The sequence below is a fragment of the Amphiprion ocellaris genome, chromosome 10 (genome assembly GCF_022539595.1).
Source record: "Amphiprion ocellaris isolate individual 3 ecotype Okinawa chromosome 10, ASM2253959v1, whole genome shotgun sequence".
Classification (NCBI taxonomy): Eukaryota; Metazoa; Chordata; class Actinopteri; family Pomacentridae; genus Amphiprion; species Amphiprion ocellaris.
The window spans coordinates 17,644,120-17,788,298 of NC_072775.1; the positions used below are offsets into that span (position 1 = coordinate 17,644,120).

The window sequence follows — 144,179 nt, forward strand, 5'->3', positions numbered from 1 at the left end:
TATTTATTATTACTTATGCTTATTAAACTCAGTTTGAACAGAGTCAAACCTCTCAAACTCAGAGGATATTAGAAACGTTAGTATTTCTGTGGTATAAATTCAGTGATAGTTAAATATCAAGTATTCATGGTGTAGCGCTTAAAATGTGTGATGGCTAAATTCTATTTAGACATCTTAGTTTTGACCCACTTGGACACTCAAGCATTGTTATGTTATTAAATAGCCTATCAGGCTTTCAGTTACTTATAAAATCTACACAGCCATTGTTTGAGTTCAAAAATCTCAGCTCATCAGTTGTACTGCAATATTTCTACTGCACACAAGAGGGCCCACTGGCTCTATTGAAACAGATAAAATGTCACACACTGTACTTTCTTGATGTACACACTAAAGTAATGTAAAATCATAAATGAAACTAATGAAGGATACATTTCAAAATGCTTTATATACAAGTTGCACATACAACATAAAGACTTAAACAATATAAGTTCTATACACTTTGTACATCAGCTTACTAGAAACCACTGACAATACTAACAGAAGTGACATGAGGAGAGTCGATAACACACAAAGCAATCAAAGCAACTCACAAAATAATGAAAATTCAGCATAGTTAACTCACCAGTATGCCAGTTTGGATGGTAAATATCAAGAATCCGCAAACTAAATATTGTTTACATTTTTGTCAGTACAGTACCATCTTTCAAGCAGACATACAGCTATTTTATATTCAACTCTTTCCAGGTTGTTGAGATAAAATGTGCCAAACCTTTGCTCATAAGTAACTCAGTTCAGACAAGGCCTATCGATATTTACTCAATTCCAGAGTCATGTGGGCTCCTAACATGACCATTTCACCCACAGTAAGGCACAGTGACTAAAAGAACAAGAGTTCAATTCAGAAGTGTGAGGAGGAAAAATATGATTTCATACCATTTATGTAGAGATACAGATTTCTGGAGTACAACACAAGTTAAACATTGTGCCTTTGTTTTGTAAAGCAACTAAGGACTGATGCAGCCAGACATCCACTCAGACACGGAACAACTGTAAGACACTGAACAGAGAAATTCTGAGAAACAGGTAGCGATAATCATACTCATGAACACAATAATCAGTAAGTTAGTTGGCAAGGTTCTCAGAAACTGGCAGCCTTTCGAAAGTTAAATCTCAACATAATGAACTTATCTTCTCAGGGGGATATTTTGTCCTGCAAAGCGCTCGATTAATGTGCCTGTTTTGGAATGGAGACGCATTGCTCGATGGATATTATGTTGACCCTCTTGGTCCACCAGAGGGAGTACTAGTCCATTTATTCCAATAGCAGAGAGAAATGACTGTTCACATCCGAGTTTTATTCAGCCTCCTTTTGGCTGGTTTCCTCGTCAGCAGCCAGTGTGAGGCGAAGAGAGGGGATGTAGGCAGGGGCCCTTTTTGCACATGCAGGTGCTGCACTTCGGATTAGAGCTAAAATCAGATTGGACGGCAGGTGGGGTGGATTTATTGTGTTAGAAAGATCTGTTGCATATTGTGCTGTAGTAGCTGGCCGGGGCTGCTCAGAGGATCGGGTTTAACTGTCGTCCTCGCTATCTCCCTGGTCGTCCGTCAGTATCTCTGGCACCCGGAAACACTCCTCGAAGAAGTTGACCAAGGATTGACTCAGGTGCTGCTGTGTCCCCTCACTGTGTAGAAAGTGTCCCTCATCTGGGTAGATCTGTGGATAAATACAGAGTAATGGATTATCACAGAGCTGCAAGGAACTAAATGGATATTTTCATGATTTTCTTTTTTCTCTCTTTTTTTGGCCTTTATTAGATAGCGAGAGTGAAGGGAGACCGAAAGTGTAGGAAAACAGAGCAACAGAATAAGAGTAAAGTGTTCCCATGTAATTGTCAAGCAAGTGTAAATGGCACTTTGGCATTTTCCATTAGCTGCTTAATGGCCAATAAACTAGGCAGCATAGTGTCATCAGAAGGTGGTGGTGTAGGCTATGTTACAGTGTGTACATACAGTGAGTGAGAAGAAGAAACAAAACTTTGGTAGTTTACAATAACAGAAAGAAGTCATTAGGAAGTTTTCTTCAATCTGAAAGTTGTAATTCTTCATCTTTCCTCACTCACTGTAATCATCAGATTTCGCTGCCTGTGACTTCCTCCTGTTCCCACATAATTAAATTCAAGTAGAAGAGTTGCCGTTTTGCCACATTTTAGGAGATTTGGTTTCCCGTCATACTGACATGCATGCAAAAGCGCTGGGAGTGCTGAATCACTGCATGTGGAGACTACTTTGACAGGGCTGGCACCCAAATTTAGGTACGGTGTTTGATCACACCACTTAATAGGATGTTCTGGGTTGCAGTTGTCCCATGCTTGTGTCAGGATGGTGAACCTATGACTTCATTTAAAATGAAAAAAATGGTGCAACTTGATGGAGCCTTAAATGCTGTGTTCACCAAAACTGTTTAAAAGTTGCAATTGCCACCTTTGGAATATTTAGCTTTTGTTTATATATTTGTTTGTGATTATCCTGATTTTTGTAAACACCATCATGAAAAAAGAGTTTAAATGTAAAAATTCCAAGTTGGTGCACTTTCTTTGCACACTAGTGTACATTTGTCATTTGATCCAGTCATTCCAGAAGCTGTAGCTCACCTGTAGCGTGTAATTGGCCTTCTCGCTGATTAAATGGTTGATAAATTTGGCTGTGTGCTGGAAGTGAACCTTTTCTGTGGTGGTGGAAAAGATGAGATTTGAGATAAACATTAGTCTCTGATAAAAGATAGTTACTTTTTCACTGCAGTATTTAGAAACAACGAGTACTACCATCAGCAGTTGGGTGAATTATTAAGTACTGTTTCTCCAGCAGCTGACCCGCTCTGTGAGCTAAATTTGCCGTCTGGAGGAAAGACAAACGGGGAAAGAAATATCATCAATATGCATTTTGAACTGACCTTTAACTCTTTCTGCCCACTAGCTAAACATGCATGATTTTTTGATAAGGAGACAAAAGGGTGGACACTCTACTGTATATACTCGGGAATCTGTCTTTGCTCCAAGATACCGTTCTGAAAAAGCAGATGCTGCAGTTTGAAAAAGAGAGAACCAGCATTAGTAAGGTCACTCGCCTCACTGTTTCAAGAGCATTAAAGTTTTAATAATTCCATAACAGTGAAGTGTCAAGTTTACCATATAGCTCGAAATCTGTGATGGGGGAGACTGCCGTTCCACATTTAAGTTGGTCAAACTCCCCTGAGCTCAAAAGCATTGTCGCTAAATATCCCCCATAGGCCTGGACAAAGAAGGAGATGCTATTTAATTTCACTTTATTTGTGTGAAAGCATGCAGCTAACATCTCCCTTCGTCTCTTTGAGCATTCCGTCGTCATACCTTTCCATAGACTCCCATTCGACTCTTATCAATGTAAGGTTCTTTGGATATGAACCTGAAAATGAAACAAAATAAATAAAACTTAACAACCTGTTAGGCCCTTCAGTTGCAATCATGCTCACAGCTGTAGTGAAAGTCAGACCTGAGTGCCTCCAGCTGGTCCCTCTCCTCCAGCTTCCCCAGTTTCCTGCGGACCTTGTGAAGGAGGTTTGTGCCTTGAAAGCCGCTGCCGTGGCCGTCGAACCGGATGACGATGGTGCTGAAACTGCTGACCAGAACTGTGGCCCAATCCACCTGGAACCGCTCCGTCACCATCTGCCCGCCAGGCGTACCGTCCCTGTGAAACAAAACGCACGATAGTAAGCTTTAAGGAATCATTAATTAACTCTGAGACTTTTGTGGCATACTCAGAATGATTCAACCTTTATACAACACCACAAATCCCGACACGTGAACAAAGAATTGAATCAACGTATCTTTCTATAGAGTCTTTCAAATAATTGAATACTACAGTTTTACAAGTGTAGTGTGTAGTGCAGGATATTCTGATTAATACTTTATTCTAGCATGATTGTATTGCTTGAGTGACAGAAAATTAATCGAAACTATTTTAGAATTTCATAAATCAATCCAGTCAATCCAGAAAAAGTGGAGTTTTTTTTCCTTGCCTCCAGCTGCTTCTTTTCTCAGTGTTTTTAAAAATCATTTATAATTGAACATCTTCAGTGGGGGAGGTTTAACTTCACAAGTAACTTGGCGATTTCATTTTAAGTCCCAGCTGATTGTGACATTTTTTCCTTCAGGCTTCATAGACCAAACAATTCATTGATTAACTAAAAAAGTAACTGACAGAATAAATGGGCATCTGTCAATCAGGGTTATCTCAAACTGGACAAAGAGACTGTTCTCTTCTCTCTGTGTGACAAACCGAGGGCAGGAGTTTGACAGATGAGGGCATTTATCAGGCAGCCGCATATGATGACAAGTGGCAACTCGAATTTCTGATCTCCAAATAGCAAAGACAGTTTTACTACTCAGTAACTTGGGAAGCTTTCTCAGTCCCAATTTCTGACTTAATTTCCTGTATATGTTGTAGCTATTTATTCTTTACAATGTTGGTTAGTCAAGGATTAAACTTATTTTAAGAAAGCACACGGTTTCAGTAACACGTTGCTACCAAAACAATAATATTTTTCTTCTGCTTTTCTCGATCAAGTAAATCCTTTGACAATCTTACGTTATTTTTAATCTTTTGTTTTTTCAAGTGAACTTAATGCTGCATAACAAAAGATAAAACCAGAATCCAGTGTTTATGGTTCCATACTGCACACCCCCACTCTTTTGAGTCATCCAGATTTAGGGAAGAGCAATGCTAAATCAATCTAGTTTTCTTTTGAATAACAATGGAAGCATTTTTTTGTTGCACCATTCAAGCTTTGATAATATTGTGTGCAGTGCTTCATAAAGGTAGCTTTTGAAAGCAGATATACTCACACTAGCAGCAGTAGAGGGTAGTGAGCTGTATCTATGAATCCAGCTGGCTTGAGAATCTGCATCGTCAAAGCTACAACAAAGAGGAGAAGGCCAGTGAGAATCTTTTAACCCACACTGACTTGTTGTTGTTTTACTATGACATACACACAGTTAAGTGAATGCAGATACATACTGTAGTCATCTATGGTGATCGTCTCGTACTCTACTCTGGGCATCTGCATGTTGTTGTATGTCTTGTTTACGCTTTCATTTGTCTCCACGTCAAACACCTCTGCAGTTCAAGAGAAAAACCTGTTACAGTCTCTCAGTGACAAATTTATTTATCAATCCAAACATATTTGCAGTGAATTCAGTACACTTTGCTGTACACGATGATGTGGGAGAGACACTCACTCTGTTTGTCATCAGTGCTATAGACAGCCACACTTGGTATATCTGGACCTATACAGAACAGTTAAGGGAAGAAACAATTAACAGAAGTACAATAATAGAAGATAATTTGATAGGCATCGTAAAATATCTCGCAATAAGACACTAATAATAGGCTCAAATGACTCCAACAAACTTGTAATCAAGCCACTGAAACCCACTGCAACAGAATAATCTCTCTGTCTTAAACAGACTTCAGAAAGAGCCCTCTCAGCCAGCTCTACAGTTAATAATCTACTTCCGTCCCACGAGGAAGTAGCTTATTATTTCACAATGGAGCTACTCTCCAAAGATCCAATTAATGAAGAAAGCCACTGGCACTTCTCCTCTCCAGAGTGCTCCTCCTAAACAAATCAGCTTCCATAGAAACTGTGATGTTGTTGCCCAGTATTGAAGCCATAAGGACAATAAAACAAAAAACAATGATGGTGTGTCTCCTAAGGAACAAATTTAGTAAACAACACAATGGTAACCACTATTTTTTTCCATATAACAAGCATTGCAATCAGAAAGCCTCACACTCTCTGCCAGCAGTTCAGTAGTCCACATGTGATTGTTGACATGAAGTCAGACAAGACATTTATTTCTGTGGCTAATCAGCAGTGCTTTGACATTATCCAGTTCGATGTAAGTTCTCAACCCGGCATGAAGCACTAATTCAGTTCCACTTACTATTGAACACGACACTCTGCCTCTCCCAGCAGAGTTTTATTCTCAGGAGTGCTGTTCAGAAAAACACATTCGGTCCTATGTCATAAAGAAAGTTGTGACTCAAGCTATTCAAGGTAAAGGACACTCACCTTTACAGTAAAGTAGGAAGTACTGCATGTTGTGGCTGAATGAAACATCCACATAGCCGCACTTGAACTCACAAGACAGGCAGCAGCGGTTGAATGGAGGGATTGTGTCAGCACTGTAGGATGGCACTGAGTAAATATCATTGTATACTTTCAACAGCACTCGATGAAATCCCAGAAGCACCCAGATAGCGTTGATTAAAGTCCTACCTGTATAAGTGCCGTCGTTTGGGGTTGTCCTCTGTGCTCAGAAAGTATCTGGGAAACAACCACAAAATTGGCATCAAGAAACAAAATTACCTGCATTTTGTTTGCAGTGGCTTTAAAACGTGAATGCAAAAATATCCAAAAGTCCTACATGAGATTCCTTTCATGGTTGTAGGCCAGTATGCTGGTGACGTCCCAGTCTCCAGAGGTCAAGGACTGAAGGATGTCTGTGCTCGTGTTAGGCTGAAAGAACATAAGAAATTAAACCCTCATAACAAACCCCAACTGGCAAATACAGCAAGGACAATTTTGCTATTATATACCAATGAGGTGGACATGGAGATGTGGAAAAACTTTCCTCTACCACCCTGAGGGATCGCCCTGGTGAAGAAGAACTTGTGTCCGTCTTGGGAAAAGAGTGGCGGTTCATTCTGCAGAGTGGAGAGAAATAAAGCCTGCATGTGTGTGTCCTAAAACATGCCTGCAGGGCTTTTTGTATCTCCTGGTATTTACTTATACAGACACACCGAGCAAACACAGTCTGTTTTTCATCCAACTGCTATGCAATAATAGGGCAGCAGTGCTTTGATCGCATACCTGTCGGTGCAGCCAGCTGTCACTCTCATCTTCATGTTTCTGAAAGGAATAAGAAAGTCTGAGTTGAGAACTTTAATCAAGAACTTGCACAAAAATGAAAGGATAAATATGGCAATATTCTACATTTACCACCCAATTAGCAAATTGCAAAGGCTGAATTTTAGGATATATGAAGTGTGGTAGTTAAATAATGAATCACTTTAAGCAGGCTGAAATTTTCAGGGGTTGTTTATTCTGTTTATTCTATGCCCACTGATCAATGTATACTATGTGTTCCAGTCTAGCACACTGTGGTTTGACTGACACAGGCTCAGTCTCCTCATATAATAGCTGCACCTCATACATTTTTCAGAGCGTCTGACTTGGGGATTAAACTGTCGCGTCAATGGTATTACAATTTCAGGCTGTCCTCGTGTGACAGTCACACTTTTCATTGTATGTTATGTGGTAAAGCTGCATCACATGTTTTAAATTCATTACAGAGTGAAGATCGAACTGAAGCTTGACACATTATATCTTGCTTATCTACTCTGTACAAAAAACAAAGTGTAAAAACAATCATTTAAAATATATTATTGCCATATAATTTCATAGATTCACAAGCTTCTCATCTAACTCTTCACCAGAAATATTTCTGAGGGTGCTAAACAAAGCAAAATTATTTCCTATAACACCTAGGCACTATAGTTTTAGCACACATCACTCACACTGGACTAAATAGCACAGTTGCTGGGATGCACCAATGAGTATTTGGAGCAGCAAGATGACGAATGTGGGTTTAATTAAGAAAACTACATTACCCATGTTTACGGATATGCAAGAACATGTCAGCCATATGATTTTTTTCCCATGGAAACCAATGAATGTCACTGTACTAATCATTCAACACAACATCAACAGTGGCAGCTAATTTCACACTTTGTTTCACCTTAATGCAGACTCCAGTGGTAGCCTCACACAGTGTCAGGATAGAGTTGTTCTGGGCTCTGTTCAGCCAGTTGACAGCCAGTTTGGTGTTGGTGGCCCATTTCACCATGGTAATGTAATATTCCCTCCTGCAAAACCAGAGAGTGAAGACATCACATCTCTGACAAACTCTGTCTCCTCTTCCTTTAAGAAAAGGCTCCAGGGATATTTTTGCACTTGTTACTTCGTACACAGTGAGGCACCTTCATTTTGTCACTCACCCTATTCGGGGGTCATCAGGTTTCTTCATCACCACCGTGTGCAGAGGACCGTGGAGGCTCACGACTGACAGGTGCACTACAGGGTTTTCCTCACCAGCCTGCAAGAGCCAGGAGGAAATGAGATACTTCGGGTCAGTCTGGATTACACTTTGAGACAATGAGAAGCTGTCTTCCTATTGTTTTCAGAGTTAAACAAGATCTGTCCATCAAAGGCCCTATATCAACATAATATGAATATTTCAACCTGCAGTACCTGATTCTTTTTCTTTTTTTTAGCAGCCTAGGTGCAGCTAAAATGAGGATGGCTGATGGTTGATTGATGATCCCAAGTAATACTGATGTTGCTTATTTGCACATCCAGTAGCCACTTTGTATTGGCACTGAGAAAAATATCAGTTTCTTTAACAAACAATGAATTATGAATGTCAGTTTTCATCCCCACAGTCTTGATGGAAAAGCTCACGTGACAAAGTTTAAGTTGATAATGGATAAGATGTTTGTTACCAAAATGCACCTTGTCGGTTGCAGTTAATGTTGTTTTACCTTTGATTGTGTATCAAAGAACCAAATATGTTAGAACTTTTATATCAATAATTAGAGCATCTGTGGAAGTGAGTCCCCTAAAGATTCTCTTTGGGAAAAATTAGTGGGATATTCACTTCCAAAGCCTCCTCCTTGAGCCTCCTCTGTCCTCTGCCTGAAACCCTGAAATCAATCTTATCACACCGTCTTGTTTCCATTTCTTAAATGTGTCTAGAGGAGGGAGAGGAGGCTTTCTGAAGGAGCTATTGATGCATCCTTTGTGGAAGTCTATTCAAATGGTAGAAGAGGAGTACAACACACAGCTTGAATATACAAACATGGCGGGAACAAGACTGGCAAATGTGTGAATGCAACTCTACCATAATATGTCATTCTTTTCTATTTGGGTAGTACTGCTTTATACATTATAGTGTTTTGTCTTGATAGATTCTTGTCTTTTGCCCTGTTGTGAATTGAATTATATGTAAATATATACTGTAAATTGTCACGAGCATGGTTATTTTCAATTAACAGAGATAATACAGTACAGGGGCAGGCTTTAAAAAAAACAATGCACAGACGATGTAGCTGTGTGTTAATTGACATTTTTTTAAATGCCTGTTGTTTCAGCTCCTCTCTCATCTTGTCTTTTTCTTGCCTCCTCTACTCACATCTCTGGTTGGAAGAACTAAGATGTTGGAAGGGAGTTAAGGAAAAGAACTGAAGATGTAAAAACTGGGAGAGGGCTTAATCCACAGAGGTATACACAATGGGCACTTTTCATCATGCTAACTCATGCTTGCTTGCATCCTCTCTCTTCCACTGACCCAGAAAACATTCCCCCTCTTCCATCATGGAGGATCTCGACTACTGAAGAGATTTTAGGAGCAGCATAGATTGAGAAAACATAAAGTATCCTACATAGAAATGTTTTATGAAGTGGTGTGTCATCTAAATGCTGCACCTTCATGGCTGTCTGCAGCATGTTATAAATAACTCGTGTCACTTCTGACTAACGCAATGAAATGAAAGGTTTTCTCATTAGGCTGCTTCAGCTCCTCCATCCTTGAATCTCTTCCTTAGACATCCCCACTGACCTAAGTCCAGATATACTCGATAAACCCAAATAGAGCACCAGGTTTGGGTGTTTTGTAGATTCGTCACTACAAGCAACCCCATTGACACTGTCATATTGTTTTCGTTTGATACCTCTCTATGAAAAAATACCAATTACAGCCACTTAAAAATTTCTCAGCCGTAGAACAGGTGTGAGATTTGCTCCTGCAGACTTGCCTTTGGGTAGTGGTAGTCCAAGCTGGCAGGATATGGTGTTCCTGTGAAGAATGGGACCTCCATTTTTGGCACCAGCGTGTCATTAATGGTCATGTAGGCCAAACGCAGTCCGTCTGGAGACCACCAGTGGGCTATGTGTGTCTGCAGGATTTCCTCTGTAAGACAAAACAACCATATAGACACTTAAGAACAAAATCAAAGAACAGGATGCAAGTTGAAGATGAGGAGCAAAATAAGATTGCTGTGTAAATGAATACTTGTGTATTCTGTTGTCTTTTACGCTGGTTTCTTTGTTGTTTTTGCGTGCTCAAGTATTTTTATGTTGTGAACACTGAACAGTTTTGTCCTTGACTCTCAATATGTTCAGAATACAAGATTAAGATGCGGTTTACTCAAACGTGATAAATTATTCTCTAAGCTGTGTAAATGACACCAATCTCCGGGTAAAACAGTCTTATTTATTGTATCTGCAGCTTTCCTATTGTTGTTGTTTTGTACTTCATTTTCCAAATGCATTTGCAAAATCCAAGCATGTAAATAGACATTTAAATAATAAGGCATGTTGTCTGGCTGGACTCTCACTGAGGAATCACAAATGAATTCCTCACTTTTAATTTAAACAGACATTGAGATATAATTGATGGCGACATCATCAATTTCTTTCTTTTTGAGCAAAAAAACACAGCCTTGGAATATCCCCTGCCATTATATAACTGGGCTTTTTAACAGTTTACAGGCATACTGAAGCAAAACGTTCAGAAATTCCTTCTTATTGGAAGTATATGATCATGCATGACATTTCACTGTATTAACGCCTCACTCCACAGATAAACGAGTGATGTTTCTTCCAGCAGGGGGCACAAGAGCTCTATGAAAAGTCTTTGCAGAACATTACATTATACCTACACGTGGAGATACAACATTCACCTTTTGCTGGTAAAAAATAAAAAAGTTAACCTCTATGAAGACGCGATTCTTCTTTTTAATCATCAGGCCATAGTAATTTTTCACATTGCCCTGAATGCAGGGTCTGAGTGGGCAAAGGAGACCATTCAGGGCTGAATTCTCTGTATTTGATTGAGTTCCCACTCTAAGGCTGAGTCTGGTTTGTTGCAGTGCAGCAGGATTTTCAAGGCCTTTGCCCAGAGAAAATCAGTCTGAACTATTTCTTCCTGAAGCAGGAAGAGCACAGCAAAAAAATAATTTAGTCCTGTATTATATGAAGGTCGGAGCATTTATTAAGACTCGTGGCATGTTGCTCTTTGAAGATGCTGCACTTGTTGACATTCGACATCAACCCCAGTGTATACTGTGTGCTAGCAATTCATACTAATCAAAAAGGTGTTTTTTTCCCTGTAACAGCCCCACAGAAAGATTTCGTGTTTCTTGCACTTACACATTCACTATGAAAAATCAGCTTTGGGGTGCTGTGTTTGTGGCTGTGCAACTGATGTGCTACTCTCTGTGTTTTGCATCCCAACCTCTAGTGCCAGATGTATCCATACAGCTGTGAAACGCTCCCTTCGCCAACACGAGGCCACAGGCAAAGAGTGAATCCTACAGATCTTTACAAGTATAGATCACCCCATATGTGACAAGGTAAACCTACACATTAACTCATCACTTTCCACAGCTCTGCAGGAGACACTCTGAAAGTCATTCCAGCTTCAATCCCATGACTTCTCTATCTTTAATCTGTTGATCAAAAATAACGCTCATGCTTGTTGGTGCTCTATTATGACAACTGAGGAATTATTAGCAATGATCAGCATCAAAAGATTACCTATAATTGTTGTTTTCCAAGCTTTATTTGAATGCAGAAGACTGAATTTGAAAGATTTGCTAGAATCCAGCATTTCAGAATAAGGTGAATCATCTGCTGCTCTGTCTTGTAGAGTATCCCATTTGGTGTAAAGGTGCAGCCATAAGATTGGCACATTATCTTTAAGTATTTCATTTAATGTCAGCGTGATACAACTTCACCTGTTTTAAAGAGAGCTCTAACAATACTGTGATGGGAACATTACCTGCACTCACGGATGATGATATTTTAGTCTACAGCATTAGATACCTGAGAGAAAAGAGGCTGCCTCACCTTGAACCATATTTAAACAACTGTTGCCAAATCTTTCACTGCAAGAAATATGTGTAAAATACATCTGCTGCGTCATCTCTGTTTTTGTGAGACGGTATGTTATCCACTGATAAATCCCTACAACATAGTGGGAAAACACAGCAAGGCAAATCTTTCTTTAGTGCGCAAAATGGATTACGTCTTTTATGTCATGTTCTGCGTCTACAACAAAGAAATAATCCCATTAATGAAAAACCGATTAGAGCCGACCCTGAAGCAGTTCATGCACTGTAACAGAATTTCCCTTACAATAACCGGCATTTTGCAATTACATTTACCCTGCAATTATTACTCCAAACCGCCCTCTGAATAAATCCACAATTAATAATTAGAACTATGCTGGAAACAGAAGTCTTAATAAGATACCCATAAACTTTATTATAAATAAATGCAGAGGAAAAACTATTCTTAAACGGTGGCAGTGGATCGGTAAACAAATCCGTATTAAAGTGGTATGTAATTAGAATGTCTGTCCCACATATGCTGTAATCAGAAAAATGTCTCATATTAAATTACAAGTGTGCTGGCTTTTGAGCATCTGCTGAGTGAGATTGCAATGGTGCAGAGATGAATTAATTAAAATTGCCTCAACACAAAGGCAAGCTATGGGAAGTGTAGAGAAGGAGGAGCACGGAAATGTAGCCAGCTGTGCTCTCTCATAAGGAATCATGCGCACAAGCCAAGATGTTGCTGGTGGTGGGGCAGGTGTCAGAAAAGACTAGATTAAAGTGGCTTCAGTTTAGCTGCCTGGATACAGTATGTGTCAAAAAGCTTGTGGGCACCTCTGACTAAAGGTATACATATACTCATGTGCTGTGTGGATGGTAGGCAGCTGTTTTCGGGGGGGGGGGGGAGAAACGCTGAAATCCCAGTGCACACTACCACCCGTCACCAAACGGCACACAGATGCAGTTAGCGACGAGCTGGTGAATGTAGTGGGAGCATAGCCAGATGCAGGTGGCAGCTGTTTGTAAGGGAAAAGCTCTAAAAGTCTCAAATGTGCCAGACTACCTGTAGCAGTCAGAAAACAAAGTTGGAAAATGAGGTTAGCTAGCGATCACAGCGGAACATTTAGCAGCTTAAAGCCAGATATCTGGAGTTAAAAGAGAGTCAATATTGATCCTACATTAAAGCTTTAGAATTAACACTGCAATGTCAACCTAAAGCTTGTAATTCTGAAGTCAGTGTTGTTTGTGTTTAGGGCTTATTTCTGTTGCCCACAAGTTGCCCACAAGACAATACATGGTTAAAGAGAACAAAATATGCTTTTTTTGCTTTTTTCTTTAGTATTTCATAGCTTTTTTGTGCATGTAAATGGTTTGCAGCATCATAAAGTCTAAATCCATACCTAAGGTAGTTCCCACAGAAACAGCTTCTCCTTACCTTCCTATATTTTTTACATTTAAGGTTTTTCATCTGATACTTATCTGCGTCACCATGTAACACATTCTCATAGTCTCTAGTTTGAACCTTAAACAAGCAACTTCCTTGCAGTTTGTCATTATTTCCGTACTAGAACCACTTCTGTCAGGGTTATATGCAAATGGATTTGGTTTTTATACTGTATGGCCAATGAGAGAAGACTGGGCTTCCTATCTTGGGTCCCTTTCCAGAATCATCATGAAAGTCTTACATGCTTCCAGAATGTGTCTTTCAATTTTTCAGCTCAAAATACTGCAAAAGTGGTTAGTGATGGTGATTTCACCATAACTGTTTGAACCCTTATAGCCTGTTCTAAATGGGTCGCTTTCCTGTCTGTAGCTTTAAATACAGCTGCATCTGTGACTGACAGCATGGAACAAAACAGCTGATCACCCAGCAGTTGAAACAAACGGAAAAGTGTGTGAGACCAGGACTTTCTATCGCTTCAAACCCTCCTTGTGGGCAATCAGTTTAAATGGAAATATAATATCAGATTGGTTTTAACTCGTGTATGGTGAGTTTGTAAGAAAATGGTGCGGTTATAAAATCAGTAGTTCAGCAGTGCAGAGCAACAGCTGGGAAATGGCTCTAACGTGTAGTCATAATGAGTGCATTTGACTCACTGTTTCAAACTTCTGTTGTTGTCTGATGATAGTTACATAAAAAATATGTAAATGTGCTTTTGTAAATGCAGCATATGTGAGCACAGAGAGCAGGAGAGAAGTTGACAGATGTAAACACCAGCAGAGTTTAGATATCACTGAAGCACAACAAGTGACATTATATAATTATATAGTGGTGTCATGTTGGCTCTGAGAGGCTGCACGGTGACTTGATGGTTAACACTGTCGCCTTGTGGCTAGAAGAGCCCCAGTTTGTGTCCCGGTCTGGGCCTGGGATCTTTCTGCATGGAGTTTGCATGTTCAACCTGTACATGTGTGGGTTTTCTCTGGGTACTCTGGCTTCCTCCCACAGTCTAAAAACGTGCTGACGTTAATTTGTAATTCTAAATCATCTGTAGGTGTGAATGTGAGCGTGCTTGTTTGTCTCTATATGTAGCCCTGTGATAGACTGGCAACCTGTCCAGGGTGTCCCCTGCCTTCACCCTAAGTCAGCTGGGATAGACTCCAGCCCCCCGCGACCATAATGAGGATTAAGCGGATTAAGTCACAGAACTTCTCACACAGAATTCAGACAAGTTCAGTACTTACAACATGGAAATAATGGACACAATGTCTGTGTAGATTCTCAGTAATGCAGGTCATGGTAATCCTAAGAGCGTCGGTAGAAGGCATCTTGACTTCTCTTTTTGGATCTTGAAGACACTTGACCTTTAATCCAGTAGGCATCTTCAGTTGTACACAGTGTTATCTGAGACTTTGTTGTGTTTTGTGTTGGGTAGCCGTCTTACCCTCATATAGCCAGTCAGCCAGGCCATTGAAGACAGTTCCCTCTTTACCGGTGGAGACCAGCCGGATCGCTCGACTCTCTACTGTTGTCCTGTAGTAGATGTTGTTTTCAAATATGAAGATCTGGGCAAACAAGGGCAGAGCAGTGGCCATCATTAGTTTCGATGTCACGCTAGGTAACCTCCCATTATTTTGTGTACTGCTGTTTTGCTAGGTGAACACATTTTACTTCATCGCTAAACTGAGAACTCTTTTCACAGCCTCTGCAGCTCACATTTTTCTCTCTTCCGTACGAAGCTGCATGCCAAACTCACTTGTATCTCTTTATCACAACATGACTTTATCTTAATCCAGACAGAAGCACAGCTACCCACTCAGTGACACTTAGAAGCTGATACAGTCTCTGTCAACACCTGCCTTATGCACTGTATTAAAGGAAATTTGCCTCATTACAGTTCACGCTGGATTCCTCTCCAAAGCAGTATGAAACCCTCTCTGCTGCTAATCAAGGCGCTGGAGCCGTCTGAGGCCCTGCAGGCACACACACATCACTGAAGACACACACAAGCACACTATTTTCTCCCTGTGTTTATTGAGACGTTGCTGGCTGCTGAAGGTGGGCGATGGCTGAGCTAAAGTACGTGTTCGGCTGCTGATTTAAGCCCTCAGCGCCAACGTTGGCATCGCCTGAAGGAATTAAGGCACACCGCTGGCAGATGAGCGTGTGACACTTAAAACCCTCTGTCAATCCACTCCAGTGTTTTTGCCACTTCTCTTGGTGCCAGTATGAGGCAGATGAATGTGGGATTGATTGGTATCTGAAGTTCAGGCCATGTTGCTGTTGTTGTGACTGCGGCTGTCAGCTGAAACCTCTTCAGTTAAATCTAAGCCTCAAATCACTGGCAAGAAACAGAAAAATAGAGAGATATGAGTCCTTTTACTCTGATCTGTGATGGCTGTTGAGAAAATCAAAGTTTTATGTTGTGGGATCAACATCTGAGGAAAACAGATCAATGCAAGGCTCTGTAAAAAGAAGGAAGCTGGTGGTTGGCAAATATTACGAAACCACCATGGGACAGGATGGGCAGCTTTCAAAGAGTTACATGAAAACCTCAGTATTCTAATTAATATGAATACCACCTTAGCCAAAGCAGCCTCAAAGCTCCAAACCATGATTCAACTTTGCAGTATTTGCTCCAAAATATTAAAGGAAATGCATAAAGTCTCTGGGTTCAGGAGACTCACTGTCAGCAACAAGTGCACTGCAGCAGTTGCGGTCATAAACAATCCCAAATGATCCCTGAAAACTGGAGTAATTTATAAAGCAGGTGCCAGTCTCTTGATTTAAGCTCCCTTCCTTGATGACTGTTCAGTCTTCAAGGGAATTAGAGGAGAGAAAAGAGAGAATAAGCGAAAGGCAAGAAAAGAGTGGTTTGAAAACGGGTGGAGAGATGAAAGTAGCAACATCAAAGATACCTGTGGAGCTGGAATAGTGGGGTTTCTTGTTTGTGTGTATTGAGGTGTGCGTTTTCAGTTGAGAAATGTCCAATTTTGTCAAACAGTACTTAGGTTGGTTTAATTTCTGCCGCTTAAATCCACCCTCTGTTTTGTGTCAATGTGACTTTGTGTGTGTGTGTGTTTGCGAGTGTGTTTGTGTGTGTGTGTTGACTGAGCCTTACTGATTGCACTGTCATGCTAGAGTAATTGCTTGTGGTTTAATGAGGTGAGCGTTGCAGGATCCATCTCCTGCTCCTCTCACTGTACATCTGACGCTTCACTGCTCACACACACACACACCTACACACACACACACACACACACACACACACCAAGTCACACGCCTCTCATTTATATGTGCTGATGAAAACACTCGATGATAAATTGCTCCAATTCTGATAAACTTAATGGGAAATCATTATATTCACAAACTAGGCGGAAAAAAAAAAGAGAAAACACATTTGACATCTCCAGGTCAAACGAAGACAAAAGATGAGAGCTCATCTCATTTTTCCCGCACAATCTTGGCGGTTCATTAAATCAAATGCAGAGCTACAGTAATGGCATGACGAAAAGAACAATCAGGTACATTATTACCAAATGCAAATTCATCTGCTTTCTTCCCTCAGCGCACATCTCACACTTGAAATGTTAATATTTTCTCACAGCAATGTATCCGTAATTTAAGCAAATGATACGATAAGAGCAATTACGGTGCAAGACAAAGCTTTGAAGTAATAGCTGATGAAACACGGGGATGTGTGTTGTTTAACAGAAACCAATTCAAAGCCAGAAAAAAAAGGAATCAATGGCATTTTCAAGCTCATTGAAGGATAGGTTAGCATTTGTCTTGTCAACAGATCACAAAAAATGAACAAAAGCTTCAACATTCTAGTTTTCTTTCGACCTCAATCGCTCTGACATTCGATCAGTAGCAGCATATAGTATTTAAGATGCCAACTCACAAACATACAGTTTGATTTAAAACAAGGCTAAAAAGGCTCCCCAAACAGCAACAGTTGTTTTTAGCAAACACAGCTCAAACAGGAGTAAAAAGTGCATTTGTTGGAAACCCTTTCTAGGTACTGATTAATACATGAACGGTGGACTTGTGAGTATTTACAGCAGCAGGATGGAGTGTGTTGGATAGGATCAAAATAAACTACTGTGCCAGTGTTAATCCTAAAAGAGGAATGGCACCTAGTGCAATGTTGCAGCTTGTTGATGTGTTTTTAATGGTTTCTGAACAACAATGAGGCTCAGTGGCACAGAGGAAAAAGCTAGAACAAGCTTTGGCTACAGCAATTTGTGAATCACAGGATGAATGTATTGTTGTCGTGTTTTTTTTCCAGGAATTTGTTGATAGTAGGAAAATATGGGTAAGCATAATCCTTTAATAATAAACAAAAAGTAAATAGTACTCCAAAACAGAACGGCAACGCGGTTGGGTTATAGTTTCGTCATAGGCCTCTTTTTTCAGTCATTAGAGGACTCTGTTTCTTGACTTTAAATATATATCGTGAATGGGAATTTGCTAATTCAAGAGGTGCTGTCATTTTTCTTAGTATGATTTGAAACAAAATTTCAGATCACTGGCTCTGGACTAAAATTCAGAAGTAACAAAATTTTACTAATTGATGTTTTGACATCAATATATTTTGATGTTTTCTGACTTAGGAAGTTCTTAGCACCTGAAATGTTTTAAAAATGATCAGATGAGTAATAGCTTCTTTGTATTTCTGAGTCAAGGCTCATCTGAACAGGCAACATTTGTACTTTCCATTGTCAAAAGAATAACAGATTGGCCAACAATATGTAGATGACCTCCACTGAAGTTGATTTAAAAATTTTAAATTGAAACTCAGTGAGTGTTTTATTGAATTTACCAAAATAGACTCACCCTACTGTTACTGTTGGATTTATAATAGCTTGAGCTGTTCTAGACATTATTTATGTGTAGCTCATTTTAAACACATGGACAAAGGTTTGACATTGAATGGAGAGAAGCACCTTTTAACTGTGTTGAATCCAAGGACTTCAGACAAATAGTTTAACAGGATTTGTTCTACAAAATGTACAATCATCAAGTTTTCGAGATGGAAAATGTGATTTTAATCCAGTATAAATTTTGTCAGATTCAGAGAAGATCTCCTCACTGCCTGCTAACTGAAAAAAACTGTGTGTTCCTATAAACAACAGAAATAAAAAGTAAGTGGCTGATAAAGAGCCACAAAACACTACTTCAACTTGTCCTCTGAATGCTTGGAAAGAGTGGGGAGGAGACATGGAGGAAAAGGGAGCAAGAGTGATGTTAAACCAGGCACATGCTAACTATCGAAATATACAAACCAGCCAAATATCAACAGTCTTTCTCCAGCCCAGCGGCTCCACATTTCAGCACCACAACTAAATACCAAACTCCAAATCTCAGCCTAACCTAACCTGAATCCTAAAACCAGCTCTCAAACCACCCTTTGAAGCTGTGTCAGAAAGCCAAAGTGTCCTTTTGTGTTTGATGTGCCAGTCCACACATCCACACCAACGCTTCAGTCAGTGCCATGTGTCTGCTCCCCCCAGCAGCCTCACACTGGCCGAGCCACAGGTTGTGCCACCGAGATGCCATCTGCCACCGAGCCTCTCGCCGGCTCCTGAGTCGACACAAAGTAAAAATCATTTTGGCTGACATTGATGGAGGTCAAAGCAAAAGGAGTTCACCCGCGATCCCTTAATGCGGTCATTACTGTGTGCATAAACCTCTTATTACCGCAGCATTTGGCTGTAACACTGTGACAAACCATAAATCACTACTGTGTCTCCTCTGTTATGACAGGCTGACAGATCTCTCCCAGTGTGCCAGTATTCAGCGAGTGTAATCTCAAGGGTACAGTCTGCTTACCAGCTGCTGGCCTTGGGGTCCCCATCCAGCAAACTGCAGGATGGCTTCATGCACCTCAGGGGGGTTTAGAGGCCAGGTTTCCCTGTGGAGACAACACATTATAGAGCCAATACAATATTTACCCGTATGTATACTACTTATGTGCTGTATATCTGAATACAAATGCACTGACGGAGCAAAGAAGCCATGTGCTGTTTTTTGGCTTGTCCCCTTATTGTAGGCTTCATCAATCATCCTTATCCTTTTTTAGCACAAGCTGACTTTGCTTGGCTGACTACAAATACAGAACAGTAGGGGAATAAGCAGACATAGATGGATGAAAGGCTAAAAACAGGCCAGGCCGAACACAGCACACCAAACTAAACTGAATTTAAATGCATTCCCACAAGGTGTCAGCGAAAGCAGGTAAATGGGGCTGATGTCAGTGCACTGTCCACGTAAGGTCACAGAGAGGGCATAGTGGCCAGACAAAGATCTGCGAGTGGAAGAGGACAGACAAAAAAACACCAGAAAATGAAAGAAAGCACAACTGAGGTGGGCCTTACTGTGTCACCAGGCTGTAAATAATGTACTTGGCCACATAGGAGTATTGGTAGCTCTGTGGAAGCAAAGAAATCACAGTCAAGGAAGCACAAAGGTTGAAAAATATATATTGTATGAGGTATCCAGTAGACTTTCTCACCGGTTTTACTTCAAAGGCAAACAGCACATGTTGCATGTCAGGAGACACTTGATACTTGGCGGCTCTGGACCTGTCCTGGATAGGATGAAAAAAGAAAAAAAAACTTGCAGTCTGTACAGTGGCAGTAGAGAGTATAGTTACTGCTCTAGAAGAAAATTATACTCACAAACAGCTGGTTCGGCACGACAACCCTGCGCTCCTTTGTGTCAACATTAAGCCTGACGACGTCCCCATCCCTTGTACGATACAGCAGTTCACTGTCTGTCAGTGACAAATGATGAACAAACACCAGAGATTTAGATGGAAAATGAACCAGCATATGGTTTCAATTCCCACATTACTTCTTCACATCAGTGTAGATTTCAGTCTAGAGACAACGGACATGTCCCACTCAGTATTGAGATACGTGCATTTGTCCTCACCATTAAAAACAAGAAAGAAGCTGAGGAGTTTTACATTGAAAATGCGGTATAACATTTACTCATAGACACAATACTGCCTACGACAGATGGTCTTTTCTTCTTTTTTCACAGATATGTGTTGTATGTCCTGAATGTGCAGAAACTTTTGAATATAGGCAGAAGTCTTTTGGAAACACAATTGAGCTGTTCAGTTCTGAGGCTTAGAAATTAATTTAAAAAAAGAAAAGAAAATTATTTAAAAAAGGAAAAAAATTAAGTCTGTATATGTGTGACTCAGCAGGGATAATATAAAATGAGAAAAGTTGAAATATATGACAATAAATATTTAAAAGCAGTGCAGAATGCCTGAGAGCCTCAGAGCTTCCATTATATTTTGAATTGTCAACTTGTGTTTTCTTTTTCATAAATAAAATATTTTTACTGTAAACTGGTGCTGTAAAGGCACAAACCTCTACCTAAAAATTTACCGCACTGCAGAAAAAAGTGTTTGACGCTCAGCCCCAGAACTCACTGGTGGGTTATTTTTAAATGATCACCAAGATTATACCATTTATCAGAACCAGAAATTGATGGATTTTCAACTTCTCCATCAGTCCTTAAAGTACTCCTCTGTGACAGGTTTTCCGTAGAAAAACAGATTTAAGCCTACAAATCAAAGCATTCCATTTAATCACTTTATTCTATGTCCCATTTACAAATTTGGCAAAAATAGACATTTGCCATCAGCAGATTCCATAAAAGTAAGACATTTTGCACTCTTCTGTGCAACCAATGATGTCAGTAGTGACTTAGCTTCAGCCCACAGTCATGTGATAGAAGTTCAGGGACTTTTCAACAGAACTAGACTGAACTGCAGGTTGTGTTTAACAGAGTAGATAGTAGACAAATACAGAAACAAATTAAAACAGAGAGCAGTCTCATTTCTATAGCATATAGAGTTATTTCCAGCATTGGCTACTCTGATGTTGTACATGATGATTCCAAGTTTTTTCCATTTTTGTGAAGTAAATAATCAAAGAATTTCAACTTTGTTTTTTTTTTTTTTTTTTAGGATTTGTTGCACTATAACTGTGTCTCACTGTCTGAGTTTTCTCTCCCTGTAGTCATGGTTATGCTGTTTCCATGGAGGACTTTATATTGCAGTGAAAAATGAGCCCACATTGACTAAAAATGTCACAGTTGTTAGTCTGTCCCCCACAGCGTTTAAATGAAATCCATGCTTCCAATTGTCTTGTCCTCCTTCTTCTTCAAGTCAAAATTCCATTAAAGCTGCTTTAACTGATGTTTTGTCCGCTCTGCAGCAATTGACGCATGCTGCAACCTCAACACTGCCATTATCATACATCATCGCTGTTTAAGTTGGTAAAAATGTTAGCAAACAGTTAATTATGTACACACCCAGGAGTCACAGAGCATTATCATCATTCATTCGGAGTTTCTGGTCACCTGGTGACAAATCCTGAGGGAAATATGCGGCTCTTTAGCTGCTAAATGTTCCATTATGTTCACCAGCTAGTCGTTAACTTTGCCTGTATGTCATTTGGTGCCGGGTATGTAATGTTCAGTTGAGTGATTTTGTTGAAAACAGCCATAATTTAAATTGTCAGTAAGCTAGTAAACAAGCTGTTGTATCTCTTGCTCTTCTGCGTAATGCTGGCTTATCTGATAACTGCTCGGTTTATCTTCGGCCTGCACCAGTCTAATTAAAGCCTCTGATTATGTCATATTTCCATGCTGTCACACAGCATCTTCTATAATTATCTCAGTACTAAAAGATGTTTATGTTGTCTGTGTTTTTCTATCATTTAAAATGAGTCCTTAGGTGGCTTTAAACTAAACTCTCTTTTCCTCATCAAATTGAGTTTTATTATCCACAGATTTCCTCATCAATATCCTAAAACTGTTGACTTGTGATCATAAACTTTTTGTAAAAGCAGTTAAACAAATGCTCAGCAATGAAAGTGTCTGGCTCAGACTACAGGACAGCCAAGTGAATTTGGTGACACGGTGAAAACAGTTTGTTCTATGACATTTTATCGCCAATTTTTAGTGACTAGTGACACAAACATAAGTTGAGTAGTCAAAGTCACTTTTCACGGGTAAATTTAGCCCCTTGATGTTCTGGTTGATAAGTTTTTTTCCTGTTAGACACAACAAAACTGAGTACACCCGTGTGCAATGTCACTAAAATAAAACACGCTAAGTGTAGGCTATTTGATCTCATGTATAATTGAAAAGAAAGAGGTTATATAGGCTAGATGTAAAATATGGGCTCTGAGATACAAACTCAATACAACAAAAGTCCATCTGTCTTTGACCACTGTAGGAGAAGTGATTACACATTTTCAATTAAGGTTAATTGCATGAGCAAGGTTATAAAAGAAGCTGTGAACACTGCAGTTTTAGTCAGAGTTCTGTCCAATGCAATATCACTCCAAGTAGAAAGGAACGAGCAAGAAGCTAGAGGGAACAAGAGCAGTGACCATGAGATGAAACATGTTATAACAGGACATATAGGAGTCATACTAAGCAATGACAGAAGATTTAATGGTGTGAAAAATGCCCACTGGACAATTAAGTGTGTCTGATGAGGTACAAGGATTGTTGGTGTTTCAGTGGCTTTTGAGACAGTTTACAGGACATAGTATGTAGACTACCTTTACTGATGGTATCCAAAAAGAAAACTGTAGCTGACAAAACTTTTAAGAACTTTATCAAACAACATAAAAAGAAGCCTGATGAATACTGGCAGAGCTTTCTTTGGTCTCATGACAGCAAATGAATTTATTTGGATCAGATGGGGTGCAGCATGTTCAGGACTGTCCTGGCCAAGACCACCACAGCGACTACATGGTGCCGATCATGAAACATGCAGGAATTTTACAACACAGCTTTGATCCAACACACATCGTAACAATCGCACAAGAGTTTTTAGACACAAGGGGAAAAAAGTGAAAACTAAGATCTGACCAAGTTTGCCCCTTGAACTGAATTCAGTGGAACACACTTTAGTATTTTTAAGTGGAAAGCAGAGCCACAACTTCAGCAAAGAGCAGATGAAAAGAATCATTTGTGAAGAATGGCAGAACATTTGTCCACACAAAGCCAGTATCATCCATTACCTGAGGATAAAATCTGTCATCAAAAACAAGCTCAACTGCATTAATTGGACAGGATTTGTAAAGATTTAACATTTTACTGATATCAAGCAGGGATGGACTCAATTTTGTTGTGTACTGTATATTCAGTTAAGTCTCCAAATATGAATGAGTCAGATCCACAGCAGGAGCTCTTTGTTGTAGAGATCAATGTGAAGGTTGAATCCTTTGTCTTTGGATCCGAGTCTGTGTGAGAAACTCTGAGGTGAGTCCAAAGACTACTGAGGCAAGCGGTGATCAAAGAGCAACGGGGATCAATTACACACTGCTGTGAATGAAGCCCACAAAATATTGATGAGGACTACTCAAGTGTGAGGTTGTCCCACTGGGTTTCTTATCAGAAGGTCATTAGCACCAAATGGGAGTTGATTGCATTAACGTAACTGACAAGATGCAATGTCACACAATTGATTGCTGGAGTTTCGTCAGGTGCTCAGGACGTTTTCATCATGGTCATGAATGAAGGGCACAGAACTTACCTAATTATATGTTAATCAGCAGGTAATGTAAGTAATCAGGGGAACAGTTTGCACAGCAGAACAAAAGGACAGATGTAAGGTCGTAGCGTGTCTGTATGCTACATGCCCAGCAGCAGCTGCATTTAAATGTATACATGCAGGTGTGTTCATGCATAAGCCGCCCCTACATGTGTGTGAGTGCCATGATCAAATAAACTATATGCTATGGGTCTAAATGCCAACTGCCGCAACATAACGCTTTTATCGGCCAGAGTTGAAAGCTCTTGTATGAACAGGGTTTGTTAAGTTGTATTGTTTAACACACAGTGACACAAAAATTCAACAAAATCAGCGGTAGAAAGAGCTTCTTAAAGTTAAATATGTTTTTGATTCCTGTTGACACATTCAATGTTTGATATAAAGTGTGTGCTTGTGAAAAAAAAAGTTGTTTTTGACCCTGGAAGCAGTTCTTTGAAACTCAAGGTTCACTTGCTATTTTTTTTAGAGCATTTTTCTTGTTCAGTTAGCCCTGAGAAAACTGAAGATTCCCAGAAATGTTTGGCCTTGTGTTTTTTTGTGTGTGTTAAATCAAAATATCAACACTCAAATGTCTATGAAATGACAAAAGTTATCAATGTCCCTTTTAAGTAAACAAAACCAAAGTTGCAGATCTTACACAGCCTTTCAATAAACATTTCACACAGTTGGGAAAATCACCAAAACCTCAGTACATTTACACATGCACTTGATATCGGATCAATATTTTTTGCAAACTGTTCACTCACACTGTGATTTTCTTTTCATCTGTGAAACAGTTTGGAAGTTGTTTACTCAGCATTGGATTCAGTTCAATGACAGCCAGACCAAACATCAGTTTTACCTTTGGCTGATTTAAGCATTACTAGTGCTGCACAAGCAAATTCGCTCATTAAAATCTTTTGATATAAAAATGTAGATACAAGAACAGCTTACCTGGGAATTCTATACCCACAGAAAATATATTCATTGGTGGTAGTCCCATTGGTTCCACATGTTCTACTGTGCTCGATCAAATCTTAACACCAGGGGGCAACATTTATTAGCTCAGGCAGCAGCTGCATACTCGCTATCTCCTCAAGGTTAGAGAGGCTAGAGCAAATTTCTTCTAATGTACATCTGTTCAGTTTAGACCATCTGACTGTATGCCATGAACACAACGAGCTGAATGAGGTCTACATACTAAATGAGCTTGAAGCTGGTGCGTTTGTGTCCATGGAGACAGAAAAACAACAAAAAACTAGGATGACTTTAGATGCATCTTCATCATGTTTATGACATCTGCTTGCTATTTGAAAGAGGACAGTAATATAATGCTTTATTAAGGCAGTGTGTGCCACCATTAGCTATAGCAGCAGGCAGGTTTAATGGTCTTCCTGCTTTCATTTGTAATGTGATTTAATTGAGACTGTAGACAAATGGAATTTTATGTCATAATTGCTCATTTCCACACATAAAGTTGTGTTGTTAAGATTCCTAACTACCTCACATCTCTTCTCTCTTTGTGTAGCTGCAGTTCAATAAATGCTTAACATTAGATATCCCACATTGTCCATAGTTTTAGCTATTTTTTCACTTTGTCTTGATTTGATTGTTGGTCGGCTGACTGAAGCTCTTGCACATTGGCTGTGTGGTCGTCTGACCTTTATATTTCCCTTTCTTGATAAAAGGTAAAAGCTATCTCTGATGAATTATTCTGGTTGATGTATTACTTGACTACTTTGAGGTTTTTTTATCTGAGGTGTAGCGTTATATTTACTGAGCCATGTATTGATGTATATTGTTTCACCACTAGTGTCTTTTGGGGTTTCTGTGTGGTAGATTTTTGTACTCACATGAAACTACTGCATGAAAAATTAGAGTTAAATATCAATGTTACAGTCAGAGTTATGGACAACACTGAATCCTGTCATAAAGTGTCTGAGTATGTTTTGTGTTTTGACGCCAGAGTCAGATTCTAAATGTCAAAACCAAACGGTTCACTCACCGCTCAGCCATTTAGCGTCTGGGTCGTGAATGTGAAGGTCTGGACCAAAGACATCCTCTATAGTTACTTTCTTCTTAAGGGCAAGGCTGTCATCTTCACCTGTCAAGTTCATCACCAAAGGATAAATAAACAGGCATGAATTAAATATGACACACAGAGAAATGTCCTGCTGATTTTTGAGGTAAACGTCAAGAGGCCATCTTTTAGTCTTGTCAAATTTATTAGCAATTCAAGTAGGTTTAGTAATTTCAGAGGAAAAACTGAAAGAAATCTTGACTTTTCATCACCGTGTTGCTTTGAGATTCCCACTATAATATACACCTCTTTTGTCTCCGGAGATGGTGCCTCGAACAACTATTCCCCACTATAGCTACAGCAATTTAGAATGAAGTACAAGCAAGAAAAAGGTCCCTGGTATTGCTCTATTGGTCTGAGAATATCAGTTCACATCTGCCTGCTGTGTTTTTCAGCAGTCCTTCCACACCTAAAACTCAAAATGAGATCTGACGCTGACAGCTGAACTGCAGGTGAAGCAGACAACAGGGGAACACAAGCGAGTTCATTTGGATGTGAGGAAGGAAACACACTGAATGTCTGAACACTTTCTCTGTCTTCTACCACACCTTTACTGAGGAAGCAGCCACTAGACACGACTTGTCTCGATGGCTGACAGCCCGCTCTTACTGTGCAAAACTGCGACTTGACAGATTCTTCGGCAGGCTTCACGTTGTGACTGAGCTGCGAGATCGGAGTGTGTAAATACCATGTCAGACATTGTCAAGTGTTTATCGACTTGGAAAATCGGAGAAATTCTCTGGTCTGGCAATGAAGCTGTAGAGTGAGAGGAGAAAGCTAATTTCCAACACACGGCAAATGGTATCACTGATGTTGTGCCAATCTGACAAATGGCTGGAGCTATTACTACATAATCATCTCCATTAAACAGGCCTGAATGGCATTACGCATTAAAAGACCCATTACCTAGTGAGCCGATGACCCCATAGCTGCGTAAAACTGGTATACAATCACCAACTAGAAAAACCATGTCATCTGTAAAACCTTGTCCCCGTTGAAATGCGGTTATCAAATTAAAATAGCTGCCCGGGCTGTGAGAAAAAGCAGCCCAAGAGGAGAATTAAAACGATTTTCATCCGAAGTATGTTTGCAATTTGGAATTGAAGGCCAACCATGTGTGTAGAATATATCTATATACTGACACTAACTGCTAGACAGGCGTGTGCTGATATTTTCCTGTCCCCTCACCTTTGTTACATAGTAGGAAATCTCAAAACTTTACAGACTTTCATTGAATTTTGTGTAACATTGCCCTATGATGAACAATAATTTGCTGAGATGAAGTACAAATGTAGCTGTTTTCTTATGAATCTAACATTTGCAACATCTGGCACATTGTATTCAATAGGATTTAGCTTTTTGTCTGAAATTAAAATAACCATTTGAGGTGACTGTGCGATTTTGGCAGAGGTGTGTGGCCTCTGAGTTCATCTGACTTCTGTAAAATGTGTTGTTGTTGTCAGTTTCATGCCAAGGCTGTGGGTAGAATACATGTGTGCTGAGGCAGAGAACAACTGAGCAGATGTGAGTGAGAGAATACTGTGTGTTCTGTCATCTCCGCCAGGGAAATCATGACTTGCACTGATCCGCCACAACATTAAAACCACCTGCCTAATTGTGTAGGTCCTCCTCTTGCTGCCAAAACAGCTCTGACCCAACAGCAATAGACACAGAACCTCTGAGGGTTTCTGGCAACAGGATGCTGGCAGCAGATCGTTTGGGTTCTGTGAGCTGCAGGTGGAACCTGTGTGGATTGGGCTTATTTCACTGCATCTCATGGATGCTCATTAGGATTCAGGATCTGGGGAGTTTGGAGGCCAGGTCAACTTGTTGTGTTCCTCTAGCATAGTTTATTCAGTGTGGCAGGACACAATGTCCTGCTTGTGAAGGCCTCTATTATTGGAATGTCCCATTGCCAAGTGATGTGTCCTTGTCATTGGTCTGAAATGATGTTTAGGTGGGTTGTAGTTGTCAAAGTAACATCCACATGAATGTCAGGACACAAGGTTTCCCAGCGGAACGTTGGAACAAGATGATCAGTGTCTTTCACTTCACCTTCAAAGGCTTACATTTTGTGGCTGATTGGTGTAGATCTAATTTGTTATAAAGTTTAAAAGTTCAGTGTCTCAAAATCATTACAGATTCCACAACTGGTAGAACACTACATGTGTATTCTGCATCCTATTTCCACACAAGGCTGCCAATTTTGCCCGATTTTAAATCCTTGGGTGTGGAATAGTCTATGAATGCACAGTAATTCTTGAAAGCTGCTATTCTGATGCAGATGGCACATTTTTCCTCCACCAAGGTGAAGCTGCAGTGAAGGATTTGTTTATAGTGCCATTTGTTTGCCCATCTATCTCTTAGCAAGATTACACAGAAACTACCAGGATGAATTTGATGACTTGGTGGAAATTTAGGTGCAGATGCAGATCTACTTCTTGCATAACAGGGCATTGGCCTTTGCAGAGTGCTGCCCTCTCTGAGTGCACTTCTAGTCTACTAATAAAATAATCAGCTAAGAGGATTATGCATCCTTTGTGTACAATCTCTGATTGTTAGCATATGTGCTAGTGTGTGTTTTTGCAAGTGTGTCTGTGTACGTACGAGGGGTCAGCAGGATAACGGAGGTGACAATCAGGGAGCAGATGATGAGGATGACCAGTAGGGCGATGGCTATTCCCTTCCAGTTCCTCTGAGGCGGAGCACTGCCCACCAGGTCCTGGAAAACAACATAAACATTACATTACACTCAAGCAAACACACACACACACACACACAAGCAAAAATAAAAATCACTTTCGAGCGGCAGTAGGTAACAAATAAAATGATTTCACTCCTACTGACTGAATCCATCCTACGATGACCTTCTGGTGATGAGTTTTACTTTGAAATGGATGCACAGTGTTTTAGAGCTCATCTCATGATGCATGAGGCAGAGGCATTTTGTATCGTCACAGTCGGAGGCAGAGATCGGCCAGAGGACGGCTCATTCTCTGTCAGACAGATGCAGACAACTCAGCCACTTGTGTGCAGCAACACTGCATCATCCAGCTGCTCCCTGCTGCTTGCATATGAAGAGTCCCTGCAGCTTTGCCTGATAGCTGGAGTGGAGCTACGGCTTCAATGCAGACACAACAGGCAGAATAATGAGCTACTCTCCACACACAGCCCAGCAGATGGTAGATGGCTAATCAGCGCTGTTTGAAACACATATACTGCAAAAATCCACAGGACATACAAAACATTTTAAGTGCGGAAGTGCAGGAGGCAGCAGTCAGGCAGCCTCTGAACACTGGCCAACACTCAAAAACACATGTCTTAAATGATTTTGATCTGGAGGCTGTTTTAGTGCGTTTACTGTCTGATTTCACTGGCACAGACACACGCCATCAGGTACTCATTTGTGCACTGTGTCCATTACAAAGCAATGGGAACGGACAGTTTTATGGAATAACTGTAGCTTTGGGTTAACCTCTTGAACTCAGCTGTCTTTTCCTCTCTCTACTTCTGGGCTTGTGGCAATGTCACTGCCACACGTCATTTACTTCTATTTTCAGGACTGGTTAGACGAATCAGAAATACCATCATTTAGCACTAAATATTAATAGTGTTCCCAGTCACCTTGTTAGATGAACTATCTGCCATGTTGTTCATATGCACTAGTTCTACACTGTTATTTAATGCTATTTATCAATAATAGACTAATTATTGATCCTGCCATTTATCATTGCCATTAAATATTTACCAATATTTGTCATTTTTCTGATTATAGATTAAAAATGCCCTACTTTGGGTCTGATGCAGCCCTCACTTTGTCTGTTATCACTCTGTAGTCTTAGTAGTGTCTCTCTAGCAAAGACACAACCTGCAAAAACTACACAAGAAACACAAGCCGTCGCCACAAATCAGGAAATTAGCTACTTTGACAGTGACTAAGGCTACACTAATGACTAAGTTAGGAAACAGCCACAGATTACCGCAAACCTGTTTTGGAAAATAATAACTAATGATGCTTTAAGATATACGCTTTAGTGGGCAGTAACATTGATAGACTAGTGAAAGGCTAACAATACAGAGAAAAACAGCAGACAATCAACGATAGTGTCCTATTTCTATTGTACATATTCAACTATAATAATCCTTAATAATGAAGAAGCCAATTTATGAATGACCGGTTTACTGTTATCGCATGCTGTTAATATATAACATGTAATGTATATTGGTTCTTGATTACCAATAATTGCATTGATATTGACCCTGAAAAACTCCGATCAGTTAGATACTGAATAAATAAAAGAGATATCACACTATAGTCTTTTCCATGGACTTTGACTTCAGAAAGTATCTCACCCATTCATTTTTTACACACTTGTACTTGTAGATTTAATTCTAAATGGATGAAGCTGGCACATTTCCCTGTTACTCTACACTCGGTAAATAAGAAAATGAAAACACAGTAATTAGAAATATCTCTCTATTCATTCAAAAGCAGAATCCTCTCATTTACAGAAGTGTTCAGTGTTCACTTTGTAGCAGCCCTTTTGGTCGCCACGACAGCTTCAAGTCATCTTGCATAAGTCGCTACAATCTTTGCACAGCTGGATTTGGGCAGTTTATCCAATCGTTCCTGGCAGTTCCTCTCAGGCTACATCAAATGTGACGGGAAGCATCTGTGAACTGCCATCCTCAGGTCTCCACACAGATGTTCTGAGGGGTTTCAGTCTGGGCTTTGGTTGGGCTTCTCAAGGACAGTCAGAGACTTGTCTTAAAACTGTCCTAGTGTTGTCTTGGCTATTTTCTTTGGTTCTCTGTTGTGCTGAGAGCTGAACTGTTGTTTCATTTGCTGGTCTATGCACTGTGGAGCAGCCCTTCTTCAAGGGTCTCTCTGTATTTGGCTGCATACTGTTTTTCTGCCTCAGCTGCTTTGAAGCACCCCCATCTAAGTCATATCCTAATGCACCTGACTACAATTTGGAACACCACAGCAATCCTTTTGTGAATAAGAGATTTCAGCCTATACATTTTTTTTCACTTTGTCATAATAGGTTATTGAGTGTAGCTTGATTAACTTTAAATCCACAAAATGAATGTGAATGAGGTGTAACTGAAGAGGTCTAAATACTTTCTTATGTGACCGTATCTTGTGGTAGATGCAGGAGAATCCCCTCAGGAATAACCAATTTTCACTTTTGTACCTTTTAAATTGCGTCAACAGGGTTGAAGGGGTAAGGTCAGAAATAAAGGATTCTGTCAGGTGCCGTGTAGTTGACGGTCACCAAACGTGTGCGCACACACACACACACACACACACACACACACACACACACACACACACACACACACACACACACACACGGTTGCACATTAATCTGTCTGGTCAGTGAGGAAATTGAGCTGCTCCAGCCACCCGTATCAGTCCAGCTGTTGATAACCTTGTTACCAATTATCCTGGTCTCTGTCTGCCTGTAGTGCTCAGAGTGCTTATACGGTATGAAGCAGCTCACTGAAGCATCCACAAGTTAATGAGGGGTGAGTGTACACGTGAGAGCAAGACGGACAGCTCAACTGTTGGGCAGAGACAATGCTTTTTATAGTTTTAAATTGCCACGACGCAAGTTACTTTCCATTAAATGTTTAAAATGACGCTGCGTGTGTGGGTGGGTGTCTAGCTGTGTGTGTGCGTTCGCTTTGCTTGTGCACCTACTGTCTCTGCACAGTTTGTCTCACAGAAAAGCAAATCAATACCGAAGGCAGTGAGTACACATAGAAAAACAGCAGGCACATCAATAAGCTGATTTATTGCTGCAGAGGTAAGGACTTTAACAATACGCTGTATGGACTTTTATGCTGGATTCATAAGATATTAATCTCCCTGTGTTATCACGCTCTAACAGGAAAGACACGCTGCAGCCTCAGATATCAACAATCACTTCAGACCTCTGACCGAGCCAGAAATAAAATGCTCAGATAGTTTGACGGTCTTGCAGATAATGGCCTTGTTTCTGCATCTGCGTGCTTGTTTTCCGTATATCTGCACTGAAAATGGCAAATACACTTTACTGAGGGCAGGTGCTTTAAGCGAATCCCAGTCCAGTATCCGGCTCAGTGCAGCTTGTGTGGAGAAGCACAGATCTATAAATGTGGAAGCTGGATCCACTCAACACAACGGAGGAAAAATGTCTCTCAGTAGAATATTTCCAGACACTTTGATGCCAACCTGGGAGGCATGTGAGTAAATATTTAGTTCCAGTCATTTTTTTCCTCCCATGACAAATCCAGCACACTGCCGGAGCGCAAGTGGCATAAGGTAAAATTCTTTCAGACAGCCTACTTTTAAAATCTTAAATACATCTCCCAGAGGCCCTTTGGGCTAATTCTGGCAGTGAAAATGTAGGATGCATACGACTTGACAAGCACCAGCAGCTTCCCTCCTGTGCTCGCCATTTCTGTAAACAAACACTTGATTATTCATTTACGGGTCAAAGAGTTTTTCCACAGTTCTGATCAATAAATAATCAAGAGCTGTTGGACATTTGGCTTTTTCACAGTGAAATTCTCAATACAACAGCTTTAGCTGAGCTGGATATGACCATTGACATACTCTGCCGATATTCTTCTTCTCTCACATAGCACCGACTACAGATGCGATCATTGTTTATTGTACTTCCTAGCCGGGTTGTCAGAACAGCTGTTACTGCTATTTAAAGCACCTGCTGAATTAACAAACGCAATTGCAACAAGTTACAACCAAGCATCAGGGTCTGAAAGCCATGCACAGCAAGATGTTTCTTATTAAAACGCTTTATTTCAGGTACTTTGATTATCCTGTTTCCCTCAGTTCATGTCTGCGTTACATGGACTAATTTCCATCATAAAGTGCATACCAGAGTTAAAGGCCTACTCCAGTGAAAATCAAGTTAGTTTTGTTTACCTTGTTAGCATGTCCAAGTGGTATTTTTTAGATGCTGGAAGGCATATCATGAGTGAAATAAGCACCATGAGCATTTCCACCCTCAAAACCTTGAAATTCAGGGTTTTATATGTAACAAACAAAAGGAATCAACCCTGTCAGTTTGAAAGATGGGGCTTTTTCTGTCAGTATTCTTTTTTTAGAATTAATCTCCGGTTCAGTCGTACAACTGAATATCTCCAGAATTACAACATGCCATAGCAATGCATAGAGTAGTTTTCTGAGGTGAGCTTTTTTGCTGCAGCTTGTGTGTAAGTGACGATAGAGGTAGGGTCTTTACCAACCTCTAGAGGAAGCAACAGTGTAGAGTTACATCAAGACAATTTAAGGCATTTTTGATGGAAAAAAAAGTTGTACCTACATTACCAGTCAAAAATTTGGACACACCTTTCATTTAATGCTTTTTATTTCTTTGTATTATTTTCTACATTGTAGATTAATACTTTCTGTTTACAACATAGGTCCATATGTATTCTTTTATAATTTTGATATCTTCAGTATTAATCTGCAATGTATAAAATAGTTAAATAAAAAGCATTGGATGAGAAGGTGTGTCCAAACTTTTGTATGTTAGTGTATGTAGCTTTGATAAACAGAGATACAGTAAGTTTTGAGGGCTTAAATCAGTGACTTTAAATGACAATTTAGTCATTTTTAACTGATTTTAATTATTTTCATGTATCAAACAGGCTTCTACTGTAGTTTTGAAAAACAAAAATAATGAAGATAAACTGACTGGGCAATGAAGTGAAGATCCAGTTTTCTGACAGTGACCACTTACTGCCATTTTGAGCAGCTGTTCTACTAAATTATCTGTTAAAGTACTGAATTAGAATAAGTAGCTGGAATGTCAACACTCCACGGAAGCTGATTAAATATGCCATCAGAGTGAATACATTCCTAAGTATGCTCTGCTAGTTATATCTTCCTATGAAACTAGGCTCTACCAAGCATGTAAATTTAATTAGAGACTCGTTTTCTTGTTCTTTATTCCTTTATTTATTGTCTTTTCTGTTCATGACAACGCCACCTGTTCCCGTGCTGATTTCAATGTGTTTGAGACTCAGAAGTGGCTGGATATATTTTAAAATAGCACTGTTCTCTCATACCATTCACTGCTATTAGTGCCTTAGCTCTGATTGCTTTATCTTTGCAGAGTGTTTTATCCCTGTGTGAGATGTGGAGCGTTTCACCCACCTACTCAACCGCTGCACAGAGAGCTCAAAAGTCAGGCTGAATTCACTCGCGTAAAATGTGAGAAAATGATCAACGCAGTCATTGTTTGCAGAAAATGAAAACACTGTAGAGACAGACAGAATGTGACTCTAGGTGGACCATTGATTTCCCTGGTGTTCAGCGTGTTGAAGTATACAACAAACTGCTCAGCTGTGGACTTGAGATGTGTTTCTGAAGAGCCCTTAGCAAGTAAAAAAAGTGCATCTGTGTATGAAGGGAAATCTTGACCTTTAGCAGCCATTCAGACGCAGTGAGACAGTACTGGCTATCTGCATTAAGCCATCTCTCAGTCTGTGTGAAGAGCATGCATGGCTCACAACTGATGACAATAAAAGCGGCATCAATAAATGAGAACTGCAGCGATTTTCACCGCCGTCTGTGCAGACACCACATCTAAATAAGCCCTGTGCATTTCAGCACCGACAACTCTAAAGGACCGAAAATCCCAAGAGGGGAAGCAACAACAGTTTTTTCAATCCATTTGTTACTATTTTCATTCTATTTCAAGACAAAGGGGCTGTAAGAAAGAAGCATCTTTTAAGGTCAAGCTTCCGTTACCCCCCTCATCACCACCACCACCACCTCCACTCACTCTCTCTCTAATCCTCTTTCCCTCCCACTTTCCCTTTGTCTAACCATCTCTTTGTCTCTCCGCTTGCTGCTGAAGTGTGAAATGGATCTTTCCTGATCCCTGAGCACCTGGTTTCCAAGGGAACCAAGAGAGTTGTTTGAGTCAGATTTGCAGTGAAGATGGGGCTGGTTGGCGTACAGTACAGTGGAGACTAATATTACCGCTGAGTCACGTGGGGGAACATGTACCGAGGGGCTCAAGAAATTAAGTTAGGACTCAGGAAATAAGATGCTCTCAAATATACCACAGAAGGATATGGACATTTGAAATGAAAGCAAACTTCTGCTGCCTACAGACACTGGACACTTGACACATGATATATGGCTCCACTGTAACATGGTCGCTGTCGGAGAGCAGTCAAACTGGAGAGTGAAGCTGTAGCCTATGGACATGGGGGTAAACTTTTCCTCTGGAACATCATCAATAAATCATGGGCATTCATGAGTGAGATTAAGAATTCATGCCAGCTGGCTTTTGCTTCATGAATAGTAGGGCAACCGCCTGTCTGTCTCTCTGGCTGTCTGGCAGTCCAGTCTTTGTCCACTTTGGAAAAGTTGAACTGTAAGGGTTACACTCGCATAGAAAAACAAAATGCTGTTTAGATGTGATATTGTGACCTGTGTTTGTTGATAAGAGATCAGCTCTGATAAGGAAGCACAAAAGTGTGAATTAAACACATTCATAAATAAAGCCGCCTCTTTAGACTTTAATCCAGAGCACACAAGTCAACCTGTTTGACAAAAACAAGAACGACAAGTACTGTGGGTGTACTGTACATTTACCCTTCTCTTGTTGCACTGGAGAAATTGAAGTAAAGGAAAAAGCAGAGGAGAAGACGAGACAGAGAGTTTAGTTGCTTTTGCTCGTGTACTGTGTAAGTTGAGAATGACGTACAGTTACGATGGAGCTCATCTTTAGCTCCAATGTTCTGTACAGTCATCTGACATGAGAGGATTGATCTGAGAGTTGAGGATAAAGTTTATTAAACCCTTCTGCAGAAATAATAAGTCAACTAGGCTGACAAAACAAAACACTGACCATGTGCCATTGTTTTCGGTGTCTTTTTACCACAGTGGCATCTGATATTTCTCAAGACACAGACGATTAAAGCCTTTTGGAGTTCAGCACGCCCACGCAATGAATCATTTAAGGGAAAAATCACAGATAACAACTGTAATACAAAGTGAGAAGCCATTTATAACTGATTGGAGGATGCCTTCCTTTGAATGTTTGCATTGTTCTCATCACAATTTGTCAAAACTAAATAGAGATGGAGCAATGAAAAAACCTAGGCTGATTGATTGATAAGCTCTACTGCATGTTTCCCTTTAGAGCTTTGCTAACAGCTGTGTTCTATGCGCTTCTTCACTGATTAGCATCTTACAACACAATTATGCAACTATAGCCGGCTGGAGCTGCTGAAAATCAGGCAAATGATCGACTGTCTCCATCTGCAACATGAGCCTCAGCTTGCACGGCACAGTAGTCCGCACACAGTCCCCTGATAAATGTGCAATAAGTCCAAAATGCACTCTACTTTTAACTCCATTTCCTCTATGTTCTCAGCACCAACTCCCACAGAACATATCCGCCTGTTTAGCTGATAAATGTTTGCCAGCCTGACACCAACTTTGTCTATCTGCTGTTTGGTGCTGAGCTGGTAGTGTGCAGTTGTTTGCAGTTTATCAGAGCTGTAGGACTGAAAATGTGGTGCCTGTAAGTGGAAAACTACGCCAATGAAAGCAGTGACAGTGGACTAAAAGAGGAAAGTACATAAACTAAATAAATGACCTAAAAGATGCCACAAGTCTTTATTAAAATGAGGGGAAATGCAGCATCATGTAGGACGGGACAAACAATCGAATTTTAATCTCATCTGTGATTTTCTGCCCTTCAACTATTATTGGGCCACATTGTGTTTTTGCAATGGTGCTCTTGTTTTGTCCTGTGGTATAAATCCAGTTCAGCCCTTTTGTTTACAGCCGTGTGCTTCACCCCTTAGTAACAGCCCAAACTCACTCCCAGGCAGCTTGTTTGTGTTTAGTTCAGCTCAAGCAGAGGTGATGGAAAGAAAGTCTTTGGTCAACAAGGAAAGTAAAACCATTTTAGCTTTTTTGAAAACACTTTGGACTGGGAAAAAGAGGATTTATTTCAACTTATTTAACTGCATATTTCCAAAGTCAGTGATGAATCATTTTAAATATTTGTGATCTCGATATTGACCAAAAGAATCACAAATGTGATTTTTGCCATATTCCCTATTAACATTAACTCTGTCTGGGTTCATCACTGTAAGCTGTATCTTTCACATTGTAGCTGGCATAGTCTTTTGACCCATTTTAATAGAAAAATATGGAATAAAAACTTCTGACCTAGTTATTTTCCATGAGTTGTGGTATGGTGGTGGTAACAGTCATATATCTGGTGACACCACTGATATATCGGGGAGGTAAGTGAGAAGAGGACAAGTGCATTGGGTTGTTCTTTCACAACAAGTCAAAAATAATGTTAAATGATTTAGACTGCTTGCTTTTATGCCATTATCTGTGTTGACCTGGGAATAAATTATTCAATAACTGATGAGATGCTCTTCCTCTTCCATTGCCCAGATACTTAAATTCTTCCAGTCAACTCCAGTATTCTGTGCGTTGATGATCTTACATTAAATTACACCCGGCCGACGTGTCTCGTTTAAAAATACCATGAGTGCCGCACTCATCTTATTATGGGAGGCACTCCAAAGGAATGATTCTATGCAATATTGCTGAGTGTGTGCATGCGTGGGCCCAAGAGAGAATGTCAGGAGACCACCAAAGTCAGGAGCACGGCTAAAACCATAGATTAACACAAACACATCCACACGAAGCTAAAACAAAGAAGCTACTAGTGCGTTCAGAAAGCCACGTAACAGTGAAATCTCTCCTATTTGACATTGTAATTTACAGATACAGCAAAAACAAACAGTTCTGTAATCACAGATCACATGATTTAAAAATAATAATGCTCCTGTTTTAGCAGAACAACCAACTCTTTTCCAAAGTCTGTTGTTCATTTCTGCAGCGGCACTGTTCTCCAGCGATTAGCAGCAGGTGGGGGTGACAGAGGAATTTTGAAACAGAAGCAAGATTGAGAAGCTTGAAACCTCAACAGCCAGTGAAGTGATATTGAAAGAAAGTGAAACTCTGGCATCAAAAATAACCCCAAGAAACCGAGTGGTGGGATTGCAGGAATCAAACATGCTTATGCAGATCTAACAGATGCCAAATTAACGTTTTCTTCAGTATTGTGTTTGTTGCCGTTCATTAACAGTCTTTGGCAGCTGCAAAAACTTTCATTTTATCCCAGCAGTGGAAACCATTGCAGATTTACCGAAGAGGGGCTTAGTATGATTCCATAACTGAGAGTGCGTCAATTTCCTGGGTGACCCTTTGTAAATTTAATTGTTTGAAAGAATCCTCAAAACAGATGGAATAGAAATCCATCCCAATCTGCACAGAATAAATAAATATGTGAGCATATGCTTTGGAGATTAGAAGCGAGAAGCCGTGAGAGGAGATCCAGAAAAGTGAAAAATATGTTGCTTTGATTTGAAGAAAAAAAAGACAACATGAAGATATGAGTAGGTATTTTTGGGGAGCTTTGTGTGGCTTTTCACTGGTCTTTGCAAGATTAATAACATGTTGTGCAGAATATGAGAAACTGGGAGGGAGATGAGAAAAGTAAAACGAAGAAGCAGTGTTAACTCTTGCAGACTCTACCAACAGGACAAAGGCAAGATGGAGGAAAAGAAGTGTTTCCTCAGAGGATATGAATTACTGCCTGCCTCCGTACAAAACTGGCACAGTATCTTTTAATCATCAGAAGAACTGTAGCACACAGCAACGTGACTGAAGTTGAATCACTGAAGAAAAGCTCAGCTGGATGTGCCACTCACTGTTTTTCCTTTTTTTTCTACAAATAGAATGTTTTCCTGAAAATACCGCAGAAAATTAAATCCATTCTCAGTTAAAGGCCAGATAAGAGACCTATTATCCTTTCTGAATAATTATGTGCAGACCAAATGGACCTAGCCTAATGAAAGTTCAGAAAAAAGCAAAAACACTGAAATGAATTTAATGACAGCAGAGTTTTCAGGAGCTGTTCGTGCTGTTCAGTCTTGTCCATCCTATAACAGTGCCTGCTTTTCTTTTCTTTTTTCTTTCTTTTTTTTTTTGCTGCATGCGTCACCTTTGATCCCCTCAGTCTGGATGGGTGCTTGAGTTTTAAATGACAGTGGGACTACCTTGCTGTTGGAAATGGAATACAGTAAAAAATGGATGCTGCCTTGAACAAGACAATGACCTGATGCTGAAAAGCAGAGAATGCGGTAATGGAGGCGATATGACCACAAACAACAATCTGAGTGGCAGAGCAACGAAACATTGCGTGGTGGCTATTTCCAAGAGACTTCAAAGCATCATGATCAGCAACAATGTGAGGGCAGTTTGCAGCGGTGCTCGACAAAAGAGAGCCATGGCGATGGTGTGCCAGATAAAAAATATGGAAGTGTATTTCCTGAGGTTGTAACAAGCTCCCTAATGAAGGCAGTGAATGGAGAATAAGTTGAGATTTCCATCTATTTATTCGCCAGCATTTCTGATTCAGGCTGGATAAATCAAGTGCAACACATTGCCCAGCTGCATTAAAACCTACATAATAGCCGCAGTGATGTTCCAGAAGGCTGGAATTCAAGCCTCAAATGTGCTTCTTCACTGCGTGGTACTTCCTCTGCTATGATATCTTCATCTGTCTGCCTCTGTATCCGCATCATTACAGAGCAGACTCACAGGCTGGCATTCGCATTTGAAACTGATACCACCAATGAGCAGGGTCATTGTTGAAGCTACAGTGTCAGAGATGGGGGAGTTTATTTTCCCAGCTCCTCATCCTACAGGAAGTTTTTTGTGCATAGTGAACAAAAAAAGAAGGTTGATCAAATGTGAAAATCATTCTAAAGCTAGCATTCCTGTTCAACGAAGGCGATACGATTGCTGCTTGTATGTAGTAATAACTGTATTATATGTGATGTGCAGATGAGGCTGTGTGCATTTCACTTTCTGTAAGCCCCCTTTATTCGAGCCTGACATCCGATTTCCTCTCAACCTTCAAAAGAGCTCATGCTGTCTTTTTTTCCTCCCCTGATCTGAACATGGTTAAAGATCTGCTGTCGACTCTGCAGTCCCGCTTTCATAAATGTATGAATGGGACGCAAAAATAAACACTTTACACTTAAAATATTCAAAGGTGCCGCCTGCACTGAAGAAACAAGAATGAAAACTTCCTGCAGGGGAGAAACGAGAGTGAAATTTTGCAGAACTTTGTTTTGACGTTAATTATATCCTGACCACTCAACAATTATAGGGAACTTCAGCTAATGAGCCCTTTTTTGAATTCTCACACATACAGAGCAGTGTTCTGCCAAATCCTCAACAATCAACAACTGTTACACAACTAAATTTATTGTCAAGATGTCCTCATTCCACACAAGCAAGCGGTCTATTTTGGTGAAGCACCTTTCAACCTAAATGATGATATCAGCGCCAGAAGCTCAGTTATGTAAAAGCCAGAAGTGGTTTGTGTGTCTACACATCATTACATCACTTCACAGTGTTCCCTATAGACGCATACTGAGCACAGTTTAAACTCAGTGAGTTGACAGAACAATGCAGAGCAATTAACACCCACTCCCTGCCTCTCTCTCTCATCACAGTTTGCTTTTTAGCTTTGCAAACTTGCAAGATGAGATTTTTGTCCCTGAACGCTCCTCAGAAGAACAACACAACACTGTGCACTGGCGTGTGGAAGCAGTTTGTTTTTCCTTTCCAGTGTCAAATTGTTGATGAAAACTGGACACCGACAGGCTCTTATGGTATAGAAGGTCCACCTGTGTGCTGAGGTTACAATAGCAGCTCATGAAATATTCATGCAGAAGTTTAGAAGCGGGCACATACGTCCAAGTCCAGCCAGAACATTGAAAAGTCAAACAGAAAGAGTGATAAAAAAAAAAAATGTTGAACCGGGCAGCGTGGAATATGATGGCGTTATCTTGTTCAGATCTACCGCTTGCGGCGCCGCTCCTGCGCCGTTTACGAGCGATAAGGCGCGTTAAAAGCGGAAGAAAAGAGCAGATTAGGAAGCAGCTCGGGTTTGGACCTACCGGATCCTGCTGCTGTTGCTGTTGCTGCTGCTGGGCCACTTTCCCCGAACCGTTCGCGTCTTTTGCAGAAGTCATCACGGTAAATAAAGAGGAGAGGGGAGAGAGGAGCGCGCCCCGACGTGCGCTGCTGACAGGTGCAGAATAATGGAGCGGAGGGGGACGCAGAGAGAGAGAGAGAGGGTGAGTGAAAGAGGGAGAGAGAGAGGGAGGCGCTGAAAGAGTTCAAGGAGATGTGGAGATTTGCTAAAATAATGAAGAGATCGTGGGTGCAGACGGCGCACAGTTCAGCTCCGGGTGTGCGTAAAGCTGCGGACCGCTCAGATGTGGGAGGTTCAGTTTGTCTGTCAGGGTGGCAGTGGCATCACCCACATCTGAATAAGCTCCACCACTCAATCAGGTCTTTAAAAAAAAATAAAAAATTTAGTGTCATTCCATGGACAGGAGGATTAGAAACCCTTTCAGCATGAAGAATAACTTTCTCATCACAATGCTATTGAGTTTTGCCATCTTTACCTTTAAAAATGTGTTCCACTTTTACAGCCAAAAAAATGAAGTTAAATCACTGCATTTACAAAACTGAAGGAGCTGTATAAAACTCTGGACTTCTCTGCAGTCCATTTCCATTCCTGCACTGCTTCTTTTCTTCTCCACCACAATACAGAGGAGAGCTCAAGGTTTTGTCCTTCCACCTGGACCTATATATAGTTATACCAGACTCCACTTCCCTCCGCTCAGCTCCGAGCTCGCAGCAACTGATAATATGGAGAGCTGTCAGTTTGTATCAGATCACTGTGGGCACTCATTACTGGCAAGTCCATTACACAGGAAATGGAAACAAGAATCAATGCAAGATGAACAAAATACTTTCGGTTATCGCCGTGGTTCCTCTCAGATGGGATTTTTAGTCTTATCTTGCTAAACTTTGACTACATTCATTGCAGTTTAGAGAATAGAGGAGGGAAGATGTTGCATAGTGTGTCTATACCCATAAAAATCATATTCATTCCAGTGTGCTGCCAATGCTGCCGTTGTGTCTGCCAATAAAACAAAGGGTTGCTGCTGACCCTGCTCTTGAGAAGCAATGCTACCGTCCTCCCACAATGAGCAGAAATAGTTCCAGTTCCTAACAAAACATTGTTTGCACTGTAACTCTCTCACCGTGTGTCACATCTCTGTGCACACACAATCCACATTCTTGTTAGCACAGCTTGTCTGTCTGTTTGTGCTGCACACACTCTCACACACACACACACACACACACACACACACACACACACACACACACACACACACACACACACACACATGCAAAGTGCTCTTTTGCCGGAAAGAGAAAGAGATTCTTCACAGCTCATGCACGGTCTCTGCAGTGCTCCTGGCCTTTTGAACCAGTCATCTGTTGGAGGCAAAGGAGCTGAACAATCTCACATAAGGAAGAAAGAAAGTCTGTGAGTCAGTGGCTCAGACGAGGATATGTTTGGTATCAGTAGTGTTTAAACATTCTCCTGTTACAATAATGTCCTCGGCCTAATGTGCAGTAGTACCTTTATTATTATCCTAAGAGATAATTACTGCTTTTGCAGTCAGTGAGATGGTGCCTTCTCTTTCTGGCATTAATGGATCTATAAATTAATAGACGTCAGACGTCAACATGTGGACCATGAAACTGCTGCCAGATGATACAATCAGTGCAGGAAAAACTGACTATCACCAGCCCAGTACAGGCCTAAATATGGTGATTCTGTTCCTCAGCTTTTGCAAAATTCCTTCAGGTCTTGAGACAGAAAATCTTCAGGGAGTCTCTTGTTCAGAATTTGTTGCATGTTTTTAACATCATCATCACCATTTGGTACATACTGTAGCTGTGGTTGTCTGAATGCTTCCGTAAAATTACGGTAAAGCATTTTGTTTATTTAAGGGTAAAGAAATGTATTGATACTGTTGATTTTACGGTTGAAAAATGTGCTTACTATAAAGAAAAAGTTTTAACCTTTAAAAAAAAAAAAAAAAGTTTGTTTTACTTTACATTTACATGAAATTACTATACAAAATAAAACTTGTGTGACCTATTATAAATATTAGAGCATTATTTCATTATCAGCAACACGCAAAAATTTTGGTTATAGCTGTCATAAATAATAAACCGTATATCCGTTATTAACACAAAAGTACATCAATTTGACTGGTAACAAACTGTATTTTTTACATAAAACAAATGCAAAAATATTACTGTTATAGATATTATGAAATGCTTTCATTATCAGGACAACAGTACGTACATTTAACTGTAAAAAACTGGATTCTTTTCAAGGAAATAAATGAACACATATTAAATAACTGTGCAAGACTAGTAAAATGTATTATTTCAAGAGGGAAAAAATGCAGTTTTCTCTTGATTAGCTAATTTATGATGATTCAGTATTATATATACTGGATAAAAATGTTTTAGAGTTTACAAATTTTTACTGTCACGCTTTGGCAGTTTTTCATGGTAAAATTTACAAACATTTTTACAATGTAGAGAATCCACAAGGGATGCGAGTAAAGTACAGAAACTGATGTGAACAATCAAATCATGGAGAATTCTTTTTGTGATTTTAGCTGAAAAACGTTTTATTTCAGTATATTTTTAATGCTAAAACAAGAATAAAATAAAGCCAAATCAATACATAAATTTATAATAATATAGCATATAATGATATGAACAGTGAAAATGTACTTTCATGGTAGTTTGTATTGCATTTAAGGGAAACTATTGACCTATCAAACAATTCTGTCATTGCTATGATAATGTGTCTTTATCTTCTGTAAATATTGCAATTATTTTATTGCCCAGACCTAGTGGATTACAAAAATAAATTTTAAATAAGCATTCTAGGGTCATTTCATCTGAAATCATCCCATTTTTAGAACAATTTCTGCTTGACCATCACTGATTCCCTGCAATATAATTTTTGCTTGATATATCAGATTCTTTCTGAGATAAATAATGGTTTAAAAATCACTCGTCACCCACTTTCAGCGTGTTCGGTATGTTTGAATGACAATATCTCAGCAACTGTTAAAGTTGGAGCCTGGAATTTTGCTGTTCATTCAGACTTTGCAATACTGGACAAGAGGATCAAATAATCTGATTATGACTAAACTGAGATATGAAAAAAAAATTGAAGTCATCATGTATCGTCCCATTATTTAGCAAACATTCACAAAAAGAAGAAGAGACAATACAGTCATATTTCTGAAACAATTTTCTTTGCGATGTTTCAAGAAACCAAGAACCTCCAAAGAGATCAAGAAGAAAAGGATTCCCTGAAGAAGCAAATAAAAGCCACGGAGGACAGAAATAAAAGTCAGCAGTAAGAGAAAAACAAACTGCAGGAGGACAAAAATAAGGTGAAAGAAAGAGTTGGAGGAGAAGATGCAACTGATGCAGCAGAACAACAAATCTCTGAAGGAGCTCATCAGCCACATGGATAAATTCATAAAAACAATTCCAGGCAGAAAAGATGCAGTTGAATGACCAGGGTCACAAGAACTTCATCCAGCTCAGGACTCTGGAGGACAAGCTCCTGGAAAACTCCAGCATCAGTCAGCAGATGGACCTGAACATTGAGAACATCAGAGAACAGGAAGTCTGTTGGCTCAACAGGATCAATAAGAGTCTCTCTGCGACGCTCTTTGACACTGAGGAGCTGCTGGAAGCCAACAATGAACTCCAGCAGAACACTACTGGACGACTGAGCACTGTATACTGAACACTGTAGAGCAGCTCAGAAAAGATGTTTTTCTGAGAGAGCAGGAGAAGAAAGAAATGCTCAGGAAGCAAAAGATGATGGAAGACGGCAACAAAGACCTGCAGGAGAAAATCCAAGAGTTAGAAGAGAAAAAATAAGAAACTGCAGGAGCAGTTTCTTCAAAAAGAAAACCAAGAGGAGAGCCTTCAGGTTTTTCAAGAGGAGCAAAGATGAAAAGAGAGACAACAAACAGATTGAAAAGGTGAAGGAGGAGAGAGCAGAAGAAAAGCAGCAGGAAAAGGTGAAGAAGAAGAGCTCCTGGAGATGATTGTAGACCCAGAAGAAGAGCAGCGAGAGGAAGGTGGAGGAGGCTGCTGGTAGTTCAACATAGCTGGACAGCAGCAGCTCCTTCTGCCTCCCCCTTCTCCATCTTCTCACCCTCTCTGCTTCACTCATCCTCACCTCTTGAGCCTCTCTCACCCTCATCCTCTCTGTTATCCCTTTCCTATCCTTCTTCTTAGGGAGCAGCCCATTATCGACCCAGACGATTATTGGCTTTCGTCATTTGGCACTTTTGAGATAATCATTGTTATTTATATTTGACGATTATAACAAAACATAGAAATGCACTATTTTGGTTCTTGTCTCATGGCTTCTTTATGAGGCCACCTCAGATTAAACTAGAACAAAGTCTGGAAGACAATAACTAATAATAAGTTAAGACTTTAACCTTAGTGGGCAGTAAAAGTGCTAGAATAGAAAAAGATGAACAAAACGGAGGAGAACAGCAGATGTAACTGCAGCAGACAAACTGTAATTGATCTAAATCAATTGCTCTCACAGCGAGCAGGACATCATTTAATCATCACATGATGCTCAAACGTCATAACTAATATTTCTATTGTACATATTCAATAATAATAATAATCCTTAATAATAAAGTAGTCTAGTTAGAATGACAGGTTCTCTGATAACAAATAACTTCTCATGTATATTGGTTCCAATTATCGATTATTGATGCCAAAAAAAAGATTGATATCGACATTGGCCATAAATACAAAACAACAAAAACAATATATTGGTCAACTTCTACTGCCCTCCACTACCCCTACACCCTCTCTATTCACTTTTTCCTTTCTGTTTAACTCTCTATAAAAAAAAATAAAATAAATAAACCAAAAACATATCAAATAAAATAAAAATGTCACATTTCTGCATGTGTTTGATATGAAATATGAAAACTTCATGTCTCATTTCAGGGTTTTTAGGTTTTTTAAGATGAGCGAATTTGTTATTTTCAGGTGATGCAGCTTGCTTGTAGATATTACAATAACAATACAGTAATTAATATCTGGGGTGACTTTAGAGATAAATTACATTGTTTTTTATCTTATTTTATCTTAAGTAATCAAGTTTTAAATATCTTTAAGTAGAAGTTTTGACAATTCACTGCTTCATAGATAATCTTACTTTTTACTTTTCATAATATTGGTTCGTCTTGGTGTTTCATTGTATAAGACATTTATTCCAAATAGTTGTGCTGAATGTTGAGAGTCTAAGTGAGTCAGTGTTGAGTCTGATTATGTTGAATCTTTGGTGAATCTGTTAAAAACACTCAGAACACTAAGAAAAGAAGTTGCTGAGACCAACACAACTGTCTTCATGTTTCAACCCACAAATACAGCAATTTATCTGTATGTGTAAAACTATATATCCAAGCAAATCTCTGTATGAAAACCCGCTGAGGCACACAAAAACACACACGAATTTACAAAAAAGACTCTTTCATGTCAAAGTGAAGACAGATTTCTATAAAATCATGTTAATAGATGAAAAATATAAAAAGCAAAACAAATCAGTTGCATAAATACACACCCTATTCAAACCAGTATTTAGTAGATTCCTCTTTGGCTGCATGGAAAGTTGTTTTCCTGTAAATGCATGGCAAAAAATAGATTGAACATGATTTAATGTTTAATGCTTTATATCGGCACTAACAACTAATAATTTTTATGCCCCATTTTAGGAACATAAAAGGAATTCTCAGTTTGACAGTCTCAGAAGAAACTGAACTTGTACTGTGTTGCGTTAGGTTTCACAGGTGTACTTAATAAAGTTACTGGTGATTCACTTTATGCATATCAGGCCAGATATTATATCACCAGCAGGGCTCATGACTCGAGGTAACCCCACCGCTGCCACTCAGCATTACAGCGAAAAGATAAAAGAAAAACAGAAAGAGATTAAAGTAACCTAGACTGAAGTTGGACGCAGCGACAAAGTTTCATAAGATGAGACACATTTGGGTTAAACTTGGGTTAACTTAAAAGGCCATGCGCTGCACCAGAGACAACATTCGCTGCTGCTGCTGCTGCTGTCACTGCACAGCTCCACTCATGGCCTGAGGGAGCCGCATGACGAGCTCACTGCCAGCACTCATTTCAGCACCGCGGCTCCGGACAGCTCCACCGCCATGAGCAGAAAGCTTGTTTACAGTCTAATCCTCCGTGTGCGTCAGTCTCCGTCCTTCTCTTTATTATCTGTTTTCACTGCCACTAATATGCTTCCCCCAACCGTTCGGTGTAAGGTTAAATCTCACCTCGCTGCCAGAGGATGGAAACGTCTGGAGATTAGCCGCACAAAGTTCCCCAACAAAGTTTTTAAAGGGAGGCGAAAACCAACAAGGCGGCATTTACAAGTTAACTGCGGCATTTAACGAAATGTAAACATGGGGAGTGCTTAGGAGGCAAGCTGAGCTCTAATAAACAGGAGAAATACCCGAACACGGCGAGGGGTTCTGAGTTTGATCATCACAACACATTAGATGGAGGTTCCCGGCAACAGTTACCTTCTAGAGGAACAACAGACAATCAGGCTTAATTGGAGGAGCAGAAGAAAACGCAGTCATATGGGGTCAGATTCTGCCAGCAGAGCGTTTGTTTATGCGCTCACCTTGAAACCACACTTTTTTTTTCCAACTAATTGACATTATTTTCATTTATAGTATATCCAGCTTGATCGTTTAGAGGTTTATGTGCTGCATGAGGCAGCGTCTCTAGCCAGCACCTGTCAAATAAATTCTGTCTACCAAAGCACTTAAAAAAGCACCAAGCAATGAATGCATTATTGCATAAGTTATTGGCAGTGTCTTCCCTTTATGTTTCTTTCTCTCCTTTCTGCGGGACCTACAAACAGCCATTTATTCAGCCATCAACAAACAGTGAGAAAGTATTCAACTGCGTGCTAGCTCCCCCCAGTGATCACTACCTGTCTGACATCTTTATGTCTATATGTTGGTCAAGAATAAATCAACTTTAAGGAGGATAGTTCCTGTTTTGTGTTGTTTTTTTGTTCCCCCGGAGCTTGAGTTCACTTTATTACCATGACGTTTAGGCTTTTTGAATAACTTGTAGGTTTGTGGAGCTGCGCGGTTGTTAAAAATGATTTGCAGGAAGCGTGTTCTCACATTTTTGAGCTTGAATCCCCCTCCGCCTGCAGCCATAACCATCAGTCTGTCATTTAGGACTGAGCAGGAAGGGATAAAAGAGAGCAGGAGATGTGGATGCCTAACAAAGGCCCGGACAGTTTTGTTGGATAACCGATCATTATCAGCTGCACTCTCTTCTCAGGCCAAACAGCAGAGCAAAGAGCCTGACAAAGCCGCGGCCACTTAAAACCATCAATGCCAGGCAGAAAACCATTATCCACCATGTTTGCATAAATGCATCCCTGAGGGGTTTTTTTTCTCCCAGCGTACGTACGGCACAACACTGATAAACAGAGGAGACACAGAAAGTCATCAGCACCTGTGCAATCTAATGCAATACAATGAATGAGCTTTGCAATCAATACTGCTTTGTCAAAACTGATCATTTTCACATTTAGTCTGAACTGTGACAGCGAGGGGCTCAATCAGCTGTGGTGGACTCATTGCAGAGTTGTTTCTCTTTCACACGTTTTGGATCTGACTTTTAATAGTCAACATTATGCACTGATGGTGACTATGTTAAAATTTTGTCATTTATTTCTGCAGAGCTGTTGCTGAGCAGCGTGCAAACTACACCAAGGAGCTCAATGTCTTCACTCTTTTGTTGTCAGAAATGACAGCGACAGTTTTCATAAAGCATTTGATTTCGCTTTTATTCATCATTATTCCTAATAATAAGAATATGAATATTAAGGAAACAGATAAAAAAGTATCCACTACCTTCTTTCAGCACCACAGAGAGCTGGGTTTGTTCTTCAGTTATGTAACTTGACAGCTGGAATCAAGAGAAATTGTTTTTTTTTTTTCTGATCTGTGAGTGAAAGTGAGTGAGGTTTATGATATTACTCCACCACGCTTCAACGGTGATGACAAGAATAAAATTGATGTTGGTATCTTTAATAAAGTCAGTTAGTAATGAATTGCTCTCATACATAAATAACACACCATTAGCAACCTAATGTTATGCATTATCCATGATGATGAAGATAGAGAACAATAGTCATGCGCTGCAAAAGTAGCTTAGTGTCAATATTTTAGAGACCATCCCAAGATTTCACAAATGCATGATGGGAAGACACTTCAAATACTGACACCATATTTTTTAGGCAATAACAGCAATAAATAAAGAATCTCCACCAAACTTATACCCAGAATTTGAAGACACTCTAAACAAGCATCCGTGTACACTGCCCGTCCAAAAAAGTTGCACTCTGTTGTTTCATTGGACTGCCTTTAGCTCTGAGAACAGCACACATTCGCTGTGGCATCGTTTCGATGAGCTTCTGCAATGCCACAGCATTTATTTCTGTCCAGAGTTGCATTAATTTTCTACCAAGATCTTATATTGATGATGGGAGAGTCGGACCACTGAGCAAAGTCTTCTCCAGCACATCCCAAAGATTCTGAATGGGGCTGAGGTCTGGACCCTGTGGAGGACAATCCATGTGTGAAAATGATGTCTCATGCTCCCTGATCCACTCATTCACAATGTGAGCCCCATGAATCCTGGAATTGTTATCGCTGAACATGCCCATGCCATCAGGGAAGAAAAACTTCATTGATGGAAAGACCTGGTATTTTTTAGTATACTTAGGTAGTCAGCTGACCTCATTCTTTCTTGCTGAACCTGGACCTGACTAACTGCAGCAGCCAAAGATCATAACACTGCCTGCACAGACTTGTACAGTAGGCACTACCTATGGTGAGTGCATCCCTTCATCTACCTCTGTGCCCATCACTTTGGAACAGGGTCAGTCTGGACTCATCAGACCACATGACCGACCGCATCTGTTCCTCAAAGATGATGGTTCACCACTATCCTTCCAGGTTTTAATAATGCGTTGGACAGTTCTTAACCTGATTTTAGTAGTTTCAGAAATCTCCTTGGTTGTTTGCTTGATGCAGGCCAATAATTTCACCCTTCTGAGACAGATTAACATCCTTTCCACGACCACAGGATATGTCTTCTGACACGGTTGTTTAAGAAAGCTAGGGTTAAATAAGTTGTTGCCAGCTGAAACATATTCATCACTGCAGTAATTATCCAATAGAATCCATGTGGCGACTTTTTTTTTTTTGACAGTGTATGTTTGACATAAAATATAATTAGGTAGTCTTGATGTAAAGACTTCACAAAGATTCTACTGAGACCTCTGTCCTCGACATCTACTCCACTGTGACAGCACAGTCTGTCATGACAGCTTCTCAGACTGTCTGTTGTCCAACCAAGTCTGTAAAATGCTGGATTAATGCAGTCTTCTAGATTACATTGATAATCCTGTCGATTGCTGATGACACCTCGATGCCAAAGCCAAAATCTTTCCCTTCTGTGAGGAAAAGGGCCATTCCAATCTCAATAACATAAAACCATTAATAAAAACATGATCTTGTACTCTCCTAAATAGAGTTTCAAGGAAGCTAACAGTAAAACAAACTGTGTAGATGATGAAAATACATACAAGAATAAAACCAAAACGGTTTTTAAAAAACTGCAATTTTCTGATAAAAGTTTTCACAAGTGATTTAAAAGACATTACTGGGTTTACAGCTTTGCCTCAGATACTCAGGAAGAGAGTTCCAAAGCTGTTAGATACAGACTGAAAAAGCCTGCTTCCTTCAGGGAACACACCAATGATTCCAGTGACTGGAAAACTAAAGCCTGCAGATCTGTGGCACCACTGTGGCTGGTCAAGAATCGATGCATTAGCAATTTAACAAGGAGTCGAATCGTGCAAAGCCTGATAAGCAAATTTTTAAAAATCAATTCCTAAACTCTCCGATAGCCGGAGTAAAGTTGCACAAGTGGGAGCGGTGTGATGAGATTTCCTAAAATGTTTGCTGAAAGCCTTGAGACAGTTTGAGCTGCAGGCGACTTCAGATATGGTGGAGGCAGGGAGTGAAGAGAATTAGAGTTGTCCAAACATTAAGAGAAAAGGCATGGTGTACTTTCTTAATATCTTCAAGTGCTAAAAATCATTTAGCTGAAGGATAACACAAATAATAAAACACAAAAGAGTCTTGTTTTAGGTATTAGTAAGGAGTGGGCTATGGGTTGTTGAGGGATTTTGTACTTTTGACCTCAGAATATCTAAAACCTTGGCTACACACTGCCTCACAGACCTTGGATTGTATTAAACCTGATTCTAATAAAGCACCTCTCCCTGAGGCAGTGTGACCCTCACCATGTACTGGAATGAAAAATTGTGAACATGCGAGGAAAATAAATTAGCATGACTGTAATTTTGAAATGTTCACTAAGCCAGTAAAACTCTATCAATCAAAGCAGGCTGCTGATTTAACAACAAGCTGTTTCCATTCAGCCGTGCTGCTAAACGGTCGGCACGTCCATCTCAATCTTCAGTCACGTCCCCTTCGCCCTCTGGCCCGCCACGACTCCTTCAGCTGCCCAAGTGCTGGCACACCTGCCTCTCTGAGTGTAAATACTGCTGTTTGCATCGCCGCTTCCCTCTGCTGAGCCATGGCTACAAATCACAGGTTAAGGATGGAGAGCGTGGGCAGCACCTCGTAGTTCATCGCAGATCGTTACTGTAACTTTAAGGTCATCAATTTGGCCCAGAGGAAACACGCCTTTGTATGTCACCGAGTGATGAAAGGCAAAGAAGTTTTCAGACTGCAGGCGGAGGCAGTTTTTCACTGTCTGGACATTACAGAAGGGGTAATTAACAAGTCCTCAAGTCTTTAATCAGACTCATTATTGGTCTTTTACCGAGAGAGGACTTTCCGGGGGAAACAATTAATCTACCATTGTCTTGTCTGGAATTGTTTGGACACACACACACACACACACATACACTCACACACTAAAAAATTACATTAACTTTGTATTATTCCCTCGACTCCCCACCCCAATGCTTGACCCTCATCAATACTTAACTATTTTTCTGGGAAGGCTGCTGTGCTGGTCAACTTATTCATTCTAACAGCATCATTCGACTTGCATTACTCAGTGACACTGAGCCTGCAGGGGTTTTTTGTATTACAGACTGTACATTCTTAAGGTTTAATGTTCCTATACTTCCAATTGATAGTTTTACAGTTTCATTTCGATACCACATACAGTCTGCCAGATCATGTTAGCTGTGAACACATTGTGTCCAACATTCAACTAGTTGTTGGGTAACCTGGTGGTTCTCGTTGCTCCTGTACTTTTTTTCCAGACTGCTTGATGGAAAGCAGACTGTGGGAAGTGTGGGAGGGATCTCTGGTAACACTAGAGGCTGCATAAATTCAGTGCTGTGGTAAATTTCCAGCATATGTGGAAAAGGAGCACCGATGCGCTTTTTAGCTGTCCTCATTCTGTTTAGGCGGTTAAAATGTTTCCTCCTGCTATTACCAAACCACACGGTGATGCAGTTGGTCAGGGTATTATCAATAGTGGCTCTGTGAGAAATGGTGGAATGGCAGGTCTGCTCTCTTAAATGTGAGGAAGGGTACAGCTGCTGTTTGACCATCTTGATGATGGTGGCTGCCCTGTTGTTGCTAGATAGCTCACTGCATGATAGAATCATTGATGCTCATTGGGGAACGATGGTGAACAGAGGCTTGAGTGAAGTCGACAATCGTCACTTTGGTTTTGTCATTGCTGAATTCAAGACTTTGCACCAGAATGCCACTTGCTCCACCTCTGTAATTACCTCTGCAGGCTGACATGTTCATTTTCCCCCTGTTGGATGCTGACATTTAAACTAAATTCAGTTTGAAGTGAGCCAGGCAGCTGCATCTTCCCAAAACCTACCTGATTCCCCATCTGATGTTAAAAAGGTCAGGGTTCAAATCGTGCGAGGGACATTTCTGCAGAATAGATAAAAGAGAATTACTTTTTTCTACCTTAATCATGATTTCTTTTCAGTCCGCAGTCTGAATTCCCTGTTTTGTATTAATGTTAAGTGTTCATTGACTGTTTTCATCATTTGAGCTGTTATTCTTTATAACACCCGGTGCACATATTCACTATTATTTGACTGGCATTGTTAAGCTGTAGAAAAATAAAACAACTGGAAATAAAACTAGATTTTTATGTGCTTCTCCCCTAAAGTTTCATTATCCGGTTTGCATTATGGCAGTTTCACACCACCTCTCTTGACTGACTCGGGCTCATGACTGCCGTTCTTTAAGCTCTATACTACAGAGTATTGTGCTGCAGTTTACCTCATAAAAGAATTTCCATATTTTTCATATGCAATACACCAAACGATTTTGCTCCTAAACAACAACAGCTCTCTGCTTGCTGCAAACCAGAATTCCTCCTGAGGAAGAACATTATCTTGTCTCTGCAACACACCACAGAGCAGCACAGAACTGGCTTCTCAGTAAATGCCCCCAGACTCAAACAGATCTATACAGATCACTGTCTGACAAAAATGGCTGCTTCAAGGCCTGAATTGGGGCTCTTCTAAGGGGAAACTGCACCCCTGGAGAAAATAACAGTGAGAGGGATCAGTCTTATAGAATTAAGGTTGCCAATAATGGAGGTCCACAGTGTGGTGCTAATTCTTTCACAGCAGATCTCAGTGGCCAATTTATAGGATGTCCAGACCCTCGGTGAGGCTTCATTTTTTCTGGCACTACTGTAGGTTCAACTTATAATCTCACCTCAAGGTTGCTGGAACTTTGTTATAAATTCAGGACTCTGTGGCCTTCAAATGGTACACAAAAGACACCAGATGCTGCCACATTACAGACCTTCATATTTCCAAGATATTACAGCCTCCAGAGAAAGGTCAGCCATAGAATGAAGTATCTTAAAGACTTGGAGTGCTTTCAGGACAAAAGCTTTATGGGGCGCCCCCGAGTCATGAAGGTAATAACTGTGCAACGGCTCAGGAGAGAGAACTCACAGTCAGTGACAGATTTCTGACCCCATAATTAATTTAAATCAACATTAAAAATACTTTTTGTCCTGTACTCAACCATATTCTATCTGACAGCTGTATTCACAGCTACCAACTACCCAGCACTTAGATGTCACAAACCATACCTTGCAGTCCCCTCTGGAGCAATAGCAGGACAAATAGTAATTTGTGTGATAAAGTTTGCCCAGAGAAATGTTAAATGACCTCGGCAAAGAATAATCAATTTTTAAAAAATTTATTCCGTGCTCTATAAATATGATAATATAGTTAATTTTTATTTTTTTTTTAAATCACTTAATTACTTAATCCAAGGACAGTGCACTGCATTGATTGGCTGGTACGTTTCTGTATTAAAGTAAATTTGAATGTGAAAACATTCTTGTATTTAACTCACACAGTGAAGGTCAAAAATCCAAGTGAGGTAACACGAAGGAAGGCACATTTTTTGAGTGAATTTGGGCTTGAAAAATAATGTTTAACTGATTTTAACTTTGTAACCATCCTTTAAATAATAGAATAATAATAGAAAAAACATGAATTACTATCACAAGTAAACCTACAAGTATCCCTGTTTTCAAGTATCTTGGGCAATAATTTGTGTGTAATAAGGTTTTCCCAGAAAAATGTTAAATCACCTCCTTTAAGAATTAAAAAATACTTCTGCCAGACATTATGAATATGAAAATTTAGTTAAGCTGTCCACTTAATTACTTAATGCATAGACAGTGAAGTGCATCTGGTTCATGACTCTCCTCCAAACTAGCTGAAGCATCAAGTCCTGCTCGAGTGTTTCCATATTAACGTAAAGGTGAAACTGGCTGTGTAAAACTCTGTACAATAAAAGTCTAAAATCCAAGTTAAGTACCAATAAGGAAAGCATTTTTTTTGAGTGAAGATGGACTACATAAACTATACTTTTAGCTCATTTCTGCTTTGTGAATATCTTTTTTGATTGATAAACATGAATTACTATCACAAGTAAGCCTACAATTATCCCTATTTTCAGGTATCTTGGACAGTAATTTGTGTTAAAAACATGCTAAATTACCTCCTTAAAGATTTTTTTTTAAAGTTGAAAATATAGTTCATTTTATATGTTCCTGCCTAATTACTTTATTATTGTACAGTTGGCTGAAGCATGAAATCCTGCTGGTATTTTTATGTGTTATGAAAGTTAAAAATCCAAGTGAGGCATCTATAGGGAAATGCATTTTTTGAGTTAAGTTGGGCTTAAAAACGTCTACAATTATCTCTTTTTTTCAGGTGTACTGGACTTATCTGATACTACTGGGCATTTTTGATAGCGTGCATTATCTTAACGCAGCGAGTGGAAGGAAAACATCTCATTTCATCAAAGTGTTATTTGGAGATTGCAGCACTTTCCAGAAATAACCCCCAAAGGCACCTTGATGTGTGATGTGATCTAAAATACAAAGCAAACAGAAGCTGAGCAAACATTCTCTGAGTGAATATGAGTCTGATAATAAAACACAAAAGGAGGGAAATTATGTCAACAAGGAAATAGTAAAGTTGTTCATTAAGAACAGCGAACAGGCAGCTGGCATATATAAATATATATAAAAAGACACAAGCAGGGTGAGTCAGCATGCATTTACAGAGCATTAACCCATCTGCTGATCCGGTCCTCGTAAAACAGACTTATGAGCCTCATGAACTTTATGTGTGCTCATCAACGGCTTACAAGAGGCTCATAAAATTAAAAGAAGAAGAAAAAAGTTCAAAGTTAGCGCCGCATTTTGGGAAGTTATGATAGAAATTTGTCGGAGATAAAGCACCGCAGCAAGGGCAATAAAGAAGGAATTAGCAGCAACTTGCGTGCTGTATTCAGATCAGGGAGTCACAAATCATCAAATAAACAAAGTCACAGGTGTTAAAAAAAATGTGGCTCGCTGGGCCAAAAAGGAAGCGATAATGAATCATATACACAATAATTAATTTATCACTGCTGTTCTGGTCTTCTTAGGAATGAAGGAGTAGAGATGCAGAGGGGACTGATTAAAAGCAAATTAAAAGTATCTGCATGAATGGTGCTTCATCGTTAGCCATTCACTGAGGGTTTCAAAAGTTTTTCCTCATCAGGCAACTCCACGTCTCCCAGGACCCCACTGACTAACAAAAAATGTTCAATCTAGATAATGTTTAATTATTCTCTCTATCTCACTTTATTAGTACTAGGTGCTCAAATTGAGCATTCCACATACACGGACATGTTTCCAACATTTCAAAAGATATTACGCTAAGTTACATTCATTTTCTTGCTCGATCCCTGATCTTCACGATACCAATCAAAGTAATAATGCAATAATTTAAATCATGAGGACTTCTTTTTTGTTGAACTCTCTCAATCTGAGTAAGTGTAGCCTAAGACAGAATTGAAGAGGATCCTCTATCATGAATGAGGACAAAGCCTTCATTATCATAGCATTTTAAGCCTTCATCAACTTATCTTTAAAGGAGCAGTTCACCCAGATGATAAAATAACATTTTGAATCATTTAACACTCGAGGTGCAGGACAATATCTTGATAGATTTGTATATGTAGGGTTCTTCATTCCAAATTTTCAGACAAAGCCAAACCTATCTGCAGTCGTAGCAGGTGAGAAGGTACATTTTATTTCTGTAATGTAACAACACTCTACATTGTGAAGAGTCTAAAGCCTGCATAGAGGCTCTATAAAGTACTTATGTGCTTAGAGCTGAATGTAAACCTGCTCACGACAACATGCTGACGTTTAGCAGGTGCGATATTCATCATCTCACTTAAACATGTTAGTATGCTAAATTAGCTATTAAAAAAAGCCCCAAAAGCAAAGAAAAGCTGAGACTGATGGAGGTGTCATTAGTTTAGCAGGTATTTGGTGATAAATCAAAGCACCAGACGGACCACAGTTTGACTTATTGGTGTCACTGTAGCTGAAAAGTTAATCGCTGGATTTTTATTAACACTTATGCAAAGAAACAATGTCACTTTGTCCCTAGAGGAAAGGCTGAGGGAGTCACAGAGTTATGGGATTCATTATCTGGATAACACAGACTGCATTTGTGCTAGTAAGTAATTCAAAACATACTGTTGGAAGTGCAGCTTTGTGGTTCTCCGCATAAAACTATATTCTCCAGACGTAAGGGAACATGTTTGGTACTGGCTGCAGCAATAATCACATCATCATTTTAATATTTTTTGGGGTGGAAAAGAAATGCAAAAAATAGCATTAGCCACTAAAATCATGACTTATATTGCATTTGCACTATTTTTGGCATATCATTCAGCCCTACAGTTCACCCATTGTTGTAATATTTCCGCTGTAGACCAGATTGGGGAACGAACTGACTGATTTACATCACCGTCTCTGGAGCAACTGCACTAATGTGGCCAAAAACTGGAAATATACATCTTCCATAAAAGTTCCATTAGACAGGAACAGCAGCAGTGACAGTGACAGCAGCAGAAGTGTCCTTAAAATCTGAAAATATTGTGACAGCTTGTACACTGTCAGCTCTCCGTGGAGCTCGGTCTCTCTGGGGATTTGGATGCAGTTCTGAAAGACTTGTGTCCAACTCAAACTCAAGTCAAAGCAAATGCATAATCTCAGACATCAAGGCATTCACAAGGACAAAACCCCGGGATGCCCAGTTAGATCAGTATCAGCTGCTAAGCCGTAGCCGGAGTCTATCAAAGCCAGACAGCGACTCAGTTGTTAAGTCCTTCTCACTGAGCGATGCTGATGGCATCAAGAGAGACATGCAGCTGAGCTCCGAAGTGTCTCCAAACACCAGATATATGGGATATTATCTCTGAACGCACCACACATGCACAACTACCCAACAAAAACACTTGATCTTGCTACCACAGTCAATTCACATGCCTTTTAAGGGATTTGGTACACAGGCTTTCTTTTGAATCAATGAGAGGATGTTATAGAAGTGGTTAGCACCTTGCAGCTAGAAGATCCCCGGGTCGCGGCTGCATAGAGTTTGCATGTTCTTCTTGTGCATGCGTGAGTTTTCTCCAGGTGCTCCGGCTTCCCCCCACAGTCCAAAAACATGCTGAGGTTAATTGGTGATTCTAAATTATCTGTAGGTGTGAATGTGAGTGTGATTGTTTGTCTCTATATGTAGTCCTGTGATAGACTGGTGACCTGTCCAGAGTGTCCCCTGCCTTCATCTAAGTCAGCCGGGATAGACTCCAGTTCCCCCACGATCCTAATGAGGATTATGCGATGTATAGATAATGGAGGGAGGATATAGAAATGACAGTAAAATTACTTATATAACTAAAAGTTAAGGAAGTTAGGTGCCAAAATAGCTTCTAGGTCTTTAAGTCCCAGAAAAAAGGAGGCCACATAAAAAAAACAAAGTTTAGGTTCAATAATTTTACTTTTACTCATTTTCTGATCACCTCATTAAATCAGCTGTTGATTCGTATTGAATATTGCTTTTGAGGTCCATCTTTCCATCTTTGGGTGTATTAAATATGCATCTCAGTAAAAAAAAAAAAAAAAAGGCTGATAACGCACAAAGGGACTGAGGAAGCACTCTGTGCATTACGCTGCAGCGTTTGCTTAACCACAATTAATGCCTATGGGAAAAGTGCATTAAGATATTTCTTTGCAGGAACCTCTATGTCTGGCTTTCGTTTTACACCTCACTATGTGCAAAGTCAAATATTTCGGAAAAATTTCCGTAAAGTCTTCATATATACACATTTATAGAGATGCAGATGCCATAAAAAAAGATACTGAATCAACTGCCAAAAAGTAACTGTATTTAAGTTTAGATAAACTGCAATTTAGTTCTACTAAATTTACATTTATAACAGAGAACTGCCCCGGAAACAGCCCAGGGCTTAGATTTACCATTTGACAAGTTTTTAGATGAAATCACTATGATTTCACAGCAGACTCAGTCAGTCTAAACAACGGCAATATGGGCTGTCAGCTGAAGTGCTCATTATATCATCGGGCTGTTTTAAGCCTAAATAAATAAATAATCCGCCCGGACACTTCCTCAAGTGCCTCTTCAACAGTTTGTAATTTCCTTTGAACGTGCCCTTGAAGCGCTCCATAACAGATTGATTAAAAGCATAATTAGAGAGAAGAAAAAAAAGCTGAAATGTTTGGGCATTAAACAAATGTAGGCAGGAGGCCTGTGCATCCCTGAAAAAAGGATTCAACACTCACCTTCCACAGTCTCTCCACCCGTGACAACTTGCGTGTTTTCATGGCGAGGGAGAGGCAGCATAAGGAGCGGCCAGTGTGAGGAAAGAGCAAGAAAGGGCTGATGTGGATGTGGAGAGAGAGACGGTGAATAACGACCTGTTCATAAAAGAGACACACCTCAGCTCTCAGTGAGAATAATCCCAGAGTCAGCATCCCAGCACTAAGTTCCACACTCCACGCATTAGGTTGAAGTACGTGTCCTCGTGGTTGCAGTGTGTGTGTGTGTGTGTGTGTGTGTGTGTGTGTGTGTGTGTGTGTGTGTGTGTGTGTGTGTGTGTGTGTGTGTGTGTGTGTGTGTGTGTGTGTGTGTGTGTGTGTGTGTGTGTGTGTGTTGGCATGGACCTATGAAACGCTGCCCTGCTTTCTAAAGTGAAGCGCACATCATGGAGGAGACCCCAGTGAGAACCCGACACCTCCTCGGTCACAGCAGAAGAGATGCTGTCAGATCTCTGAGGGAATATCAGAGCGATCTGGGTGCCGTCGACGGCCGCACTAATCCCTGCAACACAACCCACAGAGGAGAGCTGGCGATGAACCCGGCCCGCTTCACAACAATCAGCACTGAACCACTTACCTGGGCCATTAGCTGCATCTTGCCGATCAGCACAGATCAGCATTACACACCACACACAGAGCTGGGCCACTTTATGGTGCTTTTTACCCCGGGTTGTTTATCCTGTCTCCCCTCTACTTTTCTCCCAGGAGCAATTTACTCACAATACCACCTTTCTGGATTTACAAAAGTGCTGCTCATACAGCTACAGGCTGATGTAGGCTAGAATTTCTTCAGGTTTTTTTTTCGGACAAAGATAGTGCCCCAGTGAAGCTTGTAATGTGTCACAAAGTGTACGTACTATCTGCTCCCTTTAAGGCTTTGCAGGGATGTTAAATGCAGCGTCTAATGTGAGAGATGCTGGATTGTTTTCATGTTAAGCTTCTTTTGCTCATGAATGATTAAAAAAACACAGAAAATGTTGCAAACTGAACATTGCTCAGGAGCTGCAAATTTCCCCTAAGCATAATTAACAGAAGTCATTTGTATAATTAAAGCAGCACTAATCGAATTTTTGTATTAACGCTGAAAAAAATGGCTGCGTGTAATGTCACTACACAGACAGTCTCACAGGTTTCAACAACTGCTTCTTCACCCTGAAAGTATTCACTACTCCTCCCCAGAAGTTTTCCAGGTCAAAGCCTATCCAACAATCAAGACGTACAGCTGAAGGACACGCAGACGGACAGACAGACAGGGAGACAGACAGCCTCTTTGATGAAGCTGATAAGGTGTGTATGTTTGTCTCAAAGCTTAAGCCATAATGTCAGCGTAGCAAGATGTCTGCCAAAAGACGTCCTGCAATAAAGACTCTGTATTCCCATGATGCAACAGCCAATCTGGTGAGGGGAGTAACATCAATCATCACGACTCCGGCTTCCCTGTCTTTGGTGGGGTACGGTTTGACAGGCTGCCAGCTCCAGAATAGCAAATCACTCAATAGCGCTCCCCATTCTCTCCACCTCCGCTGCACCAAACAATCATTATCTCCCCCCATCTCTGTTCTGCTCCATGTGAGCTCCACACTCAACATCATCACACGACTCAGAGCTGGACTCCCAGCAGCTCAGGGAAAGCAATCTTCTGCTTCCGTCCCCGGAGCTCGGAGCTCATTCAGACTCCTGACTGCCGACTTACAGGAACAGGAGAGAAATATTGACTGGAGATGATGTTGTACACACAGCAAAAAAAAAAAAAAAAAGCTCTGCAATACAGAATGTGGCTGACAGTAAAAGTTCTCCACAGTGACGGTGACCTACATGTGCCTGTACACAAGAGGTTTGCCAACAGGTGCACTCACACACAAACACACTCACACTCACACACTACTGGAACTGACCAGCTTTTCTAGCCGACGCAACAACCCACCTTCATGGCTGCGGGGACACAAACTTTTCTTCCCCCGTCGCTCGTCTCAAAACTAGAAGGCACACAAAGGTCTGGGGAGGATGCAGCATGAAAACCTATCTCATGTATTATTCAACAGAAGACTAAACCAGAGCCTGGAGGCAGGAGAGGAACCCATGTAGCTGTGGCATCGTTTTGTGACTGAAGCGTCAGACCTTTATCTCAGCAGAGTTTTTGACTTGTCAAACAGGTGCTACACTCATAAAGGATTCAGCTAATTTCATTTAGACGTTTAGGTTCCAGGGGCCTGCTGTTATATGTTCACTGACATGGATAACTGGCATGTCTAAATGCACCACGGTCCTCTGATGTTGTTAGGCACAGTGTGCTTAAAGCAGTGACAAGTCAAAATGTGTGAAAAAAAACCAGGTCCACAGGCCATAGTGGGGCGCAGAGTAGCTCTACTGTTGTATATATGGAGCGTTTAATCAAGTTATAACACAAAGAAATGTGGAAAAACAGAGAACAACAAACCATTGAAGCAAAAGGGTATAACAAGACTCTGCAGAATAGCAAGCAATAATAGTTTAAAGACATTTTAGTAGCCATCTGAGACTTAAAGGCAGAATGCTAACATGTTCACAGTGACACTGCAACATGCAGATGTTTAGTAACTATGTTATGTACATGTGTAATATGTTAATATTCACTACGATGTAAAAAAAAAAATTTTTTTTTTTGAACAATCTACTCTTATTTTACAGATTTTTCCTGTTTCATTGAGTTTGTTCATTTACTGTTTGACCCTAAATTTACACTATTTTTCTATATTTAAATTAGCAAGAATATTGTCAGATATTTCAGGTTATTTTGAAAAAAGTATATTATATTAAGGATTGAAAAAAAAGAAAAATGTTTTCAAAAATATTTTCCTAAAGCCAAAACTATACATAATCTATACATCAAAAACCTGTTATTTTGCACATAGTAGTTCATTCTTTTACAATGTGTGACCAAAAATTACGCTGTTTTAAAATATTATTCTGCAGACACTTGTCCTTATTTTCATCTATTTTTCCAATTATATTTTTTAAACAGTGCTGTATTCCACTATTTTAAACCTCTGTTACAGATTTTCACTTATCATTTATCCATTTATTTATTTTCCAGTACATCCTCTATTTTTGAAAGAAGTACCAGTATGTTCACAAGCATTTATTGTTTATGTAGGTTTGAATTTTTGACCTGATGATGGCAGTAGATGAAAAGTCAGAGGATCAATCTGAGGTATTACAATCTGTCCTCCTTACCAAACCTCCATGCTGGTCATGCTGCAAGTCTGTATGTTTAGGTCTACTATCAGAAAGTAAAACACATAAATATTTGGCATTTTATTTTAATACGCCAACTGATCACCAAAATTGTTGCCATTTATTATTTGACTGTTGATGTTTCTACTCTGCTAATGACACCACGGATGCTGCTGCTTCAGCTGCAATATGAAATATTAAATCACTCCTAAAGCTGGAAAAGAAAATTTTGTGGCTGTCATCTTAGTTATTGAAGCTGGTTCTTTTTCTTTTTGAGGCACGGGTTGTAAAATCAAGCTTAAGGACGTTGAAGGGAGTGCACAAAACACCAAAGTGTTGTCAGAGCTGTGAAGACAACAAATGATAATGAGGGTAACGAATACGCTGACTGATTCAGGACAGAGATCTAAACATCAACAGGAGCCTTTTTGGCAACACTGTTTCCCTGCAACTGCTACAAAATGCATGAAGGCTGACCTGTTGCTTCTGTTGTTGCCTCCCTCCAGGATTTACTACGCTGTAACCCCACTCTGCTGACTTTGCCTTTTATTTTGAAATGCTGAGTGTGTGCATGTGTCTGTGTCACCAGTTAAATTATGTGCTTGTGAGCGTGTGTCTCTGATGGGTGTGTCGCTGCTGTATCATGGCGGGGTCGATAAGCGAATCTGCCCATGTGACACAACGGATTACTGCTGCCTGGTCTCAGCCTGGAAAAACACTGAGAGGGACTCTGGAGAAATGGCAGCTCCGCTCTGCCGCTCTAATTCCAGCTGGCAGAAAAGCTGTAGGAGAAATTTCCTTCACGTGCTTTAAATTCCTTCTTTCATCATTGAAGATTCACCTTTGATACTTCTCTGTTTTGACTCAAATTACTAAGCATGAAGCGCTGCTGCAAAGTTACAGGAGATAAGTGTCTCAGTTTTAGCATAAGAAAGGCTAACTGGGAGGGTTCTGTGCTTTGCTCCAAGAAACTTCAAAATGACACTTTGCTGCTGCGGAATAAATGAGCTGAGAGGCACCTGTTACCCTCTGGTTTCACTATACGCCCTCTGCAACCGATATGATAATTTGATCTTTCACCCTCCTGAATTAAATGTCGTAATTAAGCGATGCCAGTGATGACTCTGCCAGAAAAAGGTCTTTATCTGTGTCTGCAGGTCAAAGCGATGCCTCAGTGTGGCCGATGTTGCTAGGTGACCGTGTAACCTTTCAATGCTGATTAGAGGTGACATTATCATGCTCTTCTTGTATCAAGATGTGACTCTTTTAGGTATGCGAACTGCTTGGCTTTAGCTACAGAGGCTGTGTAGAATAACAAGTTAGATTTAGTTGCTTGTTGTTGTAGCTGATGCTGTAGCACATTGGTACATCATTATAACAGTGGCAAATACCAGCACTAGAACCAAAGTCTATCTAAAAGTATTTTACTGTATGTTGCTGCCTATAGCACAGTGTGGAGTTGGTGCATTTAACTGGAACACAACAGTCTCTAGTGGCAAAACAGACGCAGTGCATGGAAACCCTATGAAATACGGTTTCCTGCATCCGTTTGGCATCTAAAACTGACTGTCTACTGTATGAAAGCTGATATTTTGACAAACACCAGACACAGAAGTAAACTAATGCTTGATGTAGAAAACTGTCCTGGTCTCCTGAAAAGCAGCTGCACTGGTGATTATCAGATGCAAATCTAATAAAGCTAATCCTCAAAAGGAAAACACTGAGAACTCTGTCTGAAGTTAAAGATAAAAAAAAGCAGAGACACGAACACAGGGAGAATTGAAGATAGGAAGCGAGCCGGGTTAAAAGATGGTTATATTTAGCAGCATACTCATAAAGTTCTTGAAAGCAGCGGAAATCTTTAAGATCCACAGTGAAGTTACATCTGTGGAGTGAGCTAATCTCCTGTGAAAAGACGGGACGGGACGTGACTGCCATCGTCAAGCCGACGATCACAAACGAAGGCTGACAAAGGGAATGATTTTCTTTGCTGCGTCCGTATTTAATCGGCTGTATTTCAGCCACACAGACTGCAGTTACTGGTTAAAATGAAACAAAGTGAAGGAGGGTGTAATGTGATGTGAATAAAATTGATATGAAAATACCCACATTGGAGGCTTAATGACAGCTGATGATGTGTTTGCTACTTCAGAAGATCTTCAGAGCAGAAAATCTACCACAAGAGACTGCAGCTCGGCATCATCACAGGGTAATAAGGCTTCTCTGTATTTAAACACTGACTAATACCCACTGTCAGCTTGTGTAATAATACAGTAAATCATCAGGAGGAAGAGGGGCAGTCAAACAGCGAGGCAGCAGCCTGCTGATGGGCTGTTGACAGGTCCGTGGAGGTGGTGCTGGGGGAGAGCAGTGTAGCGAGGGATGATCGATGCTGTGTCAACAGGGTGTTGAGGTGCTGGGCAGGGGATGGATGACCTGTTGAGATGCCCTCTGGGAATAGAGGAGCCAAAAAAAAGAGAAAAAAACGCAGGTCGATAATAAATAAATCTGTCAGCAGAAGCCACAGAAACAGGAGGAGAGGCTGGGATTCACCAGGAGCCAAAGGGGATTGACAATCATCACAGATAATTAAAAAAAACAAAACATAAAAACACACCATGGTTATTATGGTGGACGCAGTATGTCGCGTGACAGGAGCAGAGGATGTTCATTGTGCAGTGTGGGAGCTGCGTCATCTCCAGATGGCTGTCAGAGCCACCAGCGAGGAGCAGTGTGTGTGTTCCAACTGCTTACAGCCTCACCCTTTCCACCTTTGCAACCATGGCAACGTCGAGCAAGAGGTCCTGCTGAGGAAGCTTTGTTGTCCTGAGGGGAGGAGCTGCTCTGGGTGACAGCATGTTCGCCTGGCGTGCCCTTTACTGCATGATGGTAGAAATGCTCAGCGAGCATACATTGAGCTGTGATTAGTGCTGTTTTTCTTCAGTTTTTAAAATCGCGTTTTGTTCATTTAATTAATTTTATTTAATATTTGAATTCATATGCATTTTTTAAATATTAGTCACCTCCCAGCTAGAAGATCCCTGGGGTCTTTCTGTGGAATTAGAACGTTCTCCTTGTGCCTGCACTGGTTCTCACTGGGTTCTCCGGCTTCCTCCCACAGTCCAAAAACATGCTGACTGGTGGTTCAAAATAGTCCGTAGGTGTGAATGTGAGTGTGCTTGTTTGTCTCTATATGGAGCCCTGTGATAGACTGGTGACCTGTCCAGGATGTCCATTGCCTTCTCCCCAAGTCAGCTGGGATAGACTCCAGCCCCCCATGACTCTAATGAGGATTAAGCGGTATCTAGATGATGGATGGATGTTTGAAGCTTTTTGTGACTTGTTACTTATGCTTGTATCTTACATCTTAGCTCAAAATTAGATTTTAAACATTAGGTTTAGAGACTGCATTATCTTCTAAGCTACAGTGTGTCCTGTGATGTCATCAGGCATCAGGACCGTGGCAGCAGATGCTTTGGATGCTGTGGGCTGCAGGGTGGGGGGGGTCTCCATGGATCAGAGTTGTTCAAGCGTATCCACTAGATGCTTGATCAGTTTAGGATGCTGTCAGGGAGCATCACAACCATGACAGGGTTGTGGCATGTTTGCTGACATTTTCAGAACTGGGGATCGCTATGGAGGTCATTTTTCTGTTCATGATATGTAATACACACTAGTTGTGTAGAGTTCTTTTTTTAGTAATTTTATGTCTGAAGAAAGTTTTGATATTTCAATGGCCTCATTTTTTCAATTGTACCTTAGCATTTTCTACATGATGTCACCTGCTTGTTAGCTTGTTAAATGTTTAGCCCCTGTGACGCCCATATTATCACGACTTACACCCGATGTTACCACCTGAACAGCAAGCCTTTAGTTTTTACGACTTTGCATGTCATAATTAGGAGCTAATGAGTATTATTCAAAGACAGCATCACTTCATCTGTCAATGGTTTAACTGTTGTAGTGGATTGATGTATATTACCAATATCTAATGTCCACGTTACGTGAAAAAAAGTCAAAACCAACAGAGGATTACTGTATGACAAACTCAACAGCTCCCTCAGCGCTACAGAACATTTCAGCACCCTTCGATTTTTGGATTTGGTTTTTGGAACTGCAACTTTATAGACTCTGTATATTCTATCCACTTTGATAGAATCATTTTGACCAAAAAAAGCTCTAAAAACCGCTTGTATGGCAATGCACAGAGAAGTAGTGTTGGAATGGTGTTGGGCATTTAGCAGATATTTCCCAAAAGAATTGGTGAAGACCAACACAGAGATATAAAGAGAGTGAATATTGGATTTACGTTAATAAGAGACACTCTGAGTGATAGCTAATGTTTCTCTCGGTCCAAAAACATCCTTGGGTTAATTGGTGATTCTAACTTGTCTGTAGGTGTGAATGTGAGAATGCTTGGTTGTCTGTCTCTATATGTAGCCCTGCAATAAAACGGTGACCTGTCCAGGGTGTCTCCTGCCTTCACCTAAGTCAGCTGGAATAAACTCCAGCCTCCCATGACCCTAATGAGGATTAAGTGGTGTATAGATGATGGATGGATGGATGGATGGATGGATGGATGGATGGATGGATGGATGTTCACAACTTATTTCTGCTGTCCTCAGGTGGCCAAAAATCCATTAATGTAGGTTTAAGAACTGACCACATGTTGTTTTGTAAGATGAAGAGAGACTGCAGATTCATCAGAGTAAAGTGTCACAAGTGAGACGTCTCACCTTTATACAGCATAAAAAAACTGATCAGATCTTAACACCACGTTGTTTCCAAAAAGTCTGCCTACTTAACAAGCACATCTGTCTTTCTGTTGAAGGAGGGAGCTCTCTCAGGACACACGATCCTTTTGGATAAGTGCAGCAAGTAACAAATCCAGTGGCAGCCTTCAGTAAGCAGCCATCACCTGAAGCACACAGTTAGCCCTGCCACAGAGATAATGAGGACAGCCTATCCCATCTCACTGCTCTCTTTCTTTTATCTGGCTGCTCTTGTTGAGCTCCGTCTGGCTGATTTATCTGAGCTCCGGACCTCAAAGGAAGCACAGAGCTAAACTAAGACTTGGGAACGGGGCCAAACTGTCTTACTCAGATCTGGAGTATCTCTAAGCAGAAGGCACAGTTAAGTGCATATGAGGACAGGCTGCAAGTGTGAGAGTGTGTGTGTCATTGTGAGTGTGTGTGTGTGCGCACCAGCCCTGGGCAGTCTGATCCAGTGTGAATTAAATTTTACATTTAAAGTCACACAGTTAGGGTGATTTATGATTCACTTCTTTTAAACTCCACTTTCCTGCAATCCAAAACAGGATCACAAAATTATGTGCACATGAGAATTACCATACAAAAGTTACCAAAATGTAAATGTTCCCAACATGCAACTTAAGCAAATAAATTAAAAGATGACAGGTGTAATGGCGCTTCCAAGGCGGAGGAGTACGTCCCGGAGTACAGTGGTTAAACTGCAAAAACACACCTGTGATTTCTAAAGAGAAAACACACAGCTTGTATTTTCAAAGTTGTTTCTTTGCCTCCATCCTCCTCAGGGTGAATATCACACTTTCTCAACTCTATAAGGACACTTTTGTCAGCCAAGTCAGTTTTACGCAGGAATTGACCATTAAAAGTAAAATTAAAACACATTTTCAGTGTACTTTTACTTTTATACAAAAAAACAAAAAGCAGCCAAGGAGAAGGAAAAAAAACACTAATGCATTATGGAGCAGCATGCCATCCTGAGATAAAGGTGGCCCTGTGGGAAATGAGATTTTCACTAATGACTAGTACTTGTAGTTAAACATGAATTCACAGTAGTCAACACAAAAGCAAGCAGCGAGGGTTCTGTTTTAGCTATTTAAAGAAAAAAAAGAGCAAATACAGACTTATCTAGTTACTGCTACAAAAGCTCTGAGATGTTGCTGAAAGGGAGGAATCAGTGATTTACCTTAATTCTAATCAGTAAAATGTTCAACTCATTAAACTGGCAGATAAATATAAAAACCCCAGTGTCTCCCTTAGCAGAGGCTATTTGAATCAGTGGCGCTGGAAGGGATGTATTTCATAGTAGCTACAAGAACTACTACCAGTTAATGTGAATAAAATATTTCAGGAAAAGGGAGAAAGTTACTTCAGTTGACCTAATTCTGGTCACGGGTGACCGATGCAAACAATAAAGTCAAGTAACTTCAGTGGATTTCTTTCTTAGTGTGTGCACACATGAAACACAGTAAAGGAGCGAGAATCATCAGCAAAATGTACTTAAAGTATCAAAAGCAAAAGTACATACTGTGCTGTAAATTGGTCCCTGTCAGTGTTTTACTACTATATATGATATATTTTTAATTAATATTACTGCTGCATTAATGTGTATGTAACATTTTACTGGTATAGATGATCATGATTGACTTACTTTTTATATTGCTAAGTAGTTTAATAGATAGATAGATAGATAGATAGATAGATAGATAGATAGATAGATAGATAGATAGATAGATAGATAGATAGATAGATTGATAGATAGATAGATACTTTATTAATCCTGAGAGAAATTCAAAGCGGTGCATTATATTCTGTATCTGTGTATACATGTGTAATTTATCTCTAAAAAGTCAGTATTTTATTGAGCTCAGAACAACAGCACTGTTTTCAGCTTTGTCCATCCATTATCTACACACCGCTTAATCCTCATTAGGGTCATGGAAGGGCTGGAGTCTATCCCAGCAGATTTAAAGCAAAGACAGGTCACCAGTCTATTGCAGGGCTACATATAGAGATAAATGAGCAGTCTCACATTCACACCAATGGGCAATTTAGAATCACCAATTAACCTGAGCATGTTTTTGGACTGTGGGAGGAAGCCGGAGAACCTGGTGAAAACCCACACATGAAAATGGAGAACATGCAAACTCCATGCAGAAAGATCCCAGACCCAGACCAGGATGCAAACTGAGGATCTTCTAGCTGCAAGGCAAAAGTGCTAACCACCAAGCCACTGTGCAGCCCCCATAAAATTGTTACAAATAAATATTACTTAGTTATATTTAAAGAACTATGTTTATAATCCAGAACTCTGTTCTACTTTGATTTGGCCATCTAGCCATTTTCACTTTAAAACTGTATTAATGTGGAATAAGTTGCCATACCTGATCGATCAGGTTCAATGGAAAAAACAACTTTCTTTTCATTTCTGTGATCAGGTATTTCAAATTAAAAAGCATTCTACTGCTAACCACCGAGGCACTGTACAGCCCCGTTTTCAGTTTTGTGATATTGCATTTTCCATGTAATCCAAAAGGGTTATTAAATACTTTAGTCAGCTTAAGAAGCAGGAAAATGTTCTCAACCCATAAAATAACTCTTGTTCACAAATATTCAAAGTCACCACATTTGCAGATGCACAATATGGAAAATAATAACCTGAAAGGCAACAAGCTGTCAGACAAATGTATTCGAGTAAAAAGTATAATCTTTGCATCAGAGATCCAGTGGAGTAGAAGTATAAAGCTGCACAAAACGAAGCTACTTAAATAATGTACAAACACCTCAGATTTCTACTTAGTTACAGTACTTGAGTAAATGTACTCAGTTAAATAAAACTCTGATTAACCTGCTGCAGAAAAACAACAGGCAGCTACCTAATGGGCTGCAGTATATTATATTATTACACATATCCCAGTCATTTGTCAGTCATTTTATTCCTGAGATAAACCTTCAAACGACGTCAACAGCTGAAGCAGCGTTCATCACTGGTGGATACAGGCAGCGTTTTCAGAGTCTTCATGGCAGTATTTATGTGTGGGTAGAAGTCTGCAGACAATCTGAGAACCTGGCAGATGTCACTAATGGCAGGTGTGTGCTTATTATGCTGCCTCCATAGTTCAGGCTCCACATCTGCAGTGTCAATGCCAGGCATCAAAGCACCACACTCCTCTATTACCTGCTGCCATAAACTGCTCAACAGTAGCAGCTCATTGGGTAGCAGGTGCTGAGCTTTAATATGTGGCTGTGTAAAGCACCTCTGGAATTTAGTCTTGCTTCCCACTGATGTCTTTAGATGGAGCCACCCACTCTCTAGAAAGCTTTAAACTATGGTTTCAGTTGGATGGACTACCTATAAGCAAGGTTGGATTATGGGAATGTAGCTGGAGCTACCGTTGTAAATACCAGCAGTACTAACGTCAGCAGACTCTTTAATACTAAAGATCATTTCTTTTCTGTTTTCAGAAGGCTGAAAAATGTGCAGTTTATTTTTGTTTTCTCATTTCTGTTCTGCTTATTTGCTCGCTAACACACAACATAAGGTAAACCCAATGATGCCAACGTCGCAGTTAAACGCCAGAACTGTTGATTACCCTCTAATCATGGACTTCAAATGTGTTTGCATCATAAATGACAGAATGTAGCCAAAAAATAATAATATCAAGCACATTTTTCAACAACAAAAAAGGATCAAAATGCAGAATTTGACTTAATATCAGGGAGTTAAGCAGTTTTTAGTGGCATTTTGTAATTATAAAGTTATTTCTATGCTTCCCTGCCATTGTCAGACAAAGCTCCATGAAAATAATCCTTTCCTGGATGAAAATGGCTTCGATGTAATGTAATGTGCAGATCTATTAAGGCTCTTCCTCGTCCTTCCATCCACTTCTGTCCACTCACTGCAGCTCAGCACACCGGCTCGCCTTTGCCTCTGCTCCAACTACTCTAAGTGAGACAGAAGCATGTTGTAATGTTAGAATAATTCAGCCATACATGCTAGATTAGAATAATGATGAAACAGAAAGCCCCGCTGCAGGCTGACAAGATTGGTTCTTCAGGTTTGTTACATATGAATCTGTGTTTTTCAAATTGTCACTTCCAATGTGGAAATGCTCAGCCATGGAAGATGACACCACATGGACATGGCAACAATTTAGACTGTCACTAGAGAGGAGTCTTTAGATTCAAGAAGGAATCATTTTTGGTGGAATTTCTCAGATGTTAGGTCTTTTTAAGTGAAACATAAAAAATAGGAAATGTTCTGTAATTTTGCTGCACTTACATTTGCAGACATGTATTTTTTATTTTTTATTGGTCTTGCCTACTATTATGTGGTGGAAGACTTTGATTGTTTCTGTTCTTTAGTGATTTACTGTAAGGTATTTCCTAATTTACATTTGCGGTCTTTATGTGCTCATTTGAAAACATTTGTTTACCCAAAAAGGGCCAATCAACCACTTCATTAAGTCTTTAGTAACAGTCACCCTTCTTGCTTCGAAGAAACTCTGCACAAATAATGTTTTGTTAAGCGATATGTTGACTGTGACCCCTGCAGAGGGTGACATCTGTTTGCTTTCCTATTCTGTCTATATGTTCCATTTTTATACTGCAAATTAGATGGAGACCATATACACAAGTGGAGATATCCTAACCAGGTGTTTCCACTATGAATCCATCCTTCCTCAGTCTGAGTGGAGCTCTTGAGCAGCTTTGTTTGCTTTGTGCCATTTGACAAAACTAATATCACCACCTTACACACACATCCTCACTACTCATCACGCCGACTAACGCGTCTCTTGGCATTTCGCGTTCATTTGTGTGATGCTTTTGTAGAATTTGATGAATTAATTATTAGTAATTACTGGCCTTCAGCCTGCATCTCACTCTTTCATTGTGGCTTATCTGCCGGGCTGTGACATGAGTCAGATGTCATCCTTCACTATCGCAGTGTGAGACACAAACAAAGAGAAATGTTTACTGTTGCCTGCTGCTATCTGTCCATAAAGGAAATGTCAATACGTGCCAGGTCATGAAGGTGTCCCCAGGCTCCCGTCTGGAGCTAAAATGTCACCATATTTCTCCTTCACATGCAGCGGTTAATTAAGGATCTTCACTGGTTTCTATTTGCAGTAAAGGGTAGTGAGGAGGAGAAAGAACTACTGCTGATATCTCCCAAGGTGACTCAGACTCGACCACAAAATACTGACACACACAGACACACACACACACACACACACATAAAGGAACAATTAATCAATCTCACAACATGCACACACAAACACACCTCTCCCACAAACAAAGATGCAGTAGCAGCATGTTGTGAGCTCAAGAGCTCTTGAGAACACTGCAGTAAACCAATTAAACAGTTGTTTACAGAAAATCTAATTCTTTCCATTTTCTTGTTTCACTAATTCAGTTGCCTCGAAAAGCACGTCTTGCATGTGAAACCGAGGGATTTTAGAATCCGGGTGGACAACTGTGCAGACAAATATCTGGATGAATGAAATGAAATGAAATTCAAGCCATTTCCAAGTCAATGTTTGCCCTTTCCCTCTGCAAAATAAATGAGAACAACAATAGCGCGACTCAAACTTTTTCTGAGAAGGGAGGGATTGGAAATAACACTCCTTGAAATGGTCTCCTCATCTCCTGAGGCAAAAGGCAATTTCATGCTCCACCACAACTCAGAGGGACATCAGGACGAAAGGTGACCTCAAGGTTAACAGTGCAAACCTAATAAATACATTGGAAATCCAGCAGTACAATAAGATCCCCTGACTACTAAAATGCAATCTTAAGGCTTAAATGTTAGAGAAAATCCTGATTTTGCATTTGCACGTGAGGAAGTACCTCATAAAATGAACACAGGGGATCTTAAAGGAAAGGAGGGAATGTGTCCAGGCAGTGTCAGCGTTTAGCCTGTTGCCAGCTTTATCACTTGGTTCTCGATGTGACAGACATCAATAATTCAGAGGAGCATCAAGTATACTTGTGTTTGCTGTAGGTTTGAAATGGTGTCATCAACAAACAAGCCACACATGTCCTAACAAGTCATTTATCAGGCCTGCATGGAGACAGACAGGTTTGCAAGCCAGTCAAGGCCTTAGCAGGTCGTTTCACATGTTGGTTTCTGCTATTTGGTTCCAGGTAAATATCTGTGTCTGATGTGACTGGAGGGAAAACGGGCTCTGCATCGTGCTGTGTGTGTTCTCAGAGCAGGAAACTGACTGACAGAAAATGTGCCATTTCTAAGGAACACAAAGTTCTGCAGATCTTTTGCAAAACCTGACATTCAGGATCCAGATGTGTTTGCCATCTTAGAAATAAACAAGACTAAATCTCCAAGTGTTTTTGCTTTTGCTTCATATTTGGAGAAGGATTAAATTAGTATCATGTGTTTGCTACATCAAGCACAATGGAGATGATGTTCCTAAATTTACAGACACTATGTAGAAAAGCCAACTGCTTTGATTGCAAAAGTATATTAAGCTACAGGTCTTTTTGTTGTTTCTTTCCAAAAAAAAATTGCAGCTTAATTCACAAAGTATACACAGAAAATTAGAAATATTCTGCTTCTGGATCGGTGTCTAGTCTTAATCCTCACCTATGGGGCCTGTAGCTTCCTTCTCCCAATGAACATTTGTGGCAGAAATCAGCGTCTACAAGCAAAACACTCTTGTGCTCTCTCCAGTTTCAGCACCACGGTCAGCACCAGAGCAGCTCACAGACACAAGAATCATCACAGAGAATCACAGCACGCTCTGTTCACTGCCACATCTCCACCCTCATCTCTTAGAAACTTCCTCAAAAACAGCTCTGACAGGCCTTCTTGGATGATCATCCACCAGACAGATTAACAGAAACACTGCAACACAGCCAAACAGCATAACACTGATTCCAGTAAGGGAGCAGCTGCCATAGAATCAACACCCAAACTTTCCAAACCAGAAAGTGAAACCAGTGAGAGAGCTTCTTTATCCTTCAGGGATTTTACTGCTCGGCCTGTGTGACTGTCTGTGTGTGGATGAGAAGCATGATCTAAATTATACATCTGGAGACTGTATCATAAGGGGGTGTCATGTTGCTAAATAAATAATAAAGTGTCTTACATCCTCATCCTCCCGCAAGCATTTTTTGCGGTACTGGACGTGAGGTCTGCCGTCGCCGACTTGCTGAGGGGTCTTCGCTGCGTTTTCGTCGTCTGCAACCTGTCCACCGAGAAGGTGGCTGGCCTCAGGTGGGTGCGGAAAGGAATTGGTCGTATTGATCTTCCCGGTGAATCTCTGATACAGTGAAGCCATAATATAGGTCCAGTTCAGATAACTTACAGCATGTCACAGCCACAAACAATTCGGGTTTGTTTGTTTTTTTGTTGTTGTTGTTTTTTTGTAGACAGTCTATTGGTTTTCTGTGCGCTTCGAAGACAACCGATGGCAGGCAGCCAGTTTTCACCACCGGGATGGAACAAAAAAAAGATAAGGTGAAGACACTTGGCTAGTAAATAAGCATCTGTGACTCACAGCTTGGAGTGATAGACCGATACAAAGCGGAATCCTTCGTGGCGATGCTCCCTTTTCAGCTTTGTCCAGGCGCACGGCAGACTGGTGGGCTGTAGGTGTCAATAGTTGCTCTCTTCTGTATTCACAACACGTTGTCTCCCCTCTTCAGTTTCCTGGTGCCTCCTTACAGCGAGATAGCGGGCGGATGCGCTGACTTTTCCATCAGATATTCGATCCCTCGGCAGACTCCGAGCGATTGTCCGCAAAACAAAGAGCAGAAGACAATGACTCTTTTTGGCTGTGCGCTTTTCCCCCCCCCTTTTTTTGCCGGACTGTCCTCACGCATGAACTAAGTGTGAAGGACGCAGAGAAGCCGACGGTATACTCTCCGCAGACGCGCTCTGCATGAGAAGTGACCAGCACTGAGAGAGCAGCTTTTACTGTAGCGCTACTGTCATTGCCCCGCACTGTGTGCAGCTTTACGCACACATATGCGCCAGCAATGCACAGGTTTCACTCGATTTTACTTTCATTTGAAGGCTCTAATTGGCACGTACAGTTCATTTATGATTTCATCAATGGAGGGGGAGAAAAAAACAGTCTCCCAGATGATTGCATATGGTCCCAGGGAGGAACTTGAGTGCCTCTGTGTGGCGCTCTGGGTTAGGACAGGCTGACCACACACCTCTAAACAGGTCTGCTTTAGGCGTAACACAACAAACGTCCTTCTTTTATTTTCTTGTAGCATGCACATTATGAAAAACGAGGCTAAAGCTGCAATCAAATACACCCAAGATTTAGATTTTTCTCAAAATAACCAGGAAATCCACTCACATCCAGCAAATATTTTACTCATCCAAATGCACAAAATGAATGACTTTTATTTTTTCTATCTCTACAAAGTTACATAAACGTCTCTCCTGCAGGATTTAAGAGTCTCACAAATCCTTTTCTTTGAATCCCATATAATAATTCAAGCCATGAAAGTGTCTCCTCCTCCCCTAAATTTATGCAGTTTCCCCATCTTCTATATTTCCAGTCAGTTCACATCCATAAGTGTTATTCAGCTCATAACATTACGAGTGATTTCAAGCTTGACATGCTCACAGAGGCCACAGCAATGCAGCTCTCTGGTAAATGCAGAATATTGGCTTATACGTGGCGGGAGGGAGGGGAAAAGGCTCAAAAGGGGTCAGAGTGTTAAAATCTCTGCCATCCTTGCCATGAATGCCACAGGCGAACACACCAGCAAGCGTCTCACTGTGACAGCTCAAACTATCACTCCACTGGGGCAGAGCTGTATTTCTGTGAAATAGGTCATCTTCACCAGGGTACAACTTCAAAGCAGCGTTAAAGCATAAGCTCAAAAAACAGCTCCGCACACATCCGGCTGAATACCACCATTTTTGGGGTTTTTTTTTTGCATCTCCCATTGAGTGAAATCAAGTTCATTTTGCAATCATTTGCAAAAAGCTATCAAGGTGAACTCACTACCGTGGTAGAAACGAAAATATTCTGTATTGAAGTTTGAACAAAGAGCTAGTTTCAATTAATTTTCTTTTACAAATGGTGAGTCATCTTGGGCTCTGAAAGAACTGCTGTAGGCTCATTGATTCGTGGCTTGAATTATGAATGCAACCTCAAGAATCATACATGTATCTGGAATACAAAATGATCATTTAAGAGGTTTGGACATTCATTTAGAGACAAGGATGTTGGACATTACCGCTTTTGCCTAATCAAAGTTAATCTCTATCAATTCTTTGCTTCCAGTTCACTTTGAATTCATTTCCTCCTGACTATAAGAAGCCTATGATTTATAAATGAATGCTTTTGTGTACGCTTTAATTAGAGTTTCATCGGAGAGTCATGTCTGGGTTTCCTTGCAGCATTCTCACCTACACTGGCTCACCTCAGTCCCTGTCATCATTTGTTTCTCTAGTTCATAAATGCCTTTCTTGGGTCTGATCCCCCCTGGGAAATAGGTCCCAGTCACTTGACATCCATCCCAGCCTCTCTGATAGATGTCTTCCAATCTCCCTCACCTTGTTGGGGAGCTATTGTGAACCGGCTGACTGCTTTAACGCTCCCCTCAGGACCATGTCCGGGAGCCTGACTCCCCTATCGCCTCCTCACAGATACAGCAGCAGACTGGAGCTACGCCTTTTTCCACCCGCTCTCACAAACACCACTGCAGTCAAGCTCTGCATTATAGGTGGTAAAAATTTGGAGAGGCATGTAATAGCAGCTATAATGATGATGATAGCTGCAGCATACCTAATACCTCTGTGGGTAGCTAATGGTGCTGCTGGAGTCAGTACCAGCTAAACCTTACTACAGGTGTGATATGAAACATTGTAATTATGTTTCAGGCGTAAAACAGATGCATTTTAATTCAAATGATATGATGCACCTCTGTGCACTTTATGAAGCTGTGAATGTTGGCTTTATGAGGCTCTGCATTGCAATAAACTCCCCAGAGTGAGTTTACTTTTAATTCCAGTGATGTAGCACAGTAAATCTCTTTATAATTACAGCAAATGATTGATCTTAAAGGTTCTTTTTGTCTGTTTCAGCTTGAAATGTTGCTGTTTTACCTCAAGAAAAAAATTGCTTGTTTTTTGCTGAAAAGAGATAAATGGGATGATTAGCTCTAGACATAGCTCTCTATCACAATGCACACTGTAAAAAATCCAAATTTTATGTAAAATAACATAAAATTTAGCATTTTTTAACTGCATAGAAATTTTTTTAAAATTACAGACATTTTTTGCAACTAACAGCCCAACTGTTACTTTGCTTTATTTTGCCAATAATGCCCATTTTTTGAAAATCTACTATATTATTCATAGAGTATATTTTCTACATTTTTAAAATGACATACCAAATTGACTAGTCCTGGTGTCATTGTGTCTGGATAAAACAGTCAAATTGCTTAGTCATGTTGTCATTACAACGGTGCACTCTGAAGGGATGTTCTGATGTAAACTATGGCTAAAGTTTTGATGAAAATTATTGTAAATTATAAGTTACACCTTAGCGTATGTGGGAGATTGATTGCAAGAGACTGGGCAAGATTCACATTTACGCTTTTACTGTTTGTATTGTAATTTGTTGACAGACCACGTCATTGTGATACAGAAAGGAAAACAGCGCTGCATAGCATAAAGAAAAAAAGAAAAGTAGAAAAGTGAACATAGGACATTCTCCTTAGGGAAAACTGTGCATGCAGTGCTGTAGGAATTACAGTGCAGTCTTCCTACACCTCCTGATGTTCCTGTCTGTTAGTTCATCGCATAAGTCTTTACATGCAAAATGGTTGCACAAGTTGTCATAATATGTCAGGGACATTTCTATACATTTTCATTAGACTTTTTTTCTAAATCTGTCCTGAATTGGTAAATTGCTCCCAGGTGGATCTTGACTTTCTCTAATGAAGGGAAATATGTGAAGGGTTAGGGTTTTCTGACATCGCTAAAAGACACAAGAGAAGGAATTCATGATGTGGATGAGAATTTGTGGCCCAACAGACAGGAACATCAGAAGGTATAGGAAGACTGCACTGCAATCCCTACAGCACTGCATGTACAGTTTTCCCTAAGGAGACTGTCCTATGTTCACATTTCTACTTTTGTTTTTTCTTTGTGCTAAGCAACGCTGTTTTCCTTTCTGTATCGCAATGACGTGGTCTGTCAACAAATTACAATACAAACAGTAAAAGCGTAAATGTGAATCTTGCCCAGTCTCTTGCAATTAATCTCCCACATGCACTACAATTACAATAACTGTCATCAAAATGATGGCACTGACATGTTCATTGACACAGATATTTACTTATGAGAGATGAACTAAGGATTTTGAGCAACAGACTGGCTTTTGCAGGGAATCCATGGTGTTATACTATTTGTATGAATTGTTTTAAGAAATGCACTTCCTGTTTTGCAAATGTTGAGGATGATTCGAGAAATGCACCAAAGTGACTGAGAAAAACTGTACCAGTCTACAACCAAGAACATTTGGACAAAAGACTGAAGTTTCTTGTATTGTCACCACACTGCTGGAGCTCCTCATGCTCTCATGGCTGCTTTGTTTTGCGCTCTGTCCCGTAGAGGTTTATTTAAGGTTTTTATTTACTGAACAACAAATAAACTTAAATTTGTGAAGTCTGCTGTTATGCCTCATATTTCTTTGCGGTCCAAGCTGAGTCATAATAAAGGTAAAGCCCATTTTTAGTTTTTCAGATCCTGCTGGTGGACTCTGCAGAATTACTTGTGAATAATTGGTTGATTATCATCTAACTAAAATAAACATAAGTGTTTTGAAATCAATAGCTATGTCTACTTTATTTGTCTTCTAAAATAAAACTGTTATTTAACAGTCTACAGCGTGTTAACGCTTTAACGAAGCTATTTCAGTCTAATATCTCAGGAAAAATCAGTAAAATACATGTGTGTCCCTACTTAACATATAATGGAAATGTCTGTCAATGTATTGTTTTTGCACTATATTTGAGATAGGATAGTTTATTCTAATTTTACAGTTTTTGCATGAAATTCAGTCATTTTACCTACTTTTTTTAACCACGTTTTTTTTTTTTTTTTTTTTACAGTGCACTTACATTGCACACGTTAATGTATTTGCATGAACTGAAATGCCACTATAGGCCAACTTATTTCCATCAGCATGCCACACAACACAGCAAAATGATGAACAAATTAATTGGATGGAAGAGCAAACAGATCAATCAATGGATGTCTAGTGGGAGTGCAGTAATATCTAATTTCCTCTGAACATCACTCAGCCGAATAAGGAAATTACTGCACCTCTCTGCACGCATGTAGCAGAATGGATTTAGTTACGGTTCGCCATAATCACATTTTTGCACCATTTTCCATTCGGTATTAGCTGGACACTAATGATTTCCCCTGATGCTGAGCTGAGCCAACCATGGCAACAAGTTTCTTTATCATCCTGCTGCTTGTGTCGGATTACACGCACCGCTTTACTGTGGCCTGGGCACATATATATTTTATCTTAAAGCAGTCCTCTAGACAGTCCATTACTGGCTTGTAAATAGTTTACTCTCACATTGATTAAAAATCATCATAAATCCTCATAAACTGTGTCGAGTACATCAAATTTGTTCACTTCTCAGAACTAGTCAGGCAGGAGTTACACTGCGATAGATAGATAGATAGATAGATAGATAGATAGATAGATAGATAGATAGATAGATAGATAGATAGATAGATAGATAGATAGATAGATACATAGATAGATAGATACATAGATAGATAGATAGATAGATACATAGATAGATAGATAGATAGATAGATAGATAGATAGATAGATAGATAGATAGATAGATAGATAGATAGATAGATAGATACATAGATAGATAGATAGATAGATACATAGATAGATAGATAGATAGATAGATAGATAGATAGATAGATACATAGATAGATAGATAGATAGATAGATAGATAGATAGATAGATAGATAGATAGATAGATAGATAGATAGATAGATAGATAGATAGATGGGTAGGGTAGGGTAGGGTAGAAATATCTTCCTCTGTGTGCGTTTATTAAAATTTAATTATGCTTCACTGAAGGCCAAAGTCAATCGAACCAGCAGAGGAATACCCTCCTTATCACCGAATTACACCCCAACACTACATTACAACACTAGACTCATTTCAGGCCATGTAACAATGGTCAATTCAATTACTCTGCGCTGCGAGTTCCTAGTTTATTATGATTGTGTCTCGCTGCACAAAAGCAGAGAGCTTCCATGAATCACTGGTACATATTTACCTGACAATATGCTAACACAAGCAACATAAACACATAATGAGGCTTGTATAGATCACACAGTACCTGCATCATCGTTTTTATGAAAATCCCCCTAAAAAATTCACATTAATGTAAATATTCTAGTGAGAAATAAATTGCTTTAAACCTTTTTTTATTTATTTATTTATTTTTTTTTTTTTACTAAGCTGTGTGTAAAATTCTTTCCATAACCGAGAGCATGTTGCCTGTTGGAACGGGAATATTATCTATTACAGGGAATGAGTGCTGAATCTTCCAGCATATTATGAATGAAGGGATGCTATGTACTGAGCCCAAATTGAAATGGCAGCAGATAAGTCACAGAGGAAATGGAGTTTAATGCTGGCTGATGTTGTAGAATAGACTGTGGCTACATTTGGGAGGGGAGGAGGGCAGCAGACTACAGTTGTAGATTGTGGCAGCAGCAGCAGCAGCAGCAGCAGCAGATGAGGAGGAGGACAAAGGGGAAGGAAGGGGTAGATTGCGAGTGGAGAATCTAAACCAGAGCATGTCACTGAAAATGTATTGTCACATGTGTGATGTGTGTGTGTGTGTGTGTGGGGGTTGATAGTATGTGTGGCTAAACAAGTGCTGAAGAGGGATTGCAATGAATGAGCAAATCACATGACAAGTGTGATGTGTAGTCTGAACGACCACTTTTGAAGTTAATGTTTGGTACCACCCTTTTGGTTATTTACTATTCCATTTGCCTCAAGATATGTGTCTCTATGATTGAGGGTGCTACACAAACCCTAAATGAGCTACATATATTTCTTTATCTAAAAACAACGACATTTTGCACTATTTTAATTACTGGAGAACATCAAAGTTCGACTAAACTTCTGTTCTTCATCATTCTGAGAGACATGAGAGCGACAAAAAGTAATCATTTACTCAAAGCTGACAATTAGTTGACCTCAAAGGCATCTGATGGATTTCCACATGAGCAAAGAATCACATTTTTACATTCACAACATGCCAACAAGGATCACACAGCAGCCATTGGAAAACATCCCAAATGTCTCACACAATAATGCAATACGTACTTCTATATGCAACTTCTCCTCACGATGGCCAGCTCCCACCGAAGTCATTAGATGGCAACGTCACAAAGAATAACAATGAGGCACTAAGGATTCTTCACAGCATATGTTGCCAAACCATTCATTAGAAGTCGGCACTTGAGAGAAAATTAAACAGGAAGCGCTTTTCCATCAAGATCCTCAGTGGGGACATCAGGACCCACCGCTTCTTCTCCTGCCTGTCCAGTTGTTATCAAGAAGAAAAAAAAAAACACAACACAGCCAGCAGCCTTTTCTGTCAGGAGCAGCAGACTTAGCCATAAACACAGACATTCCCCACAGCGTGCCATGCATGCTAACAGGGCCCCCTTACCCTTCTGGAAGGAGTGCTGGTGTCTATCTTCAGCTGGGTGGCTATGAGGACAGACATGCTGAAAAGTGCCACTTGCCTTCCCCTCTCTCCCTCGCTGTGCTCACACCTTTGTACTGAGAAGTTGGGGCTGCTGGAGGTGTCTGAGAAGCACCTCTCCCTCCCTCCCTCCCTCCCTCCCGCCTGCCTCACCCCCACCCACCCACCCACCATCTCCCTCCCTCCCTCCCCTACAGCTAAAGGAAAGGATGACCTGGGGGTCCAGGAGCCCAACCAGACCGCCTCCCTCCCTCCCTCCCTCCCTCCCTCCCTCCCTCCCTCTCTCTCTCTCCTCTCGCCGGGCGAATCAATCACAGAGACACTGGCATCGCCTCCACAGGGGGGCGACAGGGCGGGATAGGAGGGGGTCCACCTCCTCCACTCAGCCTGCTCCAAACCTCACTTATCTCTCCAGTCCTCACTCTCTCCCTCCCCGACTCCCTCTCTGTCTCTCTCACACATGCTTAAACTCTCTCAACAGGACTTTTCTCAGCGAAGGTGCAGAGTTCAATAATATAAGTAAATATCCCTCCCTCTCTCTCTCTAACACACACACACACTGTAGTGTATAAACAATAAACACAAAATGCTCCTCAACACATCAGTACCAATACTGCCTGCTAGGCATTTCCCCCGCTCGTGTGCGTGAGGTAGGTGTGGGCTTTTTCCAATCTCGGTGTGTGCACATATTACCGAGAAATGGATCAATTCAGTCGACTCTGCAGCCGGGTTGTGATTAAGCACGAGTAATATTTATGCTGCCTGTCCTCCTCATCATAAAATACAACCCACTCTAACCACACACACACACACACTCACTCACTCACTCACACACACCTATCAAGCCATGCTAAGAAGACAGAAGTCTGGCACAGGCACCGCTGCAGCTTTATTTATGTAGCATTCGTACCCAATTGTGTATTGAATCCCAGGGCTGGGACTGAGTAACCAGTTTATTCAACCGAGCTACAACATGGAGCCACAGGAGAGAGGGAATGAAGTGGCTTTTATGAAACTGGGAGTAGTAATATTTCTGAATGAAAATCCTAGCAATCCTCTACTTCCCCTCATGTCTTTACCTAATCTGGTCAAGAGAATATGACAAAAGCTGGAGATAAGAAGTCACAGACGGCACCAACGGCAGAGCGTTCATAACTCATTGATTAAAAGTGGTGCACGGTGGGGTCTAAGAGCTGCGAATCACAAGGCTACCCACAGTCAATCCACGGTCAGACATGAACCCAGGGGCTGAATCATTGCTCGTATTGATGCTGCTGTCTGGCATTCTGCTTGTGTGAGAAATCAAGATGCTGAAGTTGTGTGAACGCTGAATAGACTGCAAGGTCATCAAGGCGCTATCACATGGCAGAACACCGCCTTAAGTTTTTACACTTCACAGCAATGGGTGCCGGCGGATAATTTCACATTCATGAGCAAAATGTGCACTATTTTGATATGACTTTGCCAATTATTCAGAGCAAAAGTGAATGAAATAAAGCTGAGCTGCTTATGTTCCTATTTCACGGACAGCGGCATGTTTTATACCCTATGGTAGGAAGTGGTTTGAGGTTTCACGGGGCTTCATAAATACTTATATTAAAAGTCAGCTAAATTTTTTTTCCTCGACCGTGACTCATGGGCCTATTTAAAGCAGGAGACTTCCCCCTGCAGCTGCAGCAGTTTATCTCAAGGGCTGATGGGCTTCAGCTTATATTTTACATTCTTTTTACATGATTTGCACACAGACAACATTCCCACAATGACGGCTGCGGCAGATAAATTGCTGCACTTACTTAAATGTAGGCAGTGCAACCACATAATACAAACGCAACAAAAACATCAATGAGAGCACAACAACAGCTTTGCTTTTTCCACATTAATAAGGCCAACATGTAGAGCCACATTCCAGGCCAAGGTAAAGATGAAATAAAGTTCATATTTGCATGCACCCTGCTAGAGATAAGCTTTCATCTGAGAGAATAATTGCCCTGCTGACCGTACCGGGGAATAGCAAAGTCTTTCGAATTCATACAAGACATAGTGGTTGTAGTTATAGCTATTGCTGTTAACAAGCTGGTTTTATGCCCTGGCATTTCCCCGGGGTCTTTTAAACAAGCCCTTCATCGGTCATCTTCTGCATTCATTTTTGTCACATTTACAGCCATGACATACACTCCTATGATTATGAATACTGCTGGCTCACAGTAAGTCACTGTAATTGCAATTAGTGTAAAAGGTCAGCACGGTTATTGCTGTCGAGCACGGGGGTGATGTGGTGTTTTATCATACTGACAGAACATTAACCACGCGCAGCTTGAATTTCTTCACTTGTTTACTTTTACTCCACCGCACCGCTTACATCCATTTACTAATTTCTTCCATTCGTCACCTCCTGCTGATTGTGCAGAATGTGAGCTGCCATCAAAGCGTTTTAAGAGCTCGTGTCACAACAAAATCATCAATAAAGCCTGTAACTGATGGCACACATAAACTGGAGATGACATGTTAGTTTACGTCATAACTTACAAATCCCGATGACAGTTTTGTCTCTTTAAATCACAGGTATGAGACGGTTTAGGGGACTCACCTGAAGCACATATGGACCTCTAGATGTGGAGAGAAAGCAAGGTTTATTGTTTGATACTGTGGGGATAATGAAATCAGCAGTTTATGTTTTGGTTTGTCGACAAGTGCCTGCCTAAATAGTGTCTCCAGCTCTGGAATTAAATTAATAAATCACTAATTCATTAATAAATAAAGTAGGCAAACACCAAGCAGTTTTACAGATTGCAAGTGGCAAATCATTTCAAACAGTGTGTTTCTATTGCTTTTGTCCTGCAAGCAGTGATGTTTTCACACTTCTACAAAGATAGTACAGATTTGACAACCTTATGGGACAAAAGTCTACATAAAATATGAAAATGGTCACAGTCGGGTGTATAAAAGTGTGCAATGAAATAAGCATTATTGCCCCTGTATGTGTGCTATTGTATAGAATGAGTGTTTAGTCAAACTGTTATGTCCTTAGTCTAGCTCTCATCCTGACCTTCAGCCACACCACACTACCTATCTCTGGCTAATCAACTCAAAGGCCCCAAGCATCCTCCAGCAGCCCCCCTCCCCTGTTGATCCCTAAGATTCACACCGCTGTACTTGGTATGCTTTCCAGACCGGCTCCTCTTTGAGCTCTGGGTAGGGCAGTGGTGCAAAGATATGAAAAGAGAACACACCTCTGTTTGTCAGGATAGGAATGAGTCCAGATATACATGTATATCAGCCTGTGATGTGTCTTTATCAGCAACACGCAAGTGGCTTCACTACAAGCAGAGCACTATCAGGTCATCTGTCACTGGTGACAGGAACAGATGAACCCCACACCCCTGGGAGCAATGCAAGAGCATGATTGGGTCCAGGATGAAGAGCTTTAGGTGTTCAAGGGTGGCCAGGAGCTGCGAAACCTGGACAGGTTTTATAAACATGATTCTCATCTACAGCAAACCTTCCCAGGAGAGGCCAGACCGCAGCACAGCAGTTAGTGGTGACAAATGACTGCTGTTGAATGGTGTTGTCCCCTTGCTGCTGGGCGTCCCCGGTTGTTTCTCTGTCTTCCAATTTCATTTCATTGGTATTGTTTGCTAGAGCATTATCGCTTTCATTGCGCTCATTGGATAAAATAAACAGATGGTATCAAAATATGTGTGTGTGTGTGTGTGTGTGTGTGTGTGTGTGTGTGTGTGTGTGTGTGTGTGTGTGTGTGTGTGTGTGTGTGTGTGTGTGTGTGTGTGTGTGTGTGTGTGTGTGAGTGATTTTGTAATGGTTAAGACTGGCTGCAGGCAGCAATACAAACATTTTAAGCAGGCGATTCAAAGTGCAATGGTTCAGTGCAGAAATACTGAGGGCTCACCAGATGAATACAGAATGCCTTTGAAAGGCATTTCATCCGTACATATTCCTGCTGCATACAGATTGTTTCAGTGAAAGTTTGTACAATTTTTCTCCAGGGAATCTTAACATTCAGCTCAGATGAGCAGTAAATCCTTGACACACACTTTCAAACAGCCCCGATACAGGTTCACTGAAAACTAACATGATCAAACAGATTAAAGTTATGATTATGTTTCTTTCCAACACACAAAGTATACTTGAGTAGTAACATGCAGCAGCATAAGCCCAAAGACAAATTCATAAGAGTGTCTTACAAAATCTTTGTGTGTTAACATGAGACACCACTGAAACTGGAAAATTACTGAAGAGAGTGAAAAAAAATCATATATAAATAATGGGTGTCTTGGAAACAGAAAGCATTGTGAACTGACTGACTGCCTGCCTCGCAGTCTCTTAGGAAATGCAAATAACAGATGTCTAGACTCAGGGGAAAGGTGCTGGCCTCGGAAACGTCAGGAAATAGGCAACACCAGAGGCAGCCAGCACAACAGATGAGACAAGATACCGGGAGGCAAAATAAGAAGTGCATGTTCTGCTCTGTGGTGTAGGAGGCACAAATGAATGCCGATGATTCAATCAGGGCCGCTTCTGAGCATAATTAAATGATTCCATTCTATGTAAATGCATTTAAAAGACTTGTGAGTGAAAATGTTGAATGAAAAGCTGCTTGGACTATGTGTTGCGGTATACATATATGTACATTATCCTCAGATAATTAACTAGAGACTTCAATAAAACAGAGGTTAATGCGACGGTGTAGTCTCCACAGAGCACTTTTGGATGCTGGGATTTGAGTATTCTCTTGGGTGATGTTTCTTTATGAAACCAGTAATGGACATAATCTCCACAGGAAACAATCATGAGCAAAAAGCAATTCAACAAGCAAAATAATGAACACGCTAATGTGCTGACACTTGGTGAACTTTTATAGGGCTCAAAATGAAATAATCCAGAGGCAGAGATGCTACATTTAGTTTATTAAAATCAAGCCTCGTATGCCGTGTGTAAAATACTGTTTATGCTCCACTTGGTCCTTCTCCCACCAACACCTACATCTTCTTTCCATATAAAACACAAAAGTTCTTTTTAAACATTTTAATTAAGCTTTAAAATGTGTGGTTATGAGTGACAACATAAAAGAATAAATGGGAGTGAAGGTTTAAAACACAGTAATTACAGTAACGGATGGCCTGTGATTTTGACACTTGTCTGTGAAGAGCTGCAGCTTTCTGCTCGGCCATGACTTGTTCATAATAAAGTTTCTAATACAGTGTCACTGATTGCTGTGGTTACCTAATACTCTTATCAAATGAAAGGCAATAGGAGAAAAGGGTGAAAGGAGATTAAAGAAAATGATTATGAGTATATTCATGCAGATTCAGCTGGTAAGTCACAGTAAGAGAGGAGCTGTCTTATTCTCAAGGCAGGATCATACCAGCCAAATCAGGCTTAATGAGTTTTAGCGAGGACATGTCTGCATTTTTGCAAAAATTGTTCTGTCCTCAGAGAAAGGGTGGGCAGCTCGGATATCCACAGCCAGACTTAATGATTTCTTTTCTATGCAAATTGACTACAGATTATGGTAGAATTTAATAGACTGTGTCAGGGACTCCTTAAAGAGTAGAAAAAAATTGGTCACAGAAGCTTCAGACTTCAGGGATTTCATAGCACTGAGCTGTAAGTGGAACGTACAAAGGTACAGCCCCTAATCGCAGCAGAGTTTGTTTGGTGAATGAAACTGACCAGTCCGATAAAGACTTAGGGGAAATTGTCAGGATGCTGGCACATTGGAGCAGCTTGGCAGGGAAGTCTGAGTGTGAGTGCATATGTGGCTATTTGCCTCCAGCAGAGGGCAAACTAACTCCGGTATGGACTGATGTGAGCACATGGGAAGATATAGAGAGTGGAATCCATGACAATACAGTGGCACCGAAAGATGACAGAACAAGCCACACATCCACATTTTAGAAGGCTAAATTATGCACTAATATATCAGAAAAGGCATACATAACAGTGAGGATATCAAGGAATTAAATTAGTGGCAATCCACTGAGCTTTCCAGTTCGTATTCACTTGTTCTTGTAATGTTTTTAGGCGTAGGAAATCATGTACATGAAAAATCTTTAATCTAAAACTTAAAAGGACATTTTAAACAAGTGTTCTCTGCTTGTGGCACTCTAAAAATAGTCTACCACAGCCTGTGATCTCTAAACCTTTTGTGGGGGGATGGCATGCCCTCTGGAGACAGACAGATTTGTAGCAATTTAAATATTTCACAGTTCCTCCCCAGAGCATCACCGGAGGAGAAACTGATTTCATGCATCAACATGTTTTGTCCCCACTGAAGCCACAATCGATGTGTCTCTCCTGTGTAATGCAAGTTAACTTCGGATCCTTTTTGTGAGTGTTGCTCGGAAATTGCATTATGGGAGTGCTATTGCTGGGCCACAGACGAGATAAAAAAAGATGTATTTTCCCTCTGATTTGTGAAGCTTTCCCGTCTGAGCAGACTGAAAAAGAGGCATCCAGTGAAACAAAGTAGGTGGCACCACAATCTGGCTGATGTACAGAGCCGAAGTTAATAAAAACATCAAAGGTAGAGCTGAATCGGAAATCAAAAGCAGAGTCTTATCAGGACGACCTAGAAGCTGTGGAGGGACATTCAGGCCAGACAACTATCTCATTGAAACTCAAAATGTACAAACCGTGCGTCTTGATGCCACCAGATGGATGCGTTTAATGACAGATCCTGATATTCAGTTCCTGCACTTAAACAGATTAGTGGGAAGACTAACTCCAAAGTTAGTTAAAATCAAGGTAAAACAGCCAGAAGACAACAACACCTCTGCATCTTCACAACACGACTCTGATCGTCTTCCCTTCTTCTGGCGCTGAGTCCACAGCAAAGGAAATCAAATCGCCTCCACGCACATCAGTGTGCTTTTTAAAAAGTGCTTCAACAGCGCTGTGCTAAATTGGCTACGGTGGATTTTTACCCCCAGTGGGTAAAGGCAGGAAAGAAATGCCAGCTGAAGATGAGCCAGAAAATGAAAAGAGGAGAATTTCAAACAGAAAGTTACCTTGTCTCCCTTGGCGGATCCCTTGCGGTAGTTTCCTGCACCTGCGGAGGAGTTCATGGCCCCATATAGCGATAATCTGCAATAAAACCAGACTCACCTGAAAAATCAACTTTTATATCTCTCTGTTTAACTCACGCACGAACACGAAAGCACGCACACACTCACACGGCCAGTTATCGTGAGGATATCTGCAGCTTTTCTCCTGCAACCTGAAAGTTGAAATGCGTAATTTTGGCGTTACGCATTAACTGCATGCGATTGACTCACAGTTATTCCAGCAGTGAGCGAGGATCGAAAGTCCCCCACCTGTGATGTGGTTTTTAAAGTGTTCTCCAAGGATAAATCAGAGCGCTTTATCCTCTTCTTCTTTCCCAGAGATAGTGGGCTGCCCAGTGCGCGCTTTGTGCCTGCGCGCCGACGGGAAGGAGACGAATGATCAGCAGAAAGCAGAAAGTTTCCTCACGATGATAAGTCACCGATATCACCAGGGAACTTTGTTTTATAGTTATCTATATGCGAGCCAGTTTGATCTCTTAGAATTCTTAGAATAAGGTTTATATAGAAAACAAGAAAAAGAGAAGCGAAGCGGGCATTTGATCTCCAAACTCCATATGCGTCTCTGCTTCCAGGAATAAGCAATTCTCCAAGTGTCCACGTCTAATTTGTGAGTCCACTTAGTTGAAGAGGATTCTGCGTCTCATTTGCACCTCTCTGATATTTACACCACCCATCTCTGTGGGAACATTTTGGGGATGGGCGGTTTCACAGAGCTTCAGTGTGGGGGCGCAGGTGCAGATATAATCCAATACCTAAACCCACATCTGGGGAGATTTAGACTCTGCTTTCACAACTCGTACATGAATCGTTGGTTTCTCCATTATGAACTGGACTAAAGCTGTGCGTCTTTTTGCCCTCCGCCGCTGTTTCGTGGCAGAAACTTCCGCATGGAGCCGGCAATTAGAAGCTTTTAGCAGTGGGTGGTGATCAAAGGCGAAACTATGTCACCATCCAGCCCCTCAGCGGTTGATATTTTTTCCATGGGCCTAATAAGGAAGGGGGATGCAAAGGAGTTCATTACGGAGAGTAAAGTGTGAATTTTGTGAAACCACAGGGAGCTAAGTGGCTGCACACTCTGCAAATACTAATGATCCGGGGCTGGGGACTTTCCTCCAACTTCAGCTGCAGCTAATTAGGGGAACAATGGACAGCCTTTTCCTTTTGTTGCAAGACAAATATGACCGATATTTAATTCAAGGAAAATGTGTAGATCATGTCAGGGGGCCTGATTTTTTTTATTCATGCTACTATTATTCCTTCTCGATGACTGATCTCAGTCAGTGGCCAGTAAACACTACCTTTTCTGCAACTTGCTTTCTTGCAGTAATTTTCTTCTCTTTTTTGCCGCATTGCACTGGTGGTGGAAGATAAATAATTGAACAGTAGAAATGTAGTATAATAGCCTAACCCAAAGACACACAATTTAGGTATGACAATTCCCACTTGGGCTGCGTTGGCGAAATAGTAAGAAAGCAACACAAAACTCTCTAATATCCTCCCCTTTAAGGCAGATAATAAAGCAGAAACAACAAAACCAGACAGGATTTTGTTCTGTGTCTGACCATCACAGAGCAAACAGCAATTCATTTGAATTCAGAATCAATGTGAAAATCATTTAAAATTCATATGAGATTTGTTTTTTGTTCAAATATGAAATAAGACAGTCTCTGTAATCATGAATTTCCCTTGTATAACATGAAACGGGTCGTTTAATGGCCTTATTTAAGCGTGTTAGTGTGGCTTTGAGACAGGTGGGAGTGTAAAGAAGTGTGAGCAACATGGAGACATCCTCCATCACAAAGCCATCATTTACAGATCAGCACCAAGGACAGCAGCCAGGCAGCTCTGTGGTGGTGTTAATGGAAGAACAGCCAAGGGGCTCGAAAGCCACGGGAGACCAATTACAGTTGTTATACTGTAGTGGAAATGTTCAAGTGGAGTGTCGAGGTTTCAGGCCAGGGAGTGAGTTACACTGAACCCAAATAAATTGCGAATCGGAGAGATGAAATCAAGTAGGAGAGCCTGAATGGGGGAAATCTGCATAACAAACATGCTTTATGAGGCTTTGTAGTTTGATCACCAGCTGATGGATAACCCGCAGTCTGAATAAACCAGCTCTCTTCAAAGTCTGCTATCACTCTGGTAATCTACAGTAGTAATAAATAACCACACTCAGCTTGGAGTAAAGGTTAGTCCACATTTTTATGAATGATTCAGCTTGTTAACATCACAAACAAAAGCTTCTATTTATGGTCTTCATTGTTTTATGGTGTGTTTTTTTTTACATTCTTATGTAGGAACAATAGTGGCAATTATCACTGCATCTCCTGTGCAGACTTTATTTGTAATTATTGTGTTCTCCCTGTTCCCCGTGGCATCATTATAATGAGTATCTGTATTGAATTACATTTTTAGCAAGAAATCAGCTGACTGTTCCAAGTATCAGTGTTCCCAAGACCCTATTATCAATAAAGCCTTTCCTGTCAGATGGTATGTGAGAGCATTGTGGATCCTGTGCTGCATTTTCAGATCTTGTTTCAGTCCCTTTGGTCTATAAGCACTTTATTTAGAGGCTAAATATGTTACAGGCATTCATTAAAATAGACATGCAGCATGGCAGCACAAAGGTCAGCCTAAGAAATCTTTTTTTAACAGTCAGCAGTTGTTTTTCTTATACCAGCTCAAAAATAAGTCTTTGATTAAGGCAGATTTTGGGATTCAAGCCTTTGAAAGAACCGTCCAAAACTCCTACAGTATGCATACTGACAGGATACAAACCCCAAATATCTGCTAAAGTTAGTTTACTTCATAATATATAGAAAGTATAGATTTGTGCATGACTGTTTTTTATTCAATCACCACCTCTGAAACAGCAATCTAGGCATTACAGAAATTGTTGACATGTTGCTGAAAATCCAATTTCTCTCTCAGCTGGCCTTCCCCTTTTCTCATTAGAATATCAGCAAAGTTGACCACAGGAGCTATGGGGCAATAAATAAATCTCCGTTCTGAACACCACTGATTTAATGGACCTGAGGATGTCTGGAGTTGGAAGTGTGCATTTGGGGAACACCAGCAGCGTGTGGAAAGCCAAGCCCTGTAGCGATAACGACCTGAATGACCAGGGGAAGCAGCGCTATCAGCTTAAAAAGCTCCTCCACTTAATGATGTGTGGGCAGCTGAAGGGCTGACATGAGTGACATAAGACTGAATACAGACAGCAGCAATACCACTGCCCTTAACTTTCATTTCCACTTCTTCGCTTTGCCTGGAATTACTTAACACAGTTGCCTTCTGGAACATGGGTCGTACGATGCCTATAAAATCCATCTGCAGTACCTGACTTGGTGAGGAGTACTTTAGAAGATGAGTCACTCTCCAAAAACCCACTTGTACGGAGAAGCAGAACAGCATCGACAAAGTACATTTGTTAAAGTCCAAGTTAGACCAGTTCCAGTGCAGACATGCTTCATTTTGCAGTTTGCCTCTCAAGGCTTTCCATTTTCACATCTCCTCATCTCAGTGACAAGTCAATTTCTTCCCACTGAAAATGCACATTTAAGGAAAGTGGCAATGAACATTTACAGTTATGAGCTAAATAAACATATATACTGTTGCTTTTTTTTTCCATTATGACCTCGACTACATTTGTTGGAAACGTTTGCTCGGGCTGAATATTTGGTGCACTAGTGATATTTACATCAGCAGGCCAGTGTACATAGGGATGACAGCTATATGATTGCTGTAATAAAGGATTCTGTCACCCAGTGCAGAGACTCAGTGATGTGTTTTAAGTTTTTGGACGACAATGGAGCTCTGTGGCACAGACAGATAAGCTATGTCAGACTCTGTACAGGCAATATCATCAGTGGAACGCATTGCTGGCTTTAGTCCTTTCAGGGGATTTGTTGACAATAACAAAAATATACAATATCATCAGGTTTTGGGAAATATGCCTACCGCACTAGGATCTCTACGTTGAACATGAAGCTTAAGTCAGCAGATGGTTAAATTAGCTGGGCATAAAAAAGACAAAACAAGGGAAACAGCCAGCCTGGCTCTGTGTAGAGGTAACAAAAGCTGCCAATCAGCAGCTATAAAGCTCATTTATTAACATGTTAGAATTCTTTGTTCATTCTATACACCTAACGGAAGTGTGAAAATGGTTGGTTGTGGTCTTTTCTGTTGCAGTGAACTCCAGGAGTTTTTCTCGTTACCATGAGGTTGCCAGGCAGCTAGCAGAGACTCCAGAAAAAGAGAGAAAATGTGCATACTCATACTCACACAATGTATGAACTGTTCTTTTAATCAATAACCAAAATAAATCATCGACATACTGCATAATACCCCCAACTTTCACCTTAACCACCGCAGATAACTGAACTCCCAACTCTTGCTCTGAGCTTAACGTTAATCCCTAAAACCAATTCTTAATGCTCCATCAGTCCTTTGAAAGACTCATAAAGATAGGCGTACAGGTGCACACACACACACTCACATGCACACACACATCCTTGCACAGATCATGCCCAGCATCAGCTTTCAGGGCCAGGTCTCAGACTTCCCAGTCATTTTATCTCAGGCTGCGGTCAAGAACAACACACAGACTTCCTGTCGTATTGCCTTTCAGCTGTGCAGTTTCACACAGCTCCTGTTTGCCAGTCTGCTGACATCCATACAGTAATTACAACTTCCTGACCCCAACATGGCAGCATTGTCAGGATTTACATAGAAACAATGTGTACAGACCGCACGCAGGGCCGAGCCGGAGCCGAAGTCCATATATCCCATCTGTAAATTAAAATTGAATTGTACGTCTTTCTCTGGCGCCTGGCGGATAGTGAAACCTCTTCTCCTGAGCTATTTGTTGCAGAGTAGATGAGAACATGAGTGTTGGGAGATACAAAGTACAAATGTCTGTATTAACCCTTTCCAGCCTGGAGGTCATTGTACTGGGGCCCAGATCTGGTATAAGAATGGTTGCCAAGCGAGACACCTTCACTGAAAAGGTGGTCAGGTACTACTGTGACGAAACAGATAAATTTCATCAAATTTGGTAGAGTTGCAGCTGAAAATTTTTTAGGATAAGTCTAATAACATCAGTGTTGACTGACTCATTCTTATAAGGCTGTTATTTCACTCTCTAATGCACTGTTGTGATTAGATGAATATAGAAAATGTTGAAATACAAAAAAGATTTTTTTGTATTTCAACATTCTCCTAATTGTCTCTTATTCATTCGGCCCAAGGTTGTTCGTTCTGGCCTCATACTTTTGCAGCAGTTAGAATCTCAGATGTTACAACAAGCCCATGTCTTCTATGTGAGGAGCAGGCTAGAGTAGGAAAAACTTGCAACGATAACTCACAATCCACAATAGAAAGCGTTTTTTTCCTAGGTGATTTTTTCAGGGCTTTCTCTGTTGCCCTGTATGGTAAAAATTCATCACCTACAGTGTTTCATATGACAATCTTACATCAGTGTGAGGAATTCCCAACCTAGAGTTTGTGTTGTGACTGTGAGGCATAAATCATATCATTAGTGGCTAGGCTGTTTCAAAATGCCACAAGGAATATACTGACCCAGATTAATCTTCAAAATGAGCCAACAATTCAATAACCTCCGCAGTCTATGTGCAAACTGTCATGTTTTATTATAGAATTTGTCAACACAAGGATGAGCGGACAGAGATAGTACACAAAATAAAGCCTCCAAGAGATTTGATTTGGACAGATTTGTGTGGGCTTACAACATTGTGTTTTGCACTGAGGAGCTAAGCAAACAACATTATATGCGCACACTCTGAGTAAGTGGCTGTCATGTAAGGCACATACAGCACGGCTAAATCTCTCCATTTTCTCATCTGAGCTGCATTCCCAGCAATTTGCCAAAGCTACAATGCCACTAAATGCTCGCAATTACAGGCATCGAGAGGTCTAGATGTCATCTACGCTCCAAACAGATCTGCACATCAAGGAAAGCACAACCCTGATACTGTTGCTCCGTAACATTATTCTGTGGACACCCACCTTCATGCATCACCTTGGCAGCACATTCAGCATGCTTTATGAAGCGGGATTATAAAGGGAAAAGTGAACCAAATATCTCACATTGACAGAAATGCTCCACACACACAAAGGTCTACATATTACAGCTCGAAAACAATTACTCATCATCAAAGCCTTTTGTCTCTGTATGCTTTGTTGTTTTGACAAAGAGAGGGGGACCATTCATCACAGTGAATGGAGGGAGACGCCGTGAATTTTCACTGCATTCAGCCACAGTCAGCGCTGCTGGATCTTTGGCTTCGAGACGGTGGTGATCGGTGGTTTATGATTTATGATTCTTTGGAATTAGAAAACAAACCTGTCCTGCATGTGTAAATATTTCACTGTGAAAAAGTAACGCTGTCCACCGAGGTAGTTCAACAAGTGTGCAGCACCATTCCAGGTCATCAGCTGGTCATGTCATTCCTGTTGCATTAACATTCATCACGCTTTAAGCTTAACAGGAGATGTTTTTGCACTTTGTCTTACTTCTTTGGAACCCACAGTGTTTAAACTTGAGAGGACACACATAGAAAGGTGCAAAGAGCAGAGTGAACAGCATCAGAAGTAAAACAAAACTCATCCAGAGTCTCATAAACACCATATTTGCCTTCTTTAGGATGTTGTCTCAAACTGTCTTTGCTCTCCTTACATACAGCCCACTTTATCTTATTTGTGTGACCAAATCTACCAAGTAAAGAATACATTCTAAATACCATACAAAGAAATTGCGACCTACAAAATATCCACTTTTAGTGGCTATATAAAGTAGAAATATAGATAATTCTAAAAATAATTGCAAATATAATATTGCATTTATCTTTTCACAAGATTCAATATACAATCTGTCATCAGTGACTAAAAACTAAACTTAATTCAAACTAATATTTGAAAACATAGTTGATTTATATAGGTCAAATCTTGTCCATCACCTAATATTGATTGATTACTTTGCCAACTTCGGGACCAGCAGTTACCCTCAACCCCTATGACACTAAATACCCTGGTCTCTATAAGCATCTTAAACATTGCTGTAAATATAATTCCTCAGTTTAAAGTTCCCAGTTTAGAAACACAGAATGCCTCCCACATACAGAAAAAGCAAAGTCCCTTGAGGCAACATCGCAGAGGACTACAAGACTACAAGTTTTGGAAATGACAAAAAAAAAAAAGCAACTCAGTGTGGAGTTGAAAAGAGTGAGTTTACCAACCCTTTGTAGCCTCCTCCTCCACTCTGCTTGAAACAGGCCGCTCGAGGCTGCATTAGCTGTAACTAGCCTGACCTGAAACTCCACCCAAACTGTGAGTGAACCATTCTGTCAAGGAACAAGATTGTGTGAAATAAAAAAGGCTGAAATTTCTGGTTTGACAGTATTGATTTTGACAGTATTATAGAAATGTAATGCTCAATTGGTGAAGTTCTCTTTCAGAGACAAATTCTCTACATCTCCCTCTCTCTTGTCAAAAATCGCTCGAAATGATGAAAATAAACACTCTTTGAATTTGTCAAAACTGAGAACTTCAGCAAGGAGAAATGGCTTTGTTTAAAAGACCGTATCTGGTGAAAATCAAGGTCCTTTTTGTGTTTTTAATATGCTAAAACACATATCATTAGCAAAATATCCACTTTGAAACTGCAGTGTCCCACTGACAGTCTCAAAAACACGGTTTAGCACTTCCAGGTGTCATATGTCAAAATCCCAAGGAGCCAATCCTGTCTACTTACACAGCTCAGACACGTATGGCTTCATTGCTTCAATATTGTCGTTTTGCAGTGCAAAGTAGTGTGAGCAGAGTTGTAGGTGGGCTGCAAAAAGTGGGATGGGTGGATGGCGAGAGAGGCAGGCACTTCGTAGATCCACACGTTATAAAGGAAGCAGCAACGTAAAATAGCATCTAAGTCATTTCATGAAGGATGATTTTAATGGAAAATACTTCAAAATATCTAACTTTGATACCCAGAGATGAGGTTTTTTTGGGGTTTAACCGATGACCACAGATGCACTTAAATGGGTTACAAGCCAGAAAAATTGAAAGCCACTATTGTAATGTATGATGTTCAAGCATAAAATCATGGCTGGATGAAGAAAGTTTTGTCTGGATGAGCTGCTTGAGGTTGTTGCAGTTGAAAACTATTTACTTCCATCTCTGTTCTTGCTCTATTTTTGGCCTGATAACCACTTTGTTCTGAGGATTAGAGAAGACCTGTATTGTTTTATGTCTGAGATTATATTTAACTTTTCAGGGAGCTCATGATTTGCCAAACAGGGCTTTTTGTCTGGCTTCTTTCAGACAACATACAAAAGAAAATCAAGAGAATGTGAGAAGCCCTCTCTGTGTGTCTCTGTCTCTCTGTTTCTTTCTGTATGTTTCTCTGCATTACAGCTTTCCACATAGGTACAAAACTGTCTTTGTTACATATATCAGTCAACATATGAGTTACGTAACTCTACAACCCAACAGAAAATAATCCTTGTATTTTCTTACATGAGACCTCGGACAAAAAACATGTGGAAGAGCCTTTGCCAGGTTTCTGGTGCGTGCAGTCTCATCTCCTACCTCATCAAATTTTGAAGTGATCCCTCAGTAGCCAGCAAAGAGAATTCTGGCAATTCCCTAATGGACCTGGACCCCATGACTTATTTAGCAGCCTCACATGCAGCCTAGCACCTGAATTTGGGATAGTTTTCACCCGTTTCATGTTGGTTCACTGCATCTTTCCCTGCAGTCAAAGCCCACCCTCTAAAATACATGAAAACATGAAGGCTCCTTCTTTGGCCACTTGGCTCTATTTGGAAAGGCTGTGAAAATAACCCAAATTACCCCACTTAGAAACCTTGTATATTTTCCAAATTTGTCTCTTTGATAACTCCAATTCAGATGAATCTAAATATTAACTTGAAACCAAAAAGACAGGCATTAGTTTAATGATTTATATATAGTTGCCAGCATGAATGGTGAAGTAGTAAATATTCCTTTTCATAAGGATTTGTGAGTTGAGCTGCTGACCTCAGCACCTTCTCCCTGACCAACTTTGTAGCTTTGGGCAACACAAGCAGCAAACATGAAAACAACAGTGACATCTAGGAATGTTGCACAACAGAGAACTGTGAAATTATTTTGGACCATGCATTAATGGTACTACATTGTTTTTAACTAGATTACATTGACATGCAGATGAGGATGATACACTGGATGGATTTATCAATGCTTGAGTAACCCAAATACTACTTGCAAACCTCGTTTCCTAAGAGTACATATTTAATTATTGACAGATGGACTCCTCACTCTCTTCCCCAGCTGAGATATTTAGGACAGATGCAGCTCCGGGTTTCAAGAAACTGGCCTATTTTAAAAGGTGGCTTTGTTCCCCTTAGAGATAATTCCTCTGGACCCTTAAATCAGACTCCGAAAGAAAGCTAACAAGACGGAGATGGATGAAAACATAATCTAACACTCTGCGGTCTGTGGCTAAAACATGGTCAGACCCACTGTTCCCTCTAAGCTGCGCGCGTGCGCAATTGTGCACTGCTGACAGTCTCCGCACAAAAAAAAAAAAAATACAACCTAAATTGTAAATAAAATAAACACGTAACAATTCATTCTGTGCTATTTTTCAGTGTGAGTCAGTGAGTGACCGGTGACTGGCTGCTGCAGCCAATGATGCGATTCACATACGTATTTACCATAGACTGTATATAATGGTATTTACGCAGCTAATCAACATCAGGCGTCCTTATTTGCAGCCATCGCTGTTCTCATAGATATGAATGAGTAGATAGGACACGCCCCTTTGAGCTGCGTGCTACGAGGCTAAGCTAGTGGGGGCAAAGTTTCAGTGCATTCCGTTGATGTAGACGGCGTGAAAACGGAAACAAGTATGCCGTCTCACTGTGCTGCATACAATTACACACTGCGTCGTACGATTGAGACAAGGAAACTTGGAATGACTTTTCATAGGTAAGAATAGTTTTTGGCTCTTTTTTCATTATGAAATCTTGTTGAGAGCTTCCAGTCTATGAGAGCTAACTAGTTAGCCACTAGCAAAACACTAAGGCGAGCTAGCAGCTTGACAACCAAATACCAGACGATTAATAGTAGCTGTAGTATAGTTGTACAAGCAGTAGTAGTAATACTAAAAGTACAAGCAGTAGTAGTATAAAATAGCTGTTAGAGTCGTAGAAGTAGTACCAGCATTTGTAATAATATTACAATTTGTAGTAGCAGTGCCAGTATCAGCAGCAGTGGTGTACAATCACTACTACTAGTAGTAGTCACATTGCTATTACTACCACCAATACTACCAATAGTAGTTATAAAGCCTAACTCATGTATATCCAGATTACCATCTATGTTCTTCCTCCAAACCCATTTTATGATTGGGATTACAGGCAGTTCTTTAGGACTGCTCTCAAATAATTGAAATGTTACTAAACAAGATTATATTTATCAAATTAAATAACTCTGGTCTCCAGTATATTGGCGAATTTGGTTCTTTGTACTTAATTTATTAGCATGATTTCTTTTTAATATGTTGTGTACAGACTTAATTACTTCTCTGTCTACTTTTCTTACTCCATGTAGGTTTCCCAGAGACTATGGGTTGAGGAGGAATTGGAAGTTTGTCGGCTTAGACCTGGTGTCATTCCATCAGTGTTAAACTTCCCGGCTCATCTTGGAAGAGTCTGTGCCAGAAAGACCACGACCAAGCAGCCTTGAGATCTTAGGCAGCATCTCCCTGAGGTGGGTGTCAACGGTGTTCTCTGTCAGGTCTGTGGTAATCCTGTCAAAAAACAAAACAGAAAAAAATCTAGATTATAAATCAACATGTAACCAAAGCACTCTGTGTATAACGCCATAGTATAGGATGTAGTTCAGAAAATGTCAAAGTATAGTATGCTTTACTCAAGAATAACATAGTATGGCCTGTAGTTCATAGTATAGCATGTCGGCAAAAAAACCCCTCATAGATTATTATGTGGTTCAAAATGCACAAAATGATATGATGTTGCCTGAAATTGTCATGTATGATATGTGGTTCAAAAAATGTCATAGTGCAGTATATTGTCAAAATAGTATGTAATTTAAGAAAACATCAGAGTATAATATGTCATCTAAAAAATGCCATAGAATAATAATTTCATTGCACAAGTAAAAGTATAGTAACTTTTAAAACAGTTCGAATTCTTATATGTTGCTAAAAAAATAAATAAATAAATAAAACAAAAAAACATCACAGTAATATGTTAATTAAAAAAGCCTATAGTATACCGTGTCGCCCAACAAACATCATAGTACAGCATGTGGCTCTAAAAACGTCACAGTATAGCCTTTAGTCCACAGCTGTCAGTAGGTGAGGAGCAACACAAAAACAGTCCAAACGCTGGTTTCCAGAGGGTTAGACGAGAATTTATTTGAAAGAGTAAGTTTACAACAACACAACATGTGAGGGGGTTAAAAGTAAATGGGTGTTAGTAAAATAAAAATAAATAAACAGAACTAAAAGTGAACTTCATGTTGACATTGATGGGCATTCCAACCAGGAACAAAGTAAAAGATAATCAATGCGAAAAAAAACTCTTCCTGTTCACCTCTTAAAACCCCAAAACACACCACAGTAGCACCCTAAACTAAAACTACCAATGGGTTCCCTGTTTTCCTTTCTGAACAATTCAAAGGTCCCTCTCTATCTCCCCACGCATCCACCAACCACTGGAACACATCTCCAAAGTTCTGCCAGGCCAGCTCAGCTTCCCCTCAGAAGAAGTTCCACCACCTGCCAGATGAAGGAGCCTTTTGAGAGGCAGCTGGCATCGTGATTGGACTGTACTTTGGTCTGTTCCAATCCAGCTTCAGCTCCAGAGACGGCAGGCGGGACGAGTCAACGGAGGCCGGGTGGACGAAGGCATGCAGCTGAGTACAATCCAGAAAACAACAGAGGAGGAGTGCAGTGGCCCAGGGCCAGAACAAACATTAGCATCATATGTCTCTTAGAAAACATCATAGTATAGCCTTTGGGATGAAAAAACGCCATCATATACATCGTATATTGTACAAATAACAAGTCAAAGGAAAGAGACATCAACTGTAGAATTGTAGTAATTGTGGGCTGACTGATTTACTGATTATCAGTATTTTATTTTTTACTGATTTATGGTAATAAATACATTTAAAAATGGTGCTACTTTGGCTCTGAACCTTTATCTACCTGTGGTCGCTCTGTCTTCTGGAGTGATTTGATTAGTTATAAGTAACGAATAAAACTCCTTTAACATCTGTAAACAAAACAAACGTATCAACAAAGTTTTCTGTTAGAGTTTGTGTTCTTCAAAGTTTAACTCCAAGATTTTAAATACTTTAATTTACTGCAAATGAATATCTACCCCAAATGTGTCAGTAATAATCATTATGAGTCTTAAAAACCCACAAAACACCCCTCTATACTCGACGACACTTAGTACAGTCCGGTTCCCCCTTCTATAAATCTGCTTGGAATCATCCACTTCCTGTTTGTCAAAGTGGCCTTCTACCTGGACAGGTTTTGTTGGAGCTCATGCAACAAACATTTTGGGTAACTGCACTTTAATATGGATGGATGACACTGAATTAGAGTCTGTTTTAATGAGACTGAATTAAGATATGTAGCTCTATCATTAAATAGTAAATTATTTCTCTGAATTCACAGAGAAAAGTCTGAAATGTTTGCTAGGTTAGCGTCCCACATGTTCTTTGGCTCAGCTAAAGCTAACTCTCTCCAACTTCTGGATCTCTTGATTTGCTTGTTGTTAAAATATCTTGCTGTAGGTGCTGAAGCTCAGAAAGTCTGAGATGTTTGTTCAAAATAAGCTCATTCTCAAGTCTGATCTGAACTGTCCTCTTTTGTTTGAACTTTCCCTAAACTTAGGAGTTAATGAAAGAGCAGCACATCCAGACTCAGTCTTGTTTATGTAGAGATTAAACTTCAGTGTCATTCATTGATGTTAAAGTGCAGTTTTTCAAATGTTTGTTGCACATGCTCCCGACCAAACCAGTTCAGGTGGAAGACGATGTGAAGAGAAAGCTCCAGAGGATGAATATCACACAATTACGTTGGAAATAAATGTCCTTTAATTAGACATTTTCATGCAAAAAGTTGGATTTCCCTTTAATGATGTTCAAATCTTTGTTGAGTGTTTTGTTGATGTTGGTTTCTAAATGTTTTTTGACACTCGGCCCCAAAGATTAAAACCTTCTGCGGCTCACAAGCTGCAACAATTCACACATTATCAACTATCTTTCTGACTAAACTAAGATAAAAAATGAAAAACTGCCTGATTCCTGCATCATGAATGTAAATCTTTTTGGTTTTTATGACAGTAAACTGAATATATTTGGGTTTGACATTTTATATACCAAAACAAGAAATGAATTACTGGAGAAAACAACAGATTAATGGACAAAGAAAATGTGTTTTCTAACATATATGGCTCAATTACTCCAACATTACAAGATACATACAATTTGAATTCAATTTTATTTATATAACGCCAATTACAGGTCAAATTGTCTCAAGATGCTTTATTTTTATATTTTTTGTCATATTTAAAATATGACAAAGTAAGAAATTTAAACCTCTTGACTAATCCAATTTATTACTTGGTTTTTAAGAGACTAATCAACAACTAAAATAACTTTCTCCACTAAAACTAATAAACATGAGGTCAAATAGAAGGAACGGTTTTAAATACTGCAGTCCCACAATGACAAGAATAAAGTTTGTCAACAAAAACTAAATCTGCTGGTGGATTCCATTAAAGTCCTAATAAATGATAATAAAGTGTGATACTAAAGGTTTGTGGTGTTAAAAATCTCCAAGTAAAGATATCAAGTTGAACATCTAGATGGAGGTTGATAAAAGTTGACCTCCCTTCATTTCTCTGGAGCGACTCCATGGATTTTATGGATGGTGGTTAAAGACCTGCTCTTCTAGTGGTCTTCCTTCTAGTCGCTGTAAAAAGTCACTCCATCCTGGCCGACTTCAACACCTCTTCATGACAACTTGTTCTGCCTCCGACCTGGTGGAAACTCCAGAAACTCGGGAAAACCCGTGGAGACTCGAAGAACTCGTCGGGCGGGGAAGGTGTGGTGGGTGGTGGGGGGAGGTGGGGGAGTAGAGGGGGGAGGCCGCCACCCACCTCCCCACCTACTCTCCGCCCTGACTCCACCCAGACTCCGCCTTAGCTCTGCCCATGTGGTCACTTCAGGAACTACGATGCCAAAGGGACGACGGATTTATTTCTTTTCATCTGATCTGTAGCTCAGTGAGTTAAGGATTTGCCTATGGAGCTGCAGGTCGCTGGTTCAAGACCAGACACTTCTTAAATTTTCTCAAAATTCTGACAAAGACAAAGAAAGAAAAAGGCCGGTGGTGGGTCTTGAACCTGCGACCTTTCAGTTGGTAGTCCTCTTCTTATCCCCCTGAGCTACTCACTCAGATACTAATTCTTCTTTTTTTTGCGCATTTATCATCTATTTTTTGTCGTTTTCGAGTTTTTTTTTTTATCTTGAGTCTCGACTCGACCATTTTTCTCAGGAGGTTGGACTTCAGCCTTTGTGCTGGAGGGTGGAACCCTCAGTTCCAAGACTTTCCAAAGCCTCCACACCTCCCGAGTCCTCAGGACCTGAGCTTTCACACAGTCTGAGGGCTGAAATTTTCTAAGTCCCACAGTAGATCTCTGTTAGTTTGAACCTTCAGACAGTCTGAGGACTGAAATTTTAAAAGTTTCTCAGTACTTCTCTGTTAGTTTGAACTTTCTGGTGAACAGAAGCCTTAAAACTTGTGACCATGAGTCTTGATTTCACATTTAGACCATCCATCTGAGTTCTTTTCAGACCTTCACCTGTGGGTTTTTTAGAAATCCTCAACAAACTTTGATTCTCTTCACTGAACAGTAAAGTTTGTGGAGATCAGAAGGTAACATTAGTTTGATCAATGCCTTCAACTACTAGTAGACTTTATCTGGAAAGCAGTTTTCTGAAATGAGTTCTTAGTAAATCTGTCCACAATCAAATCAAGAACATAGAAAGAGGAAATGTTTGAAGAAACAACTTGATGTTTTCATTTCAGACTAGAAAACGCTTTTAGAACTTTATCTGTTTTTGCTCTTTTTGATAGTTTTATTGTCTCTTCTGTTTAATTTGATCTTCTAAAGTCTAACTGGTGTCTTTTGAAATGTTTTGTCTTTAGTTCGATTCTTCTTAAATGTTTAGTTTTGCTCTTTTCTCACCTTTTATTCTTTTCTAATGTCTGATTTGATTTCGAAATGTTTTGTCTTTTTAATGTTTAATTGTTTTTTCAAATGTTTTATCGGCTTGTTTGAATTTTTTTTCTTTCCCAATATTTAATTTTTCGATTAAATCTTGAAGGTTTTTCTTTTTAAATGTTTTACCACCTTTTAATGTTTAATTTTCTTTTTAAATGCTTCATTGTATTTTCAGTTTTATTCTTATTTGAAGTTTGTCTTTAAGATGTAATTTTCTGATTAAACATTTAATTTGTAATTAAATGTTTTGTATTTTTAAAGGTTTAATAATCTAATTAAATATTGAGAAAGAAAAAAATTTTCAATTTTGTTTAATTTCATAATTACATGTATTGTATCTTGTTTAATTATCTAATTCAATAATTTGTCTGTTTAATGTAGTTAAACATTAAATACAATTAAATTCTATTAAATAGACAAAATATTGAATTAGATAATTAAACAAGATACAATACATGTAATTATGAAATTAAACAAAATTTTTCAAACAAATATTAAAAATTTCATATAAAATATTTTCAATAATTAAACATTCAAAAAATACTTTTTAATAATAAACCTTTTTAAAAGTTTTATTGTATTGAATTTTTTTTCCCTTTGATTTAATTGCTTTTTGTTATGTAGTTTATTTCTTTAGTCTTCTTTTTCTGTCAAGATTTTAACCCCAACCTTAAAAATGAAATAAACCTTTAAATCACAACGAAAATACTTCTGTTGTCACAATCATGAGTTAGTCAATTATTCAGTTTATCAATTCAACTTTATTTGTTTAGCACCTTTTACACAGATGACAAAACTAAACAAGCAAAGAGAAAAAAAACTATGCTAAAACTAGGATTAAATCTCAAAAACATAAAAAAAAAAAAAAATTTAACATGGTAATAAAATATGTTGTGTCCAGGGGATGGAGGGAGTTTATTGAAGTCTTCTTGGGCTCACATGGGAAATCATTTAAAATATAAACTTGATATTCAGTCTAAGGAAACTGCAGAGTGACAGAAGAACCAACAATATCTCCTGTTTTCTCCTTTAATGAGTCGACTCTTTTTGTGCTTTCAGACCAAAGAACTACAGACTCTTCACAACCTGCTCAAACTCTTGGTACAGGACCTCACCACACGGGTCAAGAAGGTTTCCGTCTCATTTCTACTCTGAAGCTCACCTTCTCCTGCTCAAACTGCTGACAAATGTTTCTGCTGCTCTAAAGACTGGTCTCCAGAACTTCCTAAAAACTCTCAAAGTCTCTTCTGCTGCAGGTTGCTTTGTAGAACTGTTGCAGAAAACCTCACTAAACCACATGGAGGGGCCTCAAGATAGTTGTCCAAATGAAACTGTACAAAAACCAAACTAGCACGACCCAAACACTAAAGTCTCCTGCAGCCTACCAGAGAACCTCTGAGAACAGAGAATCAGGACAGGAACTCTTACCTTCTGGATAACCAACGTTGGTTCACAAACAAGAACACAGAATGTGTCTGACCAAAAAAATCTAAAGACTCACTACAGCCAAGATAAAGACACAACTCAGCTGCACCAAATCCACTAATCACTGCACACATTACCACCATGTGCTAACTGTGGCTAAAGAACCTCATTTACCAAGACAACTATCCAGTACAAAGCCCTAAAACACACCAAGAAACACATTAAAGACGATTTTACTGCTGGAAGCCAATGCCTAAAGAACAAACAACAAACTACAGCAACGGAGCCAAACCTGGAGGAAGCAGAGGAAATGTTTGTCTGCAGCTAAATAAAGCAGGAAGACGCTGAGCTGCTCAGGTGTTCCTGATAACACCAAGCTGCTCAGGTGTTCCTGATAACACCAAGCAGCCACCTGGACAGCCAATAGGAACACAGCTTACTGGAAGTCCAGAGGGCTGGGTTAGTGAAGGAAATTTAATTTAAAGTTGAAGCAGAAAGTTAACAAAGAAAATTGAAAACCACCTTCTGATACCTGAAATCTCTGAGTTTTCACACAAAGAACACCTGAACATGTCAAACTGGTTTCATAGTAGAACCATCATTGTAAAAACGTCATAGTATGGTGTGTTGCTCAAAAAACATTAGGACCCGGCTGTCAGGGGACAAACATGTAAGAAACATGAGAACAGAGAGAACCCAACCAGTAGGTCACAGTTTATCATCCCCCAGTCATCTCCTGAAGTCCATATGGTGAGAGACATCAGTATCTGGTTGTTCATTTACCAGAGGATGCTTATAATCATGCTGATGTGGTCTGTACTCTACAGTATTTTAGTGACTCAATAAATGCCTAAGTTGTTTTTTTTTAAAATGCTTTTTAGTTTTTAATAAACATTTAAGAGCCTATATGTAATCAATAAATGGCCTTTGTCTATCTTAAGAAAAATTCACTCAGAACTCTGATATGTAAACAGTACTAAATAAATCAATAAATACATGCATACACACAAAAATAAGTTAATACATTAACTGTGTTAAGATAAGATTTAGATTTTTAAAAAGTTGTTTATGTTTTTGCAGAATCCAGTATTACTCACTGGTTGGTCATTACATTTTGTTAGTTTGATTTCACTGTTTAAAATGATGCCACCTCTTTTCAGACAGAACCTGTGATAATAAAACAATACAACATTTTTAGTTCCGTGTTAATAAAGCACTTAAAGCTTTAAGTATGGCTAAATGCTCTTTTCAAAATTAAATATATCACTCCTTAGGTGGTAGTGGCCCCAAGTTCAGTAAAGTTGGAAAGATATTCACAGATTCAGACTTCCAGCATCAATAACTCATTAGATATAGGTTGTCAAAACATAAACGGTGCCTCTTTCCCATTGTTGCAAGGCAGACAATGTGCTACAAGCCCAGTTTTATCAAAAGTAGCTGTCTTTCAAGCTACAGGAATAACATTGGTGTCTATGGAGTGAACAGGGTCCGTCTGCAATTTGCAAAACCGCTGCAACAGTAAAGAGAGACAAATATTCAATAACTTCACTCTTATACATTGTAGTGTCACTAAAATCACTGCAGCCTTCAACTGGCTCCTGTTGACAAAGTGTTTTAACAGAAATGTAAATGCTGTAATTTGATTCTTTTAATGAACCATGTAACTTGAATGGATGCGATGCTGGTGTGACCACAGTGCACACGTCTGATGTTGCTCACAGTGGTCCAAGGGACGCTCAGGGAGTTTGTGTGTTTGCTCAGACTCATGAAAAATTAGAGGGAACATTGGTCAGACCCCCAGCTGAACAAGAGCAGGGACCAAACTGAGCGACAGCGTCAAATCTGAACAATATGCCCTCACAGTTTCTGACTTATGTTGCTTTCCTGCCTCTCAAAAGAAAGGTCAGGATGTCATATCATTGGTTCTTGAGGCTTTGTGTGCAACAAAAATTTTCGCTAGTCTGGACATCTTCAGTAAATAGAGGAACTATTCTCCAAATTTGTAACTGGTGTAAATAAAACTAAACTAAACTAAAAGTCTGCAGCCACATGTTGGTAGAGTAGTAGAGGTGATTTGAGCTAAATGCTAATGTTAGCATACTTATTTCTATTATTTATTATATATGTTTACAGTATTCACTTGCATTTAAGCATACTAACACTTGCCAGCTAGCAATAAGTGCAAAGTATAACTGAGATTCATGGGTATATCATCAGTATTTTTATGTATTTTGTATAATAAAGGACCAGGACGCGGTAGAGTTCTGTCAGGACACTGTATTCAGACATTAGCCAACCTCCCCCCACCCGTAGGTTCAAAGCATCATGGGACGTGTAGTCCAATAGTCCTACTACTACACCTCCTCCTTTTAGCTAAAGTCAAACTCATTTTAAAGCAGACAGAAATAATGTTTCTGACAGATAGCATGAACACTAAAGTGCTGCATCTCATTTCAACATTTCAGAATATCGTAACATTTCTGTTTCTTTCTTTCTTTCTGTAAACATAAACACAAACTGTTTTAAACTATGCAATAAACAACATCTTAAACATTTGTTTTGTCATTTAAATGAACATGTGTCCCGTAGTTCACCAACCTAATCTATCGGGTGGTCTCACAACTCGACCAGACCTTGTAACAGAACCTGTAGGTCTAAGGTGAATCCTGTTTCTCCTTAGAAAACCTCTCTCAGTCTCTACCACATAAGATCTGGGGGTACTGGCCGGTCTAACTACTGCTCCTGTAGTTCCTTCTGTAGTAATCCAAACCTTCTGTCCTGGTGTTAGTTTTGGAAGTGGTCTGGTGCGGTGTCTCCGGTCGTAGTATTTTGCCTGCTCTCGCCTCCCCTCCTCATCCTTCTTTCGAAAAGCTTGCAAGTCCGGCCACTTAGGCTCCAACTTGGCTGAAGATTGGGGAAGAGAGGTGCGCAGGTTTCTCCCCATTAGTAGCTGAGCTGGCGAGAACCCGTGTTCCAACGGGGTAGCTCTGTACACCAGCAGTGCCCTATTGAAGTCACTGTCCTTTTTCCACAAGTCTTTGATGGTGCGAACAGCGCGTTCAGCCTCTCCGTTAGCCTGGGGGTACCTGGGGCTGCTCGTGATGTGCCTGAACTGGTACTCTTTTGCAAACTCTTTGAACTGTTCTGATGAAAACTGCGGGCCATTATCTGATACCACAGTCTCTGCGGTTCCATGTCTAGCAAAGACCTCTTTGACAGCTCTGATAGTGACCTCTGCTGACGTGTATTTGAGTTGTGCTACTTCCACATATCTTGAGAAAAAGTCAATGACCAAAAGGTACTGTTTCTTTGACCACTCAAACAGATCCATGCCCACCTTCTGCCATGGGCGGTCTGGAAGTGGAGTGGGCAACAGTGGTTCACGGTTCTGTAATCTGTATTTTTGGCATGTTTCACATTTGTCCACTATTTGGCCTATCTGTGCTGAGATGCCGGGCCACCAGACTGACTCCTTAGCTCTACCCCTGCATTTTGAGATCCCTTGATGGCCTTCATGCAGACGCTGCAGCACGTTTCCTCTCAGAGGTGGTGGTATCACCAGTCTTTCTCCTTTCATGAGAAGGCCATGAGCAACATGGAAATCCATCCTGTGCTGCCAATACAATTTGATATCTGCATCTAGCTTGCACTTCTCTGGCCAACCTGCTAAACAACAGTCTTTCACTTTTTGACACAGTTCATCTTTTTCCTGTGCTGACTTTATCTCCTCCAGCCTCTTCTCAGTGGCTGGGAGACAGGATACAACAGAGTCCACAAAAACCTCTACCTCTTTCTCCAGCTGAAGTTCATCTGCAGAGGGCGGGCCCCTCACTGGAGCGCGTGACAGGGCGTCGGCAGTGACGAGGTTTTTCCCTGGAACATGGATGATTTCAAATGAGAAACGCAGTAGCCTAAGCCGAAACCTTAGGATACGTGGAGGAAGATCGTCCAAGCCTCTTGTGCTCAGAAGAGGGACCAGGGGTTTGTGGTCTGTGATCAGCGTGAACTGTAGTCCCATTAAATATGAAGAAAGTCTTTCACATGACCATGTGACTGCTAGCGCTTCCTTTTCTATTTGCGCATAGCGCCTCTCAGTGTCTGTGAGTCCTCTTGAAATGTATGTTACTGGTCGCCATGTACCATCTGACTGCTTCTGTGTGAGTACAGCTCCAACACCGTATGGCGATGCATCTGCAGCAACTCTTGTGTCTGCTGTGTTGGAATACTGCGCAAGCACTTCAGGAGAGCTTAGTATCTCTTTCAGTTTCTGAAACGCTGTTTCCTGTGGCTCTGCCCATATCCACTCATTTCTCTGTTTTTGCAGCTCTTTAAGCGGCGTGGTTATTGTGGCCAACTGTGGCATGAACTTAGCGAGGTAGTTAGCCATGCCCAGGAGACGTCGAACATCTTCCACACACTTTGGCTGTGGCAGCTGCTGGATTGCTTTTACCTTGCTAGGGTCAGCCTCAATGCCTTTGGCTGAAACTTTGTGTCCAACGAACATGATTTCTTTCTTGGCAAACTCACACTTCTCGTTGAGAGTGAGGCCCTCCTTTTGGAACTTTTGGAGCACATGATGCAGTCTCTGATCGTGCTCCTGTCTGTCTCTGCCATACACAAGCATATCATCTGCATGACAGACTACGCCATCGAAGTCCTCCAGCATCTGCGATATTCTCCTCTGGAAATGTTCCGGTGCCGATGCTATGCCAAAGGGAAGGCGGTTGAACTGATACCTCCCAAAAGGCGTGGTAAATGTTGTGAGGGACCGTGACTCAGGTGTGAGGGGTATTTGCCAAAAGCCAGAACGGGCATCCAGTTTTGTGAACACTTTAGCATCTTTCATCATAGCCAGTGTTTGATCCACTGCTGGGAGAATATGGCGTTCCCTTTTCACTGCTGTGTTCAGAGGTGTGAGATCTACACATATTCTGGGTGGCTTTTTAGCTGGTCTGGGGATGACAACGATGCCTGAACACCACTCTGTAGGCTCAGTGACTTTGGAAATGACTCCCATCTCTTCCATCCTGTTTAGCTCTTCTCTCACAGCATCTCTGAGGGGGACGGGAACACGTCGTGGGGCAGAGAGGGCTACAGGTATGGCTCCCTGTTCTAGTTCTATATGGTAAGGTTCTTTCAGCATTCCTAAACCCTGAAACACGTCTCTGTACGCTGCTCGAAAATCTGTCTCACTTTCTTTGACTGTGTCCGCTCTGTACACTAACCCCAATGCCTCACAGGCTGGTCTGCTTAACAGTGGTTGCACAAGGCCTGACACTAAATAGATATCTTGCGACGTACTTCGACCTTTCGCTTCTAACTGTGCCCCAAAGCAGCCCTTAACTTTGAGTGGGTGGTTGCCTGGCCCTAAAAGTTTCTTTGTGGGTTTCTGCAGCCTACCGTATCTTTCGGGTCTGTACAGTTTATCTGGAATAGACGTAACATCTGCCCCTGTGTCAAGTTTAAACTCTACTTTTGTCCCATTCAGTGTAACCTTTTCAGTCCAGGGTTGAGACCTCTCTGTGCCTATTTCTCCCAGGAAGACACATTCCTCACTGTCTGTGTCATCTTGATTTTCAGTGACTTCCTTTAATCCTACAGCTTCACTACTGCGACAGACTACAGCAAAATGTCCTTTTTTCTGACATTTTCTACACTGTACCTCTCTAGCTGGGCAGTCCTTCCATGAATGTTTGTTCTTACAACCACAGCGGCCGCACTCTTTTTCAAACTGCTTAACTGGCTTTTGTCCCTTCTTCGACTGCTGCCATGTTTGTGTCTTTCCTTTTTTCATGTTTGTCCTTACATTGTCCATGTTCAGTGTCTTGTCTTCTGCAGAGCTGCTGTGTAGTATTGTTTGTTGCTTCTTTAGTTTCATTCTGTCTGACTTTTTGTATGGCTTTAGGAAGTGTTAACTCTGAGTCCATTTGTAGCTGTTCTGACAGTCTTTTGTCCTTTATTCCAACTACAATTCTGTCCCTTATGAGTTCCTCTTTAAGCACTCCAAATCCACAGTTTTCTGCAAGTTTGTGTACAGCTGTGATGAATATTTCTGCACTCTCACCGTCCTGTTGACGTCTGGAATTAAACTGTGCTCTCTCAAAGATCACGTTGTGTTTTCCCACATAGTGTTTGTCAAACGCTGCTTTGACAGCTTCATATTTCTTTTTGTCTTCAGCAGTTAATGGCAAAACTGCTAAAACGTCATCAGCAGCATCTCCCATTGCATACAACAGTGAATTCACCTGATATTCCTCTGTTTTGCTGTCCAAAGCTGTTGCAATGCGAAACCTTTCAAATCTTCTGATCCACTTTGGCCATTCTGACGGACATGAAAAGTCAAATGGCTCTGGGGGAAGTAACTGCACAGTGGTCGCCATCTCCGTTGCTGAATCCCTCGTCTCTTCACGGTCAGATTCCGAACTTAATGCGCCGTCTCTCTGTACTTCTCCCTCCGCCGCCGACATACGCCGAGTGGGGCCGTATCGTAGCTACGCTCGTACAGCTAGCAGCTAGCAGCTAGCGCCAAAAACGATCTGCCGACGTCTTTTTGTCGGTCATTTCCGATCGAAAACCACACGAAAACTTCTTCCGGAATTTAACTGCACTATACTGCATCTGAAAATATCGCGGAGACTTACAGTTCGCCGCTTCTGACACCATGTATAATAAAGGACCAGGACGCGGTAGAGTTCTGTCAGGACACTGTATTCAGACATTAGCCAACCTCCCCCCACCCGTAGGTGCAAAGCATCATGGGACGTGTAGTCCAATAGTCCTACTACTACATATTTGGCTATTAAATTCAAGTGGGAAATGGCACCAGATGATGCTGCTAATTGAAAATTTAAGAGATTGTGTCTACCAAATTTCACTGCAATCTATATCACATGATAGTTTATTTTCACATAATTCGCGTAAATGTCAATCTTCATAAAGTGAAATGGAAAGTCCAGGATCATGAAAATCGGTAAGATTCTTTAAAGGACGTTGAATTTCAAAAATGATGATACATCAAGTAGCTGCTGAGATTTTTCAGTCTGATTCTGGGTTCAGGACAAGAATCACGTCATTACCTTGGTTAAAACCTGGAATAAATACGATGGATTGCCTCTTATTGTCATTGCCCATACGTGACCTTGATGGTGCAAATCTATTATAGTAAATTGGACTTTGCATTGCCCTGAGATAGCTTATGATGTGAATTAATGCTATGCAAATAAAACTGAATTGTGTTACATGCCGCTTAGTTAGGGAAGAGAAGCAACATTGAACCAGGTAATTTTGTAGAAATAAAGAATTTTATTAACAACGGAGTTTTGGCATTTGACAAAGCAAAACTGAATGAGGCAAATTAGAGGGTGAAAAGGGTTTGTGGGTGCTGCTAAATCAAAGACATAACCAAAACCTCTCAGTAAAAGAGTTTCATGGCCTTTCCTCAAAGATACCAGATTTTAAAACAAAAGCTGTCTACTAAACCTTATTCAAAACCGAAAGGACAATCAAACAGCAGCTCTGCTCCTTGTGTCGCAAAACAAAGGATGCTCAGTGTGTGCATTCAGTGCAGTGCAGTTTTAGTGTCTCAGCCTGGCCCCCGTCTCCATGCAGTTAAACGAGCACCTCCATACTGATACAAGCTCACACAGGCGATATATCAAAGCCATAATAGCGGGAACGTTGGCGAGCCTCTTTCATTAAATCACAGCACGTCAGCCTGAGCAGGTTTTTGGATCTTTCCAGTCCTAAATTGCATCCACTGGATTGGAACGTGAATAAAGCAGTCAGGATTCTTGATGTGGTGGGCGGGAGGTGGGAAGATGTGATGGGCCACACATTGTAATCTGGATACATAAAAGACACTACAAAAGCTTAGACACAAGACGTGAGCAAAAGCTGCAGCCTTCACACAATGAACTGCATTAGAGTCATAATATTGTTGAATTTATTTACGCCATAAGAGCAACTTTACTGCCAACAAACAATGACTTGGTGCAATGCTCTTAATTCATCACTTCTGATATTTTATGGGGCCATTATTACATGCAAATTCTCAGTTTTACTTTTATGGACACAAAAGGAAAGCTTCCTCATAAAATACCAGGATGAAACTAAAGCTAGTCATTTAAACGCTGAGTGTCATTTAAACTGTAACTGCAGGCTTCTACAGTGGCGATTCGGTCAACTGCTGAACCACGCGGCATTTGATTGGCTCTGCTGAGGTCAGTGTTAGCCCTGTGGTAGACTGGCAGCTTGCCCAGGATGTGGCCCATCTCTCACCCAGTGTGTGCTTCGATCGCCTCCGTAAGCAGATGGATGGACGGCCACTGAGATATTCCTGTTGGGCTGCACGTCCTCTCCACAAAGTGCCAGCCAACAGCATTTCAGTCTTCTCCACACACCACTTCAATCCATTAGACATAAATCATGTTAACCTGTCAGTCGTATCCAAACAGCAAGTACGGCGATAATTACTGAATCAAGTTTTTTTTCTGTATCACCCCAACTTAACAGTTATTAGTCTTTTACATTAGTCCTGACACTGTGCCCAGTCTGGAACAGTAATGAGGAGAAATATGAATGCCTGTAAATCACTTCCAAAACACTACCCACACTTCATCATAGCTCATTGCTATGTAAACAAACAACATGACAGCTTGATAACACAAAGTATGAGTAGCTATATTTCCTGTCGAGTATTCAGTATCACACTTGCAGCAAGCTGTCACAGATTTCTCCCTTCAGGACAAGCTTATTACCTGGATTCAAATTTCTAGGGAGAAGGAAAAAAATATATATATATGTTAGTGAAGCAAACTGAAGGATGATTTGACGTTTTTTTGGCACATTGATATGGGAGTAAGTGTCATCTCTGCTGTAATGTTATAGCCTTGTTCCAGAAGGTGTGACAAGCATCAGTGCAGTGAATATTCAATGAATGTGGACTCTCATTTTCAGGGAAACAGACAGTGTAAACACAAATATATCCAATTTTCCTTTGATGTCCTTATATAATTATTAAAACGTCTCAGGTGGCTGTCATAACACGCAAGCCTGAGTGAAATTATCTTCAGTAGACACTGACGTATTCAGAGCTTTAAATAAACTTTTTAAAATGAGCCTGGAGATCAGGGAAGTTCAGTTTTGACTTTGCAAACAGTCTGTGTGACAAATTCATCTTAATTCAGTGTTTAAAGGAAGAACAGAGGCGAAATTAGAAAAAGACAAAACACAAAAAAGAAAGATAATAGTTGTGAAATCTGTGAGTCATGCAACTGCAGACAACGCCAGCACTTCAGCACTGGACATGACTGAGATTCACAGTCAGCAGCATTACATAGAATTAGTGAAATCTCACAAAGTCTGAAAAGTTGAATTTCAAAACCTTATAACAAATCCATGAAGTTCATCAGCCTGAATAAATTATCCCATATCAGTCCGTACAGATAATCTCTTGATCTGTTAAGTCCCCTGCGGTTCTCTTTTCCCTCTTAAAGGAATAATTCAGTGTTTTGGGAAACTCTCACATCTGGGAAGACTATGGAGTTGAGGCCGTAATTCAATTAACTTAGCAGAAAGTAGAGGCAGAAAAAAAAAGAAAGTAAAGCCAGTCTTCTTATCTCTGTTTTAGCAAGGAAAAGAATGAGCATACTTCTCAGAAATGTGAGACTGCTCCTTTTAGTGTGAGTAATGTGATCGTTTCAGCCCACACAGAGGCAAACACTGAACTGAAGGGCTGTGAAGCTGTTGTTGCTGGAAAATTAATTCATAAAACTGTTTATTGTAATGTTTCTGTGACGCAGGCATTATGAGTAACGCTTCCATCCTCAGTATCCCCAGCATTGAGTAGGTCTCAAAGGCAATTTTTGGTGAACCACAGGATGTGGCGCCCTCAACAATTTCCACGTTCACCCATCCTCCCCCCCTCCTCCACCTTGAGTGAGTGAGGGCCTTGTACTGTCAGAGCGCCTCGGATCTTTGCGCTGAGCCCACCTCAATCTTCTCTGTCACATTCACTTCACTCCCCAATATGGCTTGAGGACATAGCATCAGTTGTGGTGTCTCACGGCCCACTACCCTTCCTCCTGGGTTTATGTGAGAACTTGAGCCCCATGAATTCATCTTTTCTGTATTACTGCAGCCAGCTTGAGAAATTCCAAAAGGCATTAACTGAGTGAGATAACTGATTTATGCAGTAGAGAGGCTGCTTTATGATCCATATGACCAAATGAAATTTTCTGAGATACAGCAGATCATGCGACAACAAAATCTTTTCAAATAGGATGTTTTCTGTTGCAGTTTTTTTTATTTTTATGAGTGAGCAAATTATTGCTGAGAGGCGACAATGCTGAAGGTTCACATGGGATGGCAATAACATTGTTTGGCTCTTTCTATCACAAACAGCTCTATAAAATGGAAAAACAGCTTCTAATAGCATACAATGAAGTGAAATAATTGGCGACTTAAGCCAGGCAAGCCTGATATGGACAATTGATTTTCTTTTCTTCGTAGTGTTTAGAGCAAAAACAGAGAAGCATCTCACCTTGGCTCACTGGAACACCTCCAGGATTATTGTACAGTGCTCTCTGTGTCTCCCAGGAGTTAGAGTGGAGCAGAGAATCCAAGATATTAGAGAACTCTCAGAGTGGATACTAGTCTGAAGTGTAAGACAGAGCAGAGTGGGATTTAACCTTGGCTTTAATAAGGCCTCTTGGGTGTTCCTGTTAGGGAGCTCAGTGCTCTTTGTTGCTTTTCTCAAAAGAAAACGTGGAGATGGGTTGAGTCTCTGCAGCGGGACAAAGGGACACTTTGGGAGAGTAAAGATGATGACATGGAGATGATGTGAAAGAGAGTACTAATGAAGCATCGTGTTTAGTAGACACAATGTGTTGTTTTGATTGCTGGTCAGACGTTTTCATCCTGTCACATCAATGAATGATATCTGAAGGAAATCAGCGTTAAAACCGTGGATCAGTGCTATTTTGGTTCATACTGTTTTTGTATTCATGCCTTTGAATAAACCCCTTGTGGTTTTTGCCAAATTTCTATCCATCTCTGTTTGTCTTTGTTCGGCACCTTTTAAACTTTCCTTATTTCAAATACATTCTATTCTTTTCTCCCCCATCAACTAACAAACTAATTAATTTAATAAATTTAAGGAAGTATAAAACTGCCAGGATCACAAAAAACACACGACACATAGCTCAGAATATATCGAATCTTTTGTCATAATGATCCAAAATATAGTTCTAGGTTGTAAATGTAGCTTCGGATTGTACTACATTTAAATGTGAAGTGATTTTATTTCAATTAATTTTCTTTGACTTCCACAAATACTCTAAACCGTTTTATGGTCTACAGACATCAGCATTATCAGCTGTTTTTTGTATACTGTCTGTTTTAGATACACTAATAAAATTATGTTGCTCTAAGTAAAATATATTCTGTGTATTGACCTAAAAAGAGTCCAGAAGCTTAAACAACTTATATGACAGCAACCAAAACATAGTGTATTGACCTACTGTGTCCTACTTAGTCTGTGTGCGTGGGATTGGGTGATTCACCAGTTCACCATTCCAGTCAGACAATTAATGTTTCCATGTAAGTGGATGGTGGGTGATCCATATTGAACTCGCTGGTTTGTGTCTGCTCTCAGTTATATCATCATATAAACACTATTGAGTGGCTGCAGAGAGCTGACAGCTTGGTCATGCTTTTTGCACAAAGCAGTGACTCCACTACCTGCTTCTTTTGTTTACTGTGCCAAAATATTTTAATGGTATTTTGACCAAAAAAAGCTGTGATAGTTTAATCATGAAACCAACGTGTTTCTGCTTCTTAGCTCTCTTCTTCTTGTCCTCATGGCCTGGTTTTCCTCTTTGTACTGCTCCATGAGAGCTCTACAGCAGACTTGGTTACTGAAAGCTGTTAGGAAAAGTTTCAAGAACTTGGTCATTTAAAGTGATCTAACATTTTTTTTTTCATCTTCCGCTTATGCACTTATGTTAGTGAAGAATGTCCCTTAAACTGCTGCTTCAAGAAGAAAAGAAACTCTGTCTGGGAAAACCTGTTAATTTGGTTTTCTCTGGCTCCTTGGATGTGAACATCTAAGTTTCATATATCACAGCATGCAGACCGATTTTATGACACCCCCTACCCCTTTAGCCCCCTCTTTCTTTCTCTATCCTCTCTCTCTTGTAGCTCTTTGGATATATTCCCCTATGATTATAAATAGATTCTAATTAGCTCCTCCAGCCATGGGCAATAGAATTGTTCATCAAGTAGGGACTGCACTAAGAAGCCTTTATACATTAAAGCTTGTGCAAAAGTCAGAAGAATAGCAAATCCCCTCTGCCTCAATTTAATTTTTTTCTGCAAAGCAGGGATTAATTTTCCTATATTTTATCAGTTCAAAAATAATTCTCCAGTCCAATCAATTTTCCTCATAGTTCAAAAGTGCAAAGAAAGGTCAACCCTTCCTTAAGACTGAAAGTCACACTAAATCAGAAGATGCATATGTGGTACAAAACACGTTTACCCCACTGATATGTAGATAAATCCATCAACTGTGTCTTCATCAGTTTAATCAGTTTCAGCTTCATTATTTAACAGACTTATTTTGACCTCCTTCGGCAGCTTTTCATTTTCTGAAGCTTTTGAGAACATCCACACAAGCATCTAAACAAATTAGGTACACTTTGTAATATCACTGAGACGTAAAACTTTCAGTTCCCACTTCTTTCCATCTTTATTTCAAGCTTGTCAAGACCAAAGACTTGAGTTCTGAGACATGACTGGAAGAGGAGACAGACTCATTCTCTCTCTCATATCCACTTTCCTAATTCTGCCTGTTTAATGTCTCCCTCTCAAACAAAATCCTTCTGAAAGTTCTGCTCTTAAAAGTTTGCATTTTTGTTCTTTAATTAGACTGTAATGAAACCCTCTCTATTTAAAGGTAACAATCATTCCACACTAGCGCTTCAACTCCCAGTTATCTGAAGAAATTATGAGGCAAATTTGCTTCTGAAATATTTAAACATTATATCTTTTTGAAATTAAACATTAACAGATTCCCTATCCTGGAGGCTTTTGAAGTTTGTGTATTCTCTGTGGGTTTTTTTTAGCGCTCACACTGAGCCTATTTTACAACATACTAAAATTCTGAAATGTGTTCTGCATGTAACTATGGGAAACGATTATCTGGCTGTGCAGCAAGCTATTGTGGGCTGGATTCGACAATACCTGTTCTCCTGCAGACAAAGAGCTCAGCCTGCATCTGGTTTCATGTTTCTCGTCTCCTCTATTATATTAATATGATCTATCTGCTCACCTGGCAGCTGCCTGTCCTGTTACTCTGCAACTGCCTATGTTGCTGACTTTTGCCCCACCTTGAGCAGCTTCAGTGCTTTGTCTCTAAAATAATCCTATAAAAAATATACAAGAGTGACTGAGAAGCAGGGGGATGTCATTCACAGTTTTATCCTTATTAGAAGAGCAAAAATAATGATCTGATGTTGTTTTTAGATCATGTTGAGTCTTACTATATGGTTTGCGTTTTTCACTAATGATGTCTTGTATATATATATGTATTTATATGGGGATTGTCTTGCATTATGCTGTGGCTTACATCAGATATAACGATCAGTAAGTTGTATGTATGGCACGAATTCAAATTACCATAAGGAAAACTGCCACTAACATAAACAAGCAATTATTTTGTAGGAATGGCATAGCAAATTCATTGCATTTCAAGACTTTACACCCACATGATGACTTGCATGGCTATCAAAGTGTGGGGCATTAGCCTCAAAAAAGCCTTTTTTTAATCTTGCAGTCACAGTATTCTCTTGAAAATTGGTCCTTAATGCTGATAGCCAAAGGGCATCAATTAAGCTCAACAACCAGAAAAGAGCTCCTTGAGCATTTATCCATTCAGCATGTAATTATGCTTTATTCTGCTGCAATGACTTATTGTATTAAAGCACATTTGTCTGCTAATAATTATATAAACCTACATTATGAATTTACACTGAATTAAATTTACAAGATGGGGAAATAAGTGTGTAGGTTACTTGAATTTGAATGGGTGCATCTTGCCCTGGATACCTTACCAATTAACCAACCGCACTGCAAAACTTTGTGGGAATGATCCATTATTGCTGGCCTCAGCTCATTACAGACATTTAGAATGTTTAGCTTTTTACAGGGTTTATTGTAGCTGCACTCACCATTACATCCTTCGCTTTTTCTGACAGGACCACACACGTCATCATATTTATAATGTTTTACAGTAATAGACAGGATGCCCTTTAAATTGGAGACAAACAGGGGACAATTTTTTTACTTGAACAAGTGGGACAGCAAATGCAAAAAAGACAGAAAAAAAGGAGAAGAAAAACAAATTGCATTTCTGTATTTGTCGTCGTTAAATCATAATGGGCAATTTGATCTCATTAGTTTCCAGCCTTGTGTGAAATAGAACCATGCTGCCCTCTGCCTGCATTACACCAAAGTACTTCTCCACAACAAACTAATGAACATATTCAGATTATTTCTCCCATGTATGAGCTTTGCAGATTCATTTCTCTATCTCGTTATACATTGTGTAATTACAATAAAGGTTATCATATTCTATATTCTTTATCATACTGCTGTATAGATCAACAGCTCACAGCAAATACAAAATGGAACCTTTTTTTGTAACATGTCTGATCGGGATTTTTATATATATATATATATATATATATATATATATATATATATATATATATATATATATATATATATATATATATATATATATATATATATATATATATATATGACATAGCTCAAGGGATTGTTGGTTTTAACACCCCTTTTTCTGCCATTCTGACATGCCACAGCAGAGAAAGCACAGGTATGAATATTACAGTTGTTTTTATATTATTATTTATTAAAGATGGCTGAATTCTCTTTAGGTGTTTTGGCTTTGTTTTTGAGGTATTGCTCATGCTGGCTCATTGTCGGACCAGCACGGCTTACTGAGACACTATAAATGAGCAAATGTTATTAGGAGTACATAAGCTTTTCCTGTGAAAATGAGTCAAACTGTATGCTGTAAAAAAGGCCTAAAGGCAAATTTTGGACCTAAATTCCATTTTATCTAGTTAATTAATTTAGTCTAAATTAACTTCCAGTATAAAATATAAAGTATTTTTTATTTCCTTTATTACTTTCACCTCATAAACATTTAGTCATTTCAAGCCAATATTAAGTATAGAGTCATCTTTGATAATAATTACAGTCTTGTGTCTCTGTGCATTAGTCTGTATCAGCTTTGCACCTGTACGAATTAGACCCACAAGAGTATCAGTGATACACCACTAAACAGCAGCTTCACATGTTTCAAGGTAATTAGGTCAATGGCGGTTAGTGGTGTAAACATACACCAGCTCAAAGGTCATAATTTAGAAAGTGGCACCGCTACATGCAGAGTCTCACACTTAGATGGTGTCAGGAAGAGCCGCAGACCGGAAATCTGACTTTTGATGCCAACATGCATGATGGTCTAACACAAAAACACTGAGTGTGATCAATTATTTGACTACAGTGGACGAATTCTGAGTGGATACTGTAGATATGACTGAATCTGTTATGAATAACAACCCAAAAATAACCTCAATAAAAAATAAATAAAAAATGCACTGCCCACTGAAATCATCCAAGAATCCTCTGAAACCAGGTTGCGCTACAAGATGAATTTTCCAATCCTGCATCCATCCTGCTTTCTTCAAAAGACAAACAACTTAATATGAATCTTGTTTGGTCTATTTAAAAATAAAATTTCACTGACATTATTAGATTTGCTTCTCTTTCTCAGTGATCATCTCAGTACTTGGAAAGGTTATTCAATCTGCACTTGACTGTATTTTGTCAGGACTTGGAATATGATACTTGGTGTCCATATCAATGATTATGCTGTAAGTGAAGCCTATGGAATTTAGTTGTATACACGTATTGACTTAATTATACATCATGTCTAACCTCTCTATTCTCATTTTTCTGTCTTATATTTTAGCTGTGAGGTTCCCATTTCTTCCCTTGCCTTCTGTTCTCTCTCCCACTAATGATATGTGCTTGCATTGTTGTTATTTTTACTTTCAAATTAGTAGTTGGCCTCATGTAGCTGTTTCATCTGTGTACTGTAACATGTGTGCTGTGAGGGACTGCTGTGGATAATTTGGTGGCAAATTAGAAGAAACTGTCTCGTGATACTTGGCACCCAGCAATACTTGCTTTTTGACAAATTAGGCTATTTTTGACCCTCTGATGCAATCCACTGCACAGAGCTCACTACTGCAAGAAAAGCAACAAATGAGGGATTATTTAAAGGAAAAGCCAATATAGTGGTGTTGGCTCACCACAATGACTTCAGAACTTGTTTGCATAAGATTGTACATGTAAGTCTACTGGAGAGATGAACGAGATTTGTGGACAAAAGGGGGCTGCAGCACACAGCTTAATTAATAGCACCCTGTTTCTAACAGATTCTTGCAAATATATTTTCCTATTTGGTGTGTAGATAGCAGTGATGGGCCATGTCTAACACATGACCAAAATATTCCATGATGTTCGTTACAGCTGGGATGTGGTGACTGTAAAGACCACATCATCTATCTTTATCAAACTTGATCAAACCCACTGTATCCTCTATGGAAGCAGCTGCATTCATTTAGTGTCCCCGCTCATTTATTCAAGCTTTTGCTTTGATTTGTCACTTGTTTGTATGTTGCTTTCTGATTTAGTTGGAACTGTGTCCAAATGATTCATATCAATTAAAAGGCGTCTTGTGTTGTATCAGCCAGCAGGGGGAGCTCATAGTTTAGGAACGGGGGGGGTGCCAAGGTTTACCATTTAAAGGAAAAGGGCTGTGTTTATTTCCAGATATTTTTTTCAGAAGGCTTCATTCGAAGAAACTCAGTAAGGTTTAACTAAAATGGCCTTAAAAATTCAAAATCCACGCAAATACGTAACACCCGCTGACTCTATTACATATTATTTGGAGCCGCTGAAAGCCGACCCCCGGGGGCTTTTCCGAAAGTTAACCCCTGCATGTACAGTATGTCTGCCAGTTTGCAGAGTCCCTTTTACTTAACACCTAATGTCTGCATCTGTGTACGACCGTGTGTGAGAGAGGGGCCACTGGAAAGGAGAGACTGTCGTAGGGGAGCCGGTTCAGGTCCGCTGGCTCGAAGTCTGAACAACCACCACCAAAGCGTATTAAAGTTAATGCATCTTTGTGTTTCTCTTTGCTATGAGGAAGGCAGTCGACTGTTATGTTCACTGTAGCTGCTGCTGGCGGAGATTTGCATGAGCTGGAGCACCAAACTCCCCCTCCAACCGGGGTAGAATCCAGGCTCCGTCTTTTTGAGCCCTCCCTAGCCATTATTTTATTTACTAAATGCCCATATCACTCCGCAGGGTCAGAGAGTATTTTGAAGAAATTGTAAAATGGTTTCCGTGATATTTTTTATCATGTCGCCTTGTCGGTGTCTTTAAACATTCGCCACACTCACGAAACTCTCCTTCCTCGACGAGAAGCGCCGTTTTGGGAAGATTTGTACGGCGTAGTTGTGCTAGGAGGAGGTGGGTCTAGTTTTTGAAGAGCCTAGAGGGGCTGTGCTTCGGTGCCACTTATCATTAGATATGGCCACCGTTATAGAGTACACCGAAGCGTCATCTTCAACTTAATTTTGTGATATTCCATAGTAATTTTGCAGTTCGGTCAGCGTGGCAGGCGGGATGTTATTTTTGGCAAGCTAATGTTTGTTTTTACATGTCTTTGGAGGCGGTTGTTACTGCGTGGCAGGCTGGCTGCGAGAGTCTCCTAACTGGCCGCTTGGTCCCGCAGCTTGTCGCAGCTGAAGAAAATAGAACCAGTTGCCAACCCAGCGGTCGGCACCCAACATTTGCTTTGCGCGTCGCTATACTTTCTCCGAGGATTCAAGTTTCGTCTACGGAGTGTTGACTTTTGCAGCCCCTTGGATTTTGGCTTTGATTTGTTCACACGTTAATGGTAAAATTGTTGGCCGTAGACTTGGGTGGCTAACACCAACTAGCTATATAACCCGAACTCGTGCGACGACAGCTGTCATTGGAGAAAGGAAAGTGATCCCCGCAAATGCGTGTGCAAGTGAGACGGTTTTCTGTTGGATTTACACCATCTGCTTTTCCATCAAATGGGCAAAGTTGGGAATAACATTGCAACGCTGGAATATGATATGCGTTATGCATTTTTGAGAACTGCGGTGTTGCTTCATTGGAGAGAGGCTAGCTAGCTCAGTTAGCTTGCTAGCGAGCTGGGTGATAAAAGTGCGACGTTTCATCCCCCAGTATTTTGGACATGAAGAGGATAATTCGTTATTCATAGGGCTGGAAGGTAAGCTACCGTGAGAACTTTGATTGTTTTCTCGTGTATGCTAGATTTGAGAGGAATTCGCCTTTTCAAGCGAGGCAGAGCCAACATTATCCTCCTCCAGTCTGATGTTGGGGGTTTGTCGCCGCCTTGGCTTTCATGACTCAGACTATTCAACGGAACGGAACATTCGATAGAATGGTTCATGGGTGCTATATATTCAGACTCTTGGGGTAACATTGTATTTTTTACTGCTTTTTACAACGTATTCGATCAACCACCACTCATGACTAACATTGGTCGGAAACGAAAAGCAGAAATCAAAGCCTTCGTCGACGTGCAACCGTATCATTTTCACTTTTTGTGTGGCATTGTAGATTCCCAGAACAGTTCAGTTTCATTGAATAGACCGAGCCTTTGTGTGTGTTGGGCACAAATGCTCATCATTACCTCGTACCCAGTTGGAAGGTGGCTAACGAAAATTGTAGTTAAGGTTACCCGATTAGTTGGCCATCACCCCAAGACTATTGTGTTTAGCATTGGTACTAGGACAACGAAAGGGAGAAGGAATAATGTTCGGTGTTTTGGCGTAGGTGATGAGTTGGCCAACTAACTGCAACCATAGGTAACCTGTTTGCTATGTGAACCTCTTTCAAAGTTGTCTTGCTAGACAATGTCTCCCAAAATCGAATTCAAACTACTGTTCTCAGCTAAATATGACTAGTGGACTCGTTTTCTTTCTGTAATTTGTGTCATATTTAGACAATGTCAGTGTTACTTTTGTCTGTGATCGCCGAAGAAAAGGCGACAGAGTTCAACACAACAGGCTAGCTATCGTTAGCTGGATGCAACTGCTTTGTGCCCAAGCTCGACTTAACAAAAGCTAACGCTAGCACGTTTTCAATTGTGCCCATGGTGGTCGTGACTGCCGACTAGTCTCCGGATCCTAACCTCAGATGCCCTAACACTCAACCTTAGTCTCATCAGCTTCAGATGATGCTTACCTGGTTGTATATCTCCTTATAAAATGGCTTTTAGCCAAGAATTTTTTTGCTACATCTCTGTACACTGTTTGGGAACCGTGAGAACACCTGTTTCTATATCTAAACATTTAACCTCTGCTTTATTTTTCAATAATTGTACGGTTGGTTTAACCATTACTATACTGAGTAATATTTCTTGTGGAGTTTGGTGTTAGACAACCATCTGTCCACAGAGCTTGAAGGCTGGTGGAAACCAAAGAGAGAATTACCACAAATCAGCCGTCAAAGGTGGTGCCTGTCAAATGGAGACCCTTTCTGGGTCACTGATACAAAATACCTCACTAATAATTTAAATAATTTCAGGCACCACAGTGTCTCTTATTATGTTACGCATGACTAGCCAGCAATAACACTGACTTTTAAAAAGTGTTTAATACAACACAGTGAATCAAAAGCAAATGTGTTTTTGTGGACTGAACAACGTATTACCTAAGCATTGACACAGCATTATACAGATGTATGAAATGTCACACTGTGAAGGATACAGTGTAATACAACCAGCTATTCCCACCATGGTTTATAAACAATTTTATTGTTTTGCTAAAAATGAAAACTAGCAAATTTGACTTCTCATGACTCATCCTAAATATTAGTCATGATGTAGTCTGATGTAATTGAGTTTTGGTACAGAAAAACAAGCTAGAAAGTGGCTTGTGTGATTTTTTTTTTTTTCTTCTTCTTCTACCTCTCTGTAAAGGAACCATGTGAAATTACTACTGGTCAGAATATTATATGCCTGCTGTTTGGAACTAGTTCAGTTTTAAGAAAGTATGTGCAGTTTATATTATTAATTACTTGGTTTATCCTACAGGTAAACCTTGGTTTCAGTAAACAAATGAAAAATATACTGTATGTCCAGGCTTAGTCAGCTTTGTCCTGGGACATTTAAGAACTATTGTAGCATATATGTCCCAACCAAGCTTGGCTCTTTCAGTTCCACCATGCTGCCTGGTCACAAGACTGAATAACCATTTTCAAAAAGACAAAAAAAACCTGTTATGATCCAATCGTGCATCAGAAATCATATACCAAAAATTAAGCACTTTTTAGTTGCTATCAAGATGGTGTAATATATACATTTAATGTTGAGAAGTCAGTGTGTTCTTTTCATTTTAATATCACATTCAGCATTTAGTGAGGCTCTAAACACTTCAGAAATACAGACTACCAGAGGCTTATCAGGGACTTATAACTAATGGGTTAGTAAACAGCTACTAGCTGACATGTCCAGTACATACAAACCAACATGAGCAACATGAGCATCGATGTTCTCTTCATTTTACCTCAGTATTTTTCCACTTGCTTAAATAAGCAATGCAAGACAATATTCTTGGTAGTTTCGTTAGCAGCTACTTTTCCTTTACCAGCTACTTCTGACTTTATCCTTGTCTTGGACCATGTTGCAAAAGCTGCTGCAGTCAGCCATCATTGTATGCACTTGATTCATTCAGCACGAGTATTGCTGTGTAGTCAGTGTTAGTGTGCAGGAGACGTGAAAGCTTAATAAAAAGCTTCAGGTTTAAATTGTGCTAAAGCCATTATGCAGCCTGTATTGATGGCAGCACTGCTTGAAATGAAAGTACATTTGTTCTGCCAGACAAATATATATATATATATATATATATATATATATATATATATATATATATATATATATATATATATATATATATATATATATGGGTTCCATACTGCCCATCAGACCAACAACTGAACATAATTGTTATAAAACAGTTTTACTCTCAATGAAGAGCAAAACAGTTTTTGTGCTGCATCGCTTACCTGTAGCTAATTGAAGCCTTGATCATATTCCTGAATGGATGTTGACCACACTGGACTTGCATGAGGATGAACGTACACATCAGTCCATAATGCAGTAGATATGCAACAAGCTTCATACATGCACAGGATTGTCCCTACCATTGTAAAATGTAGATGTATTTTCATGCAGCACCAAAGCTGAATCCAGAGAGTAATTGGGAAAAAATGCACAGTGATGTGCACAAATGTGCTTTAAAAAAAAAAAAAAAAAAAAAAGCCTATTTATTGAATGTGCTCATGTTTTAAGTGAGCATATCTGTTTGCAACAAAGAACATGTGCATTGTTGGCATGCTGGGTTAGGAGACACAAGAGACACTTGGTTTGAGAGTTGTGTTACTGCGAAAAACTGGTAAGAGGTTAAATCTGTCTTCTACTGGTTAAAGGTTTGTTGGTCATGTTCGATCAGGTCCTCATTAACACTGGGTTCAGAGCTGTGGCCGGTTACTGACTTAACTGATCATTAAAACAAAAAAACAACAACAAAAAAAATCTTTAATGTTTGCTCTCATTTTCTTCATCTTTCTGAGAGACGGACTGCAATCAGAAAGGAGGTAACCAGTTCAGCTAATGGTGAGTCGAGACAGACCAGAAGTCGGATTAATTGAGTTTTTAAATGTCGAAACCACAAAGTATCCATACTCCACCTCCAAGTGACACAGTTTATCCTCAGAAGCAGCCTATTTTAACAAAAGAACTTGCTTCTGTGTAGCAATGATTGTCTGGTGGTAGATGGTTTGGAGAAGGTTCTGCTGAAAAAGATAAGTTTAGAGCAGCTTTAAAAAAAAATACACGGAAGATATTAATCTGAACTAGTCAATTCTTCTGGGACTGTAAACTTTGTTAAAAATTTATAATTGTGAACTATGAAGTTCTCCACCACTATAATGAAGAAAAAATACCATATTGGTCCAAATAAGAGAAAATAGAGTGTTTGCAAGTCATTTGTAGCCCTAATGATGCTAGGCTTGCGGGTGTTTTTGGTCTGTTTATAACAGGTCTTTAAGAGTTAATGCTGGAATCTGATTTGGAGAAAGTGTGTTGACATTTAGCTAGTTAGCATGTTTAGATAATTAGAGCAGCAACAAATAATTGATTATTTATCAGCAGTTAAATTAATGAGCCTTTTTTTTTGTTTACCAGTTCATCATAGTTATTTGTTATGGAAAAAAAATCTAAATTCCCAGATTCCAGCTGCTTAAATGTGACTATTTCCATTATTTTTCTGTAAACTGAATATTTTTGAGTTGTGGACACAGCAAGATATTTGATAATGTTATTTTGGGCTTTGGAAAATGCTGACATTTTTCACCATTTTCTGACATTTTGTCTGTGAGGATAGTCGTTGAATTTGACAAAAATACTCTAATTACTATTACATTTGTTTGATCCACCCAGTTAAACGTGCAGGAGATTGTGAAGTCTCCTGTAATCTGTTTTACTATTGCAGAGGAAATACATTCATGACGAACAGGGAGAAAATCAGCTGTCACACATAAGCTCAAAAAGACAGTCTGAAAATGTTAACCCAACCCTCCACACAGAGCTCATAAGCCCTCCAGAAACCTAAGGAATACCCTGCATGCAACCTAGAAAGCATGATAGCAATCTCCTGACGACAAAATATCCCCTTTGTTGTATTTGTACAACATGAAAAAGTCTAAAGGGGAGAGAGATGAAATGTATGTCACACAGATCTTCCTGGCCATGCAGACATGGAAATTGCCCTTGAAAATCTTACTGTGGTGTCTGGCATACACACATTTGAAATGAGCTTGTTAAACAGAGGAATGGACAAAATGCTGGTGACAAATATATGAATGAATGAATGAGTGGAGGAAACTGCTGAATGCAGTGGTGCATTGATAGAATCTGTTGTTAGACTGAATGATCCAAGCATGAAAATATTATGTATCCCAAGCTGTAGGCTTTGCACTTATCAAACCATCTGAACAACCCAGTTAATCGTCACAACAGTTTACCCCTCTAGTAGAGCTGCAGAGACTTGTAAAACTAATGGCATGGCACATTAATGCTGTTACGGCTGCATGAGGTGGCCCAACAGCTTGTTAAGACACATCTTTGGCTTTGCCTCCAGTGGTGGATGCTATGTGTCATTTGTAAGATATGACAATCACACTGCCAAACAGGTTTGGTTGGGAAGAAACACAAACTCTTCCTCAATTTTCCTTTTATTCCAACAGACATAAAGAAAGAAAAGCCTGTATCTGTTTTAGAGATATATTTGGGTCCAAATAGACCGCTGCACACCGTCTAATAATGTTTTTTTGCCTGATGGAGGACTATTAATATGTAGTTTAGAAATGTATTTTTACAAGTTAGACAGTTTGTGGGAGTCTGTTGAAACTTTTGGATATGCTCGTCCCTATGCTACGCACCTGCCTCATGAAATAAATATGCTAAGAGTTTCTTTGTATTAAGACATCTATGTGGACCGGGGTGTGGAAATGATCCACAGTGTTTTCTCTCACTCTAGGTTCCAACTTCATCCAAGGCAAACTGTACTGACATTTAATGCAATTTTTTTTTTCACACTGGATATGTTTTCTCCGACTGTGTGATTCTTCATACACACTGATTTTCAAAGTTTACTAGCATTTGCAGTGATTACTCAAATTTTCCACTGAGCCATTTTTGTTCACCCCTGCTTCTGAACATTAATAAAGTGGACTGATATAGCACAACATAATCATTAATTTTTTACTTAAATTTAAATGTTTTGAACAATGTCAATGTGTCTTTGCCTCATTTACATCGTGGTGGCATAAAATCTATCATAGTTCATAAAATGTTTTAGCACAATATCAATAAATGCACATTTGTAAGAAATTAGGAAAATCCTAAACACTTAACCCCTACAATAATGGAATCTGCTGACCCTGTTAGGTAATCGGAGCATTTTGCTGGCATGGGAAGGGAATGGTCACTGCAAAACAATACCAAATTGTTCTGAGTTATCACCTTTGTCCTATGATGAAACATTTCTATCCTGATGAGAGTGGTCTCTTCTAAGATTACAGCATTCCTATCCATAGGGCATGAGGAGTCACTGAGTGGTTTGAGTATAAAATGACGTGAATCACATGCTATGACCTTTGCAGTCACTAAATCTCCAAACAATTGAACATCCATGGGAGATTTTGCGCCGATGCGTCACGGCAGTCTTTACCACCATCATCAAAACGGCAAATGAGGGAATATCTCTTGGAAGAATAGCGTTCAACACACCAGTGGAGTTTCAGAGACTTCGAGAATAAAAGACAAGGTGCATTGAAGCTGGTGGCCCAAAACCTTAAAAAGAAACCTAATGTTTTTTTTTTGTCCTTTGATTTGTCGCCTGTCTGTATAAGGAGATAATGTCTGGAAAATCATTTTACATAAAATAAACAGATGGTAATGTTATTTTTGACTAACTCAGTGACCTAAATGTTAAAAACCATATGGTATGTTGTTGCATTTATGTACAAACATTATTGAAAATCCATAATTTTCTGTCTAGGCAATGGTTAAATTAACCTGTGGTATGCATAAATGCAAAATTTCAGCTGTCATATTGTTGTCACATATCCTAAAATTATCGTAATCCATTTATATTGGTTTTGCCACTGAAGTCATGCTACCTCTGAATTCCACTTCACATAGTTAAATGCAACTAAAGAGCAACATTTACAGTGTTTACCATTGAGTGGTCTGTGGTGGGCTGTCTTTCAGTGGGTGGATTGTAGCAAATAGAAAATGTGGAATGGCTGGATGTGGAGCCTTTACAGACAGCCTTGAGTAAGAAGCGGTAATTTCTCCCACTGTACTCTGCTCACGTTGGGCAAAAGCTCAGTTGATGAACAATTTTCTGGTCAGAGTTGAAACATTTTAACTAAAAGATACTTGGGGTGGATACATTTTAATAGACCTTGGGCATATAAAGAGCATCAGAGATGCTTCAAACCAATTAAATATTGTCTCAACTAGGTGTCTTTCACTGCCAAGAGATACAGAGAGATGCACTTTTGTGGATATTTATCAGAACTGATTGCCAGTGAAATAGACATTGAAACACATTAGCCACTGGTCCGTCCTCAACACTCTTCTTTGACACGCTACTCCTTTTTGTTATGAATTTCAAAGCTAAATCAAAAATATATGGACATCTAGACATCTCACTGAACAAAGCTGTAAGCCATGTTCCTTCATAATTATTTTTATCTCCTTTTTCCTATCCACTATTGGGAAGCTTCTTAACCCTTTGATACACAACTTGGGTAAAAAGTGAACCAAATCCAATGGAAAATGGGTATCTCCTGACCCCTACTTGCATCAAAGGATTAATTTAAAATCAAATGAGGTTCAAATCGTCATCTGTTTTCCTCTTTTCCAGGTGTTACTTACCTGCAATACAGCATTCATAATGATGCCATTTTTTTTCCCCCAGAATGTCATCAGAGGATAAGACTGTGGAACCCTCTGACCAGGGACCCTCACCGCCCTCCAGCAGTGTAGGGGCCACGTCCACAGGAAGTCCTGCCCACGCAGACAAGCGACCACGTGGCAGGCCCCGCAAGGATGCTGCTGCTGCCGTTGCCATCCTACCCCAGGCACCACCCTTATCTACGTCTAAGAACAGAAAGAAGTAGGTTTTGACCCCTGATATTCAGAGAAACATTTGAAAGCAGCTTGGTAATGCTGATATACATACAGTATAGAATTTTTTAAAAAGTTTGTTAATTACGGCGTTCAGTCAGCAACAGTCTGCGTCCAGGTGCCAGACACATTGACCCCACATTTAGGTGGAAAGAGGTAATGGTGCATCTGAACCATTGGCATGGCACAGTCATGTATGAAGTCATTGAAAGTTATTAACTAGCAAGAATCCCCCATTTACTGAATAAAACAATGTAGAATCCTGTTCATAAGGAGAAAACACACATAATACCAGACAAACATAATTCTGGTTACTTGTCAATCACCATTGTACATCATTGAATGATATTTTATATATCGAGCTGTAAGCAACCATAGCAACAATTTTTGGTTAAATGCTATGTTACTAGTTAATTCTTACTCATAAAACTAACTGTGGCTTAGGTGGACAACAAACAGGCTTGAAAAGAAAACAGAGGATCCTGCTTTGTATTATATTTGTGCTCTACACAGCATCTGCTACTGTCATAAAACTGAAAACCCTATTATGTCTTACTGCTTATTAAATCCCACCATAAGCAACAACCTACTTGGTTATGATGCTCTGCCAGAACTATACCATTCAGTGCAGATAATACAAAAACAGTTAACCAAACACCTATTTTTTTCCCCTACAATTATCTTCCACACTTATTTCAGTGGTACATGGCAGGATATCAATAACAAGGCCTTCATTCTTTCTAAATTTCTGAGAACGAATGTAACCTTAGATTATTTTAGAAAAAATGGCATATTTGATGTGTTTGAATTCTATGGAATATATTTATGGTGTTGATAGTATTACAAAAAATGTTGCTTGATCAGAGCTGGTCATGATTTGACTCTTTTCACTGGTAGCAGATGTTTTATTAAATGCCCTGATTTGAGCTGTGGTTAGAAATCCTTGTCATATAAGCATTTTAAACTGCTTTATTTCCTGTGATTCCAGCACAGGTCTTACTTAAGAGGCATTGTACTAGGTGTCTGCCTTCTCAGTGACTTCCATAGCAACATACAATGCAGCTTAGCTCAGTAAAATAATGCCTGCAAGGTTCTTAACTCTCTCCTTAGTCTGTCCTCTCAATCAATCTTAATACCCTGCTCCCAATGGATCGTTTAATCTGCAAGCATCCAGACGATGCGTTAATGCCACAGTAGAAGGATGACCTGGGACAGACTTGAATTGCTTCATGTTGATGCACTGGTCATGAATGAACCATCAACAGATATCTGCTCAGTTTATTTATGTTGTTAGAATGGCCAGTGTTGTCATGATCAGAATCAAGATTGCAGTTGGCCATATAAAAATGTATTTGATGTGGCTACAGATTAGACTGCTGATTATCACAGTTATACCACAGTTATATAACTGTGATATCAATATTGTTACCACAATTATTTATCCCATCTCAGGTTTCATTGAGTTGAATCAAAATGCGCCTCCAGAAAGCTCAACGGTGAGCTCATGTTCCATAAACCCATCCCCTCCACGAGCACAATGAATAGAGCTTTGTGGGCTGTCAGCCAGTTCAGTACACTCTAATTTCTAACATTTTACTATTCTTCATAAGAAAATATAGGCTAATGGCGATGCTGGACTTGTGGATAATAACTGCTGTTCTGGCATTTTAGAAACTGTGCTAACTATAATGAAACAATGGTGACACACTGTGCTCAACCACATACACTCGTGCAACTTCACAGAGCTGTGAATTGTCCTCATAGACCAATCCTGCATTACAACCAGCCAGCTTCTTCCTCTTCTGTGTGTATTAATATTAAAATTTCCAGTGTTAAGTGCTAAAAGGCAGTTTGTTTGTGACAAAGGAGGATGTGTCAGAAATCATTCTTGAAGACCTGGTTGTTGGAATTTACTAGATTTGCCCACGCTCCATCTGCTAGCCAATCCATTTCAAGGCAGCACGATCCTTTTCAGGTTTTCCAGGCAGTACCCTGCTAGCTGGGACTACTTACCACAGCATTATTTTCACCTTTTCTTTTTTTCCCCCTCTCTCTCCCTGTGGTGGGACTGTGGGGGGGATAAGTTGTGCAGGCTATGGGGTTGAACACTAGTCTTGAGCATTTGTCAGTGAAATAACTGGCTGTCTGAATGCTGAAATTTGAAGCCTTTAGCGTAGTTATACTGCATATAATTACAGTTTTATGTTGTGTAACAGCCGACGTGGAGACGTCACCACTGCCAGCTACATTGTGTTTATACTTCAGATTGTGATCATAGACAATTTAACACAGTTAATTTTTGCATTTGAGTTTGCCTTCTACAATCAGAGACTACCTTAAATGTCATTATCTAAAAAGAAGAGCGTAATGGGGTTTACACTTAATTTGAAAAGGAATGCCAGTGTAACAGAAGGTGTTGAATTTTCTAGATGTATGTGTGATACATGGCCAGTCCATGGTTTGTTGCTTTACTGTAGCTGTAAACATGTTCAGCTAGGTTCTCGTGCATTGCTGTGGGTAGCTTTACATGGCTTCTTGTGTAATGCTGATCCAGCGTAATGCCAGGAATTTAAATAATTGGAGTCTTGTCAGATTTCTGTTACTGCAATTTGTACTAGGTCCTTGTTTTATAATTAGCAGTTGTTTGGGCAAGTACTAGTTAAATGAAAATTTAATGGCAGTTCATTTGAAAATTTTAGACCTGTGTTTGGCAAGTAAGTAAACTATATTTTGATCAATTGTCCTTTAAATTATTTAGTTTGTCAGTGCTGTACAGATGGTGTTGAAGTTGTCTTTATTTTTTAATTTTGCTAATGTGCAGATAATTTTTTCAATTCTAATTATTTTTCTTGGAAAATGTCTTTTTCCCTCTGAGAGTTATGTATCAGACTAGGGTTTAGATTAATAATTATCTGCATTTATGATTCATCTGCAGATGAATGTGTAGACTCAATTGATCTGTTAATAATCTATCAATAATTTTGTCAATGAAATGTGTGAAAAAATGTCTGTTTTTGTTCCAGCAGGGCATCATTATATTTTAAATCATTTGTTTTTGCTTGACTTTAGGTTCAAATCGCAAATTTATTCAGTTAACTGTCATATGACAAAGTTATTTTGCATTTTGCTTGAAAAATAACGAATCCTTATAAAAATTAGCCACAATCCACCGACTGATTAATTAGTTCATCGATCATTTGAGCTCCGTTTGAGATTCTGTCATACACAAGCCTCAGTGTGTTCCAAAACCAGTGCAAACACCATATCTTTAGCCTTGCAAAATGTCAGAGGAGAGATGTCTGTTAAAATTAAAATGTAGTTGTTTGTTTCCACCTTATTAAGATATTTTTGTTTGATTCAAGCTTATAAATAATTATGTCTTCAGCCAAGGTTTCCTAGAGGCCTCTTCTGTCATTCTTGTGTTTTTGGTTTGTTCCCCATGGAAGTCATTTAGAGGGAGGGCTTGATCTGGCGTCCAGCCATTTGTGATTTTTCTCTCCAGTGGCACCGAAAATTACCCCCCCACCTCCAGTCTCCTCCCTCGCTCCCAACCCCCTGCATCCTCCTGAGCACCCCTGAGACACGCTGCTCTCATTTGGGCTGTTTGCTCTCCCCACTTAGCATGCTAACAGTTGATGTTGCTCTTTAATTTGTATCCATGACAATTATTCCCTCCACATGCCGCTTCCAAGATTAGGTTAACTGAACTCCCATTGGAGGATGCTGACACTGACAGATCTTTACATCCTGTATGAAAATGAGGGGTGTGTGCTAGTGTATGTGCACATCTGCATGACTTGGCAAGCAGGCATATGGTTGGAAATGTAGCTATGGTTGTCTGATTTGCTGACAGGGCACATTCAGCAAGATAAGGAAATAGTTGCACTTTCCTTGTGTTGGTAAAAATGTTTGTAATAGCAAAGATGTTTTTTAAGAGCTGACAGGTGAAGTAGAGAAAAAGATTGCGATGACCATGGCACACCACAAAGAAAATCTTGAAAAGGAGGAGTAATACGATATATTTTAATAACACAACAGGATGTAGGTGCATGAGGATGGATATCCCTATCAGGTTTCAGCCTTACATCTCATTCAAGACTTTACAAAATTTTGCTTTGATACTTGGTATAGTCAGTTCTCGAAATCAACTTGTTAGATGTGATGATCTGTAGAGCTTTAACAAGGGACTAATTGTTTTAGCCAAATGACTGGGTTAGAGCATTTCTGAAATGGCAGTGCTTGTGCCAAGACCTTTGCCAACAACAGGTCTTGACACGATGACAGCTTTTTCATTGAAACTACCAGTTGTAAACTGATTTTATTGGCTATTTTGTTGAATTTTTTAAATGAAAATATTTGTCATCGTAATTATTTGGTATTCGCTCAAAGATAAATTGCAGCACACCTATAAATTATTGCCAGTAATCTCAACTAGGGCCTTTCAAAAGTGAAAGCGAGAGAAGATTATTTTATATTTGCTGGCGGAAATTAAGTAGAACACTGACCTTTTCACAAACATGCTCTGGAAACATAACCATGGCCTTTATACTAATGTACATAAATACAGAGTTGTGGCATTTTTGACTTCTGAAAAATCAAGTCTTATTTTTGTACTCATAAACTCTACTCTGCCAATAAGTAGAGTAACTGTTCTTTATGTATGATAATGAAATGTGTGAATTTGTTATTATTATTTTTTGTTTTGTTGTGACGAACATGTTCATGTATGCTGAGACACAGAATCGATAGAATTACTATTTCTTTTTGAGTAGTTATTGAACAATAGGACTATTATTTTGCTTATCCGTGGACTTCCTTTAAAGCAGTAAATTGTGATTTGTTATAACCAGATTACCTTGCATGTGCAAAGTCATTTATTTGTTAATGATCCACTTTATTTTTATTCCTGCTGTCTGTACCTGAATTTTATTAAGCTGAATTATCCTGATTGGCGACCTTCAACATTCAACTCCATGGAGTACCAGTCTGTATTACACACCCCACCACTACCACCCTTCTGCTTTGCCCACTGGCTTGAGTGCATCCATTAAAAATCAGTGACAGCTGTGACTATATTTAACTAATTCATGACTGCACCACCACTCCCCCCTCCTGAGGCGAAGTCAGGCAGTTTTTCTTGTCTCATTCCTTTTCACTTCCTCTGTTTATTTGTTGGTCTCTCTTCCTCACTCTAGGGGTCGCACTAGAGGGAGGGTTGTTGTGGATGAGGAGGACAGCATGGATGGGACTGAGATAACAGAGTCCATAGACCCTCAGGACACAGGTGAGACTTTGAAATCCCCTTTTTGATCCAATATGTACACATCAGTTCTGTTGGGAGTGATGTAAGACTTGAACTTGCACATCCAGGTAGCCTCATGCAGAGAATGCTTCAGAGGGTCTTTCAGTGAAGGTAGGGGAGTCTCCCTCTCCTGGAGAAGGATGGATGAGAGCTTTTTCTTAGCACCCCATGCCTCTTCTTCAGGACTATAATTGAAAGGGTTTAGCTTGAGCTGTGAAGCAGTGGGTGTGTATTTTTTCTCCTCTTACTGCTTCCATCTCTCCTCCTGCTCTGAGATTGGCATTGAGGTGCAGTGGGAAAGAGCCCAAGGCTAATGCCCTCTAAAAGCTTTTTAAAATCCCATCAGTCTCTCCAGACCCATTTATGTGCTTTTTTATGTGTGTACATCACATCATGTGACCATGCCTCCCATTCTCATACATCTCAGTGCTGCCCTGTGTCTGTGCTGGAGATATTGGGAATTATGAATCTGCCAATGGTTTTTGTTTCTTTTTATTAGTTGTAGTTTACCTGAGACCAACAATAGACAATGTTTAAATATTCAACATGTTTTTTTTTTTTTTAAATTATGAAAGAACTACGCATGCACTTTGCCTTTTCAGTTAGCTGCCATATCCACTTAAAACCCAGTGGTTCCCTTAGTGTCTGTCCCCTCCTCCAGGCTTATGGCAAAATGAAATCTATGACTCAGTACGGTCTTGTCCTTAAAGTGATATGTGTACAGCTGAGGTCAAGCAGAGTAGCTTTCAAAATGCCCTGTGTTAATCTTGTGTCTGTTTTGTGATGCCTGTACTTTTTGACTTAATTTTTGATATACAGTGCTTTTAAAAATATTTTAAATGTGTTCATAGTCACATTTAATCATGTATTGCAAGGCATTTATCCTGGAAAGGTAAGTAAATACCATTATAAAAACTGTTATCTCCCAAAAACAAAAGGAATGTACATTTTGCCATGCCACATTGTTATACAGTGACTACAAGACATCTTCACAGGTGCACTGAGTTATTAGGAGGTAATGAGCTTGAATTTGTCCTTGTGTAATTCCACTGGATGACACAATCATTGCGGTATTAGCCTAATTACATGTCAATGAAATATTAATAAAAATTTTGCATGCTCAAAAGCATCAGTAAGATTTACTTTCAGGAGTCCTTTTATGTGATTAGCATAATGAATTGAGCCTTTATTGTAATTTAAATCAAAAGCATAATATTTTCAGAATTGAGTTGCCTTTTAAATCAGACAAAATATTCTCCCAAAATATTAAACCCTACTTCTTGAGACATTTTGGCAGCCATATTTCCTGTTTTTTCCATGCCTCTCTTGTTATTGCTATTCTGTACCAGAGCTTGATATTCCCAGTGGGTTTACTGTAATCAGTGCTTGAGCATATGGTTCCCATATTTTACCATCCATCTCACTAATAAAGGCTGTGTTTTTGACCTGGAGGAAACTGACTAGAATGCATCCAGCCTGCCCTATGACAGCTTGTGTCTGTCAGAAGCTGTATGCTAATTGTACAGTCATAATTGGTGGTGAATTGAAGAGCAGCTCACTGCACAGAGGCCAGACCTGAACGGGTCGCAATTCTCACAGAGGCACTGGAGGAATGTAATGCTTCACTGCTTCTTTACTAACCAACTTATCTTTTTTTTTGTTTTGTTGCCACCAGAAACACAAATCCAGCCGTTGGAGAGCGTGGAAGTGGTGACCACTGAGGTGCCAGAGGAGGACAAGCCCTCTTCCCCTCTGGCCCAGAGCCCTCCAGCCGAGAATTCAGCAGGACCATCTGTTCCAGCGAGTAGAGAAGTCAAAAGCAGGTTAGAAACACTAAACTTCCCCTGAACCTGAGTTGTTTTCGAAATGAAGAACCGTGTGTTTCTTTAAGTCTTTCAATGAACCTGCACATGCATAAACACTAGTATGCAGATTTATTTTGGTCCAGCAGTGTGAAACGCTATTTGCCTTGTTGTGTACACATGCATGGATGGATTAAATGGGAGTCATCAGCTGGTAGCGGCAGCACTCTCTTCCCAGGTGCCACTTCGTTAAAGGTTGTAATCAATCTTCTGGCCTGTCTGTGCTATCGATGTTGGCAGATCAGCAACATCTCCTGGGATCTTATTAACAGGGACATCTCATCACTTAAAAATGTGATAAATATTTACTGCTTGTTTTATTTCTCAACTTTCCAGCTCTTGGCTACTATTCTGTTTTTTTTCTCTTTATCGCTCTGTCTCCAAGATGGCTTTCTCACATAGAATCTGGAACATTTATATGCCCAGATATTCGTGTGAGGTGATCGTTTTTGTTTTCTGCTTATAGTAAAAATATTGAAAAATCCAAGCAGTATCAATAAACTTAAGCATAAAAACACTGCATCAAAATGTAATTATGACCTCAGAGTTGAAAATTATACCATTGTGATTTTTGAAAGTACCGTTTATGTGTATGTGAAGACAATGTGCCCGCCTTTTCACAAATGTAGACTGTCTGAATTTGTATGTGTGTCCTTACTCAGACAGTCCCATTGCCAGAAGTAGGAGGCCTTAATTCATGGTGACATGCATGGCACTGTATTAAGTCACAGTAGGTATATATAATTAAACACCCCCTTCCACCTATTTTCTTTGTTTCAGTGAGCATCTCTGTGCCTTCTGTTACTGCGGTGGCCGTAGCCTTCTGGGTCAGGGGGATCTGCAAGTATTCAGCATCACATCTCAGCTTGACGCACTCTTCAGCCGCAAGGCTGAAGGAGGCTCGACGAGTGATAGCAGTGATGGTGATAAAACCACTCAGCCAAAAATGGCCGGAGACACCACCTCAGGACAGAAGGAAAAGAAGAAGTAAGTAGGCCTGGCCGATACTGGTGTTACAACTGGTTGGGCTGTCAGTGCTGGTTAGAAGAGTAAAGTTGTCTGGGATAAGTCCCTGTAATCAGTTAATGAGCAGCATGAAATCAGATATTGCTTATGGCCTCTCTTCAGTGTTTCTTTTCTTTCACCTGAGCCTAGGCACATTGATGTGACAACTTTACTCTCATGTTTTCTAAATCTTTGGGAAATGGGTTCAAAAGATTTTTACTTTAGGTGAAATTACCCTCTACGCCTACCATAGTATTGATACCAAGTGGATTGTAAAAATGAAGGCATTAGCGGTGGTTAATATGTGGACACACTTATATCCACCTACTAACACTAACTTATACGCCTATACGCTGTCAGTGTCCCAGTGAACAGGGATGCCACATCAGGTGATGAGTGCACAAGAGCCTTGTTTGTTTATGTGTATGGGCGTACACATGCGTGCACACTGTGCCAACAAAAGACCCTCCTCGGACTCTTTTGGACAGCTGCCTAATTTGTTTTGGTCCTTGGAAACCAATTGGATGTCTCTCTGGATTCCCGGTGCTATGGACAGTGAGAGCAGTATGTGTCTGGCAGAATGCCAAACCAACCAGTAGCTAGTAGCTGGTGTGTTGTTCATGTGATTGGTCACTGGGGCTGGCCTTTGGTTGTGCCACACAGAAGCAGAGGAAAGAGCACAGGGCAGGAGAAGATATTATATATTGATTTTTCAGAGGAGTAGAGATGGTGGACGAAGACTGTGGAAATGTGAGGGAGTGGGAGAATATCATTACATGAATAGTGGTAAAACTTGGGTCATAAACAATAACCTGTCAAGGCAGTTTGTCATGAGTGTGCCATCATGTTTCCTGAAACCAGTCTCTTGATTTTGGCCGTCGGTTTGTTTACTGGAACCTAGGTCCTTTTTAAATGCTAATGCTCTCTCTCCACATTTTCTGCGTGCTATGCTGCTCACTAGTTCAAGCCAGGGACTTGGAGAAACACATCCTTTTCAACAGATTTTATGAGACAGAACAGCCAGCCTCTTGTGCACACGCCAAACAAGATGGCCCTCTTCCTCCTCCTCCTCCTCCTCCTCCTCCTCCTCTTCCTCCTCCTCCTCCTCCTCCTCCTCCTCCTCCTCCTCCTCCTCTCCCCCTCCCCCAAAGCTTTTTATTTGCTCTGTAACATTTTTCCCCCAGCTCATTCTCTCTGCCTTCATTTCTCTGTTTTTGTAATAACTGCACATCATCCTCTACCTTTATGTCTCTGTCCTCGATGCGTTCCTAAGTTCATTCAGGCTGTCCTTCTCTTGCATAGAATATGTTTTAAACCTTTGCTGATTTGCTATCTTTGCAAACCTTTTCCTTTGTTCCAGTGAGTCTGAAAGCTGCGAGGAAGAACCGGACCCAGCCAGTCGATTTTGGGATGAGCTTTCTCATGTTGGCCTTCCACAAGATCTTAACGTCCAGTCTCTCTTTGAGTCAGGTAAGACTGACAGACTATAGCTTTTTAACCTTTTTAAATAAGCTTTGTTTGCATTGTTTACTGAGAGTTAAAACCATTGGTGTGTGTGTGTGTGTGTGTGTGTGTGTGTGTGTGTGTGTGTGTGTGTGTGTGTGTGTGTGTGTGTGTGTGTGTGTGTGTGTGTGTGTGTGTGTGTGTGTGTGTGTGTGTGTGTGTGTGTGTGTGTGTGTGTCTCTGTGTGTGCGAAAATGAGAAACGCATTGTAAGTACTTTGGAATCTAATAAATCTAATTGTGTGCTATAGAAGTTTGGACTATTTACCAAATACATCATCTTTAAATGGTTCGTATGTTTATGTAGCACCTGTCTCAGATATTTTTGACTTCAATCCAATGTCAGTCACATTTGTTTTGTCTTGAAATTTCAGGGCAATACTGGGCACATCAGAGTTGTGCCTTGTGGTCTGACGGTGTTTGTGAGGGCGAGGGACAATCTCTGCTTAATGTGGACAGAGCCATTGACTCAGGGAGCACAAAGGTGAGTCAGAGGAGAACATCCGTGGACTAATGGGTGTTAACACCATCTTAATGTGTTGGGGCAGCAGGGAGGGACTGCTTCAGTGAGACATAGCAAAGCTGATGGATCAGACTGGCTGATAAAGGTCGGCCCGGCAGTGTGGATCCCTCAGCTGTGAAATGGAAAAGGTCATGCCACTCAACAGGGCTGAGCTCTCATGGCAGCTTGGCTGCTAGTGGTTGCAGTGGCACAGCTCATAGCTCACTGATTGTGTTTGCAACCCATTGGTCGTGCAGCCCATCAGCAAGTCTGCCACTTGGTCTCCAGAGTGGCTATTAGCACACACTCATGGAGCTGAGCGAAATGAGAACTGGATGAGGTTCTGCCAGTGTGATCATCTGGAGGTGAGCCTAAACTAGGGGTTTAAACAGGGGCTTAATCCTGAGCTGAGACCTCAGATGAATATTTTTCCAAAGAGACGTTACAGGATAAAGGACTGTCTTTATATAAGCTAAGTCAGCCATTTATGGATGTGATTTGTAGTTTATTTCTGCTGGTGTTGAAGGAATTTATTAATTTTAGTTGCAGACAAAGAACATCCATCTATCCATCATCTACATACCGCTTAATCGTCATTCGGGTCTCAGAGGAGCTGGAGTCTACCCAGCTGACTTAGGGCGAAGGCAGAGGACACCCTGGACAGGTCAACGGTCTATCACAGGGCTACATATACAGACAAATGAGCAGTCTCACATTCACGCCTATAGGCAATTTAGAATAACCAATTAACCTGAGCATGTTTTTGGACTGTGGGAGGAACCTTGAGAACCCAGAGAAAACCCACACATGTACAGGGAAAACATGCAAACTCCATGCAGAAAGATCCCAGGCCTGGACATGAACCGGGGATCTTCTAGCTGCAAGGCGATGGTGCTAACCACCGAGCAACTGTGCAGCCCACAAAGAACATTTTAAACTTATTTTGAGATGTCTCTTTCTTTCTGCAGCACTGTGCATACTGTAAGCGCCTTGGAGCATCCATTAAGTGCTGTGCTGAAGGATGTGCTCAACTCTACCATTACCCCTGTGCGGGGGCAGCTGGGACCTTTCAGGATATCAGGAGTCTCTCACTCCTCTGCCCAGAACACATTGAATTGGCCATTCACAAATGTAAGTAGAGTTTGTTTAACAGCTGCAGCAAAATAATTTACGACGTTAAATGAGAAATTTGACTAAATCACACTATATCTATTGTATTTTGTGAAATATATTTATCTTCCTTCTTTTCCTTTTTATTTCCCATAGTTGTAGGAGATGTAAATTGCGCACTTTGCGATAGCCCAGGGGATCTACTGGACCAGCTGTTCTGCACCAGTTGTGGTCTACATTACCATGGGATTTGCCTGGACATGGCTGTGACCCCTCTACGGAGGGCAGGTTGGCAGTGCCCCGAGTGCAAAATCTGCCAGACGTGCAAGTGAGTCACTTTCTTATTCTCCTAAAACCATACCTCTGTACCTCATACTAAATGTTTTTTTCTACTCTTGTTTTTCTATCACTTTCCTTCCTACTTAATTTCTATATAGCTACCAGGCATCATACTCACTGCTAGTTTGTTTACCTCTGTGGTTTGCAAGGAGCTAACTGGATGTTGTACCCAGAAGCTTAGTCTTGTAACCTCTGACCTTATTTAAACAGCACAGAAGCTCTGTAAGCAACCAGGCTTGTTTGCCTTAGGTGACCACTGCCCATTGAGCTTTAAATTCTGTATTTTCATGCAAACCCCAGTGCTATCTTGTTACTACATATGGTGTTTTGCAAGAACAAAAGTGGGTTTGTGATATATTTTTGTAAAGTGGAATGGAAGGGATTGGAATCAGGACTACTTCCAACCTGAGTGATTCCTTAGAATTGTTCAAACTAGTCAAGATAAACTCCTGAAACATTGTCTGTGCATAGCATCGTTTTTGATTGTGGATATGATATCGGTATATGTTATGTCTTACATAACTCATCTGCATTTCAAAATGTTTAAATAATTTCAATATATTTAATGTTTGCCAGGAAAAGGTAATTATTTT

The 144,179-nt window shown here is 40.1% G+C and overlaps 2 protein-coding genes and 1 long non-coding RNA gene across 20 annotated transcripts in view; 2 read left to right on the forward strand and 1 right to left on the reverse strand.

Annotated features, from left to right (window-relative positions):
- Nucleotides 1–426: 426 nt before the first annotated feature.
- Nucleotides 427–89,902, reverse strand: LOC111570143 (dipeptidyl aminopeptidase-like protein 6). Of its 6 annotated transcripts, none has more exons than XM_035949316.2 (27): nucleotides 89,530–89,902; nucleotides 89,224–89,299; nucleotides 28,696–28,810; nucleotides 26,014–26,112; nucleotides 20,119–20,213; nucleotides 19,953–20,027; nucleotides 19,816–19,868; nucleotides 19,271–19,352; nucleotides 14,880–15,000; nucleotides 9,913–10,067; nucleotides 8,098–8,195; nucleotides 7,839–7,965; nucleotides 6,911–6,949; nucleotides 6,637–6,744; nucleotides 6,465–6,556; nucleotides 6,317–6,364; nucleotides 6,110–6,222; nucleotides 5,274–5,321; nucleotides 5,053–5,151; nucleotides 4,881–4,950; nucleotides 3,529–3,723; nucleotides 3,387–3,441; nucleotides 3,186–3,288; nucleotides 3,024–3,079; nucleotides 2,823–2,895; nucleotides 2,652–2,725; nucleotides 427–1,714 (listed from the first exon to the last, which is right to left on the reverse strand). In XM_035949316.2, exons 2-27 carry the CDS (start codon nucleotides 89,278–89,280, stop codon nucleotides 1,571–1,573), a joined length of 2,394 nt encoding a protein of 797 aa, XP_035805209.2. In that variant the 5' UTR covers nucleotides 89,281–89,299; nucleotides 89,530–89,902; the 3' UTR covers nucleotides 427–1,570. The 6 variants fall into 6 exon arrangements, with proteins under 6 accessions (XP_035805209.2, XP_023128503.2, XP_023128504.2 ...); XM_023272735.3 differs by having other exon boundaries at nucleotides 89,491–89,902; XM_023272736.3 differs by lacking the exons at nucleotides 89,224–89,299; nucleotides 89,530–89,902 and adding an exon at nucleotides 82,163–82,288.
- An 8,724-nt stretch (nucleotides 89,903–98,626) lies between these two features.
- Nucleotides 98,627–101,504, forward strand: LOC129349802 (uncharacterized). Its single transcript, XR_008602933.1, has 2 exons — nucleotides 98,627–100,068; nucleotides 101,004–101,504. It is a non-coding gene; the product is annotated as an uncharacterized LOC129349802 (long non-coding RNA).
- Nucleotides 101,505–123,730: 22,226 nt separating this feature from the next.
- kmt2cb (lysine (K)-specific methyltransferase 2Cb) overlaps nucleotides 123,731–144,179 on the forward strand; it is a 66,516-nt gene continuing 46,067 nt past the window's right edge. For all 13 annotated transcript variants that reach the window (XM_023272737.3, XM_023272739.3, XM_055014254.1 and 10 more), the window contains exons 1-9: nucleotides 123,731–124,470; nucleotides 131,756–131,953; nucleotides 137,160–137,248; nucleotides 138,942–139,089; nucleotides 139,909–140,115; nucleotides 141,494–141,603; nucleotides 142,010–142,119; nucleotides 143,106–143,268; nucleotides 143,404–143,575. In XM_023272737.3, the coding sequence (XP_023128505.2) occupies nucleotides 131,757–131,953; nucleotides 137,160–137,248; nucleotides 138,942–139,089; nucleotides 139,909–140,115; nucleotides 141,494–141,603; nucleotides 142,010–142,119; nucleotides 143,106–143,268; nucleotides 143,404–143,575 (1,196 nt within the window). In that variant the 5' untranslated portion in view covers nucleotides 123,731–124,470; nucleotide 131,756. The remainder of the gene's footprint in view (nucleotides 124,471–131,755; nucleotides 131,954–137,159; nucleotides 137,249–138,941; nucleotides 139,090–139,908; nucleotides 140,116–141,493; nucleotides 141,604–142,009; nucleotides 142,120–143,105; nucleotides 143,269–143,403; nucleotides 143,576–144,179) is intronic.

Coding starts and splice junctions, on each gene's coding strand:
- LOC111570143 (XM_023272732.3), bottom strand. CDS start 74,732: ATGGCTTCACTGTATCAGAGATTCACCGGGAAGATCAATACGACCAAT. Junction 26,113..28,695: donor CGTTATCCTGCTGACCCCTC/GTACGTACACAG, acceptor TGAACTTGACAG/GTGAAGATGACAGCCTTGCC. Junction 2,896..3,023: donor CAGATTCCCGAGTATATACA/GTAGAGTGTCCA, acceptor TCTTTCCTCCAG/ACGGCAAATTTAGCTCACAG.